We start from the raw sequence: 136,433 nt of genomic DNA, 5'->3' as shown, positions 1-136,433 counted from the left end.
CCATTGTGTTATGAAGTTGCAACATATATAAACCTTTTAGATTAATATCTACGTGATCTATCTGAAATCGCAATTACGTTTTTGCCCATGATCCCAAGAGATAAATACTCTCAACTCCAAATTGTGGTAAGTGCATGTCAGAAGAGCATGATGTTTCAACTTGTACGTTTTTGGTATTAAGTGTAAATGGGTCAAACTTATTTAAGATAAGTGATGAGAAAATTGGAATATGACACCGAATAAAGAAAGCAGAGCATCTTTCACTTTCATTTTCGGATTAAAGAAAAGAATCCAACCACTGGCACTGAAAAAAGGTTAAAAGAAGAGCATAAAAGTCTCTTTTTCTGGCTTGAAATAAATATTCCTTCTTTTGCAATGTCCTTTTTCTTTCTGTTTGCATCTTCACTAATCTTTTATACTACTACTCATTTTGGTTATTTTTACTTATTATATTGCTTTTTTAATAAATATTATGGATGCCTTATTCTCTTTATATCTTAAAACTTATCAACAGTTAAAATGGTTCAATTGTCTAATCATTTCATAGAAGTTGTTCTTGATTTAGTTAAATGCATCATGCATGTCACATATGACATATTTAAGGGGCAACCCAAATTCATTTAATACATGAATTGAGCTCATATATATGGTTTTTCCCAAACCAAAAAACTAAAATAATTATTGGATTTTGTATTTTAGTTCTACAAGAGAAGTACATATTTATTAGGTGAAGATTAAGGCACATACTTTTAGATTGTTTTCACTTGGTTGAACAGTTAGAGCATCTCCAATGGTCCTCTATTTTCACCTGTAAACTTTATTATAGAGTAGTTTTGCTCCAATGGATCTCTATTTTTACCTCTATAATAGAGATTGCTATTTTTTTCTCCCTATTTTTAGAGGAATCTATTTTTTCCTCTATAAATAGAGGTGAACTATTTTATTTGCAAAGTAGTCATCTTAATCTTTAACTTCTTTTATTTATGACCAAAATAAATAAAATAAATATTTTTAAGAACTAATAATACAAATTTAATAAAATAAGTATTTTTAAAAACTAATAATATAAATTTAAGTATAAACATTTAGTCTAAAATATTGAGACTACCATTTGGAAAAGATAATTTCTATAAATTATAATATTTATTTTTCATTCAATCCATAATAATTATTTTAATACAAAAAATTAATAACTTAATAATCCGGTAAATTACTTTGGGATTCACCAATATCGCTAAAATATTGTGAAAATGTTACAAATTTAAAGTCTAATGGGTTAGTTTGCAATTTTTATAAATAAAAGGTGTTAATTGTAAAATAAAAAAAGAATCTATTTGGAATATTCTTTTTAGAGGAAAAAATAAAGAAAACCATTGGAACAGAACTCTCCTCTATTATAGAGATCGTCTATTATAGAGGAAAAAATACGGAAAACCATTGGAGATGGTTTTAGGCCCAAAAAAGCTTAGAAATCATACGTTTGAAGAATTATAAGCACGATGACTTCGCATGCTCTTTCCCCAAACCGGAAGTCTGTTCTAAGTGGTTGGTGAGTCCTCTTTCTTTAACAATAATGGCAACCGAGTGGACACAAAAGTTTTGGAGGTGCTCGAGTGGAGAAAGAAATAGAAGAAAGAATTGTACTTAGAAAGCAAATATTAAACCTTACTTACCGTTGGTAGCTCAATCGATAGACTAGTTGGCCACCAAAAAAGAAAGAATTATTTTAAAGGATCACCAATTCGAACATCGACGATAAGAAATGAACTAATTTAACGTGAGCCTTGACGTGTATAAGTCGCTTGCAGATGTTTACAAATGATTAATCATATGACTAAAGTTATTAAATATTCATTTAAAATGTCAAGAAAGGAGGAATAAAGTTAGGTAGAATTCGTAAGAGGCCTCCCATCTCTCAGCTTTCACCTGGACCATCCATACTACGTAGAGACCGATACGTATATATAAGTTTGTAAAGTAGTTCAGCTTTTTAAAGGAAACGAACAGAAAAAAGTGTTTTCTTTCTGAAAAAAAAAAAGTTAAAGTCATCAATATTTATTTGATTATTGCATTACCTAATGAATTAACATGAATGTTCTCCTTTATTGGTTGTCCTTTTGGTTTGATATTCTTTCACGCATCTGCTTTCAACGTTTCGATTTTATCAACCAATATATTTCGTTACTGGTTCCATTCCTCATTTTAACGAAATCTTAAAAAAATTACAATCAAAAGAAATATTCACATGCAACTACAAATGGTAGTACTCTCCGGCTTCCATTGGCCATCGACATATGATAATGTTATATATGTTCTCGATCGAGAAATCATCACATTTCCAAATAGAGCTGAGATTGGGCTTGAGCATGGCCTATTGGCCTAGGCCTAGAAGAGATTTCAATCAGAGGTATTCAAACGTACGCCTACCTATATGGTCCAGTACACTAGCTAGAAATGCTTACCGTTTTATTCTCTTCTTGGCTACATATTTCCTTAATGTTTGATAAAAACTTGTGACAAATCGCAATGTTACAAAATTCTGCGATGCACTAATGACTAATCAGATATTTTTTCTAATGTTGTAAACGAAGAAAACAACAAGTGATTTAGTGTAAAGAGAACGTAATACTTATGTCCAAATTTTAACACGATCGATTATATTTATTTAATCATATAAAAATGTTAAGCTGAATAGCTAGGTATAGAACAAATAGTACGTATCATGAAATAAATGAAATGATTATTACAAAAAAATAATAGGTAGGAGAACGAGAGAAGAAGGGGCCATGTGGGTGACATGAGGTCGATGAGACGCATAAGTAAGGAGCAATGAAATGTAATATGGGTGTGAGAATAATTTAAAGAGTGGATGTTTGGACTTTCTGTTGCAGAATCTGTGCCTGAATCTTGCTACCTCATCAATATCGCATGTTATCATTAACTTCTGCATACTCCAAATAAATACAATAGTACATTATTCTCTTTTATTTGACTTCTCTATCTCTTTTTTTTGTTGTCGTCGTTTCTTATTTCCACATCATCGTCCCTGCTTTACCATATGTCACCTTCCTCTTCATATGCGAAGCATGTTGTTGTTACTCTCACTCCACACAGTTTTTGGACCATTAATGACGGAATCTGACATTTTCATATAAGATAAGAGTTAGTTAGAACTATAAAGTGGTACACATATGTTTTATATACTTCAAATCAAGTTTGGTTTTGAAGGTGCAACAATTTGGCATGTACTGTAATGAAAAACACTAATATATATTTACCAACGAGTGGTATATATATATGTACGTACGTACTAATACGCGTTAGGAATGCTGCATGTGACTAAGGACAACAACATTTTAACTACAAATTTATTATTAACGCAACAAAACTACATCGACAGTGACTCAAATCATTTCAGAATTGTTGCTAACTAACTGAAGCTAGTCTTGTTCATCATGATGATGAGATCACGACGCCGTCCCCAACCCAAGAAAATCGAAAAATGGTGGTTCCTTCTCCACAGTCGACGTTCTGTCAAACATCTGATCACTCTTCCCGGTTTGGTGTGAAAAATCGAATGTAGTAGCCTCTTGTGTCCATGCAGTGTAATCCCCGACCATCATTTCGTTTTCGAACATATCCACCATTAATGGACTCTCGTTTCCATTATCATAACCTAATTAAGGGGTACAAAAATGGAAGAAGTTTAAATTAAAAGATGCAAGTATATGGATATGAGATTTGTAAACCGAAAGGAAAGAGAACACAAACTCAAACCTGGGAAGCAAGGAATGGGCAACATAAGCTGCTTCTGATCATTGGTAACAAGGTGGGTCAAAGCTAACCTAGTAGGGTCAAAATCATTAAAAAAGTGAGGATTAGGTTTACTGAGTGGCTTAAGAGGAAGCACCGTCTTCCTCCTACGGTAAGTAGAAGACTGTTCTCTAAACTTGCGAGCCATTATGACATGCCAATGGTTCTTCACAGAGTTATCAGTCCTCCCAGGGAAAAGCCTCGCTATCATCGCCCACTTGTTACCATAAAGCTTATGAGCTTGCAATAGCCTCTCTTCTTCTTCCTCTGTGAAGGCCCTTCTGTTTATCCTTGGGTCTAGTTGGTTAAACCATCGAAGCCTACAGCTTTTTCCTGCTCGTCATTGAAACCTAAGAATCTGAATCTTGACAAGGTTTATAACTAAGGGATATATATATATATATATATATATATTATACGTACCGGATCTTCCTTGGAGCTTTTCAGCTATGAGGTTCCAGTTCTGTGGGCCGTAGACGGCGACTAGTTCTTTGGGCTTAGCATCTTCAGCGGGTCTCCAGTGTCCTCTCGACACCGAAGCTTTTGACGAGTGTCCAGAGCTTCCATAGTCTGCTGTGTCTTTCTTGCTGCAGTTACTGTAATCACTTAGATAAGAGTTCCTAATCTCTTCTTCTCTTTGACTTGTGGGGTAGCGATGGAGATGTTGATCGTTGTTGATGTTTAAAGAGAAGTGGTCCGATGAAGAGATCTGATCCATCAAACGGAGATGATCTTCCGACATGATACAATGTTGTTGTTGGTTAGTGATGAGGTGAGGACGAAGACGAAGAAGAAGGGAAGCAAGGTGTTATGGAGAGAAAGGCCACGTCAGTATGCACCATCTACATCCTCATTGGAGGAGAGATGCAATATTAAATGTGGCTTTTTTTTTTGATAATAATATTAAATGTGGCTTTGTATAGCATAATTGATATTTGTGTGATATTATTACGTAAGGCTCTAGGCTATGTGCGTGTATATGTAGATATGTTGTGACCTTATTTTCTGACAAAATGCTGTTATACAACTGTTAAAAAGGTTCATGGACTGTCACGGACTGATTTGAAATCTGATATATATTTGTCTTTATGCATTATATATATAACTAAATTAGTATATAAAAAATATTATCTCAAATCTAGAAACATATTCACAATAATCCTGGCTGAAAACTTTGTTATTTTTTTTTTTGAAAAAAAAACCTATAAATGTGAAAACATATAGAGATGAAAGAAATAATCAAAAAACATGGTAGGACAGAAAAAGAGTAGATGACAGGGAACACGTTTCCTACGTTGTGAGCAGTGTGAGTTGTGTTTGGAAAAGTGGAGAGATGAAAAGTTGTTAAACATCCGGAAACATCTTCTTCTTTCTTTTTAGTTCAACTGCTTTTAAACTTTGTTGCCCCAAACAAGACATTATATTGTTACTATGATTGCTTGCCGGACAAAATGTGGGTTTACACCTTTGTAAACCAATGTGGTTTTTGAAAATGGTTAGTTTGATATCACACGTGTGAGGGAGATGAAAGAGTGAATTTGAAGAAACCTAATCCAAATTTCACTTAAAAACCATTGACTAACACAACTTGTGTTATACAAGATACAGTACATTGATTTGTGCTTCTACCTAAAAACAAAATCCTAAAATTTACATATTTTATTTTAATAAATGCTTGTTGACGTTGTTTGTTAACCGGAAGTACTAGGATGAAACTAAAATATCTGAAGTAGTCCGAACTAAATCCCAAAAAGGCTTTAAAGAACATTTGAATTGACTGTTGTTGCGTCTCTTCTAACCATACTAATTTGCCTCACACGCACACTTTCAATGTCCTCTCACCAATCCCCATATCTCTCTCCAAAATGTGTGAATGACTGTGATATAATCTACAGAAAATAAGTCCGATTTTCATATAGAGTCTTGACTACTTGTTGCCATATTAATCTACCATTTACTGATTTACTGATTACCCAACCATCTATTGCAGAAGTGGCTGCTATAAATCATTTTGCAAGGGATTGGTTAAGAGTTTTGCATTCATTACACCATAATGCAATTTGTACCTTCCGGTTCAAAAGCCAGAAAATATAAAGTCCGCTTTAAAAAAAATAAATGAATTTACTGTGCAACGTGTATATGTTTTGATGAAATGCTTAGACACTCCATATTAGCCATATCTAGGAATGTCAAATTAAGGAAATATGTTCGGTGAAACTTAAAAATTTAAAGTAGATGTATTCTTTATTTGACCAGAAAGATATCAATTGGCAGAGGAATACATTATAACAGATTCAGAGTATTGGTTGCAGACTTGTAAGGACCATCTGCAAAGATTAACTGAGCATTTCCTATGCTTTCTTTTTCTTCTTCTTGGTCAATAACTTTAAATGTATATATATGGATCGTTACTTTTTCAAAGAGACCAACAACTCACCGACTAGAAGCATTAGCAGTTTAGAAGGTTAAGCAATCTACACCCAAAATTGCACCTTTATTCTTTTTTTTTTCTTAACATGTTGTATACTTATTCAAGTTAACAATATTTATTCACCAAAAAAAAACTATTTTTATGGGGTTTTCGGTTTTCGTTTATATTAGGAAGCCATTACGCTACTTTACTGATTTTAATTTTGGTGAAATATCAATAATTGTTGTAGGGATATCATCAGAAGTAAATTTCAGTTTTAAATGAGGAACATAAATGTTGGGTAAGGAAACATGATTCAGAAATGAATGCATAGGATCCAATTCATATCAACAGGGAAATGTTTTTCGAGTTTACTGTGGTTCAATTTCAAATAAGCGACCCCACGACCTGATTTTAGCGTACCATGTTGCACAAACTCAATAGCACGTGCATGCTCTGCTCCTCATTATCCTACTACTATACTATACTATACCTACACTGCTACACACACGCGCATTGCTCAATTATGCATCGATCATTTAGGAGCACATATAGTGACATATCCTATTATATAGCTAGTTTAATTGATATGCATGGTTTACTTTTACAGGTAGAGAATTTCAGGGCAGAGAACTCTAAACTAGTTTATGGAATTCCAAAGGTTTTTATTTTTACAATAGTTTTTGTAAAGAGAGAACACGTTTGAAATCAACATGATTGGGACATATTTTCTAGATTAACTTTCTAACTAGCTAGCTAGGATTCCTTAGGTTAGAGTTTCAACAACTGGTCGTTGCTTTGGCTGAAATATATTCAGTACAATTTAGTTTGATTTGGATTCAACTTGGTATTGTTTTAGGATTCTAACCGGGAAAATATACGACATGGTGGATTTGGACTTTAAAACAGGAAAACAAGTGCTGTCTCAAAGAAGACAATTACACAATGACATAGATGAATCGAAATGAAGTTGAGATGACGACGACGACATGTTAGATCACCAAGAAGAGACTCACTGTTCCTAGAGTCAACAAAAACCCCATGACATGAAAGCAAACCAAATAGTAACGATCTCTCATTTATGATAATAGAATTGAATGATATGACCCGTCTATTATCAAAGCCCCGTTGCTCTATTTGGGGAAGTTTTATAACATTTTTCTTCCCAAACCATCATCACAACCAACAAGAAATGTAAAACTACTGTACCTTCAATCAACCCTGTGGATTATAGATGTTGGGGCCTCGTTCAATATATTCAATATAGAACTATGAATATATGTACTGTATGTGCGAGTTGTCACGTAAAGGGAGCTAAAGATTGTAGCCTTATTTTAAAATTTTCATCTAGATTATTTATTTATTTGCAACATTTATTTCAACCTGGTCTAGGGAGGTAATAACTTTTATCGACAACATTCCAAAGTTTCAGTATTGAGCGAGCGGTAGACATTTGCATGAATTTGTGAATAAATAAGATGGAATGAGCAAGCTGATCATCCCTACCAAAAATTGAAGAGGCATAACTAGATAAGAATCATGATTGTAAAGGCCTAAAGGGTTATCGTAGCTACACCCTTGTCTTGTCTCTCTAATAATTCTACAGGGTATATATGATACTTAGTTCCGATGTTTTTAAGACCATACCGGAAAGTGAACTGGGAGTCTTTGGCGTTATTGGGTCAACTGGTCGAACTAGTTAAAACACCGGTCAATTAGTTTATAGTTTTGTGACTTTTGTGTCTTATGGATATAATATTTACTTGTCTATAAATAGATAAAAAACATACACAATTAAGTACAAAACAACTTAAATTCATTAAAATAAAACTCAAAACGTTAATTAGACAAAACTTGCATGAAATGTTAATAATATAATCTCGGGTATAATAATAAGTGTAATAACGTAAGCACTAACCAGATTGAGTGGGCATAAGCAGCAAAACCCATTAAGACATTAACCCAATTTAAATTTTTCAATTTTTAATGAATTCGTTAGCAATAATAGTCCATGCGATATATCATTTAATACCAATCAGATTTTTTTAAGGCTTACTGTCGATGATGCATTTGGATTTTGGAGTGTTGAAGGACAAGAAAAAAAAAAAACACTTAAAATGCTTAGCTAAATTACATAGCGCATTATACACTAAAACCTCTATAAATTAATAATGTTGGGACCAAGACATTTTATTAATTTATAGTGATATTAATTTATAGATATATTTTTAATTGTTTATTTTTTTTAAATTATGAATTGGAACAATTATAGCAAAATAAGATTAAACTTTCTGATGTTTTAAATTTTATGGTTTAGGAATTGAACTTGTATTATTTATAAAGCATTATTGACAATAAATTACAAATACTATAAACAAATTGACTTATACACATGACATACATAAATTCAAATTTATGAATAATAATAATATTAATTCTCATATTTTAATAATCTGTCTAATTATCAAATTGTAAATGATGCATATCTAAAAATTAAAACTTTAAAATTTAATTATTTGTATGACATGTTATAAAATATTTTAGAGATATCATTATAGTTTAAAAATACAACATTACAAATGTTCTATAGAAATAAGTTTTAGGAGAAACATACAATATTATATCAGTATATATATATATATATATATATATATATATAAATTTACATGATTATTAATTTATGATATTATTGGGACCATATTTTACATTGAGATTTCAAAAAAATTATTATCTTATTATCTTATCGAATATTGTTAATTTTTACACTGGCCCGACTTGGGACCAGCAAAATTTATTAATTTATAATGATTATTAATTTATAGAGTATTCATTTATAGAGGTTTTACTGTATATTTAAGCCCATTCTTAGCCTGATCTTTTCATTTTACTTCCTTGACTTACTACTATAGTGTTGAGTCAATGGAGTCAAGATAACGACATAACGTGTTCAATAATGTAGTTGGAGTCAAGATAACGTGTTCAATAATTTATCTACACAAACCCCTCTTTGTTAATACATCATTCGTTTAGCTGCGCTACAAAGTAAAATATTTTTTTTTCTGATCTTGAGATTTTCTGAGTCTTATGTTAATGGATTTTTCTTTTTTCCTCACAATTTTTGCTACTGCTACAATAAGCTTCTTCATCATTTTTAGAAAATTCAGAATCCATCAAGAAAACATAGACGTGGGTTCTTCTACATCTTCTCCATCTTCTTCAACATCTCCTCCAACTCTTCCATCTGCTTTGACTTCCAACTGGACTCACCATGTCTTTCCGAGCTTCCGTGGGGAAGACGTTCGCAGAAACTTTCTAAGTCACATTCAAAAAGAATTTCAAAGAAAAGGAATTACTCTTTTCATTGATAATGCGATCAAGAGAGGAGAATCCATTGGTCCTGAACTCACTAAAGCCATTAGAGGATCTAAGATCGCTATTGTCTTACTCTCGAAGAACTATGCTTCTACAAAGTGGTGTCTTGACGAATTGGTGGAGATTATGAAATGCAAGAAAGAGTTTGGTTTAACAGTGTTTGCCATTTTCTATGACGTTGATCCATCTCATGTTATGAAGCTGACTGGAGAATTTGGAGCTGTCTTTAAGAAAACTTGTAAGGGTCGAACAAAGGAGAACATTAGCAGACGGAGACAAGCTTTTAAGGAAGTGGGTACAATTGCTGGTTATGATTCAAACAACTGGTTTGTCCTTTTAAATCCTCCTTTACTTAATATTTCAACACATCAAAATATAATATATTCCTTTTGAGTCCATATGTCAAACTTCATATTACTAATTTAGAATATGTATTGATCTCACTCTTTATTGGTAGGGAAAGTGAAGCTGCCATGATTGAAGAAATTGTCACTGAAATTTCCAAAAGATTGATTAGTTACACACCATCAAGTGATCTTGATGGTTTAGTTGGGATGGGAGATCATATACAAAAGATGAAACAATTGCTTTGCTTAGACTCAACAAATGAAAGGAGGACGGTTGGTATTTCAGGTCCTTCTGGAATCGGTAAAAGCACCATTGCTAGAGTTCTACATAATCAAATCTCTGATGATTTTCAACTGAGTGTTTTTATGAAAATCAAACCAAGTTATGCAAGACCAATTTGTTCTGATGATCACGATGTGAAGTTGCAGTTAGAGCAACAATTTCTATCTCAATTATTTAAACAAAAGGATATCAAGATTCATCATTTAGGAACTGCACAAAACTTTGTGATGGGGAAGAAAGTTCTTATTATTCTTGATGGGGTGGATCAATTAGTACAATTACGTGTCTTGCCAAAAGCGGTATGCCTTGGTCCTGGATCTCAGATTATCATTACAACACAAGACCAAAAACTTTTGAAGGCATTTCAGATCAAACATATTTACAATGTGGATTTTCCACCAGATGATGAGGCTCTTCAAATCTTCTGCATGAATGCTTTTGGACAGGATTCCCCATATGGTGGTTTTGAGGATCTTGCTACCAAAGTTACATTACTGGCTAGTAATCTCCCTTTGGGACTTAGGGTTATGGGTTCTTATTTTCGAGGAATGTCTAAGGAAGAGTGGAGAGGGGAACTACCAAGGTTAAGGGTTCACCTTGATGAAGAAATTGGGAGCACTTTAAAGTTTAGTTACGATGCCTTGAACGTAGAAGACAAAGATTTATTTCTTTATATAGCGTGCTTTTTCAACGATGAAGGCATTAATTGTACCTTTGAGGATACTCTTCGTCACAAATTCTCGAACGTGCACCAAGGGCTTCAGGTCTTAGTTCAAAAATCTCTCATATCCGAGGAGACATTTTCACCAATGCATAATCTACTAGTTCAATTGGGTAGAGAAATTGTTCGTAACCAATCCATTTATGAGCCTGGGAAACGTCAATTTTTGGTTGATGCGAGGGAGATTTCTGAAGTACTCACTCATTATACAGTAAGTTTTGTTATTTATCCTTCAGTTCCTTTACTCCTTATACAAATTTAATGCATTTGATATTTGACCATCTCTACTATTATATATGTAATTTTTAGGGTAGTAAAAGTGTTATAGGCATAAATTTGAACCTTTCTTCGATCGTGGACAAACTGATTATAAGTGGGAGCGCTTTTGAAGAAATGCCTAATCTTCAATTTTTGAGATTCTCTAATGATGGTTTTTATAGTCTCAAAAGATTGCACTTACTGCAAGGCCTAAACTATCTACCTCCAAAACTAAGAATTCTACACTGGCATTATTATCCAATGACATGTTTGCCTTCTAATTTTAATCTGAAGTTTCTTGTCAAGATAATATTGAAAGAAAGCAAGCTCGAGAAAATGTGGGAAGGATTTCAAGTAAGAATTTACCACTCTTCTATGAGTTTTGTTTTATTTCATTTTTATTCATTATTTATATATATGCGATTACTGTGTCGAAATTGTTAGTCTCAAAAATACGGATAGAAGAGTGATCCTTAGCCTTTAAATTCTTTCACTACTAAATTTATTCTCTTATGCTCTGTTCAGGGGCGGATACAGACAAATATTTAGTATGGGGCACTAATAAGATTAATAATTAAATTAGAGGGTATATAAATAAATATTATACTATTTATTCAAGGAAAATAAAAAAAATAGAGTGGGGCACGTGCCACACCCACGGTCAACGTGCGTCCGCCACTGGCTCTGTTTATTTTTTTGTCATTACAGTCGCTTATTAATCTTAAGGTTATGGATTTAGAATCTTCGAAAAATTTGAAGGAGCTTCCTTATCTATCAACGGCCACTAATCTTCTAAAATTGGATCTTGTTGATTGCTCAAGTCTGGTGGAGCTTCCTTCCTCTATTGGGAATGCTACTAATCTTTTGAATTTAAATTTGCAACATTGCTCAAGTTTAGTAAAGCTTCCCTCCTCCATTGGAAATATTATTAATCTCCAAGAATTGGATCTCTATTGTTGCTCAAGTCTAGTTGAGCTTCCGCTTACGATTGGAAATTGCATTAGTCTCTAGGAATTGGATCTCTATGGCTGCTCAAATCTGGTAAAGCTTCCATTTTCTATTGGAAATTGCATTAATCTCCAAGAATTGAATCTCAATAAATGCTCAAGTCTAATGGAGCTTCCGTCTTCTATTGGAAATAATGTTAATCTCCAAAAATTATGTCTCAATGAATGTTTAAGCCTAGTGAAGCTTCCCTCCTCCATTGGAAATATCATTAATCTCCAAGAAATAGATCTCTATTGCTGCTCAAGTTTAGTGGAGCTTCCCCTTTCTATTGGAAATTGCATTAATCTCCAGGAATTGGATCTCTGTGGCTGCTCAAGTCTGGTTAACATTCCGTTTTCTATTGGAAATTGCATTAATCTCCATGATTTGGATCTCAATAGATGCTCAAGTCTAATGGGGATTCCATTTTCCATTGGAAATAACGTAAATCTCCAGATATTGTGTCTTGATGAATGCTCAAGTCTGGTAGAGCTTCCACTTTCTATTGGAAATTGTATTAACCTCCAAGAATTGTGTCTCAATCAATGCTCAAGTCTGGTGAAGCTTCCACTTTCTATTGGAAATTGAATGAGTCTCTTCAAACTGGATCTTTATAATTGTTCAAGTCTACTAGAGCTTCCTTTTTCTATTGGAAATTGCATTAATCTCAAAAAATTGGATCTTGTTTGCTGCTCAAGTCTGGTGGAGCTTCCGTTTTCTATTGGAAATTGCATTAATCTTCAGGAAATAGATCTTTATGGCTGCTCAAGTCTGGTGGAGCTTCCAATTTCTATTGGAAATTGCATCAATCTCCAGAAAATGGATCTCTATAGCTGCTCAAGTCTGGCGGAGCTTCCTTTTTCTATTGGAAAATGCATTAATCTCAAGGAATTGGAACTCAAGAGATGCTTAAATCTAATGGAGCTTCCGTCCTCTATTGGAAATATAGTTAATCTCCATAAATTGTATCTCAATGAATGCTCAAGTCTGGTGGAACTTCCGGTTTCCATCGGAAATTGCATTAATCTCCATGAATTGGATCTCCACAACTGCTCAAGTCTGGTAAAGCTACCATTTTCTATTGGAATGATTATTAATCTCAAGAAATTGAATATTAGTGGATGCTCAAGTCTAGTGGAGCTTCCCTCTTCGCTTGGAAACCTCAGAATGTTGATGACGTTGAGTTTGCAAGGATGCACAAAGATAGAGGTTATTCCGATCAACATCGTTTTGGATTCTCTAGAAAAACTTGATGTCACTGGTTGCTCGCAATTAAGAAGTTTTCCTGTGATTTCTACAAACATTAGAAAACTTATGCTATGTGGAACTTCGATAAAAGAATTTCCCTTGTCGATCAAGTCATGCTCTCGACTTCATGACTTGCGCGTAACATTCTGGAAAGACCTTGAAAAATTCCCACATGTTTTTGACATCATTACAGAAATGGAGTTGAGAGATACAAGAATAGAAGAAGTTCCTGCATGGGTCAATGGAATGTCTCGTTTACGTCAACTTGTACTCAACAAATGCACAAAGCTGGTATCACTTCGACATCTTCCCGGTTCCTTAAAATATGTAGATGCGGTGAACTGTGAGTCCTTGGAGACACTTGCTTGCTCCTTTCCCAATCCGGAGGTTTGTCTCAAATTTGTTGACTGCTGGAAACTGAATGAAAAAGGGAGAGACAGCATCATCCAGACATCAACAAGTGAATATGCGATTTTGTCAGGTAGAGAAGTGCCTGTGTTCTTCACTTATCGAGCTACTACTGGAGGTTCTTTGGTAATGAAGTTGAATCAGAGGCGTTTTCCTACGTGTTTGAGATTTAAGGCTTGCATCATGCTGGTTAGAAAGGGTAACAAAGCTGATTATGAGGAATGTGAGTCAGTATATCTTACCATCGTAGACAAACAGAGTGGTCACAATTATTATTCAGAAAGCCCAACTCTAAGTCCACTTTTAACGGAGCATCTGTACATATTCGAAGGTGAAGTAAAAAATGTGGAATCCTTAGAGATTTTCTTCAAGTTCGAAGTCGACAGTGAAAAATGGGATATAGGTGAATGCGGGATACGCCCACTCTTGTAGGAGGACTCTCATGTCGAAGGTTCTATAGTGACGTGATTCTATTGTCTATTTCCATATTCTGTTTATAGGTTTGTAATTAACACAGTTTCCTTCTTCTTTCTATTTCTCTGTTTAAATTTTTTGTAACAAATGGTGTTCAAATCGGAATCATTAAACATGTCTCTACTGTGAGAAATCAACCAAAGTTTAAGTCGGATTCAGTTTCTTGGTTGACTAATACAGGCTTGATACAATTCAACATATAGATTTATCAACTTTCGTATCATTATTAATTGTTGAACTTCTTCTCATGAGTTGCAAGTTTGCTTTCTTTCTCTTATTTTCTCTATTTATCTCCTCTGTTTAAGCAATAAACACAGTGACTTAAAGAGATTCATAAACTGATTCTAAGCTTATACATTGATAGCTAGAATAGAACTATTACAAGCAGAATTAAACAAGTCACTTTAGACAACTTCACCTTAGCTAGACTCTAACCAGCACAACACTCTTTCTTATTGGCTTAACCAAACTAATGACCAATTACTTCTGAACTTGATCGTTGTGTCATGTTGGGGTCTCGTTCAATAAAATAAATTCTTCAACCTGCTGGTTTAGTGTGGTAGTAAGTAACTCTTAACGACACCATTCCAAAGTTTCAGTATAAATTGGTACTTTTATGGTACTCCAAATTAAATTTGTTGGAATAAGCAAGCCGATCATACCTACCAAAGATTGAAGAGACATAACTGGAAATTATACTTATAATTGTGAAGGGTTATCGTAGCTACTTATTTTATACAAAATTTGTGTGTATTTTTTATAATGTTAAAATAATTTTTGATACTTATAGTTTTTAAACAATCTAATCATATAATCTTAATATTTTACATTTAGTCCATTGTCCGTAATAAAGATCATAGCTCATTTTATCATATAACTCATTACATCTAACCCCAGCATGAATGTATATTTACCAAATATGTTATATATATATATATATATTTTTTAAAAACTAAATTAGAGTATTTTTGGTTTTTTATTTTTGAAATGTTAAATATTTATCATATTCTGTAAAAATATCAAGTTAATTTTGAAAATTAGAATTTACCAATAAACTGTTTTTCCCTGATGGAACTTGAAAATCAAATTCTCCACCATCTCTAAACATAAATTCACAAATCTTCGCATAATTGTAAAGAGATGGTATGTAATAAATGTAATTTTGTTAGAAAATGATAATCATGGTTTGTTTATGAAAAATGATTTTAATAACGGTATGTTAAATGATATTTTGAAAAAGGAATTTTGGGTTCAACCCATATAACCCAATATATCATAAATGTGTTAAGAATAAATATTTTTCTCATTTGGTTATTTGAATAATTACTATAATTGGTTGTAAATCTGATTAGACATTACTACCTTTAATGAAAATAATAGTAGGTTAATTTGTAATGATATGGACTACACTTAAAGTTGCTACACTTAATGTTGTCTACTTCCGAATTAAGATAGTAAGAACTAGATTTTACATGAGGTAAGCAGCCGAACAATTTTTTAATAATTATTAAAAATGTATGTTCTATTTTTTGTTTTTTTTGTTAATATGTTTTGATTAGTATTTAGATTCTATAATTTTAGATGGATTGTATTTTTTTTTGTGTTTGGTACCGGTTAGGATTAGCGTAATACTTCTCGTTAACTTATTTGATATCAGACTAATATTTTGTGGATTTTAGTAAACCAACCCGTAAAAAACTGTATATTCATATTTATGTAAACTCTAATCTGGTCCATAACATGATCCGCCATAAATTAATTTTTTTTAGCAAATTAAAAGTATCTAAAATATTTAAATTATGGATACTAATTTTTAAAAAATTATTATAAGTATGTTTTTTGAATATTACAAATAATAATTTCAAGTTTTAATATTTATTTAAGTGACAAGAGTTTAATTATGTAAATCGTACAAATAAGAGGTTACTTTATCAAATGTACTTGCCAATTAATAATAGGGGATGATTAATTAATTTTTTTTTTTGTTGAAATGTTAAATATACTACAAAAAAAAAATGGAAAGAAAAAACCACATAGTTCCCGTAAGCCAAAAACCAAACATAGCGATAATACAATAGCTTGAGGACGAATAGGAGAAGAGAGAGAGGCTCTAACGACTCCCCCGAAGCGAACGCCAGCCAGTGAGAAGGGTCTCGAACTTGCTGCGAATAGTGCTGGCGCTCGATCCGATCAGCTACATCTTTCTCAATTTGGACAAGTAACGTTTGGTAAGGGAGGTAAACGGAGGTATGAATACGCGAGTTCCGTTCCCTCCATACGTAGTAGATTGTCGTTTGGAAAACCATGTGAATCAGAACAACATCAAGGACAAGGGATGAGCGCCCGATGATGGCATTGAACGTGTCCAACTAGTCTGGAGTTGTGTGTCAACGTTGCAGTGGGTACACAAAGCAGAGCAGAGGGAGAACGTGTAAGGACATGCAAAACAGAGGTGATCCCGAGGCTCGTTGAGTTCACCGTACAGAAGACATGATTGGTTGTGCCCCCAAGTTCGCATCCACTGACCCGTTGACAACCTATCACGAATGGCTAGCCAGGTGATGAATGAGTATCTAGGCCCTAGGGACTCCCTGAGAAAACCAAACAACGTTCCTCCATGGTACCTTCAGTGAGGAGGTCCGGATATTGTGCCAAGTTTGCTTCAATGAGAATTTGGGCCGGTATATACCTTACGAGTGTAGCCAGAGTGAGATATCTTGCTCGGCAGAAGGATTGGGAGGCTGTATCGGGGCTACATGTTCAGCGATGGACGGATACATAAAAACCCCCTGCACGCCATATAGCCCAATCATTTTGATACGATTCATCAATCTTATTATCGAAAGAAGCCACGTCAGCAGGAGTTATCGAAAGAGAAGAGTGACGTGGCAAGTGTGGATGAGTTGACTAAAGAAGGAAGCAAAGACTTGGGTTGACTCAGAGACTTTTCTGTTACGATCGTCTTCAACCTTTTTAATAGAGTCGTTAGAGTTCATTTGTTTGGCATGTTGAATCTGTATGAGAATTCCTTTAGCGATGTGCTTAGGATCCCAAGTGATGTGCTTGGATAGTGATCTATGTTGATCGCTGTTTACAGATCTCAGCTACTCTTTCAATTCTTAGTTCCGATATCGAGTTCACTCTCTCTGTAACTCTTTATCTTTCATTCAATTCAGTAAAGGAGTATTCAGTATTCGTTTGGTGTTCGGATAGATCTAGAATCTATCATTGGTGCGGCGTAACTGGATTGTTAGTTTGCGATGGCGGAAACGAGTGGATCGGAGCCGATAGAGTCGGCGAGCTTCCAGGATAATCCAAAGGAGAACCTTATGCAATTCCTACGCGGTGGATACCACCGTTTGGTGCAATCGAAGGTGGAGCATGATGATAAGATCCAATCGTTAGACGAGACGATGCAATCCGTACTCAATACCTTAGCGCGAGTTGAAATCCAGCTGGGGAAAAGACCGGAACAATCAGAATCGTTGAGTCCACCACCACAGGTACGGTATAATTCTGATCCTTATCCGTGTGTCAATGTTGATCGGAATCTACCACTGGAGAATAGATCTAGCTTATTGCGGAAGATTGATATGCCTGTTTTTGATGGATCCGAAGTCTATGAGTGGTTATCCAAGGTAGAGAGGTTCTTTCGCGTCGGTCGTTACTCTGACTTTGATAAAATTGATATGGTTGCGTTAAGTCTTGAGGGAGATGTATTAAAGTGGTTTAACTGGGAGATGAATCGCAGAGAGTTTTGTTCATGGAATGAGTTCAAACAGAGACTCTTTTTACGGTTTGCTGAATCCATTGAGGCGGATCCTGGTAATCGTTTGTTTGCGATCAAACAAACTGGGACAGTAGCAGCTTATGTAACAGAATTTGAAGACTTATCTGCTCAGGTTCCTGGTTTAGATGACTCTCATTTGGAAAAGATATTCTACAATGGTTTGAAACAGGAGATGAAAGAAGTAATCAAGATGAAGGAGCCCAAAGGGATTGATTATCAGAAAGCTGCAGTTTTAAGAATGGAATCAAGTTCCTTTTGCCAGTTAATTAGTGAGAAGAATAACAAGACTAGCATCACTTCCAGACCTTTTGTAACCCGAACTCCACAACAATATACAACTCATAAACCTCTGATAGTTCAAGCTGCAGCTGGTCAAGGAGCTCAAACCACAGTTAATACACGACCAGTTCTTCCCCCTAGACAACGTCACACAGCAGAAGAATTAGACGCTATGAGAAGCAAGGGGATTTGCTTTAAGTGTAAAGGTAATTACACTCGTGGTCATGTATGTCCACTTAAGGCTTTACAAATTTTAACGGTGGTCGAAGGTTTGGAACTGGAAGTAATGGATGAGGAGTGGCATCCTGAAGATATAGGGGAGATTATTCAAGCTCCAGAAGTGAGATGTTTATCTCTTAACTCTTATCTCGGATTGCATTCTCCAAGGACAACAAAATTGTGGGGACAGATAGGGAAGAGTAAGGTAGTAGTATTGATTGATTCTGGGGCTTCACATAATTTCATTACCCCTACAATGGCAGCCCGTACTAAACTCAAGGTTTACACAGTTTCGGGTTTGGATATATTGTTAGGGAATGGTGTATCTGTCCAAGGTTCTGGGATTTGTAAACAAGTACAGTTCCAACTGGGTGGTGTAGCATTTGACAGTGATTTCATTGCTTTAGACTTGGGTGGTGTGGATGTTATTCTCGGAGTTCAATGGTTGGAAACACTGGGAAGAACAGAAGTTGATTGGAAGTTGCAGGAGTGGCAGTTTACTTATAAGGGACAATTGGTAACATTACATGGTGATCCTTCTTTACATGGACAACCGTTATCGTTGAAGACTTTGGACTCTCCTCCTCGCAAAGCGCTAACTGATAAACATTTGATGGAGTTATCAAAAGGGAAGAAGTTATCCACGGAAGTTGTTGTATCACCCCTTATCAATTCTTTGCTAGAGAAGTTCGAGAAAGTGTTTGCTATACCTACTTGTTTACCACCAATACGAGGTAAGGAACACTCAATCACACTTAAACCTGGGGTACAGTCTATCTCTGTAAGACCTTACCGTTACCCACACTCTACAAAGGAAGTAATGGAGAAGATGGTGGATAAAATGTTGACTTCAGGAATCATTCGTGTTAGTAACAGCCCCTTTTCAAGTCCGGTATTGCTGGTGCGCAAAAAGGATTCCTCCTGGAGGTTCTGTGTGGATTACAGAACCTTGAATAGGGCTACTGTTCCTGACAAGTTTCCGATTCCAGTAATAGATCAGCTGTTGGATGAGTTGCATGGTTCAGTGATTTTCTCAAAAATCGATCTAAGATCAGGCTATCACCAAATACGTATGCGAGAAGAAGACATTCAGAAGACAGCTTTTCGAACACTTGAGGGACATTATGAATTTTTAGTGATGCCTTTTGGTCTCACAAATGCCCCAGCTACCTTTCAGGCATTGATGAACTCAGTGTTTAAACCTTATCTCAGGCGTTTTGTTGTGGTCTTCTTTGATGACATACTGATTTATAGTCCATCGTTATCTGATCATGTGAAGCATTTGTCTTTGGTCCTACAGCTGTTGCTGGATAATCAATTGTTTGCTAACCAAAAGAAGTGTTTATTTGGAGTAGACAAGGTTGAATATCTCGGACACATTATATCTTCGCAGGGGGTGGCTACAGATGCGGTCAAGACAGAAGCTATGCTTGGCTGGCCAACACCACAGAACACTAAGCAGCTTCGCGGATTCCTGGGACTTACTGGCTATTACAGGAAGTTCGTACAAGGGTATGGTATGATTGCTAAACCGTTAACTGACTTACTCAAGAAAGACAAATTTGCTTGGTCTGACACTGCGCAGGGTGCATTTGATAAACTTAAGACTTCAATGTCTTCAGTACCAGTGTTGGGATTACCAGATTTTGACAAAACCTTTGTGCTAGAGACAGATGCGTCAGGGACTGGGGTTGGTGCAGTGTTGGTTCAAGACAAAAGGCCTCTGGCTTACTTTAGTCATGCTCTTACCCCTAGAGAACAGATCAAACCTGCATATGAGCGAGAATTAATGGCTATTGTTTTAGCAGTTTTGAAGTGGAAACACTATCTGTTAGGCAGGAGATTTGAAGTACATACTGATCAAAGAAGTTTGAAGTTTTTATTGGATCAGAAGGAAGTGAATATGGAGTATCAGAGGTGGTTGACTAAGTTGTTGGGTTATGATATGGATATTGTGTATAAACCTGGGGTGGAAAACAAAGCAGCTGATGGACTTTCACGCATTGCTCATCCGATATCCACGTCCTTGTTATCATTGGTGGTTCCGTCAGCAATCCAACTTCATGATTTATACAAGGATATTGATAATGATGAGAGTATAAAACGCATGATAATACAGTTAACATCATCTCCGGATAGTCTGGGCAATTACCATTTGGTGGAAGGTAGATTATGGTATAAAAAACGACTGGTCTTACCCAAGCAGTCACGATTTTTACCATTGCTTTTACGTGAGTTTCATGACAGTCAAGTGGGAGGTCATGCAGGCATATTAAAGACGTTGAAGCGCGTTCAAGCTCAGTTCCATTGGCAAGGTATGTATACAGATGTGCAGAAGTATGTAACAGAATGTGCTGTGTGCCAGACTCACAAGTATTCAACGTTAGCTCCAGCGGGTCTGTTACAACCTTTACCTATACCAAAAGCTGTTTGGGAGGATGTATCACTGGATTTCATTGAAGGCTTACCGACATCTTGTGGTATCAACGTAATTTTGGTGGTTGTGGATCGTTTGAGCAAAGCTGCGCATTTCATTGGTCTCAAACATCCATTTAAGGCAATGGACGTGGCCTTGAAGTTCACTTCTGAGGTGGTCAAGTTACATGGTTTTCCAAAATCTATGGTTTCTGATCGTGACAGAGTGTTCTTGGGGTTGGTTTGGAAGGATTTGTTTCGATTGGCTGGGACTAAGCTGAAGTATAGCACCGCGTATCATCCTCAAACAGACGGTCAGACGGAGGTCCTGAACCGTTGCTTGGAGACTTATTTACGGTGTTTCGCATCTGGTCAGCCTCGAACTTGGGGCAAGTATTTGGCGTGGGCAGAGTATTCTTATAATACTGCCTACCACTCGGCTATTAAAACTACTCCTTTCAATGTGGTTTACGGAAGGGATCCTCCACAAGTGGTGCCTTTTGAGTTGGGATCAACTGCTGATTGGGAGCTAGAAGTGCAGTTACGCGAGAGAGATGTGGTATTGACTAAGATTCGCGCAAATCTTCAACGAGCTCAAGATATTATGAAACGTCAAGCTGATAAACACCGAAGAGATGTGGTGTTTGCTGTGGGGGACTGGGTTTATTTGAAATTACAACCGTACAGACAACTTACAGTGGTTCGTAGACCCTGTCACAAACTATCCGCGAAGTTCTTTGGTCCTTTCCAGGTGCTTGAGCGTATTGGTCTAGTGGCGTATCGACTTCAACTTCCAACAGGGGCTAAGATTCATGATGTGTTTCATGTCTCTCAGTTAAAGGCAGTGGTCGGGAATCACATTGAAGTGCAGTCTACGGATCCACCGGAGTTTTTGGAGGATGAGTTCTTATACCCCGAATCTGTTCTGGCAGTGCGTTACAATGCAACGGGGCAGCGAGAGTTTCTGATCCATTGGCTTGATCGCACAGCAGAGGAAGATTCTTGGATGCTCTCTCGTGAGTTTGTGCAGTTGTTTCCTTCTTTTCAGCTTGAGGACAAGCTGTGTCTCCGGGAGGGAAGTATTGATACGATTCATCAATCTTATTATCGAAAGAAGCCACGTCAGCAGGAGTTATCGAAAGAGAAGAGTGACGTGGCAAGTGTGGATGAGTTGACTAAAGAAGGAAGCAAAGACTTGGGTTGACTCAGAGACTTTTCTGTTACGATCGTCTTCAACCTTTTTAATAGAGTCGTTAGAGTTCATTTGTTTGGCATGTTGAATCTGTATGAGAATTCCTTTAGCGATGTGCTTAGGATCCCAAGTGATGTGCTTGGATAGTGATCTATGTTGATCGCTGTTTACAGATCTCAGCTACTCTTTCAATTCTTAGTTCCGATATCGAGTTCACTCTCTCTGTAACTCTTTATCTTTCATTCAATTCAGTAAAGGAGTATTCAGTATTCGTTTGGTGTTCGGATAGATCTAGAATCTATCACATTTGCACCACGTACTTTAGCCACTGAAGTATTACTGCCATTGCCAAGATGCTGAGGGCCAACGATATCAATAAGGCATCCAGCCCCTGTCCAATTATCCCACCAAAAAAAAGTAGCTTCACCGTTCTTTATCTCAGTCTGCATAAGAGATGCACCTAACGGCCGCAACTTTAGGAGTTTTCTCCAAATCCAGGAGCCAAGGGTACCTTTTCGAAGACTCCAGAAGGAAACATTTGAGAAAAGATAACGACGAGACATAGCCGTTCCTACAGATGTTGGGGCCGGAGGCAGTGTTGAATTTTTTTTTTTATAATTCATATAAAACAAAAAAATTTCTAAAATAACAATTAATATCACACAAAGGAGGAAAATCAACAAAAATAATATTAAAATTTTGAAACATCATGTTTTATCCCTTCTTTGGTACAAAAATTGGTAACATTACTATATTAATCTAAGAATATGAATATATTAGTTATCACAATTTGTAATTGTAATGTTTGATTTTTTGGTTTAATCAGTTTTTAAGTTAAAAGATCATATATATACTATTAACTATGTTACCCAAGATTAAAAATACAATGTTGTTTCAATATAAAAGGTGAGCCTCTAGTAATTACAATAAATTAAAAGTATATTAATCCTTTATAATTTTCCCAAAAATTTTGGTCGTAGGCGAGAGTTTCCTTTGCCTGACATAGGCACGGCTCTACAACAAGACCAAGCCACCCAAAGAGACACCGAACAGGTGAATAGTCGCCAAATTAGGGTAAGTGCAAAAAGAAGAATCACGCAGCCGTCGAATACCCAAGCCACCCTCAGCCTTTGGCTTGTACACATTGTCCCAAGCCACCTTGGATTTAGTGTGATCAGAAGGAGAGCCCGACCACAAAAACGCATTGCACTTGCTCTCAATGGCCTCAAAACATCCTTTTGGGAGTCTAAAAACAGAGCACCAAAAATTATTAGTTCTAAATTACATACTATCTCTAATTAAATGGTAAGTAATTATGTTACGGTTTACCAAAAGTTTTCTTTTTTCTCTCTGACACGGTTTCCAATGGTGAACCGCTGGTTCCCTGATGGTCGTGCTTTAGCCATGAGTCCGACGCCGCTCACCGCTGGTGATAGTCCCCTCCCCTCTCCCCTCCTCCCCCCTGACCCCCCTGACCCTGGTGCATCGTATTCTCTTGCCCTTTTTCCCCCGTTATCCTCCAATGTAGCCAAACCATTACAAACTGCCAAATCTACTCGGCCTGTTGTGGCTGGTCCTACTGTGGTGTCTGCACTGAATACATCAACTACCGATGTGGAGATGCACACGGTTGGTACTTCGCTTTTATCCAAAGTCTACCCCCTGGTGAAAAGGTAACTGTAACTGAGTGTATTGTTACAGAAAACCTTAGATCTGAATGTACTGTTACAGAAAAGGTAACTCTAACTGAGAAATTTATTGTGCTTGCTCCTAAGTCAACTTCACCGCTCCATACCAATAGAGCTTCAACCCCTCCAGTCTCTCAAACTCCATCTTGTCAAACCCTTCCTAATCCACCTTCTCAGATCTCCTCAGAGCCAACTCAACCACCCCAACCTAACCACACCTCTGCTAAATCTAGATCCCGTCTCCCAAAAACTAAAGGTATGGAAGTCCCCATAGTTGTTACCAGCTCTTCTTTGAACCAAGGAGGTACTGAAACTCCCTTAAAACCTAAAACTCGTACCCTGGCTGAAAAATTAAGGAAATCTACTGATAAATCCCTAAAAAAGATTGCTCCTGTCTCATATACGGAAGCTGGTAACCCACCACGCACATACCTGATTCGGTTTTCCAAAGAGGAGCTGAGATGCATAAGGATTTCATCATCTGCTTCTTTAATGGTAGGCCACCTCTGTATCACCAAATACAGAGTGTTATGAATCATATGTGGGGTAAAGGTACCATGTTAGAAATACATGTTAATCACCTGTCACAGACTGCACTTGTCCGGATCCCCAATGAGTACATTCGCCAAAAGGTACTTGAAAAATGTATATGATACATTGGTGACTCCATGCTCCATACGGCCCTGTGGTCCCCCATTGCTCTAATGCTTCGCCTGCTCTTGACTCCATTCCCATCTGGATCCACATGCGTGATATACCACTAGATCTGCGTACTAACGAAGGCATAAGCATTATTGCAGGGTTAGTTGGAGGTCCTAAGGAAACCGACGACTTCAATCTTAATCTAGTCAGCCTACAATTATCTCATGCTAAAGTAGTTGTTAATCTTACCAAAAAGATGCCTGCTATAGTGGAGTTTACAAGGGATAATGGACAAGTGGTTGAAGTTGGAGTTGAATATCCCTAGCTCCCTCCCACTTGCTCTCATTGTAAGGAACTTGGACATGTAGCTCGCAACTGCCTCTTGCTACCTCATGTTCAGGATACTCCAGTCAACGCCACTGCATCCTCCAAAGGCAAGAAAGTGGTGGAAAAACCTGCTATAGCTATCCTAAAGGGCTCAATAGCTACCCCAAAGATCACTCCTTTGTCAGCAGCAAGTAAGATTCCCTCATCCTCTCCCGCCAAAAAGTCTTCACTCCCTGCTCCACACCCTATTCAATCCTCAAACCCTTTATCTGTTTTATCCGCTGAACCTACTATTTTGGACATGAATCAACCCTCCCCTTTTACTTTGCAGTCTATCCCTCCCTCTCTCCCACTCACTATCCCAACTGCACCCATAACTCCCCCTCTACAAAAAGTAAATACCCCATCTACCACCCAACCGTGTCCCACCTCATCTAGCCTACCCCATCTTAATAAATGCACACTCACCCCCTGGATAGTTGGCCTCCCTGCTTCTTATACCCCTCAAGGAGTGCCCTATCCCCACTCACCCCCACCAGATTTTAACAAAACCCCTAATCTTAAAAGATCTAGGTCCCACCCCTCTCTTCATAGTCCACCTTCTGCTTCTGATCCTCCATCTAATCCCCAGCCAAGTTTGCCCCCACACCCTGCCCAAACTTCTTTTTTGGTCCCACCGATTACTACAGATGAGCTCCACACTGTCGGTACGCTCCATGCACAGGGAGAAGCCCAAGCTCATTAATTATGATTACAAAATTTTTTTTTTGGAATATTCGAGGATTAAATGACCCGGATAAGCATCAACCTTTTGGTGATTGGCTTAGAAGCCACCAGCCCCTTTTTGGAGCAATTTTGGAAACACATATGAAAGAGTTAAATTTGAACCGGATTATGGCAAAAGTTTGTCCTGGATGGAACTTTACCTCAAACCACTTGTCTGATGAGGATGGTCGAATTGTCATCATTTGGAAAAAATCTTGCGGCTCTCCGAGTACTGCATCAACCAAAACAGAGTCTTACATGTGAAGTGATTATTGGAGGTAACATACAGTTTGTCTTCATAGCAATCTATGCTAGTAACAACAGAGAGGAAAGAACTGACCTGTGGATAAAATTATTGCAACTGCAACAGTCCTTTGAACTAGATTCGTGTCCCTGGTTAATAGGAGGAGATTTTAATAAGATCATCCACCCTATGGAGCACTCTGCACCTACAGTTAACTGTTTGACGACTCCAATGTGTGAACTACGGGACTGCCTTAACCAGATGGACTTGTTTGACTTGCGTTTTCAAGGACCTCTGTTTATCTGGACTAATAACCAACCTGCAGGACCAATTGCCAAAAAACTTGATCCTATTAATTCCCACTGATTAGGACTTTTTCCGGATAGTATTACCACCTTCCTCTCCCCCTCCCTTCTGACCATTCCCCAAGCCTTGTTGACCTAACCTACCAATTTCCAAAAGCTGGTACAGACCTTTTAAGTTCTTCAACTATCTCACCAAGCACCCGAACTTTCTCCAGTTGGTTGATGAAGCTTGGACTCAGGCCGGAAGCGTTACTTCCACGCTCACTGATTTATGCTGGAAGCAAAAGACCATCAAGAATGAACTTAAACACATAAACAGAGAGAACTATTCACAAATACAACAGAGAGTAAGTGAGGCTAACCGTTTGTTATTAGATGTGCAGGCTCAAGCTCTCCAAACCCCGTCTCCTACAACATTCCAACAAGAACAAGATCTTCATGTTAAATGGACCTTCCTGAGGGACTTAGAGGAGAGCTACTTTAAGCAGAAGTCAAGGATAAACTGGTTAAAGGAAGGGGATCTGAATACCTCCTACTTTCATAAGATATGTCAATCGAGAGCAAGTTTTAATACCATTAGATCCTTTATCCTTGAATCTGGTGAGCTACTTACGGATCCAGTTGCTATGGGTGATCATGCTGTTGCCCACTTCAAGTCTATTTTGGCTTCGGATACACCTTCATCTCCAGTCCTATGGTCCTCGTAATCTTGGTTTCAGGAAACAAACACCTTTAGTTGCTCTTCAGCGCAAGTCCACTCTTTGAGAAGCATTCCTATGGCCTCGGAGATAACCAAGGTTCTGATGAAGTTGAATCCTAACAAAGCCACTGATCCTGATGGTCTGACATCAGGTTTCTATAAAGCTACTTGGGGAATTTTGGGAACTGAACTTATAGACGCAGTAAGCCACTTCTTCCAGTCGTCTTTCATGCCCTCGTTTGTGAATGCTACCATCCTCACTCTGGTCCCTAAGCTCCCTAGGGCTTCAAAGATTGCGGACTATAGGAAGATTTCTTGTTTAAACACTATATATAAGTTGGTCTCCAAGTTGTTAGTCTCCCGGTTCAAACCGCTACTGCCTCTGTTTATTGTCCCAAATCAAACGGCGTTTGTAAAGGATCGCTTGCTTCTGGAGAATACCATCTTAGCATCTGAAATAGTTAATGGATACCATAAATCAGGGGGACCTAAAAGAATAGTTCTCAAGGTGGATATAGCCAAAGCTTTTAATACCTTGTCCTGGGACTTCTTGTTTAACTGCTTGAGAGGATTGGAGATCCCTGACCAATATATCCGATGGCTGCAAGCCTGTGTCTGTACACCCAACTTCATGGTTGGTTACAACGGACTTGTTCATGGCTATTTCAAAGGTAAGAGGGGACTTCGCCAAAGTGATCCCCTATCCCATTACCTATTTGTAATAGCGATGAACAACTTGTCATTAATGCTTAATAAGGCGGCAAAAGAAGGAAAATTCAAGTATCACCATAAATGTGACAAAGCAAAGCTCACTTACCTGTGTTTTGCTGATGATCTGCTTATACTCATGGATGACTCTCTTTCTTCTATCCAGAGTGTGCTACAAGTACTAAGCGAGTTTGAGCAGAGATCAGGTCTTGCAATTAGTCTTGAGAAATCATCCTTCTTTGCAGGAGGACTTAGTGAGGATGAAATAGAACTGATCAAGGTCACTACTGTACTATCGCATGGGCACCTCCCAGTTTGCTATCTAGGTGTTCCCCTCTGCACAAAAAAGTTAACAATGCAGGACTGTGAGCCACTACTGCAACAAGTTAAAGGAAAACTGAGCAACTGGTCCTCTAAATACTTATCTTTTGTAGGACGTCTCTTGCTGATTAACACAATCATCGCTGGGATCTCAAACTTCTGGTGCTCCACCTTTGTTCTCCCAAAACAGTGTGTGGCAAAGATCAAATCACTTTGTAGTGCATATCTGTGGAAAGGAAGTTTGGAATGTTAGTATTCTGCTAGGGTTTCTTGGGAAACAGTTACAAAGAGGATGGATCAAGGAGGATTGGGTTTAAAAGACATTACCATTTGGAATAGAGCGTGTACTCTGCGGCTTATTTGGCTCCTTTTCTTCAGGTCGGGATATGTCTAGGTAGCTTGGTTCAAATTTCATTTTCTCTGAGGCTGCTTAAATAACTTCTGGATAATGAAGCAACGACCAAGCTACTCTTGGCTCGGGAATAAACTGGTGAAGATAAGGGATGATGCCTACAAATGGATCAAATTAAAGATTGGGAATGGGCTAACATGTCGGTTTTGGACGGATAACTGGACGCCCTTTGGAAAGCTCACTGATTTCATGTCATCAACAGGGAACTCGAGGTTGGGGATCCCCTTGACCACCAAACTGAGTCAAGTTTACCGTGGGGGCCAATGGAACTTCCCAAATGCCAGAACAGAAGAACATGTAGCACTCTCAATTCACTTAACCACTACTACCCTAACGGAAGAGGATGATTACTATGAGTGGGAACCTGAGGGTAAGGTCCTTACCTGCTACTCTACGGGCATGATTTACCGACTACTACGAGGAGATTCCCCAATGGTGCCTTGGAGGAAAGTTGTATGGACCTGCGGGGGTATCCCTGAACATAATTTCTTGACCTGGCTCTTCACTCTCAATCGATGCCCAACTCGGGACCGAATCCTCAGCTGGGGGCTCCAAACAAACCCAAACTGCCTCTTATGCAATGCGAATCCTGAAAGCCGTGACCATCTATTTTTTAATTGCCCTTTCAGCTGGTCGAGCAGGTCACTCACGGCTCAGAGATGCGGCATACATGCTTTCAACTCCTGGGATACCACGGTTGGCTACATCCTGTACTACTTTTGTTTTAGTACATCATCTATGTCAATAGATGCATCTTCAATCTCCCCCTTTTTATCATTATGCTCCTTCAAGCATCCATGATCTATAATTTGCAGCAATACTAAACTTCTCAAACTTATCAGAAAGTCTGATTGACAAGCATTCAAAGTTTAACACGAAACTGAAACATCCCAAAAACCAAGGTCTAAAAACAAAAGAAGTTCAACATTTAAAACAAACTGAAGAACAAACTATCTTGATGCTCCCCCGCAAACTGAGACATACTCCCCCATAAACTGATTCTTCTCCCCCTGCTTGAAGAGTATACATGTTAAAAACCAATCAGAGCATCTTTGACATGGGATGATTCTGGGTCAATCGATGTACCACTCTGGATAGAGTCTGTAGTACTCGAGCTGTATCAATTAGAGATCCATAAACAACCTCAGGATCATTCTGATCGATCAATGTCATACGAATGCTTCCAAGCTCAACATTAAGATAATTCTGACCAGGATTTGCAGCAGGAGGTGGTGCAGATGATATTGGTGGAACATAAAAACTAGGACACTCAGGGAACTTAGTAGCATAGGCCTTACCAGTGCGAGCATCTTTTCGATATGCTACAGGTTTGACAAACACTTCAGACTCAGTTGTCTCTATCTTCTTCTGATGCATAAGAACCTTAAAAATAGTCCTAGGAAACACTAACCACCAAGAATCATTCTTCTTAACAGTAGACAACTCAAACACCTGATCATAAACCATTCTTCCAAAGTCGAAGCGAATTCCTTTGAAAATTTTGTACACAAGCCTAGCTCGCTGTTCAGACACATGATTCCTATGAGACGATGGTATCCAGTTATAACCCGAGATGCTGAATAAAGCTCCAAACGCAGCTGGTAAATCTTTTGGATTCATATCTGCCCATGAAATATTATCTTCTCCACTCAGAGTTTCAGCAATTTTACCAAGACTAAGTAATTCAGCATCTGCATCAGATTGTTTTTCTGCTTCAGGCAAAGGTGATTGGCGAAATGCTCTGTTAATAGCAGCTGGAGAAAAATCATAAGAATACCCACGAACACTCACTACAACTCCACATGTTGGCGCTTTGACTGGCAAACTAGCATAAAACTCAGCGATTACTTCTTTAACATAGTAAGGCAAATTTTCAACACAATCTGGTATACCCATTCTCTTAATCAAATCTAGAAAGCCCCATTCATCCTTACACTTAAGATCCACAGAACGTTCCTCCGTAATTCCACGAGAAATGAAATTATTGTACCTTGATGAAGCTGCTGTATTAACCTTTGATTTAGATCTTGTACTCGGTTCCCCTGTTTTCTTGTTTTGCTTGGTGAAACATGCCTAGACTTCTTGGAGATTATTCTTTTCTTAGCCATCCGATCAATCTGCTCTTGAACCGTAACTTCAATTGGATCGACTCCATCATCTGAATTCTCTAAAATCGGTTCCTTTCTTTTTCGAGAATCACAAACTCGAGTAGTCGAAATCCCACAAGGCTGCTCATTAACTCGACTTCCTCCGATTCATTCAGGTCAACATCACATGCTGTCCCAAACGACTCATTTTCGTCCGAAATTGTGTCTCTCGAAGATGAATCCTCCGAATACGGAACCAAACCCGGTGCATGCCCCAACTCCTCGATTTCTTCATCAATTAGATGTGGTTGATTTTTATCACCATCGGACCGATTCTCACACTTTCTTCTTCCGGAGATCAACCCACTTCGTGTTGCTCGAACCATTGCAATTCACACTCTCTTCTCTTCGACAAGCAAAAATTTAGGGTTTTTTTTATAGTTGCCTCTTCCTCTTCTTTGATAGCTACAAGACCTCTGATTATAAACCAATCAACCCTTTATTAAATAGAAACAAAACAGCCCAAGCCCATAACTATACGATCCAAGCACAAAAACACCCAACTGGTCAACTGTCAAAACAATTACTTCAATCAATCTTGAACCAGTTATTGTACCACAAAGGTACAATCAAATTCTGCACACTCCAATCCGATTTCTCAGCATCACAAATCTTTGATAATCTAGTGCTTTAGTGAACAAATCAGCCAATTGCATCTCTGTAGACATATGATCAATCAGAACCTCTTTGTTCTCAACAAGTTCTCTAATAAAATGATGCCTCACATCAATATGCTTTGTCCTTGAATGTTGTACAAGATTCTTTGACAAATCGATGGCACTTTGGTTGTCACATAAAACTTGAAGGATTCCTGAATTCATGCCATAATCTGCACACATTTGCTTCATCCAAAGTAATTGAGTGCAGCAACTTCCCATAGCAATATATTATGACTCAGCTGTAGATAATGATGCAGAATTCTGTTTCTTACTTAACCAAGAAATCAAGTTATTTCCCAAAAAGAAACAACCACCACTTGTACTCTTTCGATCATCCAGACTCCCAGCATAATCTGCATCACAATATCCTACTAAACTCGAATTTGACCCTTTTGACATCCAAAGACCGAGATCAAGTGTTCCCTTGACATACTTGATAATTCTTTTCACAGCTTCTAGATGAGATTGCTTGGGTTTTGCTTGATATCTTGCACAAACTCCTACATTGTAGCATAAATCAGGTCTGCTTGCTGTCAAATACAACAAACTTCCAATCATACCTCTATACAAGGTAACATCAACATATTGCCCTTTCTCATCCTTTGTTAATTTCTTTGTCGTACTCATTGGAATGACCGCTTCTTTGCACTTATCTAGCTTAAACTTTGTTAGTAGCTTCCTTGCATAGGTACTTTGTGACACAAATATCCCCTCATCTGTTTGAGTGATCTGCAAACCCATAAAGTACTTCGATTCTCCAACAAGACTCATTTCAAACTCTTGAGACATATTCTCCACAAACTTATTCACCAAGTCTTGTGATGTGCTTCCAAAGATGATATCATCCACATAAATTTGTACAACCATGATGTTTTGCTCTCTGGTTAATACAAACAAAGTTTTGTCTACATTTCCTCGTTCATAACCTTGCTGTAATAAAAAGTTAGTCAACCTTTCATACCATGCCCTTTAGACTATACACATAATCTGGATTCCTTGGATCTTCAAATCCCTTAGGTTGTTCCACATATACTTCTTCCTGTAGAATTCCATTTAGAAAAGCACTCTTAACATCCATCTGAAACACCTTGAAATTCATGATACATGCCATTCCTAGAAAAAATCTTATTGATTCAAGTCTTGCTACTGGAGAAAATGTCTCCTTAAAATCAATTCCTTCAATCTGATTGATACTAGGAATTTTGTGTGTCCTAGTAGGTTCAATTAACCTTATGTAGTTGTAGTACTTAAGGTGTCAATCCAAATGGGATGTTGCTAACAATAAAGATGCAATCAAGAAATCACAACTTAAGCCAATTCAAAGAGAGTGTTTGTCTAACAGTCCTAGAATGATGACAATTCAAAACGGAAATGAGTCACAGAACTAGGAACGAGAATGCATGACAAGAAGCGAAAATGAATAAAAACATAAACGAGTCTAAGCATGAACTAAAAAGCAAGAAACGAAACAGTCTCAGGAATGTAATAAAAATCAGGAAGAAAGAGGTCCTAAGGGTGGGAATAATTGATGTCGATGGAGTATCCTAGTCTATAGAGTATTTAACATGCCACAAGCAAACCATCCCTAAACAATGAACATCACTTCTTAGCTAATCCAATCTCTTGACAGAAGCTACTCAAACTAAACCACTTCCAAACCTAGCTCTCGCTAGAGAAACATGATCAAGCATGGCATGAAAAACAAGTTTATTCACGTCAACAAACATCCTAGACAACTAATCTCTTAGGCTAGGAACGTAAGTCTCTGGCACTAGTTGGTCAGACATTTCATCAAACACCTTTTGGGTGTGGAAATGTCTCGAACCTAGTTCCAATTGATCAGAGAGAAACTAGTAGTTCTAACTCTAGTCCAGAAGGGAATCATACAAATCAAGCTTACACACCCTACATCCTAAAATCCTCCACCTAATCTATCCCATCCTCAAGAACTACCGCACTACTCAGATCCGAAAATCATAGTCAAGGATGCAAACCCAGAAAACATTGAAACAAGCATTATAAGGTAGATAAAAATAAGATGAACAACTTTTTAGAAGGAATCAAATGCAAAATCTGAATAAATCTCAAAGATATCAGAATACAAGTCTCATAACGTATTGGTGGCTAGGTTCAAAAACCTTCTGGGAACGAAAACGAGATAAAAGATAAGATGTCCAAAACAAGACTTAACAAAATGTATGTATAGTAGTCCAACATGGAAAGCCCTAAAACTTAAAACGACAAGGTAAAGCGTCGGTTCGGTAATCTCCTGAAGCGCGTGAAACCAAACGTCTTTCTTCCCGACATGTGCGATCGAGTCTGTGTGCATCGAATGGAATGCAATGTCATCATGGCTTGGACGGAAGGTTGAGGAGCATGGCTCGGACGGACGCTGGGGAGCGTGGCGGGGGAGCATGGCTCGATCAAACAAGCTGGAATGCGTGGCTGAGGAGCATGGCTCGAGCGTGGTGTATACGCATCCACTAAAACGATGATAACTCTTGAACCACACCTCCGATTGACTTGAAATAAACGGCGTTGGAAAGATAACTCAATTCCCTACGACTTTCATGAAGACGTCAAAAGCTAAATCCCACTCGAGTGGGACGGGTCGAACGGATGGCTCGGAAGACAATGGCTCGTACGACAATGGCTCGGACGACTCCTAAATACCTGAAATACTCCAAAATGCACAATGTATGCAAGGATGATGCAAGAACTACCTAGACGTGCAAAGTGTATAGAAAGGACTAGAAAACGATGCAAACCAATGAGTTATCCTAGCTAAATGCATGATAAAAACAGGCTAAAGAGAGACAAAATATAGACATATCACTGTGTATATCCTTGAGCCACCAATCTTGCCTTGTTTCAAAATATAGACATATCACTGTGTATATCACATTTACATTGTTAGGTCGTGGAACTAACTCTCATACCTCGTTTCGCTCAAATTGCTCTAACTCCTCTTCCATTGCTATAATCCATGAATTATCATCAAGAGCTTCAAGATGATTCTTTGGTTCAAAAAATGAAACAAAACACTCAAAGTGAACTTTTTTCCAGCTTGCAAAGTTGCTCTCCATTTTCTTAAAATCAATCTTAACACCTCTGGTTTTCATACTTTCTCTGAGATCCCCTATAACATCTGATGCAGAGTGATTTTTATGAACTTGCAGCGAAGGTTCTTGGCTTTTGATCAACTTTTCTTCAGATTTGATGTCAGCTTCCACTTCTTCTGGTCTACTTGTACCCAAATCTTCTGAATCACTGTCAGATTCATCTCTAGTCCATTGATTAAAAGACAGATCATCAAAGACCACATTAACTGATTCTACTATGGTGCTCAACCTTTTGTTGTAAATTCTGAAAGTTGTACTACTTTCTGAAGAACCAAGAAATATTCCTTCATCACTCTTAGAATCAAATTTCCCGAGATAATCCTTGTCATTCAGGATGTAACACTTGCATCCAAATACATGAAAATACCTCAGATTTGGACTTTTGCCTTTCCACAACTCATATGGCGTCTTGGTTGAGTTTTTCCTCACGTATACTCGATTTATGATGTAATACGCTGTAATTAATGCTTCAGTCCAGAATTTTTGTGAAACTCGATTTCCATGAATCATTGCTCGAGCCATTTCTTGCAAAGTTCTATTCTTCCTCTCAACCACTCCGTTTTGCTGAGGCGTCCTAGGAGCAGAAAACTGATGTGATATGCCATGATTCTCACAAAACATTTTCATTGCTTCGTTTTGAAATTCACCACCATGGTCACTGCGTATTCTTTTAATTCCTCCTTTCTCATTTATGAGTTGCAAAGCCCAGATCCTAAAACTCTCCATAGTATTTGATTTCACACGAATGAAGCGAACCCATGTGTATCTTGAATAATTATCAACTAGAACAAAAGCGTATTTCTTCCCAGTTTAGCACTCTGTTTGCATAGGCCCCATTAAATCAATGTGAACTAAGTCCAGAACATCTTTTGATTGCACATCAGGAACTTTCTTGTGTTGGATCTTCACTTGCTTTTCCTGATTACATGGTCCACACACCATACGATCAACTCCTTTGATATGAGGGACCCCTCGTACTATCTCATTACTGACCAAAGTTGTCAGATTTCTGACATTCTTATGTTCAAGCCTTTGATGCCACAAATTGAGATCATCTCTTGCTGAAAAACACACATCTGAATTGCCATTCCACATGTAACAGTTGTTTCCAGATCGTTTTCCTCTTAGCACAACATCATTCTCTTTGTTAGTAGCTTTGCAGTCAACTTTAGTAAATGATATTGCCAATCCTTCATCACACAATTGACTCACACTTATTAAATTTGCTTTCAAGCCTTGAACTAGGTATACATTCATTAGCTTAGGCAATGTAGTATCATCGGTTCTTCCTTTTCCTTGAATATCTCCATGACCTCCATCACCAAATGTAACTTTACCACCTCTGATTTTTCTGAAATCTTGTAAATAATTTTGTGTGCCGGTCATATGACGAGAACAACCACTGTCGAAATACCAAGGACTGTCATTATATGGTTCTTCTGTAATCAATGCCATATTGCATCTGAAGTTTATACCTGAAGTAAACTTCGTGACTCCCCTTGATACACTCTGATATAGATCTAACTTTCTTATCCAAATTTGTTTACAAAATCCATTCAAGAGGAACTTGCCTTGACGCTTGAGTCTTTGAACCTTTTCCCAGTATTTGTAACAGAAAGCTTTTATGTGTCCATGTCTCCCACAGTAAAAACATTGTATTTGTTACCGCAGTATTTAGTCGACCTGAAACAAACTTGGTTCATCCTGTATTACCAGCTGTTCGACTGTCAAATCCTAAGCCTCTATGAGTCTGTTCTGTTCTTCCATAGCTTAGAATCTCATCTAGTTGCTTATTTCCTACAAACATGTGAATCTTCTTATGTTGGGATCAAGTTCTGTTTGCAACTTTGCAGATTTTCCTTTTTCTGCATTAAATTGTTTTGTAGTTCTTCACACCTTTTAGACAAATTGAGTTTTTCTTTAATCAGTAACACACTTTCTTGGCTAAGCTTCCTTTCAGACTCTAATTCATCTTGTAGACAGTTAACCAAACTTGCAAGGCGATCCTTTTCTTTTATTAATTCTTGATTCTCTTTTCCAATTCTAATAAGTGCAGTTCGCACCTCATTATAGCTGTCTATTAATTCTTCTTCAGGTTCACCTTCTGAGTCTGAAACCTCCTCCCCATCTACGAACTCTGTAATACCCAGATATGCCACAAAATTCAGAATTTCTTCTTCACTGTCTTCCTCAGTATCCTCATCCATACTTAACAGAGATTTCTCCTTTCGACTTACGCATTCTTCCTGGGTATGTCCTAAGCCTTTGCACATAGAACATTTGCTTTCTCTCCTCTTGAATGTAGGACATTCACGAATAAAGTGGCCAAAACCTTTACATTCATGTCATTGCATCTCTGCCTTTTTTGTGAATTTGCTCTCTTCGCCAGTCTGCTTGTACGAAGTGAACCTTTTCTGACCTTGACCTTGTTCTACTCTTTTGAGTACACGATCGAATCTGCGAACCAACATACTGACGGGATCATCATCTTCTATCTTGTCCTTTGTTTCACAGACCGTTAAAGCAACACCTTTAGTATTTTTAACTCCTCTCAATTCCAACTCATGAGCTTGTAGCATTCCTACTACTTCTGAAAAGGTCAAATCTTCAATTTTGTTTGATACACACAGCGCAGTTTTGTAAGCCATGAACTTTGTGGGTAGGCATCAAAGAAACTTTTTAACCAATTTATGATCATTATATGTTTTCCCAAGGGTTACAGCTTCCTGAGCCAAGGTACTGATTTTAGAACTAAAATCAGAAATTGATTCATGTTCTTCCATTCTCAGATTTTCAAAGTGAGACGTCAACATGTCTTTTCTGGAGCTTTGAACTTTCGATGTACCCTCATACTGGATTTGAAGAATATCCCATGCTTCTTTTGCTGTCTCACATCCTTGAATTAATTCAAATTGCTTCCTTCCTACGCTGCAGTGAATAGCTGTGAGAGCCCGTGAGTTGTATTTTGACTTCTTCAGTTCATCTTCAGTCCAATCTTCCTCTGGCTTAGCTTTCTTCGAACCTTTTTCATCCTTGATTGTTGGTTCTTCCCACTTCTCAAGAACTGTCTTCCAGGCAAGTCGATCTATTCCACCAATAATCGATTTCATCCTTGATTTCCAAAATCCATAGTTTCCATCGTCAAGAATGACCTTGTTGTTGTTGAGAAGATCACCGTAGCTCTCCATCTTTTCCACAAGATCTCACCCGTACTAAATCCTTACAAGTACTTGCTCTGATACCAATTGAAAACGCAAGAGCTATGTGATTTAGCTTTTAAGACAAAAGATCAAATCAACTTTCTCTTTTTATTAGAAAATAAGTTCTTACAAGGTTTTTCCTTAACTCTATTTTCTAATCTTATTCTCTCTAGCCTAGATTGAATCTTCAAACTATTCTTTCTTGAGTTTAAGATTCAAACGCTAAGATCTCTCAATTCATGAAGTGCTAATCGTTCTCAAGACTCAGCCTCCCCTATTTATACTAATTGGACTTAGCCACACAGTAGGCTAATTCCCAATTCTAATCAAACTAGGAATTGTTAATTTGCTTTTTACAATTTAGGTAATTAACAATTCTCATAAAACTTTCTTTTATCTTTATGTTAAGAAAGTCCTTAGTCTTCTAAATCTTTCTTGTCGCTTCTCGAATTTTCTCTTGAACACTAAATAGATTTCCTTCTTCTTTAACTTGACCCTTCTGATCCACATCCTGTACTACTTTTGTTTTAGTACATCATCTATGTCAATAGATGCATCTTCAGAGACAAGCTTTTGAGGACATTGCTACAATTGCTGGTTACGAATCAAGAAACTGGTTCGTATACTTTTCTCTTAATCTTTCAACACATCAAACTAAATGTATTAATCTCTCTTTTCTTTTTTCTTGTAGGGAAAATGAAGCTGCCATGATTGAAGAAATTGTCACTGAAATTTCCAAAAGATTGATTAGTTACATCAAGTGATTTCGATGGTTTAATTGGGATGGGAGCTCATATGGAAAAAATGAAACATTTGCTCTGCCTAGAATCAGGAGATGAAAGGAGGACGGTTGGGATTTTGGGTCCTTCTGGAATTGGTAAGACCACCATTGCTAGAGTTCTACATAATCAAATCTCATATGGTTTTCAATTGAGTGTTTTCATGAAATTCAAACCAAGTTATGCAAGACCAATTTGTTCTGATGATCATGATGTGAAGTTGCAATTAGAGCAGCAATTTGTATCTCAATTATTTAACTAAAAAGATATCAAGATTCATCATTTAGGAACTGCACAAAACTTTGTGATGGGAAAGAAAGTGCTTATTGTTCTTGATGGAGTGCATCAACTAGTGCAATTACTTGCCATGCCAAAAGTGATATGCCTCGGTCTTGGATCTCATATTATCATCACAACACAAGATCAAAAACTTTTGAAAGCAATTCAGATCGAACATATTTACAATGTGGAGTTTCCACCAGATGATGAGGCTCTTCAAATCTTCTGCATGCATGCTTTTTGTCAGGATTCCCCTCATGACGGTTTTGGTAAGCTTGCTAAGAAAGTTACAAGTCTTTATGGTAATCTCCCTTTGGGACTTAGGGTGATGGGTTCTTATTTTCGGGGAATGTCCAAGAAATATTGGAAAGGGGAACTACCAAGGTTAAGGATTCCCCTTGACGGAGATATAAGGAGCATTTTAAATTTTAGTTATGATGCCTTGGACGATGAAGACAAAGATTTATTTCTGCATATAGCCTGTTTTTTTTTAACGACAAAGGCGTTGATCATACCTATGAAGATACACTTCGTCACAAATTCTCGAACATGCAACGAGGGCTTCAAGTCTTATTTCAGAGATCTCTCATATCCCAGGAAAAAACTCAACCCATGCATAATCTACTAGTTCTATTGGGTAGAGAAATTGTTCGTAACCAATCTGTTTATGAGCCTGGGAAAGCAATAAGTTTTGAAGTTCGTGGAGAGATTTGTGAAGTACTCACTGAGCATACAGTAAGTTTTGTCATTTATCTTTTAGTTCTTTTACTCATATACAAAGTTATATTGACCATCTCTATGTCTCTTTCTCCAGGGTAGTGAACGTCTTATAGGTATAAATTTGGAAGTTCATGGGAACGTGGACGAACTGAATATAAGTGAGAGAGGTTTTGAAGAAAGGCCTAATCTTAAATTTTTGAGAGTCTACCATGAAAGATTGCACTTACCACAAGGTTTATGCTATCTACCTCCAAAACTTAGAGTTCTACATTGGGATTATTATCCGTTGAAATGTTTGCCTTCTAAGTTTAATCCCAAATTTCTTGTCAAGATAATATTGAAAGACAGCAAGCTCGAAAAACTATGGGAAAGAATTCAAGTAAGCATTTACCATTCTTTTATGAGTTTTATTTCAGTTTAATTTCTATGCGATTATTTTTGTACAAAACTCTTATTTTCAAAAAATGAGATATAAAGACATGACATTAGCCTTTATGTGCCTTCATTACTTAACTCGTTTTCACGTGTTGTCTTTTTCTTTTGGTCATTACAGCCCCTTGTTAACCTCGAGGTGATGGATTTAGGTTATTCAATGAATTTGAAGGAGCTTCCTTGTCTCTCAACCGCCACTAATCTCCTAGAAATTAATCTCTATCAATGCTCACGTTTGATAGAGCTTCCTTCCTCTATTGGGAACGCTACTAATATTCAGAGCTTAAATATAATAAATTGTTCGAATATAGTAGAACTTCCCTCGTCTATTGGAAATCTTATCAATCTCCAGGGTTTTTATCCCTACGGATGTTCTAGTTTAGTAGAGCTTCCCTCATCTATTGGAGATCTCATTAGTCTCAAGAAATTAGATCTCAGCGGATGCTCAAGCCTAGTGGAGCTTCCTTCATCTATTGGGAATCTCATTAATCTCCAGGAATTGGATATTTGTAGCTGCTCAAGCCTAGTGGAGTTTCCCTCATCTATTGGAAATCTCATTAATCTCCAAGAATTTTATTTCCACAGATGTTCAAACTTTAGTGGAGCTTCCTTCATCTATTGGAAATCTCATTAATCTACAAATATTATATCTAAGTAGATGCTCAAGCCTAGTGGAACTTCCTTCGTCTATTGGAAATCTCATTAATCTACAAAGATTGGATCTTAGTAAATGTTCAAGCCTATTAGAGCTTCCCTCATCTATTGGTAATCTCATTAGTCTCAAGAAATTGTATCTTGGTGAATGCTCAAGCTTAATGAAACTTCCCTCATCTATTGGAGAAATTATTAATCTCGAGAGACTATATCTCAATGGATGCTCAAGCCTTGTGGAGCTTCCCTTATCAATAGAAAATCTCATTAATATATGGGAATTTTGGCTCAATGAATGCTCAAGCCTAGTAAATCTTCCCTCATCTATTGGAAATATCATTAATCTTGAGTAATTGGATTTCCGTGGATGCTCAAGTCTGGTGGAGCTCCCCTCGTGTATTGGAAACCTTCGCATGTTGAGAGAGTTGAGCTTACATGAATGCTCAAAGGTAGAGGTTCTTCCATTCAACATCATCTTGGATTCTCTAGAAGAACTTGATGTCACTGGTTGCTCAAAATTGACAAGTTTTCCCGTGATTTCTACAAACATTAGAAAACTTATGCTTCGTGGAACTTTGATAAAAGAAGTTCCCTTGTCGATCAAGTCATGGTCTCAACTTCATGACTTGCGTATAACATATTGCAAAGACCTTGAAGAATACCCACATGCCTTGACATCATCACAGAACTCGAGTTAAATGAGACAAAAATAGAAGAATTTCCTGCATGGATGAGTGGAATCTCTCGTTTACGTCGACTTGTACTTAACAAATGCACGAAGCTGGTATCACTCCCGCAGCTTCCAGGTTCGTTATCAATTTTAGAGGCAGAATCATGTGAGTCACTGGAGAGACTTGCTTGCTCCTTTCCCAATCCCGAAGTTTGTCTCAGATTTATTGACTGCTGGAAAGTGAATGAAGAAGGGAGAGACATCATCATCCAGACATCGACAAGTAACTACGCAATCTTGCCAGGGAGAGAAGTTTCTGCGTTCTTCACTTACCGAACTACTACTGGAGGTTCTCTCGCAGTGAAGTTGAATCAGAGGAGTATTCCTACAACTTTGAGATTTAAGGTTTGCATCTTGCTAGTTAGAACGGCTAACAAAACTGATGATGAGGATTGCTGGTCGTCGGTAATGCTTTCCCTCGTAGACAATAAGAGTGGTTGCGAGTATAATTCAAGATGCCCAACTCTAAGTCCACTCTTAACTGAGCATTTGTACACATTCGAAGGTGAAGTAAGAAATGTGGAATCCATAGAGCTTGTTTTGAATTTCAAAATCAGAAGTTTCAAATGGAAGATTGGTGAATGCGGGATACGCCCTCTCTTGGAAGAGGACACTAATTTCGAAAGTTCTGTATAGATATAATGACGTGATTTTGTTGTCTTTGTCTATTTCCATATATAATGTATATATGTTTGTAACACAGTTTCTTTTTTTTTTTCTTTTTCTTTTTTTTTTCAAATTTGTAACAGTTGGTGCTCAAATCGGAATTATTAAACACTAGTGTTGAGCCCGTGCTATGCACGGGTACAGACAATTGTGATAGAATGAGAATCATCGAAGAATAGAAAAATAATACAAACGTTCATGGTTTTGCAAGAATTATACTTTACAGTAGATTCCATCTGTCTTGTTTTGTAGCTTGGTGTCTTTTTTCTTTGTTTCGCTTCTCTTCTTTATTCCTATATTTCACTTTGAATTTTCTTCATACTCTCATCATTCTATATTCACTAAACCATAGTATACCTGATGAGAATAAATATTAATCGTTTAATTAGTATAGTTAAGATTAAGAACAATAATACATCAAGATCCAAAGAAAAAACGTATAAAAATAATGTATAGAGCAAGTAAGTTATGTATCTATATATTTAAGAAAAAAAGAGAAGCAGAACCAAGAAAAAAGAACAGTATAAGCTACATAGAAGAAGAGTTAAGCGGAAAAATATAGAAAGACACCAAGCTACAACTTCGAATGTGCATGAGCGGAAAATGCAAATCACTATGCCAAACAAAAGAAATTTTGGGAATTTCACATCACCATATATATTGTGAAAAATGTAATAATTTTTGTATAATATAGATAGACTGGAATTGCAATAAGTAAATTTCACGCAACAACAAAGAGATATAAATAATCAATTGTTTCATAGAATCTGTAAGACGGTGTGGGGGAATTTAAAAAAGAACAAAAAAATCCCCGAAGTATTTAAGGATCCATATTTTAGTAGCAGTTATCATACAAACTGATAAGTGAAAGGAATTGTTGCAAAACATAATTACAAACTGTAAAGAAGAAGAGACAACATTAGACATGCATGGTTAATTGTCGAGCATATGGTGTGCATAGAAAGTGTGAGAAAGTAAACGAAGCAAAACGTAACAAATCTGAAAAGCGTAGCCAAAGATTTAACGATATCATACAGGCGTTTAGGTGGGCCAAAGTAAGTTTATGATTTAACGATATCCGTCAATTGAGAAGTTAACATCGCGCATCATTGATGAACCATCATCTTGGTGAACTCCCTCGCCGAAGAGTAAGCCTCACCTTTCATCGTTTTCAGTTTTCACCATCCTGACACAAACATTAGAGTGAAATTAATTGATTACTCGATAACGAAAGAAGACTAAACGGAAGGGACAGAAATGTTTCGTGCAGATAAAATCAGAGACCCACTCATTTTATTCATGCAGAGAGAGAGAGAGAGAAAATAAACCAGAGAGATTTGAGTGGGTATTTGATTTGCTTACCACCCATCTTCGTCCAACGTCAGAAAGAGGGATAAGGAAAGGAAGAGATTGAGAGCTTTTTGTATGAAATCAGCTTGTTGTTCCATAATTGAGGGAATTAATGCGAAGTGGAGATCGTGGGGGAAGAGGCGTATAAGTTTTAATCTTTTGTGTTTTTTTTTTCTCTGTCGCAAAAGTAAAATAAGTGTTTTTTTTTTTTTTAAATAAAATTTGTTAAGCAAAAATAGTGAAAGATGATAATTTGGGACTTAAGACAGGTGCTAGATGGAGAGAGCGGCAGTTAACTGAGAATTTACTTGTGACTTATAGAATAAGGATGTTTCTACTATGAAAAGTCAACCAAATCAAGTTTAACTCGGATTCCGTTTCATGGTTGACTAATACGAGCTTAATCCCCCCCCCCCCCCCCCCCCCCACTCCCATCAATTTAGTTTCTAAACACTTTTTAAAATTATGAAACAATTTTTTTCTTCTTAAAAAGAAACAGATCTTTTACCAAAATATCTGATATCATCAAAACATAATAATAATTAAGCATGTATATACTTTCAGATGTAACAAACTTTTCTTATCTTATAAAATGCTTCATTAAAATGTTAATCAGGAAAGATTACAACTTAAATAGTATCACCTAAACCAAGTCTCAATGGTAAACCAAGATAGTAAATAACCGACATTACATAACCGATATTACATATTCTGATACTCCCCCTCAAGATGGAGAGTACAAATGATGTAATCCCATCTTGGACAATAGATAAGTGAACTTCGGTTCAGGCAGTGGCTTAGTGAGCAGGTCAGCTAGCTGATGATGTGTGCCAATCTTGAGAGCTTTCATGAAATCCGAAGCAACTCGTTCACGTACCATATGACAGTCTCGTTCAATGTGTTTCGTCCGTTCATGAAAAACGGAGTTCTGTGCAATGTGCAAGGCAGCTTGATTGTCATAGTACATGACAATAGTGTCAACCAGCGGAACCTACAAATCATCAAGCAAAGAATTGATCCAAAGCAATTCATAAGTAGTATTTGCCATGCTTTGATATTCTGCTTCAGCTGAGCTGCGACTAACAACATCTGGTTTCTTTGACTTTTAGGAAATAAGAGAGTCACCAAGAAAAATACAGAAGCCAGAAATAGATCTGCTTGTCTCAGGACAGTTTCCCCAGTCAGCATCAGCAAAGGCACGAAGATTGAGAGTCGATTTAGCAGGATATAGTAGTCCTTGACCTGGATCATTCTTCAAGTAACCAAGTATGCATTGAGCTGCATCTAGATGAGGTTTTCTTGGAGCATGGACATACTGACTCAATTTGTTGACTACAAAACAAATATATGGTCGAGTAACTGTTAAGTACACCAATTTGCCAATCAACCTCCTGTAGTAAGATGGTTCAGAAAGCAGCTCTCTTGTGTCGTCGGTCAACTTCAGATTTAGTTCCATAGGTGTTTGAAAGGGTTTGCAGCCAAGGTAACCAAACTCTTCAAGTAACTCCAAAGCATACTTACGTTGAGAAATAGAAATGCCTTCTTGTGAGCGAGCAACTTCCAAACCCAAGAAATAACACATATGTCCTAAGTCTTTTAGCTTGAATTCCTGAGCAAGAAAGGATTTCACAGCCATAACTGATGAGTCTTTGTTGCTTACTAACAAGATATCATCCATGTAAACAAGAAGAGCAAGGAAACCATCAGAGGTTGATTTCACAAACAATGTAGGATTAAAAATCGACTGAGTGAAACCATTTTGTAGGAGAACACCAGAGAATTTGTGGAACCATTAACGAGAAGCCTGTTTTAAACCATACAGAGACTTGACAAGTCGACAAACTAGTCTCTCCAGCAAAGTCTCCCCCTTTCGTGGAGTATATCCCTTTGGCAAGGTCATATAGATTTCTTCCTCCAAATCACCATGGAGAAAGGCATTTGTGACATCCATTTGATTAATTCTCCAATTGTGAATGGCAGCTAAGGCCAAGACTATTCTGACAGTAGTGAGCTTAGCCACAGGACTAAAAGTATCAAGATAGTCAACACCTTCTTGTTGTGTATAGCCCTTGGCGACCAACCTTGCTTTGTAGCGTTCAATGGTGCCATCGGATTTATACTTGATTTTATATACCCATTTACAGCAAATGGCATGTTTGCCATCAGGTAAAGAACAAATCACCCAGGTTGATGTACTCACAAGAGCATCCAACTCCATGTTCATCGCATCAAGCCAATGTTGCAACAGCACTGCCTCTTTGAAAGTATTCGGTTCTTTTTCAGCAATAATGGCAAAGCAGAACAGACGATACTCATGAGAGAGTTTATCTTAGGACAAAGAAGCAGAGAGAGGATGAGCAGTACCATGAGAAGATGAAGAAGAAGGAAAAGAATGTTCTGTTGTGATATTAGAATAATGGTACTGTGAAAGATAACTAGGAGCACGTGTTTCTCTACGTGGCCTGAGAGTGTTTTCCATGTCATTCCGAGTTTGATCAAGAGTTGAGTTTGAAGTGTTTAGTGGAGTAGAGGATCGTGATGGTGTGTGGACTGGAACAGTGTTTGACTCAGTGACAGGATTAACTTCAGGCATATTATCAATGAAATCATCATATATGTATGAATGTGTTTGATTTTCAGGAAATGAATGCATCACATCATCAAAGAAAGTAAGACTTGGTGTAATTGTGTTATCAATAAAAGGAAAAATTGTTTCCTGAAAAACGACATTACGGGTGATAGAGAGCACATTTGATTCAAGGTCTAAGATTTTATATCCTTTAAAACCAGGTTCATAACCAATGAATGCACATGCTCTTACTCTTTCAGTAAACTTAGTCCTATCATGAGAATGTGTAGATGCATAACACAAACAACCAAACACTCGCAAAAAATAATGATCAGGAAGTTTCTTATGTAGGATTTCAAAGGGAGTTTTATTATGCAAAACAGGTGTTGGGATTCTATTGATCAATCAAGCAGCTGTGGAAACACATTCTGGCCAGTAAGCAAGAGGAATATTGGACTGAAAATAAAGAGATCTTGCAACATTTAAAAGATGTTGATGTTTTCTTTCAACAACAGAATTCTGTTGAGGAGTATATGCACATGAATGATAATGAAAGATACCAAGTTTTGAGAGTAATTCAGTAAATTGAAGTTCTCGGGCATTGTCAGACCAAATGCTTTTAACGTGAAGACCAAATTGAGTATTAACTAGTTTTAGAAAAGAATGAAAAATTTTCAAAACATCACTTTTAAGTTAAAGAAAATAAATCCAAGTAAACCGTGTGCAGTCATCAACAATGGTAGGAAAATAACGAAATCCTTTTGTAGATGTAACATGGAAAGGTCCCCAAATATCAATGTGAATTAAAGAAAAAGGTTCCTCAGAAATTTTATTATTATTTGAATCAAAAGACAATCGTTTTTGTTTTGACATATGACAAACTTTACAATGAAAATCTGAAAGCTTCTGAGGAATATTTAAATTGGAAGACAAAGTTTGAACTCTTGAATTAGATGGATGACCAATACGTTGATGCCAAAGCTCAGGAGAAACAGCAATAGATGCAACATGATGATTTGTATCAGGAAGGTGTTGATGGTGTAAGAGATAGAGATCGTTGAAAATAACGAAAACACCAATCATCCATTCCTGAGTATGATCCTGAATGAAACAAGAATCATGATAAAAATGCACAGATAATTTTTTGTTGGTTTTTGTTAATGAACTAACACTAATGAGATTAAAATGAAAAGAAGGAACGAAAAAAACGGGATGAAGAATAAGACTATCACTAAGTTTAACTGTTCCAGCAGTGTGAATGGGTATTGTGATATTATTTGGGGGAGGGTAATATTAGTGTGATCAACTCGGTAGACATTAGAGAACATCCTAAGGTCACAACAGATATGACAACTAGCTCCAGTATCAAGAATCCAGATAGTTTGTGATAAAGTAAGGCCTGGTTCGAAAGCAGAAATATAGTGAGAAGGTACAAGTGACGTACCTTGAGCTGAAATAGAACCGTGATGCTGTGAGACAGGCGTTGAACGTATGACTTGATACGGAGAACCTTGAAGTTGTCTATTCAGTTGAGTAACCAGCTGAGTTATCTGTTCCCACCCTTGAGAGCTACTGCCAAGAGTTAATGTTCTTCCAGAATGTACCATGTTAACAGAATGATTTATCAATGGAGAAGTTCCAGCAGATTTTTGTCCAGTAGCAGATATGCCAGTAGAGTTTCCACATGAAGACTGTCCAGAGGATTGGTAGGGGATACCATTATAAGAGATAGCATGATTCTGTGGAATCTGAACCTGTGGACTTTGTTCTGCATACTGAGGATAAATCATTTGTTCAGAGGGTTGAGAATACACCATATGAACTCCATTGTGTGGTGTGTGACTTCCTTTTGATTTGTCTGCAGTGTAACTAGAGTTTGGAGACACTTTGTATCCAGGAGGATATCCATGGAGTTTGTAGCAGCGTGCTATCCTGTGACCAAGCAACCCACAGTGAATGCGAAGAGGACGCGGTCTACCTTGCTGAAATCCTTTTGGTTTCTGATAACTGACGGTAGCTTGAAACACAGGGGACTCTGGTACAGGCAGTGCAGAAGTCAAACACCTCTGTTGCTCATCTTGAGAGATGAAGTTAAAGATTTTGGTGAATTCTGGAAGTGGATCCATCATGAGTATTTGACGACGAGCTTGAGTAAAAGACTCATTCAAACGCATCAAGAACCTGACAATATTACGCCTCTCGTATAACTGAATCCAGCAATCATTACATCCACAAGTGCATCCGCCACAACTACAGGTAGGTAATTCTTCGAAATTCTTCAATTCTTCCCATAGAGTGGTAAGTTTAGTATAATAAGCACTGAGATCTAAAGATCCTTGATGTAAACGATCGATTTGATCTTGAACACTATAGATTTTAGATAGATTACTCTGCTTAAATCTCCCTTCTAGATTCAACCATAAGAGATGTACATCATCAAAATAAATTGTTCCAGATCCTATTTCCTTCGAGACTGAGTTCGTAATCCAGGTACATATCATGTCATTGCAGCGAGTCCAAGATCCATAGTCTGGACTTGTTGAATTTGGCTTAACGATGGTTCCATTAACAAATCCAAGCTTGTTTTTCGCATTAAGAGCTTTGACGATCGAGCGATGCCAAGTATGATAGTTGGATTCTCCAGTTAGCTTGTCGAGAACGAGATTCACACCGGAATTGTCAGCAGCGTGAAGAAAAAGTTGATTCTCGTATGGATTTGAACTCGTAGCAGCTGGATTCGTCATCGGAAAATAGAATCGGAGCTAGAAAACATGATCAGAGTGAAACGCGATCGGAGAAAAGAAAATTGTAACCGAATCAAGAGATTGAGCTATCAAATTGAAGAAAATGAAAAAGAGAATGAGAAACGCGAAAGATCTGAAAGGATCAATCGGAAAACAAAGAAATAAAGAGTTTGCGGAAGAAAATGAATGAAGCGTGATTGAAGAAAAACTCTGATACCATTTCAGATGTAACAAACTTTTCTTATCTTATAAAATGCTTCATTAAAATATTAATCAGGAAAGATTACAACTAAAATAGTATCACCCAAACCAAGTCTCAATGGTAAACCAAGATAGTAAATAACGGAGATTACATAACCGACATTACATATTCTGATATATACAAAAACATTGTCTAAACTAATCAACACGTGTAGACCGTGCGCTTCTACGACCGCAAGATGATTGCTTCACCGTTACGGCACAACCCCATCTGATCTAAGTGCCACATTCCTAAGATTTGAAACCCGATGGTATTGACACGTAACACGTCGGTTAGTAGCTACTGGTAACTGATTGATTACTTCGGTGGTTAGCCTAAATGAGTGGTCCAATAAACATAAAGCGGGTAATTCGTTGTTTCTGCTGTTCTGTGAAGTAAATAAGAGAAGAAAATTAACGAGACAATCCCAAATTTACCTAGTCTCTAGCTTCAAACCCTAATTCCCGATTTTATTGGTCTCCCAACCAATACCTATTTCTTCTCTCTCTCTCCTTCACCTCAAAGCTCTGTTTTTTTTTTTTTGTCCTATTCTCTCTCTGTTTCTTTCTTCCTCGTAAAGGAAAGTTTTGTTTTCCTTTTTAGGTTTCAGCATCCGAATTCAAAGAAAGTTTTGTTTTATCTCAAATTAGGTGAGTTCAAATCTTCACTATTTCAGGTTAATTCTTTTAATTGCTAATTTTATTATGTTGTCTTCTAGGTTTTCCTAAAATTGGTAAGCACTCAATTATTGATGAAAGTATGAATCTTGGAAGATGTTATAATTTCAGTTTGCTACCAAAATGGGTTTGTTTGGGTTTCTCGATAGGAACAAGGTTGTTATTTTATTTGAATCCTGAATCAATGTAAGATTGCTTGATTGGTCCGAAGTTATGCAGGATGGGTAGAGTGAAGCTAAAGATAATGAAACTACGGAACATGAATGCACGTCAATGTACGTATGCGAAAAGGAAACATGGGATTATGAAAAAGGCTAAGGAGTTATCGATCTTATGTGACATAGATGTTTTGCTTCTCATGTTCTCTCCCACGGGAAAGGCTTCATTGTGCCTAGGCAAAAACAGGTCTGATCTTACTTTTCTTAGTACCAAAAAGGCTGTTTTCACATCGTTCTTGTTTAGTTTTTGTCTTTTGTTTGATGTTCTGTTTTTTTTTGGGTTTTGTTTTAGCATTGGAGAAGTCATTGCTAAGTTTGCTCAACTCACTCCTCAAGAAAGAGCAAAGAGGTTACATCCCTTCACTCCACACATTCCTAGAATATATATTCGTTATGCGTTAACATTATACTGAACATTAAACTCAGATCATTTTGTCTACGTTTGGACAGGAAGTTGGAAAACCTTGAAGTAAGTAGTGATTCTTGGCTCTGTTTAGTCTCTCTTCTCTTCTCATCGCCTACATTAATACCTTTTTCCACAATATCTCAGGCTTTGAAGAAAATGTTCATGAAACTTGACCACGACGTAGATATATCAGAGTTTCTAGACAGAAGGTGTGTATATTATATCAAGAATATCAGATTCTTTGTGAACTCTTTCTCTCTTTGTTCTTGTTTTAGTGTTGTTGGGTACTACTAATGTGACTCATTTTTGTTATCTTTTAACAGAACACCAACAGTTGAGGTATGTATTAAACTACTACTACTGGTATGATGTTTATAATGATGCTGAAGTACCTGTTAATTGGAACTTTAAGGTGTTAAGCGAAAAAGTCAGGTTTCTGAGAACACAATTATCAGATATACACACACGACTAAGGTGCCAAGATCTTTTATATATTTACTTTCTGTTAAATGTTCCTTATGGTTTTGCTATTCTAATTTGTGAGTTATATGGTTTTTTGAAATAGCTGCTGGACCAATCTAGACAATATCAACAACGTAGATGATTTGCAGCAACTAGAGAATTCACTAAGACTATCTCTGGCTCAAATCAGTGCTCGTAAGGTATATAATCCATCTCCTAGATAAGAATGAGTTATCGTCTTATATTACAAAACTTATGCATCTTATGACGACTTATAGGCGAGCATACCGCAACATCAGCAGCAGCAGCTTATGTCCTCAGAATGCAAAAACCAGGTTAAGAATCATAAGTTTGGACATTAAAGATGTTTAGGTATGTGTATAAAATAAGCCATTACATTGTGATTATACAGTTGCAGACTGAAATAGATATAGATTTCGGAATGGAGAATTTCTCATGGGTTCGTACTACTGATGAAAACATGAATGTTCTTATAAAAGAAGAAAACCCTATTCTGCACCTTCATCAGATGTACAGGGACATAACGTGTTGCGCAAGTTCATCTCTTGGAAATTACTCAGGACTCTCAACTCCAAAACTAGAAACCGGCAGCATTCCCGGGATACCGGCTGATCCAAGCCTACAATTCGGCAATCCTAGTTTCCTAAATGATCAAAAGCTTCAGAAACTAGCTGAGTGGAATCTGTTAGGAAGTCCTGCGGATTACTACTTTAGCCAGATCTTTGAAGCTTCTCATAAGCCTCAGTTGGGAGGAAACAAGTACAACTGGACCTCTCCTGAAACATTACCTTATGTTGCTATCTTTGATGATCCTCTATTTTTTTGGGTAATTAACGGTTTGCTCATCATTCATTTGCTTCAAAACTCACTTTTTGGCAGGTCTTATTATGGTGACTGTTTCTGAACAAATTGAATTTGATGCAGCCAAGTGAGAAGTAAGTAGCTCCGGAAAAAATCAAGAGGCATTGGATCCGAAAACGCGCCTTGTCTTGTATTGAGCAGTCACAATTCACAAATGCAGAGGAAAGCTAGGATTGATAAGCAACAGGGACACATACTATAATATATATGATACCATTTTAATTTACTTGTAACTCACGACATCTCTAAACAGCGTAAGCAGAATTTTGTTTATTCTCTATTTTAGAGCATGTGTTCTCAACAAAATTCTCATGATTTAAATAATAAAAAGTAATAAATAAAATGAGAGAGAATTAGATAAGTTTCTCAACGTTTCTCAAATGAGAAATTCTGAGAATTGTTTGAGAATTTTATTTGCCATGTGTTTGTTTATAATTGGACAAAATTTTAATTATTATTTTATATATGAGAAATTGAGAGTGGCTTTCACAAATGCCCATGGTCTTGCCGTGATAGTTGATAATGCGACTTCGGTTTGTTCGGATAATTGAGTTCAGTTTTTTCGGTTTTTTGGTTTAACTAGAAAACTCTATTAAAAATAACCGAATAAGATTACGGTTTGGGTTGGTTTTGTGTCGGTTATTCCAGTTCGTAGAATTCAGTCTTTCGGTTACTATTTTAATTAAAAAGTTGGGCCAAATGTTTATTATTTTAACCAAATAGTTGGCGAAGCCCAAAAAATAATTGACCAGCCAATTATGAAACGGTGTGTATGGTAAGTTTCTTTTTTAACTCTAACTCTCTTCGACGGCCGCTCGAAGATCGTGATTTCAAAGTCAGAGTAATAGCTGATCTTCGGTGCTGCTTAATTCTTCCCGTGATGGCTTAGGAAAGTTTTTAATTGATGTGTTTTGGCTGATCGTGATTCGGTAGAGATGGAGAAGGAGAAGGTGAAGGTTAAGTTAAGAAGAAGAAGAAGAAATCCGACCAATAAGAAGGAAGGGGAGAAAAGGAAGAAGAGATGAAAAAGAGATCCGACCAAAGAAGAAAAGGAGGAGAAAAGGGAGAAGAAGATGAAAAATAGATCCGACCAAAGAAGAAAGAGGAGAAAAGGGAGAAGAAGACGGATCGAAGAAGATTGGTGGCTGAGGAGAAGATAAATGGTAGAGAAAAAATACAAACAGAGAAGATTGGAGACTACATTAGGTTAGAGTTTTCTTCCTAGGTTAACTGTTTGGTTTGGGCGAACCGAACCGAAAATTTCGGTTACCCAAACTGAAATTAAGATCATTCTGTTCGGTTTTCTCAATTAATACAAACCGAACCGATTTGCCCAAATCTCGGTTCGGTTCGGTTTGGATAAATCGGTTCGGGTTATAATCGCAGGCCTAGTTGATACTATATATGGGAAGAAAATTCAAAGCATCGTGAAGAGGGAAAAAACAAACCATATATAGATCCATCTACATCTCTAAACTAAACCATAATCCAAACAAACAACTCATCACCAAGGCTCACTGAATGCTCAGTTGCTAACAATGTGAATGGGCTATAGATTGTAATGGGTTTTGAGAAGGTCCATTGGAAAAATACGAAACAAGGCAGTAAGGGTTTTTAAAAGGTCCATTGGGAAAAGACGATAGTTACATATGTTGGTTAGCAATGTGACTGATGGGCACTCGTATACAGAGGGACTCATGTGGGTAGTTAGAACAAAATAGGATTGTCAGACCGAGCACATGGCTTCGGTTATTCTGTATCACTCGTGAACTGTTACTACGTGCACGTCATTCTACTTTTCTTTTTTCTTTTTGTCACAACATGCTATTTGCAGCATAATTTAATTTTTATAATTATTATTATCTGATGAAACATTTAAAGATTTATTCTTTCTTATGGCTGATTTTTATTTCTCAGTCAGTTGGATTTTTTTTTATCTTTCCTTTAAGAATTTTCTTTGTCTACAAATTACCTGCTAACTACAAAATAAAATTCTTCAAAATAAAAATAAGAGTATATTTTGATGGTTAAAAAAGATATTCTAGTGAAGTGATATACATGAATTTTTTTTTTTCTTTTTGAAAAAGACATATATACATGAAGTTATATGAAGTTACATATACATGTCCATCAATATACTCGACAGTTATATATTTACATACGGATGGATGGATGACGAATAAATTGCTAATATTGCCTAGTCTATAACAAAAATATGAATTTATGTCCTGTGTATATAGTTATAACTTATAAACGAATCTATTACGTTTGGCAAAGAATGAGCAGGCGGTTACAACTTACAACTCTGTTTTTTATATACATGTGCCATTTGAGACGATCCCATATATGATAGTTAAGTTAAGATAGATACCATATAGTCATCAAATAACCAAATCTCTTCACATGCAAGGAAATACAATACCATACTACTTGTCGGAGATAAGTCTTTTGATAGTTTAGTTTTGACAAAATTGATAATTTCTCAATGCAATTCATGTGTATTATAAATACATGCCGGACGTGAAACAAAAGTAAACAAATACATGCCAATCATGTTCCGGACTCTATATGATTGATAATTTATTATCGCACACAAAGTAAATAACAAATCTCCAATACTTTCCTACTTGTAAAAATCGAAAAATTTACAACATACATGACTTTTAACCAGATTAATACAATCTAAAACTCTCCCTCTCGTTTCGAGAAGGGATTACAAATGACACAAGAGACTACTACTGCTACTAGCGGGTGGGTAACTTAATCCACCTCTGCATCAGTATAACATAAAACCTCACCAATAATAAAAGAAAAGATAAAAGATAAAAGAAAAGGTCCCAACAAAGAAGACGTCACCAAGGGCCTCGTGCAAAATCAAGCACTCAAAGCACCACTTCTCTTTTTTAGGTAACCCTAACTGTAAGAAAGGACCAAATTACTATTATGTCCCTCTCTAAAGCTTTTTTTGCTTACTTCTTCTACTACGACATAGACACCACACACGATCAATGAGACGAGAGATTTGACGATATCACCACTTCCTAACGTAACTGCGCGCCGGTGAAGGTCTGGCCGAAAGACCAGCCTGCGGGAGCGGCGTTGTTGGAGATGATGGTTCGACCGTCACTTGTGGTAATTTTGAAAGACAGAGCTTGTCCGTTTAGGTAAGAGTTGCTCTGCCAGTTCTGTCCCCAGTTCCTTGACATAGCTTGCCACCCTGTTCTTGAACCTTTAACCATCACCGAGTGAACATCTCCGGCACCTCCAACGTTAGTAATCAGAACAAGGTTGAAGTAAGAGTGTCCGTTTATCGTAAACCTTATTCCTCCTCTTCTCACGCATGGCACTCTGTTAAAACACACCACAACAAAAAAAAAAAAAAAAGCAAAACAGAGTAAGATTCTTGTTTACAGTAAAAACAGAGCAGCTCTGTTTCTTGTTTTTTAGGCTAAAAACAGAGCAGTTGAAAGAAAGGTCTTTATACCTTCGGTAAGCGACGGGGACAATGCCAGCTCTGTATTGAGCGATACGTTGAAATACAGGCTGAGAGAGATCAAAATGCTGCTGAGGAGGGTTACACCAACCTCCTGCGTTGTTCGGCAAAGCGTTGTTAGGTGGGCAAAAGTTTGTAGCTGTGACAACGATAGAGCCAGGGAGACACCATTTTCCATCGTTCTGGCATCTTAGCTCGAAGCAAGCACCACAACTTAAACCGTTGTTAAACAGAGCCGTGCTTAGCGCCGCGGTGTTGGTTCCATACCCTTGGCTATAAAGGTTTCCGTATCCACAAGCACCTCCTGCAACCAAAGAGATTTTGAGAATTGGGACACAACACAATACAAAATTTTGAAAGCTCTAAAGCCTCATGAGAGAAGGTTTAAAGGTAATATACCCATTGTGCCGGAAGCATCACCACCACCGTAGAATGTAGCGTGTGCGTTGACCCAACCTCCTCCGGCGTAGCCATTGACACATGACGTCATTACTCCGAGGATAGCCATAAACAAGAAGGCGACAACAAGAGCCATGGTTCTTCTTGTGAAGATAAAACTAGTGAATGTGTGTGTGTGGTGTGATAGAGAAAGCAAAATGATTACTTGGGGAAGGTTTGATCTTTCTTCCTTTCTCAAAGAGGAAAGAAGAGGAGGTGATTATGAGGAATCTGTTGTTTGGTTTAGAAATGGAAAAGGCTGAGGAGGCGAGTGGTTCAATTTATAGAAAAACCTTAGCGAGGTATGAGTTTACGTTTTTGCCACTATTAAAGCTAAGCTTAGCACTCATAATCTATATTAACATTTTTGAAATAAATTTTGTGTTATGACTTTATTTAAAAGGTTTTTTACAACATTAATTTTTTAAAATTTTCCAAAACTAACATTACTCTAATTATGCAAATATTTTATGGAAACAGAAACTATAATATATTAATGACACTTTCTATTGTCTTTTAAATTCTTTGCTTCTCTGGAAACAGAAACTATAATATTTTATGGAAATGATATATCACGGGTTATATAGCAAAACGAATTTGAGTTGATACAAATATAAATTAAAATATTATTAATTCTGTATTCATCATGTTATTATTTTATTAACACCATCAATATTAGAAGATTTAAAATTTTAATTGTAAAAAACAAATATCATGCAATGTACTACAAATTAATCCTAAAATTAATAATCTAAATACAATTATACGATCGCAAACACTAAACAAAATCAACAAATATTTATAATTTAAATTTAAAAGTTTTAGTTTAACAAAAATTGTCCCATGGTGTACCACATGTTAAATCCTAATTTATTTTATTTTTCTTTCTAAAACAAGGCGAAGACACGGACTACAATATATATTATAGAAATAAATGGTATAATTGGAAAACATTGTAATATTAATATTTTCAGGACTTTCAATATATATATTCAGAAATAAAAAATTGGGTTTATTAAAATGTACATATCAATGAAGTTATGAACAATATACTAGTATATAGTAATAAATAAATTATATATTGTTATTGTTGGGGACCAAAAACCGCTGAAGGGTTTGATATTTAATGGCATGAAAAAGCGAAGAGGCAAAGACACATGTGAGCTACAAGACGGGTCGTGTGGTTTCTATTTTTTTCAGGCGCCTTCAAACACACATAAACACAAATTTCCCTTGGGAAAATATATTTCGTCTATCAAGAAACCATTTAGGAAAATTGTAAACAAAAAAAAGTAGGTAGTCTAACATTTGTATTTGGTATGGACTATGGTAGATGTTAATATAGTCATGGTTATTGGTTAAAGTCAATATGGACTATGGAGGCTGGAGAAAGTTTTATTACTGATGACTGAGTGTGAAATTGAATAATCAAAAGAAAAAGAAAAAAAAAAGAAGCAAAAAAATATCATAAAGACAAAGAAAATTCAAGTTGAGATCCAAGTGGGTCACAGTGGTCTGCTTTGAGATCGATGTACCACGACACGTATAGGTTTGTCGTTCGTTTATCTCTCAATCTAATGCTTTCCGAAGCGTAACCATCTTATTATTAATTCATCAAAACTCTGTACGATCGATGGAAGTCGTGTCTGGTTTATGTGAAAAAATGTCGCTGAAGTACATAAAATTAAATTACTTAATGACAAAAGATATTGTTTTACATGTGTTTGGTGACTGATGAAGTATCTATAAACTTCTAAGGACTCTATTAGGTGTTTGCAGAAGTATTTATTAGGGTTTCTTAGATTATACTTGTAGTAGTTTGAGTCACATTTTTGGTTTGCTCATGGAAGAAAAATAACTGTAACATTAAATTTTAATAAGGTGAAGAGCGTTCAACGGCAGAAATCGACGGCCAAGTTTCCGTAATTTCAGCTCAAAACATGGTCCACAAAGTATCATGGACGGTCCGTTTGCTAGTTCTCCAATGTCTCAAGATAATCATTTTTTAATAAATTGGTAATATTGTTTTTTTTTTTCACAAAGAGAAACAAAATATATAAATGATGTATATTGATGAAGTAAAAGATAAATAAATGAAAACACAGAGATAGCCCCGCATGTGGATGACAGACGCCGTTTCAAGCAAACGTTGTAAGCATGTATTGATAGATGAGCAGAACAAAGTTGACACGATTCCATCTTCTTTTTGAATTGTGTTTATTAGTGTTTGTTGTTAATAATTATTTCTTCTACAAATGATTAGAGTAACACCAATTTGTAAACATGCAGTACGTGTTAAATTAATGCATAAAATCATACTAGTATATAAGAAAGAACTATGCTCTGTATAGCTGTATTATACCAAACAATATTTTTTATTTGGAATTATTTTTAAAAAAATATTTATTTTCTAGTGAGCCATTCTTCAACGTGTGGTATGTTTAAGCTAAATCATTAACGTGAAGAGAGTCTTGGATATTATGCATAAATTTTGAAGGTTTTTCTAACGACGAAGTAACGTTATCAAATTTGAGTTAAAGATTTGCTTCAGGTTGCAAAAATAAAAAGAAAATTATTAGAGGCTTAGAAAAAAATTATGTCCCTGAATTAACGCAACATAAACAAACGGTCATGACGCGCAACAACAATCATAAAGAGCAATTGTCAACATATGTACGTGCATGTTTATGTCTTTATGTGCTTAATATACAATTACACATATGTGCATATAAGTCAAAAATATATAAACTGCATATAAGTCTATAGATATAGAAACTTAATTATATTCTTTCCACGAATATGATAATTAATTTATATGCTTCTAATTAATTATAATCGTCTTTTATTTTCTTAGTAGTCTGGTACTATGATGTAAATCAGACAACCACTCTTTGCGCATGTTTGTCTGCGTGTATTAATATATACTCCTATTCATATAACCATTAGTATTATGGGAGATTTACATAGAAACACATTTTTTTGTCAAAACTTGATAAGCGTGATGGTAGGGCAAATATATAAGAGGAAAATATTAAAAGTAAACAATAACAGAGCTGCCCGAAGCCGGTTTTAACGACCTTTAACCAACTCTGTGTCTGGTGAACCTCTTTATGTTTTGTTTAATCACCTCGAGGTTTTTTTCAAGATTCCATTTTCACGGTCCAATGTCATTTTCTGGAATATTTTATATCAGCTGACGATCCAACTTTTACTACACTAACTAAAGTTATACGTACTAACTCAAATGTTAAGCTTCATACCGATTTGATAGCAAGTACTATAGAGAAAAACCGAAAATTTACATCTAAAAAACTTCGATTACGATAAATACAAAAACGATTAGAAACACAATAGAATATCGAAGAAGACACAACAATTAAACACACAACGAAAGTTATGTTTGTGAGAGATGTGTATACAATACTATATTATTGATGATATTTAAATTGTTTAAATTCTGTAAAATTAATTTTACATATATACCTTTAGAGAGCATAGAAATTTTTCAAGAGAATTAAGAATAGTATATTCTCGAAGTAAGGAAATAATATATATTCTAAAAATCACAAACATGGTTGCCCCGGCCTTTCGACTATTGCTACTAAGAACAAGATTATTAATGGTCTCTTAATTTGGGGTTGTTAAACACTGTTTAAATATTTTATGAATAATTTTAAATTAATTATGAATGATTTTTTACGAAAAATTTAATTCTCTAATAGTAGGTTCTAATTTTGGGTTTCTTATTTTTTAAAATATTGTTTTTTTAAATAAAAAAAATGTAAATAGAATATAAGTAGTATAAATGTGTAAACATTTAAGAATTTATAAAAATAAAAAATATTGCATTTAATTAATTTTTAAACATACAAAACATTAATACATATTACGTGCAATTCATAAATGGAGAAAATGATAAATTTTAATACTGATTTGCTCCAAATTTTGCCCAAATATTCTCAACCAAGTCATCTTGCAAGCGTTTATGTTTTTCTCGATCACGAACATCCATTCGAATCTTGAGCATAGTTTCGACACATGAAGGCCTGGTTGTTGGAAGCGTGTAGTCAATTTCAGAAGCTCTATTTGACTACAATTGTGAGAATTTATTTTCATCAAACAAAGTGAACCCATCTCGTTCTTCTTCTACTATCATATTGTGCAGTATGATAGACGCTCTCATTATTTTCCCAATTTTTACCTTATCCCAAATAAGAGCCGGGTTTTTGACTATGGCAAATCGAGCCTGCAAAACTCCAAAAGCGCGCTCTACATCTTTACGCACAGCTTCTTGTTGTCTCGCAAATAAAGAGGCTTTTGGAGTTTGTGGTAGCGGAATAGATTGGATAAAAGTAGCCTATTTTGGATAAATACCATCCATCAAGTAGTAAGCCAATTTATACTCATGTCCTTTGACACTGTATTTAACTTTAGGAGCTCGACCAAGCAAAATATCATCAAAGACTAGAGATCGATCAAGAATATTGATATCGTTTAATGTACATGGTGGTCCAAAGAAAGCATGCCAGATCCATAGATCATACGAAGCCACCGCCTCTAAAACGGTTGTGGGCTTTCCAGATCCGCGGGTGTATTGACCTTTTCATGCGGTGGGACAATTCTTCCACTCCCAATGCATACAATCGATGCTTCCTATCATGCCGGGAAATCCACGATACTCGCCAATGTCGAGTAGTCGTTGAAGATCTGCTGGTGTGGGTCTTCTCAAGTACTCATCTCCAAATAAAGTTATGATTGAATCTGTAAAATTCTCCAAGCATGATAGCGCCATGGTTTCAGAAAGACGGAGGTATTCGTCAAACGCATCAGCTGCAGAACCATATGCCATCATACGAATTGTTGCTGTACACTTTTGCAATGTAGACACACCCAACCTTCCGGTAGCATCTCTTCTTTGTTGAAAGAAGGAAACTTCATTTGCGAGTTTATCCACAATACGAATAAATAATGGCTTTTTCATTCTAAAACGGCGTCGGAACATGTTGGGTGGGTAAGTTGCATCCTCACTGAAATAATCATTCCACAAGTGCTCATGATCGACTTCTCGATTACTTTCAATGTAAACTCGCTTTTTTCTTGGTTTAGGTGGTCGTTGTTGTTGAACCGGTGGAGCCATAAGATTTTGCCAAACTTGGTTGCTGATTTGATCACATGTTTGATTAAAACATTCATCAATTATGTCATCAACATCATTGTGGGAAGAAGAAGCCATTTGAAGAGAATTTAAAAATAAAGGAAAGGTGCTTTGGTGTTTTAAATTTTGAGAAGGAGTAGTGTTTTAATCTGTTTGGTGTGAATATTTTGTGTGCTTGCTTTGGACGTTATATAGAAAATTCTAAGGTCAAAGTAAAACTATAATTTTGTGGTACACAAACATTGGATACAATATGTGGTCTAAAATGATAGACAAACATGTGGTAAGAGTACAAAAAAACAAAAATACTTGTACAAACACGGCTTGTACAAACACGGTAATGACAAACACGATGTGCTTGTACAAACACGGCAATGACAAACACGGTACTGACTTTTGGTGTTCTTGTACAAACACGGTAAGAGTGACTTTTGGTGTGCTTGCCTATTGTCGACCTGCATAAGAATGACAAACCAATTACCATAACATAACAAAACATAACAAAACCAATTACCATAACATAACAAAACCAATTACCATAACATAACAAACCAATTACCATAACAATGACAAACCAATTACCATAACCAACCGATTAATCCCATGTAACATAACAAATCGATTAATAATACATCCAAATACACAAACATAAACACGGTCCAACTGAAACAAAAACATAGTTAAAACATAGTTAAAACTGTGATAAAACAAAAAAACACAAACAAACTGAAACAAAAACATAGTTAAAACACTGCATCCTTTAACATTCAAGCTGATGACATCATATCAACAATTAGCTTATCCTTAAGAGTTTTTTCTGATTCAGTTAGTGAATCCTTCTTGGCAATCAGATTTTCAAGCATCACATGCTTCATATGTTCCTTCTTCATAGCGTACTCCTTCTCTTTCAATGCAAAGTCCTTCTCCTTCATCTCATACATCCGAGACACACGGTCCAACAAAGATTCCAAGTTATCTTTTCCATCTTCCTCCACATCTGGTTGGGTGTTTGAGCTTGTTTTGGACTTCCCCTTTGCATCTTTAACACCAGGAGAACGAGGCAATGGTTCATCGACATCAACAACCGGATGTGCATCCGGTTGAGACCCATCAACACTCACTCTTCCCCTTTTCACTCCACTACCTTTAGTAGATGTTGAGGCACACCATTTTTGATCGTATCTTAAGTCTCGCCATGCATGCTCCAAGGTAAATCTCGTTTCATGATCATTGAAATATATATGATGTGCTAACTTCATCACATCATCTTCATTCTGTCCACTAGACTTCTCTCTTGTGGCAGCCTCGTAACAGCCAACGAACTTGCACACCAAGTCGTTTATCCTCCCCCACCTCTGCTTACAGTGACTCGCCTCTCTCTTTGGCCGACCAACAACATTCGGACAAGATGCAAAGTAATCCGCAATCATCCCCCAAAAGGCTCCACGTCTTTGCTCGTTGGAAGTAATCAGATCATTGCTAGTGTTGAGCTAAGCGCTGACCAACATGATATCATCTGTTGGTAACCATGCATGCCTTGACTTGCGGTTTTCTCGAGGGATGGGGGTTCAAATAGAGTTTCAGAACATGGACTATCAAGAGGAGTGTATTCGAGGTTATGGTTATCAAGTTGGCTGTGTAACAGGTTCATATAGCTAGAGGAGGGAAGATATGGATTCATAAACTCATCTGAATCCATATCGTGATAAATAACTTGTGTGTGTTAAAAGGGATTAAAGAGATTGCTAATGGGTTTATAAGAAAGAACTTGCGTATTTTACTTTTGTGTGTTAAAGAGATTGGTAAATGGTTTATAAGAAAGAAATTGTGTGTTAAAGATGTTGGTAAATGGTTTAAATTTTCAAATTATGTGTTTACCTAACACAAAGCATCAAGTACACAAACATAGTTAACAAAGCATCAAGTGTTTACCTAACACAAAGCAGCAAGTAATAAAGCAATGACATCAATGACAAAAGCGTATTAATCACAACCACAACCACCATCCGAAAGCAATGACATCAATCACTCACTCGACTTATACCTAAACTAACATCAAGTAAATTAAGAAAGAGAAGGATAATAAATTACCTTCATTGATGGCCGAACAGACACAAGGACTCTATACTCATGATCTACCACTCGTTTTGCTGTTAAAGAATGACTAAAAAATTAGAAAACAGTTAGATTGGAAAACAAACATCACATGCTAAACTAAACAAACAAGAACCATGACTATCAAAACAAACAAGAAACATGACCCCCAAATCTAACTGTACATTAAACATATAGAGCATTCCTCACATCCATAACCCGATATCATCACAACACACATATAAATATGATTTACCTGAATATAAGTTGAGACGTCTTCATGAGTGAAGGAGCTTTCAGCTGGAAATGTTAAGTAAATCTGTGAAGAGACTGCGTCCTCTCTTTCACAGCGGCTTGGACTATAAGAGTAACCACCTTCTTCTCCAAATTGTTCTGATCCTTGTCTGCAAGAAACAAACAATCACCATTAGCAAAACCAATCCCCAGGAGCTCAATATCTCTTTATACAAAACCAAGACAACAAAGCAACATTTGTTTGGTATAGTCTCAAGTCTTTACACTTGTTTTGTAAAGTCTCAACCTACCAATAATCTTGCTCTTATACTGCTAACCAAACATATACTGAGATTAAGGATTCGTCGATACCAATATCAAAAAAATGGATCATACCGGATAACATTGACACCCAAATCCCTAATTTTCCAACACCCATCACATAACCCTAATTTGCGATCCAAAATCTAAGAACCCAAATCATAAAACAATTGTACTAAATCTAAGAAACGTACCATGTTATTCCAATTGCTTCAATCTCATCCAATTTATTCGACTACACAATACGAACCACTAGGATCTCCAACTCAATCTCGATTTCTTTCTTTCCCGATTGCAGAACCAAATCGCCTTCGCCACTAATAGCGTTCTCTCCATTCCAATCGAATCCAAACCCTTCCTCTAAAGCAATTGGTGCTGCGATTCCAAAGCTTCAATCTTCTGATTCTAATTTTTTTTCTCTCGTTTCGGAGATACAGACGCGAGAGAAAGAGAGAGAGACGAAAAAAATAAAATCAATTATCCCCAATTTTTTTTTTCATTTTGTATTTTCTCTTAACCCAACAGCTAGCTGACACATAACGCCTCTTAACCCACATCCGAATATACTATATTAGAGAAGATCTTAGCTTTTTTTTTTTTTCTTTTATTTATTTTTTTGCCTAAATACACTAAGAACCCTGCTATCAACTCACCGATCGAGAAGCTGTAAGGATTCTCTGACGAGACACTGACTTCTTCTGTTGTCCTTTTCCTAACAGTTTATATGTGAATAGTGAATTTAACCAAATTTTTCTTAAAAACGATTTAGATTTTATTAATATATGCGTCGCCATCCCAAGTAACTATTATGCTAATGAGGCATAGCCTTTTGGGAAAATAAAATGACATCTTACAAAAAAATGAAAGTTAGGAAATAAAGCAAAGCGTATTACGCATCCTAATTAATTAAGAGATTTTGATTAGAATAAGACGTTACAACGAATAATTAATCCGAACAGGAAAAACAAAACATCACATTGCAATCATGCAATGACGGTTCCGTCACCTTTTACGTGGATAGTAATGAACTACGTAATCCAAACTGTACTCAATCTTTTAGTACGTATATGGACTGAGCGCATGTGTAATGTATACACGTTTCTTAATGTATAAAGATTATTGAACTATCAAGAATAACATCAACCAAATAAGGCTACATATTGACTTCGATATATAAGTGTGTATAACCAAGAACTATAGAAATAGTTTTCTTTCTTTAGTCTAATAAATAGTTTATGAAGTCTCAGATTCTTACCAGTTTATCAGCCTAAATTATAGTATAACTTTAATTAGCTAAAGATAAACAAAATTTACTTTTGGAAACGTGGGTGACGTTATCATCATTATCACCATTGTGATGACCATGTGAGATGCATCAAATTTTAAAGTCGGCTTCATGTGCTTAAGTCATAATCATGTAAATTGCTTACGACTCTTTTGATTAATTACTTATTATTATTTGATACCAAATCTCCCCAATTGGTTTCTTTCCCAGTTACCCATTTTAAATATTTGTTCCTCTATTATTTTCTCTGAAATGTCTCTTTGCCGATGGCCCGATGATGTTATTTATCGTCTTAGTTCTTTTCATCTTATACGGTACATTTTTTTTTCATTTTCAAAAATTATGGTACATTATATTATAGTTATGGCAAAAGCAAAATTCTGATATCTTTGAACTTGGTCGATCTTCCCAAACATAGTTAAAATGTATTTTCAATGGCCAAACGGATATAGTCATGGACCAACGTTCACATCATTCTATATCACTCACTAGCTAGCATGCTACCATATATATTATGACCATGAAAAGGGAAATTAGGTTAATTTGTTGCTACATTTCGTTTTTGGCCAAACAAGATTAAAACATTAGTCCACATCTTCCTGTAGAATACCACCTCCATCGTCAGTGGCCATTTTTGGTTTGTGAATTTTACTTCACATTTTACTATCGTCTCATGTTCTTCCATTTTTGTAATATTCAAGAAATTTAGGATAGTAGTAATTCAGACAATTTTATAAATTATAGTCATGAGGTATATCCTGCAGCTATTAAAGTTGTCGTCATATAAATAAACGTATGGACTTGAGTCTTGACTAACCACGAGATAACCATTAAGTTACCATAATTTTCTGTATAATTCTATAAATTTCTATCAAACAAAAAAAAAATATAAATTGGTTATTATTTTATTCACTGTGATGCAAAAATTATAACTTTTTAAAATGGGTTTATTAAGATAAATGGATGTCGTTTTCTATAAGTAGGTTTTGTTAATGGCCTACGATTGACTAGAAAAAAAATTAAAGGATGCATTATCCTGAATATTGCAGTTTAGGAAGTAAGAAACAAAATACCCCGATTGTATTAATAAAGACGTTAAACATACCAAGTTATGTAATCAAAATCCACGTGCTTGGTTGCTCTTTAATTTAGCCGTAATCTGCGGGGGCGTTTTGTAGGACAAGAAAAAATATTAAACATTTACATTGTATTTTTTTTCTTCTATAAAACATAGTGATTAATAAATTTTATCTGTTTTTTCGTTTGCTTAAACCAACTAACCCGATTTTTCCCCACTCACATTTTTTTTTTGATCAATGATATTCACAAAATCCACTCCTAGCTTTTCTACAACTACAAAGGTTTAATAAAGTTGACATCTTCTATGCTTAAGAAGCCCATGTAAGGTCCCTCTCCATGTACACAACTTTTTAAATTGATTTATACATTTAACATTTCAACAAAAAAAAAAATATTGCTTTGTTAGTGAATTCGTTTCTGTACACAATTTTGAAGTTCATCTACGTAAAATCCTTAATCTAGTTAACCTATAATTATCTTTCTAAATAGTTTGAGGTCAGTGTTCTCCACCTGGTTACTTTTTGTGAACATGTCGGTTTTTGGTTTGTCATTTTAACCCACCCGGTTTACGAGAAACTACTCTGAAGTCTGAACCAATACTAAATTTTTAGAGTGACCCAAACTTAAAACGTGTGAACAAAAATTAGTGATAAGAAATAGCGAAAATGAATTTGAGTAATTGAATTCAGCTTTTCACCTCTCTTTTTTTTTTCCATTTCTTTTAACTTTTTTAAAAAACGTAGCCAATATTAAGGTTATCCAGTCAAATGCTTTTTCTTTTTATACTTGTACTTAATAGTGACATTATGATAATCTTGTGTTAGTCACATAATCACCACATCGATCAACCCAAAGCTAAAATTAGATCCGTTTTCATTTCATATTCCGAAATAAATCTCTTAATTGACTCTAGTGTTCTATAATGTTGGTATGTTGACTAAGATATTTGAAAAGAAAGAAAAAGAGTATCTCAAAATCTCTAAATAAGTAAATGTCGCGAACATGTTTTGTTTGACAAGTCAAACTTATTTTAAATATGAGTGGTGGTGACTGTTGGCGATGGCCTCTCTTCTTCAGTCTTCAGTGCTGCTGTATCAATTGATCAAAGTGGATTGAATATTACTACACAATGATCAAGACACATATAATATATCTTTTTCTCTGCAAGACCGTTACTCTAGGGATGGCCATAAAAAGCACGAAAGAAACCTAAAATTAAATTAGTCAACATCTAAATAATCCTATCCTATTTAAAATTTTAAATTTAAATGTAGAGTTATTTTGTACCGAAACTTAATCTAGTACGACCAAACCAAACCAAACCCAATAATCAAGTACATCAAAGATTAATATTATCTTACTAGAAAAATAAAATATATTAATCAGAATATATCTAACTCACCAGCCACCCTGATGCGAACATCAGAACTAACCAAACCGGAAGCATGGCGAACCAACCGGTCCACACACCAAACCGGTCCACGAAGAGCATCTTGGAGAATCTTTTCCCAAATGGAGTTATGATCAAGCACAAAGAGAAAGGTTAATTATTCATCATCAAATTAACCCTAAGAAGTCCAATGGTTCAAGAGGAATCAAGCATCATCATGTCAAATCACCTCATTGTTGGGATATGACTGTTGCACTCTTTTTCCCTTGACTAGGGTTTTTCCCACTAGGTTTACCTAGAAAGGTTTTTAATGAGACAACACCAAGTCATCAAGGAACCACTTACCATTCATCTGATTCAAAGATGACACAAGAAGTCATAGCTAAAGTACTTGTTGGAATACTCGCTAGACCTGCTGAACTACTCGCTAACAAACATGTTGAACTACTCGCTGACAGACATGTTGAACTACTCGCGGATGAATCAGACATCATTGCAAGCTATGAAGAGTTTCGGACTTTTGACACTTGGACCAGCCCTGGAGGAAGCCCACACACCTATTTGATTCACCACAAGTCCCCAGCCGATGGAGAACAACCCAAGAGAAGACCCAAGTCCAAACCACCCTTTGAATCATGTCTGTTGATTTACTTGGAGCCAGATATGGAAACTTCCATTTGCCTTCACTTGGATGTGCCCCAAATCTACATATGGAAACCAGAAGAGTCTCTACAACTACTAGAGAATATTTGGAGGATATTCACACGCAATAATAGCCATTGGATCAGGCGGATTCAATTCTATTATTACTTGCCTATTTCGGACTCGATTGTCATCAATGCACAACGACTACTTCCTATTTTATTTTTGTGCATATTCGAGTTTCTACAAGTGCCTAAGAAGCTTCCAAGACGTCAACACTTCCTCCCCAAGTTAACGAGATAAAAGGCACATCTTCTTGCCTTATTTGGACTGATTCTACACTTAATGGTTCAATGATCATATTTTCATAAATTGTTGCGATTCCTTTCTTGTTTTAGAACACTAGAACGTGTAGTTGAGCCTATATATGCTCTTTAGTTTGTTCATTGTAAATCACCCTTGATCATTTTAAAGTAATAGAAACGTTTTCTTCTTTACAAAGTTTGAGTCTTTGTATTGCTTTGTTCTTTAGTTTTTTGTGAGTGATTCACTAAGTGGTTCAGAATCCTGCGGATTAAGTTTGTTGAATGATTCAACATCCTTCATTCGTTCATTGATCGAGCGAGTTGATTATCCCACTGATTGAGTGAGTCAATCACCCATCTATCCATCGTAGCACCCCTTGATTCACGAGAGAGTGCTTCAGAGCCAGCTCGTGAATTCCACCTTCCGCAAGATAAGCTTGGAATCTCTGGATCCTTGTGTGATCTTAAGTTGGAGTGATTCTAATCTTATATCACACCCCAACTGAATTAAATCAGTATTAACCTAACGACATAGAACCGAGCAGAACTAAAATTCTAGTTTCAATTCGGTAACTCTTTAGTACTCCAAACCAAACCAAAATGATAGAAACCCGAACCTGATTTTAATTAATACATACTTTTCACAAAACCAAATAATGGGGGTGTATTCAACTTGACATTTTAAGTGATTTGTGTGAAATTTACAAATTCTAGGTTATTCAATCATGAATTTTAAAAAAAATCTATTTAAAACCAATGTTATTGAACTGATATTGAAAAATCTACTTTAAAATCCATTGTTATTGAACTGATGATTTAAAAATCTACTTTAAAATCCACTGTTATTCAAAACAGTTTTGTGGATTAGGATTTTAATAATTTTTAGGATTCTGGAGGATTTATTTAGTTAAAAATACAGAAATTCAAATCTCATGGTTTTAGGTGGGATTTGAAAGAATTTTACAGAAAATCATATGAACTTCCCTAAAATCTATCAAAATTCTAAATTTCCTAAATTCTATCAAATTCTCCAAAATCATGGTTTGAATACACCCCCTAAAACCCCAAAATTTGGAATGTAAAACCGAATACACACAATGGAAATGGATATATTATTCTTCTTATCATAACTAAAACAATGTACTTCTGTTAGATACAAGTTGGTTCTCCATTTTAAGGATTTTGTTTTAATTATACAATTTTTTTTTTTCCTTCTTGACGGCAATTAGACAAATTTAGACTAAGGACTTTTAGGTTTGATATCGTTTAACACATGTTTCTGAGTGGTTTTATAACTTTTTTTGATAACGTTCCTTTTCAAAAGGGGTCTTGAAATGTTGGCCTTATGTTTGGCACATGCCTAAGTTAAAACCAAGTTGCGCCTCCAATAGCGACGCCACACATATGTGCTTAATGCCTAAACCATAATAATTAACATACCTTTTGATTTCTCTTTATCAAGAATATATATATCGACATAGTTCAAATTTCGCAAGATTTCACATCACATACTCTACGTATCAATATACAGTCAAGAAATTCTTATAAACTAGTATATTTTCTTTTACAAAATGTATTTCTTGAACCTCCATTTTTCTGTAACTATTAAACATCCAAGAATTCTAAAAAGTAAACACCAACATATATCTAGGAAAAAAAAGAAAAACATATATCTTTCCTCTTGTGCAACAATATCTGAGGAAATCTTTGTTCTTTGTATGTAAAAAATCCTCACCTCCTAAAATTGAATCAAGTCGATCGAGAATGCATGACCCTACGAACATGGCTATATCTAGCGCAGGGACCAATTAAATAAAAGCTTTCCCATCAATTTATTTCTTTGTTTGATAAAAAGGTCAATGATTATGATTCTTTATAAAATCTTGGATAAGATACCGTTATAAATATTAATCGTTTTCCACTGAGACATATGGTCAGCCTACAAACCTAAGCCCCTATTTTCATACAGATGTATTAACGAATAAGTCTTTAATATTACTTTCTTAAAATCCGATTTATCTCATATATATATTCCAAGTCTTTAATATTACTTTCTTAAAATCCGATTTATCGCATATATATTCATCGTGTTACTCTTTTTTTCTTGTGCACATCAGCCCAAACATGTCACGTGAAAAGAAGTAAAATTGGTCCCTACATATCGTGGAACACTTGAATGAACAGAAGGAACCACACAAAATAATACGTATATTTTACTCATAAAGCCACAAAAATTAGTCATTCTCATCAAATCGTCACTTGTTAAACCATTATCTATTCCTTTACTACAAAAAAAAAAGAAAAGAAAACAGTTTTCTTAAAGGGTGAATTAGCCCAATAACCAAAACAAAAAAACTATAGTAGTAAATAATACTCTATTTAAAAAATTAGAAGATTAGGATAAAGGCAGTGGAAAATTACCAATGGAAGTGAAGAACAGTGGTGGTTGGTGGCTGACGGTGGTGGCCGGCAGCGATGGCCGACAATGATGGCCGGAGGTGATTGACCGGCGGTGGCTGGCCAGCGGTGGTTAGCCGGAAGTGGTTGGCTGGTAGTGGTTGGCCAGTGGTCGTTGACCGGCGGTGGCTGACCGGATGTGGTTGGCCGGCGGTAGTTGGACGACGGTGGTTGGCCGGCGGTGGCTGGCCGGAGTAGTGGGAAGTGGCTGGCCAAAGCGGTGGTCGGAATGGTGGGCAGTGGCTGACCGGAGCGGTGGTTGGAGTGGTGGACGATGGCTGGTGCAACAAAGGTAAGAAAGTAAATAATATATAAAATATAGAAAATATTAAGTACTTATGGTTAGAATGGTTACTCCATGAATTATAAAAAAAAATTGTGTCATTTATGCCAATTCCCCTTTCTTAAATATACCAAAATGTTTTTTAATAAACACAACGAAAAATGTTTGCAAAAATTGTATTTTGCTTGAATTAATTTTTGTGTTGCTCAACGGTGGTATTAATTTCATGTATAAATAAAACCAAATTTGGTCATTATTCATTTTTTGTTTAAGCGATTTCCTTTAAAATTGTCAACAAAATATTTGTAAAATAAGAAATATATCTTTCAATATGTTGTTAAGAGTCTCGACGACTATCAGTTATTCTGGTAGGGATTTTAACTAATATAATGAGAAAAAGAAAAGATATGTGTAAGTTGGTTTAGGAAAACGACTTTTTGTATGAATAGAGATAGGTATGTATTTGTCTATTCCTAACGACGACATATATAGACCTTCCATATTCTTTTAAAATATGCAAGGATAAAAGCAAAAATGATGTGATAAAGTAGGGGTGGACATAGAAACCAAAACTGATTTTACAAACTTACATATACAGAATAGAAATATATATAAACATTGTTACATTGTTAAAACCTTTAGAAAACTTTAAAAGAATTTAAAATAGAAAAATATTAGAGCGCTGGGTACCGGGTACGTGAAAATAAACGGTGCCTAGTAAGGAACGTCGATATGACAATGACGTGAACCTCTCATGTGCAACTTTGGGAACATGCAACAGCAGTACACCCCACAGAGACGATTTTTTTCCCGTATCTGACATTAACTGACAATTTTGCAAAAGAAAAAATTGTTGTGTAGTCTCTAATTATACACATTTCTGTTAGAAAGAGGGGTCAAGTGTTTACATGCATGACATGTTAGAGTGGAGACTGTGGAGAGAATATTAAGCACTAATCATAAAAGAACTTCTAAACCAAACATGATGCATGTCCATCTCTCAAATTTTACACACGAGTCCATGACCAAGCATGGGCTTTTAATTCATCTCACAAGTCTTAAGCCCAAACTAGGACAGGTTTAGTTCACACATAAACCCAACAAAGCTATAACCAGTTGGCAAAAATGTTTTCGTAGGCCACATTTATCTTACACAACAGGAATGGCAAAATGTTTCAAATATAGGGAATCAATTTGCATAAAAAAGGAAATTGAAGTCAGAATTTGACTAGGCATGAGCCTTACTTGTACGCTACTCCATAGACATGAGGTCTTATAATCCAAGGGAAGCTATAGATTTCCGTATTGTTGATCTCTGCACCACCACCAAAACCGGCAGCCGAAATGAGTAAGTCAGTTTTTCTTGTCAGATGGCATCCATCTGCAACTATTTGCTGTACTGGATCCAAAACATTCTGAACATGCCTAAAAAAAGATCCATCTACACCCCAAAAAAAAAAAAAACTTTGCATTTTCATAGTTTTGTGTCTACAGCTTGATTTCAGAAGGTTTGATGTCATAATTATTTGAAATACCTTCAGCTGCCACATGCTCGATGAATAGAAAGATACCTCCCGGCTTCAGCACTCGCTTGATCTCTGAATAAAATAAAATAAATACTCCATGGAATCTATGTTTCAGCATATATAGGTAATAGGTTCTAGTTATGATACAAGTAGAAAGACTTACCATTGAGTGTTTGAGTGACATCTGAGACAGAGCATAAAACAAGTGTGGCAACCACTGCATCCACAGAGGCATCATCTAATGGTATAGCTTCTCCAACCTATAGACAGGCAAGATTAACAACAGAGAAGTTATCAAAAGATTATAAAAGGATAGCTCTCACACCTAAACAGATCCGTATAACACTTACTCCTTGCATGAATCTAAAGTTTTCAGGTTTCATCCCAGCTTCTCTTGCAGATTCACAAGCGTAATTTACCATTTTGTGATTCGGGTCCATACCAAAAACACATAAGTTTTCATTACCCGCATAGTACTTCAGATTAGGACCTGTACCAACACCAATCTCCAGTATTGTTTCTGCTTTACCGGCCAAATTATCGAATAGTTTCCTCTTGTAATTAGTGATCTTACCAATAACACAAAGTCACAAACATAAAACCCCGGTTATGAGAAGGTATAATTTAAAAAAAAAACACTGAGGTCTCAAGAAATGGATCAAAGAATGATGCATTCAAGTCACAAAGACTGACCTCTGCTTCATAAGATCGCATTCCTGTGCTCAAGAACCAAGCAAAAAACTCTTTATACCAATCTGGTCTCTGAGGATGAAAAATTTCTGAATCGTCCTGATGCAGATGAATCTTGGTCAATTACATTTCCTCCACATGTCAAGTATATAATAGTACTTTATCATTCACAATATTTGTGCCAAAGAAACACAATCTTTACTAGTAAAATCGTGTCACACAAGTAAAGATTTATAAGCCTATACACAAAATGCATCTAGGAGAAAACAAAATCGTGTCACACAAGTAAAGAGTTATAAGCCTATACACAAAATGCATCTAGGAGAAAGATCTATAGAAATAAAAATCACCTTGGAACGTGAAGCATTAGGAGAACATATGGGAAGAAAAGGCATGTCGGGCTAGCTGCTTTAAGAAAATGTTTTCTTCCACATGAACATAAGCTGTTTGAGGAGGAGGAGCCTGATGGAAGCTGGTGATGACTCTTTAAAGTTTCAGCACGAAGATGATCTCGTGAAGCTCTAATCACTCTGCGAGGTGAGTATGTGAGCGATGATACCAGTGAGGAAGGCGATGAAAGATCTTGAGTCATCATCATCATCATCATAATGACCACAATGTTGCATACAAGATCAGATCTAGTCTTTACACTGTATTCAGCTTTCTAGGGAATAATTTAACTCATCTCGGTAGGTGTGAAACCACACCTCGAAGATTTGTTTATGTTATAATTTAGAACATTCAAAGATGACTGAAGCATTTGAACTAGATATTGTTGTTTTATTCTATAAGGACACCAATCTCAATAATATACTCATCATACTATATAGATTGGTGTCCTTATAGAATAAAACAACAATATCTAGTTTAAATGCTTCAGTCATCTTGAATGTTCTAAATTATAACATAAACAAATCTTCGAGGCACTCGCTGTTCTAGTTGGGATTCAAATCTAACTCGTTGTTGTTTTATTCTATAAGGACACCAAGTAATGTTATTACAACATGAACAATTCAAATCTCCGGTTTATTAACAGAGATTAAATTTATTAACAGAGGCATCATTAACATTTATTTATATCATTGAAATATACAATCACCATCATCATTAACTGTAAGCAATACCATAGACATGAGAGCTTATGTAAGCAACGCTAGAAATGGATGCCTTTTTAACATCTGCACCGCCATTGAACCGGGCTTTTAAAATGGATTCTCCAGTGTGCCTTGTCAAGTGACATCCATCGGCAACAACTTGTTGCAATGGGTCCAACACATTCTGCACCAACCTTAGAAATGTACCATCTGCTCAGCAACAAGAAAAGCCAAACACAAGATTTATAAGTTGTATCATTTCTCTACTATGTACTCAGATGGAAGTTTCTAGTTGAAATAGGTACCTTCAGCTGTAACATGTTCAATGAAAAGATACATCCCACCGGGTCTTAGTATCCGTTTTATCTCTGTTAATAAACAGGAGAATTCAAACCGTTTCTAAGTTTTGTTTTCTTCTCTTAAGATATTGGATTTGAAGTAAAACAATTACCGTTGAGCGTCCTAGTGACATCTGAGACAGAACAAAGCACGAGAGTCCCCACGACTGCATCAACCGATGCATCTTCTAACGGTATAGACTCCCCAAGCTAAACTAAATATAACATGATAATGTAGCATCAGGGGATGCAACAAGAGGGTGCAATGATTCTATATATATTTGATCAATACCACAAAGATTACCGCGTGAATGAATGTAAAGTCTTCTGATTTGAGACCCGCTTCTGCAGCTGATTTGCGAATAACTCTCCATCTTAGCGTTTGGATCAACACCAATAACAGAAACGTTTGGAATAGCTGTGTAGTACTTGAAATTTGGACCTGTTCCAATACCAATCTCCAAAACTTTTTCTGCTTTCCCAACCAAATTATCAAAGAGTTTAATCTTGTAATCTGAAATCTGACAAAAAGCAGAACACAATAATATGACAAAAGGAATGTAAAGAGATCAAAAGAAAGAGAATCCTAAACTAATGAAGAAACCAACCTCTTTCTCGTATGATTCCATTCCTGTATTCATAAACCAAGCAAAGAGCTCCTCATACCAATCTGGCTTTGGTGAACGCAGTCTTCTCAAATCCTCCTGATTATAAAGAGTTTTTACATCAGGTTTGGAGATTTCTTGATTTCTACATCAAGAAATCAAGAAACTCATGCGACATTCCAATGAAATAAACCGTGAATCCAATTTCAAATCATGAAGAAAAGAAAGAATCTTGAACCGTTGAGGTAGAAGCAGAGGATCCAGAAGAGATGGGAAGAAATGGCATAGCTCCAAGGAAATGCCTTCTTCCACAGGGACATAATCTGAAAGATGAAACAGGATCTGTCGTAATGAGATTCTTATGGGTTTTGCCGGAATCTCGTAAAGCCCTAATCTTTCTTCGAGGTGAATGTATGATCGTCGAGAAGATCGGTGAAGAATATGAGAAGTGCAAGATCGCCATTCTCAACTGTAACAAACTCAAATATTACTCATAGGGGTGAAGTATTATGAAGATAGGGTTACAGATTCTGTCCACAAATCAAATCTTTTTATGTAACGTCCTTCTCAAGGTTTTTATTAGTAGCGTTTTTTTTCTCTAATAATTAGCATTATTAAGTAATAAGAATCAATCCACAAATTTGATAGTTTAGAAAAACAGAGTCTTGAAACAGAGTTTGTTAAGAACAAGAGAAGATCTAAAAATCTCACTCACTTGTATTAAACTCAAAGCATAAGGTCTCTTTACATAGAGAACTGGACACATTACATACAAAAGAACAGAAACAAAATAGAAAACTACACGTTTTCTATCTCTTACAATATAAGGGAGACTTACTAATTTCAATTTGAACTTAGTCAAATTGTTTCATTATTCAAAACATAAAAAGAACTTACTTTTTTTTTTATTATTCTTCACCAGAGTCTTGAAACAGAGGACTCTAGAAGAGTCGGCAAATTAATGATAATTAATTATACGCGACTCCGTAGATATGAGGGCTCAAGTGGTAGAAGCTAGTAAGAGAAACCTTGTTGATATCTACACCACCAGGGAACTCAGCTTTTAATAGTGATTCTCCTGTGGGTCTTATGAGATGACATCCATCAGCAACGACTTGTTGCACTGGATCCAACATATTCTGCACCATCCTCAGAAATGATCCATCTACACACAACCATAAAATAAATACAAATTTTTTTGGATTAAGCATTCATAATTACTCTATAACTGATTCCTCCTAAGGCAAAAGAGATATATAGTATATACCTTCAGCTGCAACATGTTCCACGAATAGGTAACGCCCTCCCGGTTTTAAAATCCGCTTGATCTCTGTAATATTCCAAATACCGATCCATTGTTAACTTGTAACAAATTATACCAATCCATTGATCTATAAGGATGTAAACAAGTACCACTTAGAGTTTGAGTGACATCAGTGACAGAACACATAACGAGACTTGTAACAACTGCATCAACTGATGCATCTTCTAGTGGTATACATTCTGCGACCTATACAAAAAAAAGATTAACAACAACATTAGAGAATATTTAATGATGGATTTTAAGGAATATATATAAAAGAGGCGGTTAATTACCGCGTGAATGAACTTGAAGTCTTCGGATTTCAAACCAGCTTCTATAGCGGATTTTCGCGCGTAGCTTTCCATTTTAGGGTTTGGATCTACACCAAGGATAGATACGTTTGGAAGAGTGTTGTAGTACTTGATGTTCGGACCAGCTCCAATACCAATCTCCAAAACTTTTTCTGCGTTTCCCACCTGACTAAAGAGTTTCTTCTTGTAACCCGCAATCTGACATAAGAGGAAAGATAGGATCATAAGTAACATTACACACAAAAAAAAAAAAAAAAAAAAAAAAAAAAAAAAAAAAAAAATTTACTTCAAACTTCATGAAGTCACTCTAACCTCTTTCTCGTATCTTTCCATTCCTGAACTCCTAAACCATCCATAGAGCTCGAAATACCAATCTGGCTTTGGAGGACGCAGTTTGTTTAAGACCTCCTAATAACATGTAGAGATCTATTAGATACAATACTATAACCTCTATAAATTTATAAATTTATTTGGTTCCAAATTAGTGTTTAAGTTTGACAAATATATCTGTAAAGATTGATAAAAAAAACTTATAGGCCCGACAATATTAATTGTAGTTAGATAGATACCAAAGGCAAGAAGATGTGTCATTATACTCGATCTGTTTGCGACTGAGGATATTCTAATATCTAGAATAAGCAAGTGATAACTTATGGTCGTTATGTTTCTATATATAGCTACAATTAGTAGTTAATTGAATCGGAGGTTGGTTTAAAAGAGAAATTGGGAAACAAACCGATGAGCTAGATTGAGAAGCGTGGGAGGGAGAGATGGGAAGAAACGGCGTCGTGGTCGTAGCTTCTCCTAGAAAATGCTTTCTTCCACAGGGACATAAGCTGAACTTAGAGGAGCCAGAATCTATAGCATTAAGGATATTCTTCTTGACAGAACATCTAACTGTTGTTCTTCTTGTTAGAGGTGATGATTTCAATATGTTCACCGAGATCGGTGAGGAAGGCGTGCAGTGTAGGATCATCATTGCTATAGGCTATAGCTCCTACTACTGCTTACTCGCTTCAGTACATTCTTTATTATTATATAGCACTACATTTTTTGTATTTTCTTTTTAGCTTTTTATAATAATAAAGAAGATATTATTTTGGCAGTGTCTTGTTCCAATAATTCGAGCTTCTTTATCGTATAGTAACTATTTATAATTTACCAAAAGAACCTGAAACATATCGACATCGCTGGTTGAAATAGACCTGTTACATCCATTTACACGTTCATAATGGACCAACAGAAATCTTATCACTATACATTTCTTCTGTCCACAAATATATAATAATTAGATCTTGCTAGAAAATTAAGTTTAACACGTGAAATGTGCGCATGTGAATAATCTTGATTTGTTTTCATTCCTAATGTTGTTAATAAGATGAACTTTAGAGACTATGAGGATATATAGAGGTATATACCTTAGTGACTAAAAATTTAGATCTATAACCATGATAGTTTTAAAAATAAGTGAACTAAAGAAATAGAAAGAGGCACAAATCAAAAGCCTCTTTTCTTTTAACTAATTAAGAAAATCGTATCACTGTTCATTTTAATGTCGACAACACTCTTTTATCAACCACACGTTAGTTCTGTTCATGTTGATGTCAACACTCTTTATCAACCACACGTTAGTATTGTTCATCTGAAGTTGATATCACTAGTTATCACCATATAGTGCAATTTTCTTTTGTTATTTGTATGAATAGTTATTTTATTTATATCATAAAAATTTACATACAATACTATATGTTACATGAATACTTATGGTGTTAAACGAGTTAATATCTATATCTATATTTTTGGAGATATTTATGAAATAAATTCTGAAGTTCATACCTATTTACAAGGAATACTATTAGCATTAAATTTTACAATTAGTTTTTATTTTAAATAATATTAAATTTGGAATCTAATTGAAGAAAATTTTCTTCAGTGAAAATTTCCAAAAGCATAGGACTAACACCCATTAGCATTAAATATTTTATATTTAATTAATCAATTTTCTAAAAAAATTGTAATAAACATTAAACACAATTGATTTACTGTAGATAATAATAACAGCCGAGATTTCCGATTAAACTTCATATAGACAATGAAATTATACACTATATATAAACCAATAAATGTAGACAATGAAAATTATACACTATATAATATATTAATGTAAAATTATAGTAGATTTAAAAAATTCAAAATATATCATTTAGATATATAGTTAATATAATAAATAAATTTTGTTTTGTCTTTTTAAACAAAAAATATAGCACCATGTGTACCACGGTGACTATCTAGTATCATACATAATAATAATATTAAAAAGTAATTTGGAGTTGTGAAATTAATGTATCGTGACAATTTGAGAATTTCTGACTCGTCGGAGATTGGCGGTGCCGGTTGGTCCAACCAAGAAACGCATGGGAGTCTTTGCCTCTTGGGGCATTACTTGGGTCAAGTTAAGGTATGGAACAAAAAAAGAAAAATACTTTTAAAAAAAATGAAAGAATGAACGGGAAAGAAAAGAAAAATGAAAGAGTAACAAAAAAAAAAAATAGAGAGAAGGATAACGACGTTATTTCACTTGATTTTGCACAGCGAAAATAGTGACACAGAGTGGGTTATGTTTATATAGATATACCCTATATCTTTCCTCCTAATGTTATTAATATAAATGAACTTTTGATACTTTATGATTTGCTGATTAGATTTAATCTGAACACTTAGTGTAATATTTGAATCATACTATGTAAAATCTGATTAGTAGATGTTAAAACACATCATAATAGAGTTAAAGCACGTTTTAATAACAATTAAATTAGAAAATAACAATTAAAACACATCATAATACAGTTAAAACACATTTTGAAACAAATAAAAATATAAAATACAACAAGTCAACAACCATAACTCTTTGTTTTATTGCTTCATTTTTTTATTCGAAAGAAATATATCAATCAGTGCTATAGTGGTATCTACTAAATTATTAGAGCTCTGATTGGGAAAATACATGTAGCATATAACACGTTCATATCCAACCAAAACTTTGTTATTGTACTTTTTTCTGGTCCACAAAATTAATTCGACCATGTGTTTTTTCAAGACACAGTGTTGTTCCAAAATGTTAAAGACAGTTTGAGAATTTCGCCGGCCAAAAAAATGAAAAGAAGAAAAAAATGCAAATATACTTATACAAAATGAAAACATGAATGGAAAAAAAAAAAGAAAAAAATGAAAGAATACATAAATAACCAAGTCGTATTGATCCAGTGAAAAAGAAAGAATTATTACGCCATATGACATATGGGTTTGACTAACATTGATCACCGGATTTGAAATTTAATATGATTTCCCTCAGTTTTAGAAAATTAGTCTTTGGTTTAGGGACAGTGGTGGAAGTAGAGAAAAATTTAAGCGTGTCATATGACACCCATGAAATTATAAATTTTAGCTTAGATTTTATTAAATTAATTAATTGGTTGATGTCTAAGCAATCTATTAACACTTCTCTCAAATTTTGTTGACACCCTTCAAATAAAAATATAACTCTCGCCACCTCTGTGGTTCTTTCATGTCTTTTTTTCTATTACGTTTTTTATATAATTTAAGATATTGACATATGATTATTGGATTTTTTTGACAAACTATTGGGTTTAGCCTTTAAAAAATATTAGTCGATTGTATATTTGTATGGCTAAACATAATTATAAGTTGATTAGAAAAACCCTAAAGTATCACCATCTTGAGAATGTTTCTTAAGTATTACTGTATTAGTGAGCGTAGAATTCATTTTTAAAATGAATTTTTGTAATAACATTATTTTTAATATAATCTTTTTTTTCTGAAAAATATTATGTCACTCATGAAAATTTTTTTTTGGCTCCGACACGGCTTAAGAAGTGTTATGGATTACTCCTGAGTTATAAAAAAAATAACTAAAGATTACACATTTTGATAATAATTAAAAATAAAACAACCATAACTATTTGTTTTATTGCTTTAGTTTTAAATTCAAAAGAATATATATACATCAATCAGTGCTGTAGTGGTATGTACTCAATTATTAGAGCTCTGATTGAAAAGTAGTTGTAGCATCCATAACACGTCCATAAAAGACCAACCAAAATTTACCATTATACCTTCTTTTAATCTGGTCCACAAATATCATTATTAGATATTGCTGATTTTTTGCCCAAAAAAAAAAAGATATTGCTGATTTTTGTGGTGCATCTTTCGAGAGAAATAAGTTAAATATTGTACTGACGAGATATTTTGTAAGATCCAATAATGTACCTAACGCTACATGACGATTGACGAGTCTAACACATTTTACATGTGATATCTCTTACGTACGAGTACGATGTCTCTTATGGGCTCGGGCTTACAGTTGTTTATTATAGGATATACGGAAGACTCTTATGGCCCAAAATTATTTAGTTACTACAATGTATTTTCTCTGTTGTATGTATTTATGCCTTGAAGTTTGGACATATTGTACATTGCAATGGGTTTGTATTTGTTGTACATTAGCATTAGCATTCAGTTACAACAGCAATCACAACATTCAAAAGTTTTAGTTGTGAGCTAGTCCATATGAGGTGTTGTTATCCAGGGGAAGCATAGAGTAAGTCTATTCAACTCCACCACTAAAACCAGCTTCAAAGATGCACTCTCTAGTGTTTCTTGTTAAATAGCATCCATCTGCAAGTATCTGCTGCAACGGATCCAGCAGTATCTGCAAACGGAAAATGCCTTAACAACAATCCATCTACAACAATTGAATGTGAATTCATTTTTTGTTTTCCACGGAAAATTTCCAATATTCCAATGTGGAATAAATTACACATTCTCTATATATTAATAGAGAACATTCTCTAGAAAAACAGTTGACGTACCATTAGTACTAGTTGAGACACTATTTTTTAAGTTGTTCTCAAATTTTTAATAATATTTGCATTTACATACCATAGTATGTTTCCAAAAAAAAAAAATAACACCCAAAATCAATTTTATATTAAATAACTGACTTAATTGTATTCCTTAATTATATTTTCATAAAATTTTTATAATGAATTTTAAGAACTCTTGGATTATAAGGTGTGATAATAATTCATAAGGGTTAAATCTAATAATTATACAAAAAATTTCTATATTCAAATAAAACTAAAAATATATACTACACAAACAAACTTTATATTATAAATAATATTTTTACAGATAAGTATAATAGATTTTGTAAACAGAAGTTACAGTAAAATTATTTAATAATTACTTTATTCTCAATATAGTGAAGGTTGTTATCTAGTGTATGTGTATATTAAGAAAACAAATTAGATTAGAGTACAAACAATATCTATATATAATAGCAAACCCATTTTTGGGAGTCATTTTTAATTTAAAGAATGAAATTATTTTTATTGTCTCATCTAACGGTTTAGATTTGTTAATGTTCCCAAAAGTTGTAAGATTTTTTTATTCCAACAATTGTGTTTCTACGTTGTACTCCCATCATTCAATGTTCACACATATTATTTTTCATACCTTTTTATTCATGCCTCTTTGTTTCCCACCTGTTTGTTTATATATATAAACTTTTATGGACCTTCAAAACAAATTTCGAGTTTTTGTTTGTTTTGAGTATTATTTCAAACTTTCGAAGTAAAAAAAAAAATCAAAAAATTGTTTCCTCAAAACGTTGATTCATTCATTTTCGTTAAAAGTTGGATTGTTTTATTTAACCTTTGTTTGTTATCGTTTTCCAACCGCATCAATCATTTGTTCAAAGTATTTTTTTTCGTTTTATTTATCTGGGTTTTTTGAAGCAAAATGTAAGACCAAAAATACCTATAAATAGATCAAAAGGACATATAATCTCATTCGAATGTAAAATCTAGGTCGATTAAAATCTTGTTTGATTGTAAAACAGTTCTATAAATAGCTCGAGACATATGGTTGAAGCATCTCGTATAGCTGTTTCAGAAGCATCTCGTATATTTTTGAAATATGGAATAGAATTATTTTTTTGTATATAATGATATATAGATTTCTTATTATTTATGAACCAGCGATTGTGACCGTTGATCCATAAGGTTGTTGTCTATGTTGCATTTCATATTGGTATTTTCAGTATAACTTTTACAATTCTTCATGTTTTTTCACGACAACTTTTCGTTTAAATAATTATCTAACAATTTTAATAAATACTTTTAAGTTGCGGAACTTCTCATAAGATATTTCAATATGAAATATATTAAGAAAAAATCTGATCTAATTTGATTTTTCAATTTCCTATTGGTCGTACCGGTCTATTCACAAGTCCCTGTCTAGGTCTGGGCATAAAATTCGAATCCGAAAATCTGAACCGTATCCGAACCGAAGTAAGCGGATTAAAACCAAACCGATATTAAGGAAATAACCAATCGGTTCTTGGGTTTCATTATTTTGGATATCAGATATTATCCGATCCGAACCGATATCCAATAGATATCCAAATATAACCGAACATATAAGAGATAGTATGATATTCCGATTGATATGCCTCATATCTTTTATGTATTTGTATGGTTCTACGAGAACCTTGTCATTTACTTAATTTTTATCTTTTTTTTTGTGTTTTAATACTCCATTAGTATGATTATTTGGGTACAATAAGATTAAAAAGTATTCGAATAAAACATTGTCCAATAACTTTTGGTTTACGACAACCATATCCGAACCGATCCGAAATCCAAATTATCCGAACCGAAACCGAACTGAATTTTATAAATACCTGAATGGATATTATCATGTTAGAGTCAATATCCAAAAATCCGAAATCTGAAAAATCCGAATCGAATCCGATCCGATATCCGAACGTCCAGCCTATCCCTGTCATTGGTATTTTCACTATGACTTTTCAAATATTCATTTTCATCGTAACTTTTCGTTTGAATAATCCATCTAACAATTTTAATAAATATATGAAATGTGTTTCAGCGAAAGAAAAAAAAAAAAAGGAAAATCTGATTAAATTTGACTTTTCAAAGTTCTTAAGTAATTTCTTTGGTCGTAGCGTTTACTCACAAGTCCCTCTCATTGCCAATGACGATTTAATTTAGTTATGATCTCTTTATTGACTGCTTCATTTTCTGATAAAATCCAATGTTAACAATGGATTTTAGAAAATCCAATACAATTTAGTATCAATTTTTCGTTGTTCTTGTGCTTCACCAATATTCCTTTTTATATCCAACGAAAAAAAAAATAAAAAATACCAAATACAAGTCTCAGCTTTTACCTGTCACACACTTCAGAAATTAAACAAAACAATCATGAACTCATCAGATTCTCAAAATCTCACTTCTTGTCTGGTCCTATTCTTCCTCCTCCCTATGCTGTACCACCTTCCTTGTGCTTCAAGTCAGCAAGAGCTTGGGTGGTGCCAAGCTCAGTTTCAGTGTGGTAACGTCACCGCTGGTTTCCCTTTATGGGGTGGGAATCGTCCTAAACATTGTGGTCTTCCATTGCTGGAGCTTCACTGCAACAAAAACAACAGTACCTCTCTATTCATTTCAGAACAAGAGTACTATGTTCTCAATGTAGATCAACCATCTTACACTCTTACAATTGCAAGAGCAGACCTGGTAGGGCCTTTTTGCTCCGCTGAATTCAATACCACAACTCTACCAGTCGATCATTTTGAGATTTTGCCAACCTACAAAAACCTCACTGTTTCCTACGGATGCAAGTCTATTTATTCATACTTCTGGAATTATACATGTCCTCATAAAGATAAAGGTATTGTGTCAATGGCTCAAAGATCTGATATGTACGCTTTCTGCGATTAGAGTTTCACAGTGAACGTTCCGTAGAGTTTCTTTCCAGAAGAGAAAAAGATTGCTTTGAACGAATTCGAAAGCGTTCTAAGAAAAGGGTTCGAGGTGAAAATGATAATCGATGAGATAAGTTGTCAAGAATGTTCGTCAGCTGGTAGGATTTGTGGGTTCAACAGTACTACACAGGTTTGCTGCAAGACAACCTCAACCTCACCCTCAGGAGCAGTCAGTTGCTTACCAAAGCGTCAACCTAGTGGTAAGTTTCTCATACATATATCTATTTTTGTTATTAAGTGTATTCCAAGGCAAAAAAAAAAAAAAAAAACAGAGGAGTTTACAATGAAGATTTGCCTCTTTGTGTATTCTCAGCTGAAGAGCTTCACAGTCTCTGCAGTACAAAATTTATCTGCGGCGATCAAAGCGATCTCTTGTACCCTTTCTGGATTCCTGGAAGAGAAGAGTGTGGCCACCCTGACTTTAAGCTCAACTGTATTGGAAAATTTGCAGAGTTTAGCATATCCTCAGTGAAGTTCAGAATCTTAGAGGCGGACCATAACTCTGGTATCTGATTATATCGGTCATCTTTGTCTCCGAGATACTTTAGATGCGTCATTCGACCAAAACGTTCTTGTATTTTCTCCTAACACCGAGCTGCTAACAATTTATCGAGCTTGCGCAGACTTCTCATTCTCAACACCAGTGTACGATCCTACTTACTTCAGGGAGTTTCGTTGCGACGGTCAAGACGGGTTAACAAGTTACTATGTGACGAGAAACATCTCTTCCCCTTTACTTAATGGGGTAAGAGACCTTTTAAACGTCCTCAAGTCATTGTGCTCAAATGATACTATTCCTGTGCCCGGGTCTGCGTTGAATACACTAGAGAGAACAGATGATCTGAGAAAGGCTCTTGAAGAGGGTTTCGAGGTTGGAGTTAACCAAGAATGTTCAATATGCATGGACTCAGGGGGTGCTTGTGGAAATAATCAGACCTCAAGAGGATTCATATGCTATTGTAACAGTGGGACTTCTCACACGACTTGCGGTTCTGGAAAAAGGAGTCATGGACCTCATGGTAGTTAAACCGTTTTTTTTGTTCGTTATTGTAAACTACAATTCATGCTGACATATTTTACTTGTTAAATGGCTCCACAGGGACTATCATAACAGTTCTCATAGGTTAGTTTTCTGGCTAGCAATAGATTTCAAATTCTTTTTGATCTTCTTAGAAAGAAAAGGTTATATAGATTTACAGCATCTGCTACTGTGTTTCCTGGTTCAGGTTCACTCGCAGGTGTTCTTCTCCTCCTGGTCGGATTCACATTGTTGTGTCTCCAAAAGAGAAAAGCATCACATAAGTATAAACAACAGACTCTAAAAGCCCTTATTCCACTTAAACACTACAGCTACGCGCAAGTAAAGAGAATGACAAAGTCATTTGAAGAAGTGATTGGGCAAGGAGGATTTGGAACTGTTTATCGAGGAAGCCTTTTTGATGGCCGTACGGTTGCGGTGAAGGTCTTGAAAGAATCAAAGGGTAATGGCGGAGACTTCATCAATGAAGTTGCGAGCATGAGCAAAAACATCACACGTCAACATTGTTTCCCTGCTTGGATTCTGCTCCGAAGGTTCCAAGAGAGCTATTATTTATGAATATTTGGAAAACGGATCTCTTGACCAGCTGCTTTCAAGAAAGTCCTCAACGGACATTGATTGGATGACACTTTATGGGATCGCGCTAGGCGTTGCTCGTGGTCTAGAGTACTTACACTATGGCTGTAAAACAAGGATTGTGCATTTCGATATAAAACCTCAAAACGTGTTGTTGGATGAGAATCTTTGTCCCAGAGTTTCTGATTTCGGACTTGCTAAACTCTGCGAGAAGAAAGAGAGCATTATGTCGCTGCTAGACACGAGAGGGACAATAGGTTACATTGCTCCAGAGATGATCTCCAGAGTTTATGGTAGTGTGTCTCACAAGTCTGATGTTTACAGTTTCGGAATGTTAGTCCTAGAAATGATGGGAGTAAGGAACCAAAGATCCTCCCCAGCAGAAAATTCTGCGACAGAGACAAGCACAATGTACTTTCCAGAATGGATATATAAGGATCTTGAAAAGGAAGACAAGAAAAGGCTTGTTGGGCACGAAATCACCGATCAAGTAGTAGGAGAGATAGCAAAGAAGATGACACTGGTGGGTTTGTGGTGTATTCAGTCTTCCCCATTAGATCGCCCAGCGATGAACAAAGTGGTTGAGATGATGGAAGGAAGTCTTGATGCTCTTCAAGTCCCTCCTAGGCCTGTTTTGCAACAAATTGCTGCAGAACAACCTATTCCCGAGTCTTCTTGGATTTCAGAGGAAAGTTCAAGCGCCTCCCAGATATGCTCCAAAAATTGAAAGCAAAATTGTCTCAGAAGGTCATACTCCAGAGGAGGTATTAGAAATATCTATTAATGTTCTTTGCATAAAACCATTCATCAGTCTTGTTAACTTTCTCACGAAATCAGAATTTCTTTTTTCTCTAATGAAAACATCATTCAGTTACAAACAGCAATCACAACATTCAAACTACGTCTAAGCCAATCATTTTAGTGTAATTGAATTAAGTTGATAGTTTTAGTTGTAAGCTAGTCCATAGATATGAGGTCTCGTTATCCAAGGGAAGCTACACATAGAGTAAGTCTCTATTTCAACTCCGCCACTAAAACCAGCTTCCAAGATACACTCTCTGGTGTTTCTTGTCAAGTGGCATCCATCTGAAAGTCTCTGTTGCAAAGGATCCAGCAGTTTCTGCAACCGCCTGAACATTGATCCATCTGCAACAACCAATTAAAATTCAACGTGTACCTTTAGAAAGAATAAGAGTTGTCTCTTTCTCACACATTTATGTACCTTTTGCTGCAACATGTTCTAAGAATATGAAAACCCCTCCTGGTCTCAGCACCCGTTTGATTTCTGAAAATTACCATATAGAACTTCTGAAAAAGGGTTACTTAATTTTTTTACGCAATGAGGTTTTAGTAGGAAGAAAGAATTTACCTTTGAGTGTTTGAGTGACATCAGAGACAGAACATAGAACTAGCGTTGCAACAACTGCATCAACTGAGTTATCTTTTAAGGGTATTGCTTCTCCTACCTAATGACAGACAAGATCAAAACATCAGGGCAGAGTGAAAAAACAAAACCGGAAATGTAGGATGCAAACGGATCGGTACCAAAACTTACTCCTTGCTTGAATCTAAAGCTTTTATGTTTGAAGCCTGCTTTAGCAGCGGATTTGCGTGCGTACTTCTTCATTTTGGGATTTGGATCCAACCCATAAAGAGTTAGGTTAGCATTACTAGCAGCATAGTATCTCATATTAGGACCTGAGCCAATACCAATCTCCAACACCTTTTCAGCTTTTTCACTCAGTTTATCAAATACTTTCACCTTGCAATCCTCAATCTTACCAAAGAAGAAACAGAGCAAATAAAAACTGTTAGACTGAGGAAGAAGTCAAATGAAATGATGCAATTTGAGCTCATAAGCACAAACCTCATCCCAATAAGACTGCATCAATAAGTTAAGAAACCACGAGTAGAGCCTCCTAATATACCACCGGATTCTGCGAATGATGTGCTCCTCGAACATCCTGATGTACATAATAACAGTCACACACCCAACTGTTAAGTTTTTCTATGTGGACTTATCACAAAATCTAAACACGATCAACTTGAATCATACAGAACTCACAAGGATCCATAACTCAACTTCCAGGACGCGATCAATTCAAAAGAACACAATCATTGCAGATATATCATGACATACACAACTACTGGCCTATGCTAAATGCATCTGGGAACAAAATAGATTTGGTTTTTTACCTTCGAACGCCAAGCTTTTGTGAAGAACATGCGAGAAAAAACGGTGTAGTATCCCGTAGGAGGAGGAGTAGCAACCTCAAGGAAGGTAAGTGATCAGGGTCTTAGATCGTACATGGTCTCATAAAACTCCAATTTAATGATGGGAACAAAGCTACTTACTTTGGAAAGGTCAAGTCAAGAAGGAAACAACAACGAAAAGAGGACTAGTAGGTGAAAAGAGAGAATAAAAACAAAAACCAAGGCGGCAAGTTGACGCTACTGGGTAAGAAAGTGTTGTAGTTGACTTTCCCAATTCCGACATTATGAAGCCTTTGTTAGAGTAAGACGTTACAAGCTTTTGTCATAACTCACAAGGACTTCCATTTCACATCAACAAAAAAATCAGCAATTATAGAGAAGTAGGGTTGGTTGTTCAGATGAGTATATAACTTGGTTTAGGTAAATGAATCATTAAGAAGGCTTTGATGGATCATTAAAGCAAAACATTTGCAATCGTCCAATAAAACGTTCTGAGACACGAGATTCGTATGTGATACAGATTTGCTATCCCAAGTATGATAAGGTAAGAGACTTTGATATTACAACCGTTGCAAAGCAAACCTGGTCGCTTATTCTTGACATGTGATGTTTGTTTGTTTGCTCCTCAAGAGATCTATATGTTTGTTGTTCACGATTTTAGGCTGTCTTTCGCGTCACCATCGCTGCCTCCATCTTCCTTTACGTTGGTGTTGTCAACAGCTGATGCTCCGGCTTGGTCATCGGGAGATTCGTTGTTGTCAGTCTCAGAGTCTGACATTCACAGGAGATGCAAAAGTTGCGTTGAATGACTTGAGTGATATTTCAATGAGATCAAGAAAACAAGGCTATGGATTCATATCTACCTTCAGTATCGCCAGAAGAATAAGCCATTCGTCTCGCTCTTGGTTGCTGATGCGGAGTTGGCTATTGCGTGAACAGATGTCAGTGTCAAAAGAGAAAAACAAGGAAACAAAATGGAAAAAAAAGAAAGGAAGAGTTTTCACTTTACCTGCAGTTTCGGGCGGAGGGCTTCCAAAGGTCCTTTCGGCTTTTGTCCTTTTTGCTGTTTAAAATGTCAAATTCATGTAGTAAGCTTTTGTTGGCTTTACTTTAAAAAGCTGTTTGTAAATTACACAACACAGGAAGTAAAGAAGAGACTCAAGGATAGTTAAAACAAAAGTCGGTATCACACCTTGCCCAAAGCCCAATCTGCCGAGTCAAAAAACGCGCGTTCGTGGTCCTTGAATGGAAACATGAACACAGCTTAATCAGCTTCTCAAATGGTATAAAGATAGTTTCTAATTTTGTAACAATGGTATAACTAAGCTAACCTTGGATATCAACGGAATCTTCTTTGGCAACAATCCTCCGTACTTTTTCTTGATGGCATTTTCCTACAGGAACACCAACAATGAGCCAATAAACCAAAGAGTTCAATACTAAAAATGTTGTCACTAGAGAGAAAGCAAGATGGTAACTATGTTCCCTCAACCTAATGAACTCTTCTAAGTTCTTAAATTCCAACAGTAAAAAAGAATAAGAGTCAAAATCACCAACCTCAGACTCAGATGATGGCTGTTTAGGAGTCTCCACCTCATCTGAAACCTTGCTTTCAGTGGGAGCATCATCAATAATCTCCTTCCCCTTGACGTCTTCCATAACTGATGATTATTTAACAAAAAAAAGTAAGTAAGGTTTCAAGTTCTTCAATCTTTATACAAGAACACACTTGTGATTCTCAGTCTGATTCCTTCCTACTCCGTACATTTTTTAATCCAAGGAACTAAGAAGAACTAGAGAACATTCAAGTCCAGAACAAAAACTAAACATCGTTCGTTTTCACTAACAAAAATTGAAAAAAGTTCAAATCCGTAGTCGCACTTCCCGCGAATTCAAATATGATGATAAAACACTATGAAGATCTAGATATAAACTCTAAAAATCACCATTAGAAATCGCCATTAAAAAATAATCATCCAAGCAACAGTTTCAATCTTACTCGAACATGAATATGATCAAACAGGAAAGATCATTAACAAAATCGGAAATAGATTTTTTAAGCAGATGTATTACTATTTAATTATCTCAAGTGAAGAATGAAGATATCGCCGGCGGTTACCGTATGATGAAGATTCCGGCGAGGAACCGGGTCAGCAGATCGGATCTGGTTATTTTAGTTACTTTTTTAATTTTTTTTTTCCGGAGCTGCACGTTTCACGATGACGATGTTCGATGCCTCAACTTAACGCAGCAAAATATTCGAATAAAAAGAAGAATAGAGAGACTTGGGCCTTAATGGGCCCACTATTCCCTAGCCCTTCTTCTAGTCGTCGCCATCATTGATCTTTGTGTGTTTGGCCGAATTGATTTAAAAAGGTTTATATGATTTGAATTTTATATAATTTTGAGGATTTTAAGCGTTTTTAGAAAACTTGTTATGATTTATATTGAAAAACCTTTTAAATTTTTTTTTTTTTTTTTTTTTTTAACTTTCAGTCTTTCAGTGATATAGTGTTTTTACCAATTAATATCCTAACACAATAGTGATTTCAATACACTAATTTATTTATTTATTATTTTTTGTTTTTTTGTATGATCTTGGTACATAACCTTTCGGACCATACATCCACCGAGACAGGATTCAGGTCATGTAATATGGTCCCTTTCCAACTAGAATCGAACTCAACAGTTCCACCCGGAAGATTTACTTCTGGCCCAACACTACGTTGGTATTGATTTATTTACCAATCATCAATCAATCATCAACAATGTCCAAAGACAATTGAAATCTGATATGATTCTGTTTGAAAGCATATTAACGATTAAGGAACGAAAACGAAGTGTAGTAGATCCCTTAAAATATTATGGATGTCGATATGAGAATTGTGCTAGCTGCCTTTGTCGTGATGGCTATAATGCTTTGTCGAGATGGCTAGAATAACTGAGTAGTTTGAGAACAAAATAGTTATAATGTCTTCTTGCATCATTTTCACATGGATTTTGACTTGTATTAATTGTTTATATATTATTGTCTATGAACGTCTGGTTACAGTAACCTTCAAACCATGCGCCATGGATAATATCGTCATCATCCTATACTTGACAGGATGGTTTGGCACCAAATGGAACTTGTAGAATCTGCAAAGAATCGCCATTGCCATCTTCATTTGAAGATAAGCTGAATCCTTTCCCAAACATATCCTTGGTCCTGCCTACATTATATATTCACACAACTCATTTTTTCATATGTTATACAAAATATATCATTAACGTGTTTTGATTAGAATTATACCTGAAAAGCTGTGAACTTGAATGGGGATGCGTTCTGAAAGATTCCATCTTTAAGCCATCGTTCCGGTTTAAACGATGCTGCATCTGATCCCCAGTTGTATTCCATACGACCCATTGAGTAAGGTACATATGTAACCATCCCTCCAGCTTTTACTTTTGTTCCATTTGGTAACATATCATCTTCTAATACTCCTTTCGGATCCTACAATAGTTTTAAAGATCGTATATATGTATGTAGTTTTATGTTTCCAAATTGAATGGATTATATATACATGGTGAAGTTTACCTGAGGCACTGCAGGGTAGAGACGAAGTGTTTCAGTTAGCACAGCATGCAAGTAGTGAAGTTTTCCTAAGGAATCATAGTTCAATAGTCCTGCGAATTGCGTTACCCTCTCGTTGAAGGATTCGAAATCCTCTGTTTCGTAATGACGCGATGGTGTGTGAATCTCTTCTTCTCTTTCTCTTTCGAGTTCTTGTAGCTCTGAGTAAAGTTTCTCAGCGACATGTTCATTCATCATTATCATGTATATAGCCCAAGTGAGAGTTGTTGCGGTTGTATCTCTTCCAGCTATTACAAAGTTAAGGACAATATCTCTTAGGCTTTTCTCAGTTTCTTTGCTATCTGGATCGTCACTTATCTCAATGAACCTCGAGAGTATATCATGCTTGATCTGATTACATGCATAGGATTTTGAGAAAAATTAATGTTACTACTTTGTGACAAGTTCATATTTTGAGTTGTAACAATGTTATACCTTGTTGTTATTGTTGTTGGCAGGAGATTTTTGTGCCTCTAATAACTCTGCTTTTCTTCTTCTTATGACTGAATAGGTGAAATCATTGACCACTTTTATGCTTTTACCAAGCAATGCCTCAGAGCCTATGTTAAGGAACTTTTTCAACTTCCAAAGAGGATCTATGAAACGAAGTGTTACGATGATATTCGCGGTATCGAAAGCCTTAGCAAACCGATTCTCTGGTAACTCTGGAGCTAATGTCCCAATCTCCACACCAAATCCCACTTTACATATGGAGTCTAGAGTCATTCTCATCAACAATTCCTAAAGCCAAAATATCAAAAAAAGAGGATAATTAACAATGTAGCATGTTCTGTTTACTAAGATTACTAAAGATTTGATTGGATTGATGGATTCTTACTTGCATATCTACTTGTTGGTCTTTAAAAGATGCTTGGGAAAGGATATTGAATAGCTTGAGACTATACTCTTTAAACACTACTGTACTGAAATCTCTGAGATTCTTGGAAGCGAATTCGAAACTTGCGGTTTTCCTCTGTTTCCTCCAAAGCTCTCCATCTGAATTGAAAATGCCATCTCCCAAAAGAACTTCCATATATGAATGGTAAGTCTCTCCCTTATCACACAACAAAACATTAATGAAAGTTACTACACAAATATGCCAATTTATTGATACAAAAAGAGTTGTGTTTTTTTGTTCACCTTAGGGTAATTGGAGAAATTGGTTTTGAGGACGTATTCGACATTGATGGGATCTGCTATGTACGTATAGGTAGTGAATGGCATAGGAACCACAACTGTTCTTGATTTGTAAAGATACTCAACGAGCCAATCGTGCATTCGATCAAAATTGGTTAACTGTTCGATCGCTGCTCCAACCAAAGGCCAAGTCTTTGGACCACTCTTGCTCCTTTGTCCCCATCTGTGCAAGAAGATCCATGATGTCACCATGCAAGCTACAACCAAACACATCGACATTTTTAATTTTACTTCTTTGAATCTGAAAAATTAAGTTCTAAGAAAAATTCATTTATGGAGTTTATTATATCTCTATCTGGTTTTGTTTCTTGATCAGCCAAAGCATATGAGCAATCTACTACTCAACTAACAGTCTTTTTATTTTTATGCCTTCTTTGACTTCACTTCTTTGGTGTGTTCTTTGTAAGAACTAGTCTGGTTTCTTGGTTTCTGTAAACCATGTTTGGTTCACTTAAACCGGTCAAGTTGAAACCAACCAGCAAAAAAGGACCCACATCTAATTACTCTTTAATTTTGATGCAAGTTCCTATCCATTATGTTTGAGACATGCGCAGACTGAATCAAAACTGAGGTTTTTAAAAGTACGATGATGACATATATAACATTCGTTATCTAACAAAACGACAACGATAAGTACCCAAAATGCATTGTATCTGGCGTTGGTTCCGCCACACGTCTTCGACTTTATCATTCCAAGTTAACGTAATCTTAGTCTCTCATTTCATCATTTTAATAACAACATTTAATAGTACCAAAGTCTTTTGTTTATATTTTCGACATATGAAACAAGAATCTTTTGTTCATTATTAGTTAGTAAATTCATGCTGAAACAGTGTTTTAATTAACCAAAGTTTGTATTTCACATTCATATATATGATAAGGAAAAATATATAAAATCGCATTAGGGTCTTTTAGTTATATTTTACACTTTTTCTTGTGTACCCAAAACTAACAAAATATCTACCAAAGTAACATTCAAAGCACATATTCTTTTTGAACTAAAACCCACAATGACTAAAACTTAAACATAGCTTGACGATGATGATTCAAGATCTCGTCTTGGTTAAACTGTAGATCCCCGAACCAACCAGACTCCGAATCAGGTTGATGAAGATGATGATCCAACTGACTAAAATTATCTGTTAAAATGTGAGATATGGGTCCCATGTAATCCATCTCCAACAAATGAGCCAACGAACACGTTCTCGGGAGTTTCGTCGTCGACGTCATCATCGTTATCTCTTCCTCATTTCTTCTCTCTACTTCGTCGTCTACAACAACTGTTGCCTCATTCATTAGTACTTCGTCGACGAAACTCTCTTTCTCATCCAGAAGCCTCCCTGCTCCTCTCTTCTTGTATATCCTACACAGCACCCATTCATCTAACTGCAAAAATATGTAAAACATTTTTTAACAAACCAAGTTAATTGTGATAAAAATACTAAAATTGTTTTCTCATCAATTTACGTTACGTACCCTCATCGAACCGCTACGTTTCGTTGATGCTTTACGTGAGTCGTGGAGACGATACTCGTGCATGATCCAGTCAGTTTTGATCCCTTTGGGAGGCCTGCCTTTGTAGAAGACGAGAGCTTTCTTGACACCTACGTTACTCGTGCCGCTGTGAATGGCTTTGTCTGTACCGGTTGCTTTCCAATAACCGGAAACAGCAGCCCGGTTTGGTCTGACTCCGTTTGGATACTTTCGTTCTCTAGGGCTGAAGAAGTACCACTCATTTTCACCAAACTCTGTCTTCTCTGTAAATTTCACAAAAAGAAAAAAGAATCATAGAGGAGAGAGTTAACAATAACATCAACCAAACCATAAGCATCTAAAATAGATTTGTATTGAGAAATAACCGGTTCTAACCAGGTAATTGCCATGGGTCGAACTTGTAGATATCGACTTCTGGGATGATGGAGACAGGGCATGGTTTGGACATGGTCTGGTTTCGAAGATAGTAAACGATGAGTTCTTCATCGGTAGGATGAAATCTGAAGCCTGGAGGGAGCGAAGAGCTGGAGTTTACTTCCATGATTTTTTTTTTAAGACAGCTTAAGAGAACTCTAATCGAACAGAAACTAGTTTTGTTTTTCTTTTGTGTTTGGTTTTTTTTTTTTTTTTTAATGTTCTTGAAATGTTTAGAAAGCAGAGAAGGTTGGGGTTTTTATGCTTGAGCTTTTTTGTCGTTTTACTGTGCGTCACTTCTTTCTTATTGGTTAGTACTTGGTACAATTTAAATAATACTTCATTTTGTCCTTTACAATAGTCTAATGTCCTATATTATCCCTATCCTATTGTTTTTCTAATATTCTAAATTTTGGCAAATGGTCCTCAAACAGCCACGGTTAAAAACGAGTTTATTAATATTTTGATTTAGATGGAAAAAATCAGAGTATTATTCTCCACGTCTAAACATGTGACATAGAAGTTTAATTATTCATAAAGTTTTCATTAAACATTTGTTGTGTGGGGAAATTAAGTCAGAATTATCCGGTAATATAGAAAATAGCTTTTGTTTGTGGGAATCTTAAAGGGGTCTTAGTAAGACATATAATTGAGTTTGAGTGTGCTTGACCACTGATTTGTTTGGATGCATTGCATGGCTTTAGTATTAGTATTTAGGTGAATCTCCATTTCAAGCAGAATTATATACTTTTGTCCTATTTCTCAAAATATTCGTTCTTTCGTTTCGCTATTATTGCTTGCTTTGCTCCTATCTTTGTCTACTCCTATCCATTTATCCAAAATGTAAGCCCAACTATCAAAAGTCATATGCAACATTATCATCTACACGATAGTTTACGTTACATGACAAAATATATCCATCATTATCAATAACTTTATATTGCATTACTTATATTCCAGTAACTTCTTCATTCTTCAAGTTCATCAGTTTCTTACAATTTAGTGCCATCTAGCCAAATTTTGTTCTTTAATATGATATTTGTTTGTTTCACTGCTGGAAAACCACAGGACGATTAAGGATTTCTTTTCATCGTTTTAAATTCAAAAATAGGCTATAATGTGTTCAATATGAAGGAGATCAGATTTTTGGTTTTTGATTTATAATTTATTTTTTGGAGTTAAAATATAGGATGCTAGGGTTAAGATTTAGATATCAGGGTTTAGTTTACAAAGATTATGATATACATGCAGTTTGTTTTTTATATATAAATGGATTATTTTCTTAGTTTGATATAAGATGTAGACTAATTTTGTGAACCTCAATAATTCTTAAGTAATTTTGTTTTTCTCTCTATATTAGTCGCTATAGTTTTATAGAATATCCATTTTGCTAAAAAAAAAAAACAAAACTAGTAATTAAGGAGAAGTACTTGAGAATTTGTATTGCAAAAGAAATCGTGTGAAGACCATTCTTTGTCTTAATCTTGGAAGAAACGTGGCATGCTATAAGGTTTGGGGGTCCAATTTTTTTGGCTCCTGATGACGTATATCGTTTTCACATAAAAAGTCATTGAGGATAAGGATTGTGGAGGGCATACACCCACGCGCCACCGTGGATTTCTGATTAAACAAATACTTAGTTTGTCACTAATTACGCATGTTCTTATCTAATAGTGTCATTACCGTTTCCTAATTGGGTGATTAAATCTTTCTTTACTATATTTTGTCAAAAACTCCCAGAAGCTCTGTTCAGATTGGATACAAGTTTCTTGAAAAAGGTGTTGTAACGAAGATGCGAAGGAACGTTCTAGCTTAAAGTGGGAAAGAGGATAAAATAAAATAAAAAACAAGTTCATGAATCATGACCATCATCACGATCGAATTAATTTATTTTCATGGGTCTAGTTATAGTTTGGAATTATTATTAGCTGTTCGTTCTGGTTAATTCATGATCTTTTATAAGAAGTAAGAGTTACCGAATCTTTGATAAACAATGACGCATTTTCTACAAAATTTTAAGAAACTAGCTACGTTTTTAGTGGATAATCAAAAGATGCCATTTTCACAAATTAACCCCAAAAGCTATTTTTTTTTTTACATGCAAGTGTACCTAAATTATTACTAAATTTCCAAGGGCACACCGCACACGAATCATTTATTCAATTTTCAATACATTAACCAAGCCATTTTACTTACTATATTGGGCATGGGACAAAAAAGATCGGATTAAAAGATAGGAAGATTAGGATGATCAGATGACGCAAACGCTCTAGCATTTTTAAAGAACCAATTAAAAATGAGTGACGATGATTAATCAAGTCGTCATCTTAATCTCTAGCATCCTTGCATAGCTATAGGGAGGATATATGATACCATTAATTTATGTTAGTTATAGAGATTGACCTCACACACATGACACATGCTTTACTAAATTCTTTTTATATCCACGTGAAACTAAAAGAAAAAGCAACTCCTAGTCCTAGTTCTCGATACGTATAAGTTCAAAGTTAAGACTATGATTTGATGATCGTAACTAAAATAAAGTGTTTTTCTTAACGATTACAGATTTTTTTTTTCCAACTATTACCTTGTTTTTAAATACGTACGGTTGTCTACTTCCGACTTTCAAATCTTCTTCACTAAGATTTATTATTAGTAACTTTGAATTTGATGATAATTACTGAATCTAACGTAAATAAATCTAAACTTCCAATGTTTAGAGAAAAAATGGAAAAAGAAAAAGAAAAAAACAAGTGCTAAAATAGAAATAATATCGTTTTGCTTAATATTTAAAATTTTCAGTTCAATCCAAAATGACGTTGTTTTGGTTCTATATATTAACGTAAAATCTACTTTGAGATAATTTTACAATTGATTAACATTGTTAAGCAGTTTGCATGATTTCACGTAAATTGTTAACTTCCTGTTTAATGTTTATATTATTTTCTAGTTGAAAATATGATTCAACCATAGTTTCTTTATCCCAACATAGTTGAATTGTGAAAATATGAAAAAAAAATCCATTTTTTGAAAATATAACGGATAAAAACTATAAATGTATATAAAAAAAAACTGCAAAATATGAGAATTAATGGTTGAAATTTACAATGAAGCTGATTGAGACTAAATTTCTAAGGTATGTTTTCGTGAAAAATTTACAATGATCTACAGGTCGATCTATGATCATGATATCATAAACCGGATCGGAACTGATATGTTTTAGATAAAAAAATTTGGATCAGAGTTCGCGCCGGTTTAACCGGTCAGGACCAGGTTTCAAAAAATTTGGTAGTGATGATGGACCATGATGGTAGGTTAAATGACGTTAATAGCTTTCATCTCTTCCACTGAAATTTGGCTTTTGGCTACAACATTGACCCAACATTAATAATTAACTATATATATAATAGACAAAATATAAGTTGTGGACAATATTTATCCTGCAAATAATAATTATATTTGACTTAAGTTTGTCCACCACGTTTAAGTTAGTGTGTTGTAGTCTTGGAGACAAATCAATGATAAACATTATTTATAAATTGTCCATTAAAACATATATATATATATACATTTGTAACACTTTAAATAGATAAACAATGCATAATAAAAAATAATATTTAAAGTAGACGAAATATATATTTTTTTCTAGATAGTAGACAAAAATATCATAGTGGATAATAAATATTATGGACCAAAAATAAAGAATATGAATCAATTAACATGATGGATAAAAATAAAATTTAAATTTGTCCGCACAATAACCTAATAGAATAAGAAGTATGAGATAAATGTGAAGGCGAAAGCTTTTTTTTTACTTCATAATAGAATCTTGTCTACCTAAAATTTAAAAGTAGGAGCAAAACCTAGAAAATTAGAGAAAGATATTAATTTAAGTGAGATTGGACTGCTTTAATTTGAAATTGGACTGTTGTGCAAGACAGTGAAAAGACACGACACAACAATTTTATTAAATAAAAAACAAGAAAATATATTTTTATTATTTTGGAGAGGAAACATAGGATAGGGTTAAACTGGTCATTCTATCATACAGTTGTGGTACTCCTTGAAAGGAGTTTATTGCAATGTGGTATAATCGGATAGAAAGAGAGTTATGAATGTGGTAGAAGTAGAACTCTTAAAAAACTCTTTTGTAAACTCTGTAAAACTGTGAAAGTATCATCCCTCCGCCTCGCAGTCGTCACCTTACAGCCTCCGGAGACTTTTACACACCAATGTCGTTGGGACTAACGGTCGTAAAACGCGCCGTCGTTGAATCCCGGCGCATGCTAGAAGAGTACCGAAGCTTCAGTTACATCTCCACGATCTCTTCCTCCTTTGAAACGGCGTCATCAATCGCCCTACCGATTCACCGCCGCTTGTTTTACCGGGATTTTATCAGGATCTGTCATTGTTGACGAGAATTTCAGTTTCGGTTTCTCTTTCAGTGGATCCATGGAGCTACTGGCTTTTGCCTAAGAAGAAGGGTATCATTGTTTTTTTTTTCCAGCATTTCCCATTTAAAACTGCGAATTTGCAAATTTGAGAGTTTTGGGGTTTTAAAGTGTTGCTGCATTGGGGATTTGCTCTGTTAGCATAGAGTTTCTTTCTAGGGTTTTAGGGAGGTTCAGTATATGGCAAAAAGATTCGATCTTGAGACGATAAGTGAAATTCTTTTGACTTCAGTAGGCAAGAACCAAAGGCCATTTGTCTCTTTGGCATTATCTCTGCTCCTAATTATCTTTTGAGATGTGTTAAAAATGGAATACGATTGGCTTTGTTTAGGCTCAAAATCGTCGATTTTATCTTAGGACAGAACTTTGCTTGTGAATGATTTGGTTTAACAGTAGCTTTTGGACTTCGTGAAACATACAGATTTCTAAACACAAGAGGGGGATAAGAAATGGACCAAAGGCCCTTTTAAACCTACTCCCGTGATCATCCGTTGCAGGTTTCAGATCATTCTCTGTTACGTTTTTGATATCTCTTAATTTTGTTTCATTGGTTTAAGTTTTTGTATTCAATCTGGCTTTTGAGAGTCAAAGAAGGCTTTCTAATTCAAATCCAATTCGGTAGCAAATGGGACTAACCGTCTTTGATAGAAGAGCTTGTTGTGTTAATTTTTTCTGTAAAAAATCTAGGACTGCTTCTTGAAACAACTTGGTGTCACCATTTTTCCATTCTTGGTATCACCACCGTTATGTGCATGACACTGCTGTTTGTTTCAGGAGTTGTGGGCGAGTTAAGCTGCCACATTTCTATTGCTGCAGCGGTGAGCGGTCAATTCCTTGATGAGCATAGCAATTCAAACAACTGATCCGTAGTTACCATATGAACAGCCTTTGCTAAACTTGGACCAAGTCTTCTCTGTTTTGGCATATCATTTGGATTCCGAAAAATCAAAATACTGTTATGTTATAAGTACACTTGCTTAGAGATTACGACCATTTAAGAAGGTTTTGCACAAGTAATTTAGAGGATTTGCAAATTGCAATTTACAAATGCAGTTGTGAAGTAAATTGTATTTTGATTGGTGTAAAGCCTTATAGAAGTCTCCTCCACTGCCAAGTTACGCGGTTTCACTGCCACACTGAAGCTTACGTAGCAACACGTGTCATGCTCTGGTGGGCTAATAAATTGGTCAACCCGTATCTATTCTATGATTTGCTTTTGCTTCCTTCCATCAGTTTCGGCCGCAACAGATTCAACACGCATTCCATTTATCGTTCGGCACGTGGTAGTCACAGAAGAATCCAACGGCTGTGGAATAAAGGAGGAACAAGTTCTTAAGCATGATCTCTTGCCGTAAACCATCTAATACAAGGCACCGCAAAATACTGTAGTGTCAGTCGGCGAGACTTAAAGAGTTAAGGCGTTTCGAATTACCGACGTCTCCTCTCCCTTTGTCTTCTTCCTTCTCCCTCGTTAATGGCGGAAAAATCGAAATTGCAGAGAAGCTTCTATCATCGAGCTTAGTCTTAACGTTTCTTCCTGATCAAGGTACCTATCAAACACCATGAATGTACTCAGTTAGAACGAATCTTAGTTGTTCAAATGGATCCTGAATCTGTAATTTAGTGTCATAGATTTAACCGATTCTGTAATGTTGTTCTTGTTCTCTTCATGATGTTTGTGATAGGCTGATAGAGTTTGGTTGAATTGAGGATACACAAAAAAAAAGATGAAGTTCGGGAAAATATTTAAGAAGCAAATGGTGCCAGAGTGGGTTGAAGCTTATATGGACTACAATGGTATGAAGAGGATTCTGAAAGAAATACGTAGCTACAAGCATAGTAAGCTGACTAGAGCAGCGTCGAGAGTTTCGCGGCAGGCGGAAGCTTTGCACCGTTCGTTTAGTGGTTTGTCGTTTCATCCTAGGCACAATGAACATGCTGGGGACATTGAGGACCAAGTCATAAAAGTTGACACGGTGCAGCAAGATGATGAGTCTCGTCAATTCTACAAGACTAAGTTTCTAAAGAAGTCTGAAGAAGGTGGAGAGTTTGAAGAATCTTTCTTCAAGAAGCTCGATGAGAATCTCAACAAAGTTAACAAGTTTTACCGGGATAAAGTCGAGGAAGTGCTGGAGGAAGCGGCTTTGCTAGATAAACAAATGGATGCATTGATTGCGTTGAGGGTCAAAGTGCAAAAGCCTGATGCAGATAACCTGAATTTGGAGAAGCATCCCTCTGATAAAGTCGTTGTAGATGCATCTGATAGCTCAACAAGAACACCGGGTAAGCATATATGAAGCATCTTGTGCTCAGATGGTTTTGTTTTCAGTTTATTGAATTCTTGATATATTTTCCAGGCACTGCGAACAAAGATATGGTACACGGTATGGAAAGAACTAACATTCCTGAAGAAGAGGCCACACATATTGCGGCTGATATTGTCCCGGTTTCTCATACTGATGGAAATGAAGAGGAAGCTGGTAATGGTGAAAAGCAGGATCTTCGTGAAATACTAGAGCGTGTGAAGATGAATGATGCGCTTGAATCTCCTATTTCTACATTAAAAGGAGTTTTTGGAGATTCTAATGAACCAATCTCTAAGAAAGGATTGAAAAAAGCAGAAGAACAGTTGAGGCTTGTTTTTAGTGAGTTCTATCAGAAACTCCGTCGTCTGAAGGAATACAGGTGAGTGAGGAGAAGGTTCAGCCAAAGTTCAATCACTCATGTCTTTTTTTATATTGCTATGCTACTGATTTGTCCATGTTTGTGTTATTTGAATCAGTTTCATGAATCTTCTGGCATTTTCAAAAATCATGAAGAAGTATGAGAAGGTTAGATACAAAAAGCTTCTTCTATGTTACAGATTCCTTACTGTAGAGCAATATAGATGTATGAACAATGGCATCATGAGATGTGTTGGTTAATTTGTAGATTGCTTCGAGGAATGCATCGAGGAACTACATGAAAATTGTGGATAATTCATTGATTGGGAGTTCTGATGAGGTTTGTAGAGTATTTCAGACAACAGAATCAGATTTCCATTATGTTTTTCTGCTCACTGTATCCTAATTTAGGTTAACAGACTCCTGGAGAGAGTAGAGGTAACTTTCGTTAAGCACTTTTCAAGCGGTAATCGAAGAGAAGGCATGAAGTGTCTAAGGCCAAAAGTTAAAAGAGAAAGGCACAGGGTTACATTCTTCTCTGGTAAGGGATTTTGAGATTTCAGATTCCAAAAGATATTACAATTTGTTCACTTATACTTGCTCTTTATTTCCCCACAGGTTTCTTTTCTGGTTGCTCAATAGCACTAGTTGTTGCTGTTGTTTTCAAGATAGAAAGTAGAAAAATCATGGACAAGGATTACGGTACTGAATACATGGCGAATATTATCCCTCTTTACAGGCAATTATTCAATCACTTACTCAGTACATGTGCTCATGAAATTAGTATAAACAGATCTTTCTTGTCTCACACTGACAAAACATTGCATGTCCTGCAGCTTATTTGGATTCATTATTCTTCATATGCTCATGTACTCAGCGAATATATACTTCTGGAGGCTTTATAGAGTCAACTACACGTTCATCTTTGGTTTCAAGCAGGGAACAGAGTTGGGTTACAGAGATGTTTTCCTGATAAGCACTGGTCTTGCGGTGCTTGCTTTCGTCTGTTTCCTTCTAAATTTGCAGCTTGATATGGATTGGAGGTTGAAAGATCATAAGACACTCCCTGAAGTTATTCCTTTGGGTTTGGTTACTGTAAGATATTTTTTCAGTGTTTACATTTTTGTGCAATTTTTTAGTATCAGATGGAATATGTCAGGCTTAAACAACCTTTTTTGTTTGCAGGTTGTTCTTTTCATACTCTTTTGTCCTTTCAACATTATATACCGCTCAAGTAGATTGTTCTTCATTCGAGCACTGCTTCACTGTATTTGTGCTCCTCTCTTTGAGGTGATAACAATATTATATATCTACCAGTCGCTAAAACTAATTACAACAAAGATCTCATATTCATGTTTTTCTTCTTTATCAACAGGTTACACTTCCAGATTTTTTCTTGGCAGACCACCTAACCAGTCAGGTTTTATATCTTAATCTTGCATTAATCTTTATGTTGACAATATATATGACTCGAAATAATAGGGCTGTTGTGTTATTTGTTTTGGTAATTTCAGATACAAGCCATAAGGAGCTTTGAGCTATTCATTTGCTACTATGGCTTAGGAGAATACTTGCAGAGGCAAAACAAGTGTCATAGTCATGGTGTTTACAATGCCTTCTACTTTGTCGTTGCTGTTATACCCTACTGGCTCCGCTTTCTCCAGGTATCACACAATTCAATCTCTTCTTATTTTGTTACAGCCTTCATGGATTCTACTATCACATCTGAATCTATAACTTACATGTATCAGTTTTGTTTTGCAGTGCATACGCAGATTATGCGAAGAAAAAGAATCTGTACATGGATACAATGCATTGAAATATATGTTGACAATCATTGCAGTCATCATAAGAACAGCATATGAACTGAAAAAGGGACGGACTTGGATGATTTTGGCTCTTGTAAGCTCAGGTGTAGCGACAGGGATGAACACATTCTGGGACATTGTTATAGACTGGGGACTCCTCCGTAGACATTCTCAGAATCCATACCTAAGGGATAAACTGCTTGTCCCTCACAAAAGCGTCTATTTCGCAGCCATGGTAAGTAACATTACAATTTACAACATCAGAAATTTAAGTGATAAAAGGCTCTGATTGAATAAGATTTGATTATGACAGGTAGTGAATGTGATTCTAAGAGTAGCATGGATGCAGCTAGTGCTAGAGTTCAACTTGAAGTCGCTTCACAAAATCGCAGTAACAAGCATTATTTCATGTTTAGAGATTGTTCGTCGGGGAATATGGAGCTTCTTCAGGTATATACGCTTTTCTGTATATAAAAGGATCCAACTTCTTATGAATGAATGATTAGTATAATGTGAAGTTACAAACTTGTTCAGGTTGGAGAATGAGCACTTGAACAATGTGGGCAAATACAGAGCCTTCAAGTCAGTTCCACATCCTTTCCATTACTACGATGACGACGACGCTGACAAAGACGACTGACCCATCCTAAGAAGTTAAATAACACACTCTCTTTTTCTCTCTGATTAATTGTCTGATATGATGATTCACTAAAACAACAAAGATAATAGCCTTAATAGGAACAGTTTGTGTTTTTTTTTTCCTACGATCAATTCAACGTGTAAAAAGACTTGTACATGATTCGAAACGAGAAAATAGAGAGATCAAACGTAGCTTACAATTACTTTGAACTGATATGTTTAACAGTGAGTAGAATAGAGACTAAAACTGTACTTGAAAAATAAACTTAAAAGAAGATTTTATAGATTCAGTCGATGATATTAGAAAAATCCAGAACGGAGATCATACGCTCTTCTCCTATCTTCGTCCATCAACTCAGCCACACCGACTCTAACCAGATCATAAACCCTCAAAACAGCCTTGAAAACCCCAGTCTCTCCGTCCAACACCTCAATTATCTCCCCGCACCGCCTCTCAATTGCGTCCGCCACATACTTTGAAGATCTGCGTCTGTTGATTCCCAACACAACGTACCAGTCAGGCTCCCCAGTGACCGTGCGATTGTTAGCTGCTGCGAAAAGGATTCTATAAGCTGTGACGTGCGCGTAAGGTTGAGGAGCATCAGGATTCGCTCTACAGACTGAGACAGCGCATCGTAACGCATGTTCTAGGTTTCCTCTCTCAAAGTTCTCTTCACAGTAACGAAGAAGCTCTTCAATCTTGTTCGACATTCTCATTATCACTTACGGCTCAAGTAACTCAATTTTAGAAACTAACTCCCAAAGTTAAGTAAAAGGAGTGTATATTCGTTGTTTAATTTCCTTTTTCATGTTTTTAACCCTAAGAAAAGAAAAGGAAATATTGTTCCTACGTTGAGACGCAAACCGGTCTATTGAGAAGAACCAAATAATATTCTTGGATTCGGTTTGGTATTATTAACGAATAATAAATAAACACGTGTCATAATCCCTTACATCGTCATCGAGGCTCGTCGTCTACGAAACCATCGAGGAAGAAGAAGCAAAGAGAGACGAAGAAGAGAGTTTCGATCTGGATTTATTTTTACAAAAATGTTTCTCAATTCGCAAAAGCTATGGACGAAGATGATTCTAATTCTAACGATTTGGTCACCAATTTCACAGTCGCTTCACTTCGATCTACACTCAGGTCGAACAAAGTGTATCGCGGAAGACATCAAGAGCAATTCAATGACTGTTGGTAAATACAGCATCGATAACCCTCACGAAGGTCAAGCTTTACCACAATCTCACAAGATCTCCGTCAAGGTACTACTAACCCAGATCTTTTCCAATTTTTTATTTAATTTCGATAGATCTGAGTTTTTTTTTTTTTTTTTTTTGGTTTATGTGTGTATATATAAAAGGTGACGTCTAACGCCGGGAACAATTACCATAACGCGGAACAAGTTGATTCAGGGCAATTCGCGTTCTCTGCAGTGGAAGCAGGTGATTACATGGCGTGCTTCACTGCTGTTGATCATAAGCCTGAGCTAGCGTTGAGTATTGATTTTGAGTGGAAGACTGGTGTTCAATCTAAGAGTTGGGCTAAGGTTGCTAAGAAGAGCCAAGTTGAAGTGAGTTTGATTTCATTCCTTCTCTCTCTCTCATTGTGGTTATAGAATTGTAGCTGAACAGTTTTAGATTAAGAAATAGGAAACTTGAGACTTGTAATAGTGAGATTGTTTAAGCTGGGCTAAGGTTTAGGAGACTTGAGACTTGCTAAGAAGAGAACCAAGTTGAAAGTGAGTTTGATTTCTCTTCCCTTCGTGGTTTTGATGTTTTTGATTCGTTGTCTCGTTTGTGGTTTGATTTCATACATAGAATTGTAGCTGAACAGTTTTAGATTAAGAAATGGGAGAGACTAGTTGAAGATGGTTTTGAGCTAGTTATGTTGATCCTCCTTGTGTGTGTTCGTGTGTGGCAGGTAATGGAATTTGAGGTGAAGAGTCTTCTTGATACGGTTAACTCGATTCATGAAGAGATGTATTATCTTAGAGATAGGTAAAAAAAAAAGTCTCTTTTATCAATTGTTTTCGTTTCAAGAAGGTAGTGTTTACATGAGTTGATTTGGTGTGGTCTCTCTCTCAGGGAAGAAGAGATGCAAGACTTGAACCGTTCCACTAACACGAAAATGGCATGGTTGAGTGTGCTCTCGTTTTTCGTCTGCATAGGAGTTGCAGGGATGCAGTGTTTGCACTTGAAGACGTTTTTCGAGAAGAAGAAGGTTATCTAAAGTTCTACAGAGGTTACGAAATTTCTTTTTTCTAAGCCCGAACAAACAAATCTTATCCTCTTTGAATGTTGTACATTAGATCAATGGCTGCTCTACCACGTTATCTGAGAACTTGGAAATTTGATTAAAGTGGCATTAGTTAATTTTTCCAAGATGAGTGTAGTTTTGTTTTTGTTTAGATTTGTTGGTCCTTAGGATTACTTTGAATCTTTGATGGTTTTAAAGTCTCAAATAAATTGCGTTTGTCTGTTACATATATTGTTTTTAAAAAATTCGTATTCAAGTCAAACAGAACAAACAATTTACAAACGTGTTAGAAAAGAACTGAAATCCATTAAGGTTTTGGAATTGGATGGAACTTGAAAAAAAAACTCGTAGTTCGAGTTTCGGTAGGAGAAGTCAATAATATATTATTGGGGTTGTTGGTTTAGTTGACGTAAGCGGTTGCTGTTGCGGCTGAGGCAACACCAACAATTGCGTCTACGTTCTGAATCGAAATAACGCAGCATCATAAGGCATATACCTACGACAAACAAACAAACAACTATACCTGCATCTACTGCAGCCGCAGATACTTACGGCAACAAAAGGAACAAGTCCATATATCTATAAATTGGAGGCAGAGATCATGAGAATACAATTGAAGACACGAAAACAAAATATTACGTGGTCGTTCTCGTTTAGAAGAGACGAACAGCAAAAAGTAGTACGTAGAAGAAGAAGCCTTAAGACACATCGGAGATTTTATTTTATTTTATCATCATCATTCATCATCATCTGGTGTCGCTACAAATGCCCAGATTAAGTTTGTATGGTTCTCGGCATTTGTCACTCTACAAAACCATTTCACATATTAGATAGAACGAATCTTGTAGTTGCTATTTATGTTTAGTATTTTTATGGCCGTGTGGTTCCATTTTCCAAAAGATTTGATTGCATTGCATCTTGACATTTTATAATCTACAAAACTATCTTTTCTGATCGTGTTACTTATCCTAACGTAGCCGTTAAGTTATTAAAGTTAGTAATACTTTTCATTAGAAGCAGCGCTGTGCGAAGCTTAATGATTATTAAAAGGGATAAAAAAAATAAATGCATAGGTTTAAACAAGCAAATTCCTCTATAGTAGGCTGAATATTTTTTTTGAGTGACATTGCTCTCTATTATTTTAATTTTTTTTAAGTTTACAAATTATTTGAAATTTTAGAAAAAAATAGAAAAATGGGTGAAAATACTTAACCAAAAATAGAGTAAATAATAATAGAAAATAAAACATAATTAATTTTAAGAAAAAGATATTCATTGTATTACCTTAGAATTAAAAGATATCTCATAACACAGTGAGAGCAATTTAGGTAAAAAGGCAAAATGTGGAAGAGATGGAAAAAGGCCTCAAATCTAAAAATATTTTAAATCATCATGGACTTTTAATTTAAAATCAAATTGAACTAAATAATGTAAAATCTAAAAATATTACAACAGAAGAAATTAAAAATATTTATAAAGAAGGAATAAACAAATATTGATTTTTCATATCCTTAACTGAAAATGAAATTAAATAAAAAAAAAAAATTTAATTTATGTTTACACAAAATACCATTAATTGACCCAAATATTTTGTTTTTGCCATTTGTCTTAATAATTTTCAATTTTACCATTTTTGCCATTTTTAAATATGAAATATTTCAGAGTTTTTTTTATAAAACACATATTTCATAACAAAAACTATACCCTAAAAAAAACTGGAACCTAATAAACCCAAACATCATGTTTAAATTTCTGTTCTTAAATATAAAAAAGTAGCATTTTTTAAAGTTTTTTGGACAAATGGCAAAATTTGTAAACACCCCTCAAAGAAGTCCCTATCTAGTAATTAACTCTTTTTAATTCACTAATTTTGTCCTCCTTTTTTGTGTCAGATTACTCCAGCTTCCGCTGTATCATATTTGGAGTCTCTTCAATAATGGAGAAAAATGTTGTTTTTAGAAGTTCCTAACATCATTTTGTATATTTGGTGTTTGACTTTCATTTTATTTTTCTCTTAGGATTTTCTTTTTTGAACTTTTGCTAAATTTAAATGAGAAAATATGGTACAATGTTTTCATTCTTTACATTGTGAATTAGAAACAATCTTTATTTATTTAAATATGTTATTGGTATACCCTAAATATGGTAAATGAATTTCTCAAACTACCACACTTAAGTTTTTTTTTTTCCAAAGTACCAAAAAAGTTTTATATTTCAAAAATACCACTAAAGTTTTATATTTCAAAGATACTACAAAAAATTGATTTTAAGAGTGTAATTTTCTTTTTAGGTTTGGATTGACAATTTTAAATTTAGGATATAGGTTTTAGGGGTAGGGTTTAGTATTTGTGATTTAGTGATTATTTTTTAATATAAATTTTAGTTCATTTTTGTGGTAATTTAGAAAAATAAGAACTAGTTAAATGTGGTATTTTTGGAGGAAAAAAAAAACTCATTTAAATGATACTTATGAAAATTGCCCAATGTGTTATTGGTTATTCTCTACTATTTGTGATTTGTATTTAGAGATTCATAACATTGTTATGGTGTTTGGTTAGTAAATAATACTCAATAGAGTTAAACCGGGAGCAAATGGCACCGTGAAGTGGGTGGTAGTTTATTTAGAAAGAGAGCAATGGTATACAAATATTATAACTAGCAGCTTCTTTGAAAAGTAAAGGAGATTATTGATGTATTTTTGGTGTGTATATTAGTGAAAATATTTTAATGAATTGATGAGTATGAAAGCATATATAAAAAAAAAAACCGAAGATCATGGCAAAACATAGTGGTGAATTGTTCATATCTAATATGATTATACAAACATGAAACTGGATATAAACTAAACTTAATTAGTCGTCGAACTTGAAGAATGTAGAAGCCTGATTCTACTAGCTTCGCTCAAACGAGAAAAGTTAACACAAACTATTTCAATTATTTTTGTATTTAAAAAATTCTATTAGATTGGTGGTGTTGTATGTGGAGGAAACACATAATACAGTACAAAACAAAATCTACTACTTTTTTTGTTCAACTGGTATTATATTGATTTAAAACGGATATACACATCCTGCTTACAAGTCTTTGCTGAAGCTTTTGTGCCCACTTTTAACCATACAAGGCAGCCATTAGATATCTCTAACTACTCCTACAGTCTCACTTTTATACCTTCATAAGTGCAGACCTATACAAAAAATGGCTAAACCTACTCCAGGCCATTAAAAACTGAAATTCAATCAGAGGACAAAGTTTTTTCTTCCGCAAACAGATGGTGTAACCATCCCGGTTCACCCCTTGCCACATACGACTGCAATCTGCAGTTTTGAGTTACACTTTGCGCTATCATAAACGCCCCTCTGTTTGAAAATAAGTTTTCCAAAAAGAATTTACTACCTTTAAAATCTCCCAAAAACCTACCTACCTCATTTGATTGATATCTAAAAGCCGTCCACAGTGCAGGTTTAGTAACCACCTGTACTAACACCTGATCCTGCACACCAAAGATCACTTTGTCAATCCTATGACTTCTCATGCTCTCTATTGCCCACAAGCACCCTTGGAATTGGGCTTCCTGCTTGTTCTGCACATTTTCCATAGTTCTTCTACTATGCAACACCACATTACCATCGTGATCCCTAAGGACCCAACCCCCCCCCCCCAACAATCTATTCCTAGCCGACCAAGAGATACCAATATTGCATTTTAACCAATTTTTAGGCGGACGTTTCCAACCTTCTTTTCTTGGTATTACTCTCTCCTTTCGCACAATGGTATGGCCTTCTACCTCCGTGACTTCCACCTCTTCCTCATCTTCAGAATCCTTTTGTGCTTCCACCCATTCTCTCCAATCCTCTTGACTTTTTAATATCGATTCTTGTGGAGAGAAATTTTTTTCCTCAAACGCAACTAGGTTCCGGTTCTTCCATATTCTCCACAAAACCCAAGGGAAAGTTTTCTTTAGTTCCTCTGGCCAGTTTTGATTCTTCATATTCACTAACAGATAATGAATATTTGAAAAAACAGACCCATTATGAAATCCCAACTCCGGTGAAGGTATTCCTGAAACTGCCCATATTTGTCTAGCTAAAGAACATGTGAATAACACATGATTAAGCGTCTCATCTTCTCCTCCACAAATTTGACACGAGTTGTCTATTTTCATTCCTCTCCCTTTTAATGCTGCAACTACTGGTAATGCTCCACAAAGAACTTTCCAGAGGAAAATCTTTATCTTTGGATCTGTATGTATGCCCTAGACTTGAGCTTTTAGCGGATTAGTAGATGGCAAAACATTTGCTTCATCCCTGGTTCTAGGATTTAGAGACTGAGAAGCTAACCAGTATGCCGACTTTACTGAGAACTCACCACTCTTATTGTACTTCCAGGAATAGAAATCCTCACTATCTGAAACCGGCTTTAATTTTTTGATCCTCTCTACGTCTTGCGGTAGGAAGTGGAAATCCAAGGCTTCTATATCCCATGTTCTCTTCACTCTATCAATCAGATCAAAAACCCTAAGATCTGGATTGAAAACACTGTTTCTTCTCCATGGTGGTCGCAAACCCTCATCATCCACCCAATTGTCTAACCATACCTTAACTGACTTCCCATTACCAATATTTTTCACTAATCCTTGCTTGAGGAGTTCTCTTCCAAATAGTATACTCTTCCATGCGAACGATGGTCTTGATCCCAAGGTAGCAGATAAAAAGTCAGAGTTAGGGAAATACCTGCTTTTCATCATTTGAGCAAAAAGACATTCTAGTGCCTGTAAAATCCTCCATGCTTGCTTTGCTAAAAGAGCCTGGTTAAATGTGTGTACATCTCTAAACCCCATTCCTCCCTTATCTTTGGGTAGACACAGTTTCTCCCAACTTAACCAGTGAATCTTTTTTGCATGTTCCGCATTACTCCACCAGAAATCCGCCATAACACTTGAGAGATTCTCACATGTTTTCTTGGGACGCTTGAAGCATGACATAGCAAAAACCGGCATAGAGAGAGCCACTGATTTTAACAACACTTCCTTACCCCCATGGGATAGAAACCTAGTGAACCACCCTGATAGTTCATCAGAGCAATCTTTAAGATAGTTCATCAGAGCAATCTTGGAACCACTGAAACACTCAGGGAGACCTAAATATATACCTGCTCCTCCTTCTTTCCTGATCCCCATTCTGTTCTGAATGCTAATCTTTGTCAAAGGGTATAATTTAGCTCCGAAGTTGATTGCTGACTTACTCAGGTTTATTGATTGTCCAGTGGCTGCTTTATATTTACTCAAAGTATCCACCAAGAAACCACTATGTTCTATGTTTGCTCTGCACAAGAATAAACTGTCATCAACGAATAGCAAATGATGAATTTCTGGCCCTTCCTGATGAAACTTAATACCCTCGATCTTATCTTCTCTTTGACCCTTATTAAGCAGGTGAGTTAATCCTTCAGTACACAGAACAAATAGGAAAGGAGATAGGGGATCTCCCTGTCTAAGGCCTCTCTGCGGTGTTATCATCCCGTATGGTTGATCATTGATTAACACTGAAAAGGTCACCGATGTTACACATTTCATTACCCATTCGATCCATTTCCAGTGAAAACCCATTGCTGACAATAACTCCCTCAAATAGCTCCACTCCAATCTATCATATGCTTTAGACATGTCTGTCTTTACCGCCATGAACTGAGATGAGATTTCCGGATGTGTGTTTAAACAGTGAACCGCTTCATGTGCCACCAGGATGTTATCTGTAATCAACCTCTCTGATACGAAAGCCGACTGGTTACTTGACACAATATGAGGAAGGATATCTTGCATTCTTGATACCAGTATCTTAGATATAGTCTTATAAAGAATAGAGCATAAACTTATAGGTCTAAGATCACTCATTTCTACCGGATGATGTACCTTAGGGATCAAGCACAGCACAGGTAAGTATGGTTCCATTCAGCAGGGAAGCTCCCTTAATTTATTCATTCAATTTTATTAAAACCACAGTTGACTTTCCCAAAATATACAAAAATACCCTCACAAAATCCTACATGTATTAATATATCCCAAAGCACAGTAAGGGTAATTTCGGTAAAGTATCAACCAATAAACAAAATGGGGGAAGCGAGGGAAGAGGGCCTAAAAATCTGAATAAAATTGGTACTACTAAACGTGTCCGATTTTTTTAAAAAATTAAAATTTATCATCTAATCTGCTCTCTTTGCTTTCCACAATCAATCAACTTAGGGAAATTTATTATTTATCGGCAAATTTCAGATTATAATTTGTTTTCTCTGGTTCGTAATTGATCACTGACTTTGAAGAAGCTTTGGAAAACGCGTCTTTGGGACTTTTTGATTTTCGCAGTCTCACAACAACGCTCGCTCTCAGGTTTTGATCCTCCTCTGTCTTGTATTTGAATTCTGATTTAGTTTTTTTTTTTTTATTTTTTTTTATTGACTTCTATTTGATGACGAAACCTCGTAGAAAAAAAAAATGTTGAAATCTGGGTTTTTTTTTTTTGGTTTCCGATTTGTTTAAGCAGTTACAGAGGTTTTGAAATTGTCCTTTTAAGAGAAGATGCTTTTGTCAGCACTTGTTATGTCTGTTGGGATCAACTCTTGCCTATGTGTATTGTTCTTCATACTCTACTCTGTACTAAGGAAGCAGCCACGCAACTACGAGGTTTTTTTACCTCGTCGTCTCGCAGCTGGGACCTCTAAACGTAGGCGTAACAAAGTGGCGAGGTATATACCTTCTGTTAAATGGATTTGGAAATCATGGAGACCATCAGAGAAAGAACTGATGGAATCCTCTGGCCTTGATGGTGTTGTCTTTATGAGAATGATTACTTTCAGGTAAAACCTTAAGACTTTAGTTTTGTATATATATATATCATTGTATGTATGGTTAATTATACATTTGATTCTGCAGTTTGAAAGTGTTCTTGTTTGCTGTGATCATTGGGATATTTGTTCTCTTGCCTGTGAACTGCTTTGGAGATCAACTGATTGTGATTGACTATGCTGACTGGTCTTCTAATTCCTTGGATCTTTTTTCTGTTGCAAACCTCAAAGTCCGCTCACCATGGTAACCCCTCAAACTCTTATTTTTATCGTTATTATCATCCCTTGGATGAAGTAGCGATATTGCAGCTCGGATTCCTTCTGTGGGCGTATATGACATTTCGTTATAGCTAAATAAATTCTATCTTTTTGGTTTCTTTGTAGGCTATGGGTTCACTTTGGAGCTATATATCTTCTGACTGCATTTGTCTGCTGTCTTCTTTACTTTGTAAGGGCTTTTCTTATGATTGGTTACTGAAATGAACACCAAAAAGTTCAAGTTGATAACTTTTGTTACTAGTCTTGACTCTCACTTAGATATCTCGTCACTAGTATTGGCTTTCTTTGACAGGAATTCAGATATATTGCCTTGAAAAGGATTGAGTATTTCCATTCATCCAAACCTCAGCCACATCAGTTCACCATATTAGTTCGTAATATCCCCTCTTCTGATGGAAGCAGTGTGAGCGACACTGTTGACAGGTTCTTTGGAGAAAATCATTCTTCTACATACCTTTCTCATGTGGTCATCCATCGAACAAGTAAACTTCGGAGTGTTGTTGTAAGTCCTGAAACAGCTAAACTGCTTTCCATTGGACAGTATATCTTTGTATCTTTGTATATGCATGCTATTGCGACCTATTACTACCTGAGCTCTTGGTTATGGTTCTTGTTCAATTCTGGCTCTTGCAGGATCAGGCTAAAAAGTTATATAAAAAAGTGAAACATAAGAAGCCAGTTACGAAGACACCAATGAGATTCTTCAGTCGCAAGGACACCCCTGAGGATCACTATGAGAGAGTGTTACAAGAAATGGAACAGAACATACGATTGGGGCAAGCTGAAGTTTCAGCACCTGGAAAAGTATGCCACTTATGGTTTAGCACGTGATTACGTTATGTATTCGATTTGAAATCAAGATAATGATGCTTGCAAATATATATAACCTGCGACTGGATACTTTCTGATGTAGGAAGTTCGAGCTGCTTTTGTGTCATTCAAGTCTCGATATGGTGCTGCAACGGCACTCCACATGCCACAATCAATCAACCCCACTTACTGGCTCACAGAACCAGCACCAGAACCTCATGACGTCCACTGGCCTTTCTTCTCTGCATCATTTATGCAGAAATGGCTTGCTAAAATTCTGGTTGTCTTCGCTTGTCTTCTCCTTACCATCTTGTTTCTTGTTCCAGTAGTACTTGTCCAAGGTCTCACCAACCTGCCTGCACTAGAATTTATGTTCCCGTTCTTGACATTGATTCTCTCAATGTAAGTGAAACTTTTTCATTTCCATTACTTTTTGAACAACACTTTGTGCTAAACCTTAGCAATCTATGTTGCAGGAAAGTTGTAAGTCAAATAATAACTGGATACCTTCCAAGTCTTATACTTCAGACGTCTCTGAAAGTCGTACCTCCCATCATGGAGTTTCTCTCTTCTATCCAAGGGCACATTTGCCACAGCGATATACAAAAGAGTGCTTGCAACAAGGTGATCTGGTTCACAATATGGAATGTGTTTTTCGCAACTGTTTTCTCTGGATCAGCCTTCTACAAGCTTTCTGTAATCCTCGATCCAAAGGAAATTCCGGTCAAGTTGGCTGTGGCTGTTCCGGCTCAGGTAATAAAACTTCCCCCACCATTTTGATTGGCGCACATAATGGTCACAACTCTTGGTTGATGACTGAACTGGATTAACCGGGGGGGTTTACATCATTTGCAGGCATCATTTTTCATCGCCTATGTTGTGACAACAGGGTGGACGGATACTCTGACTGAACTCTTCCGTGTAGTTCCCTTCATGGTCAGTTACATAAAAAGATCATTTGAACCTTCGGATGAAAATGAATTTGTTGTCCCGCCTATGCGGTACCACAGAGACACCCCAAGAGTTCTCTTCTTAGGACTTCTTGGGATTACATACTTCTTCTTAGCTCCATTGATTCTTCCTTTCATTCTTTTCTACTTCTGCCTTGCATACATTGTCTACCGAAACCAGGTAATGTATGACACACGTCTTATACTCCTTTTAGATTTCTCATTCCACTAGAACTAAGCACTCAATTGCGTTTCGGGATGCAGTTTATGAACGTCTATGCTCCAAAGTTTGATACGGGCGGTATGTTTTGGCCAATGATACACTATACGATGATATTCTCTCTTGTACTCATGCACGCAATTGCAATCGGTCTATTTGCGCTAAAGAAGATGGAACTAGCTACATACTTGCTTGTCCCTCTTCCCGTTTGTACTCTTCTGTTCAACGAGTTCTGTCGTAAACGCTTCATGCCTATTTTCACTGCTTATCCTGCTGAGGTACAAATCCCATAACATAGAGCGAAAAAAAAATACAAGTTGTAACTGTGTGTTTTGTGAATCTTTAGGTGTTGACAAAGAGAGATAAGGAAGATCGAAACGATCCAAGAATGCCTGAGTTTTATGATAACTTGGTTAGTGCGTACCAAGATCCTGCTATGCTCCCACTTCGGTTATCTGGAAGCAGAAGTGATAGCCTCACTAGTCCTCTTCTCTCTCCTACTGAGGTTTGAAGTTGAACCTCTTCTATACAAACTTTCTCTGTTCTTTTCCTCTGTACATGCATGTGCATATATGTATATACTTCTTCCCTTATACCTCAAAACATTAGAGATCTACATTGAAACTCAATATCATCATTTATTTGTAAATCTTTATTTACTACAGAACCAGTCATTACATAGAGTAGTAAATTACATCAGTCGTTGTTTAGTCTTGTGTTCGGCATTGGGAAAAGGGTAACCAAAATTTTGAATATTGACTACTAGTAACAGTTACTAACGTTACACTTTCTTGTCTAAACCTAGTAGTCACGATATGTTCATAAAAATTAAGCAATAATTATGCTTCCACTTTGAACTAAACCATGTCTCTTATCTTGAAGACGTCATTGGTTACAAAGCAGGTTAATACTACCAAAAAAAAAAAAAAAATCGAGAATATACTAGTTGGCTAGTTGCAAAGAGAATTGTGTTTTCATGGAAATGAATAGGTATCCAAAGATAACCAGATGTATGATGTAACACAATCTTTGTTCTTTATAGGCTCTTGTCTAAATCAAGATATTGGTAAATGGAACGACCGGTCATCTGATACTTTAATATATTGGTTAGAGTGATTGGACCTTCATTTTGGTATCAAATATATTCATTTAACCTGTTTTTTTTTGTCGTTAGCGAATGACTTTTTTTAAAGTATCATAATTTATCCGTAATCACCCAAACCTTCTACTATTGTGTTCTATCTGTTATTTGCTTTTGTAATTTACCCATATACATCTCTGTTTTTTTATAACATTCATACTAAAAAATATTCCGTATCTAATGTTACGAGATCTTTAATCTAAAATAAATAGCTAAGAAATGATCAGTGCAAACTGAAAAATGGAAAACACATGGGAAAGAAAGATGAAAAAACATTATACAGTGTAGTAGTTTGTAATGGAGTAATAATATGGTTTAAGGTCCACGTTAATCATATTTCCCCATATACATCACCACATTCCATAAATTTATTCTAATAAACAATAATGACAAAATCAAAAGTTAAAACAGCAACTCAACGGATTAGCGGTTTTCATTAGTTACCACTTACCACAGAAAGGCAAAAACAATTATATAATGATTAATTAGTGCTAAGCTATTTGGATTAAAAAGTAGAGAGCAAATTTAGCCCAAAACAATGGGGGGATATAGGGAACTTTTTAGCTTTGAGCATTTGACCAAATCTGTTTGGTCCCAGTAAATATATTTAGTGTTCCATTACATAAAAGTAAACTCTTTGAATCAGACCCGTTTTCTCACAAGTCCATATGATCCATCTTTTAGCATTACTTCTAGACTTCTAGTAAATTTTGGACACGATCTTAAGGGAAATGATAATAAGAGAGTAGGATTTGATACCTGCTATCGATGTTGATATGATAAAATCATCAAACCATTGTTCATGGCCTATATCTTTCACAAGAATTACAATTATTCAATGAAGATAAAATAATTTATAGTGGGACCTTATATTTGTGGGTTTTGGTCACCATCAAAAAATGAAAAGAAGCCAAAAAGGCTCTTGATTGAATTATTTTGCTTTCATGTTATACTATTAAATTACTTTGCCAAAATAAACTATCAATAATTCAATAGTTGTAAGAATCATTATTCATTAATCTAATTTTAATAATGTTTTTTTTTGTCAACAACTTATAAATTTAAACTAAAAAGGTTTGGTCAACCAAACCGGAATAACATTGTTTACAAAACAAGATGCAGTAAAACACTAATAGTAACTTTAACAATGTTCTAATTAAATTTGTGTTAGTAGCTTTTCTTGAAACAAAATATTCGGAAAAGTATATGTAATATATTGTATGAAAGAGTCCAAAGTGTGTAGTATTATTATTAATGAAGTACGAAGAAATAGTACCAAGAATAAATAAGTTAAAGAGAATGGTCCCATATTTCGATCTAATGAATATATTGGTCCATTCCATTCTATATAAAAAAAAAAAACATGTGTCCAACTTGGGGTTTACGAAACCATATAGTAATCATTTACGACGTTGAAAAAAATCATATAGTATGAATGTCTAAATATCATCGGTAAGACTCATACCAAACCAACAACATTGGTAATCACTACATTGCGTTTATATATAATCAAGAAGGTAATATAGTTTTAATCAAGAACAAGAACGATATCAAATTTGTTATAAATATGTCTTAAAGAGTTAAAGTAACACTAGAGATCTTTAAATTTTTTAATTAAAATCTAACAATTAGAGCGTACGTATTTATGACAACATAAGTATTAAATAACATCATTTTATTATTTTGGTTGGGGCAGAAAAAAAAAACAGAGGGGACTTTGACCTTTCCCTGAGGCCTGACCAACAACCCAGACAATACCTTTCTGCCTTATTTTATCCTCTCTCTCTCTCTCTCTCTCTCTCTGATAAACCCACACTCACTCACTCACACCTTCTCTATCTCTCTCTCTTCTGCTTTGCCAAAGCCAAAGGTCTCTCTCTCTCTTTCACAGCTTTTTTTCTCCTCAGCCATGGAAGATAAAACTAAAACTCAGAGTCATCATCATCATCATAACAGTACAAAACATATCTCCAATTCCAAATCAAGAACACCTCTTGTCCACAAGCCTTATCACCATGTTCAAACCAATCCTCCTCCTTTTCTCTTGCACCCTTCTTCTCACCAAAACCTCAGTCTTCAGTCTAGCTACTACTACTATTACTACTGCTACTTCTACTCTCAATTTCACAACTCTCTTCCTCCTCCTCCTCTTCTTCCCCCTCCTCCTCCTCCTCTTCCTCCTCTACTTCCTCTTCCTCCTCCTTCACCTCACTCAATGACTCGTTTCCACAAATCTCTCCCTGTTTCTCAAGGTAACTAAACTGTCTTTTTCTTGTTCTTGGTTTCTTCTTACTTATTTGTTTGCATGTATTGGTTCTTTTGTCTTAAAGGTTTAGGATCCTCACCTATGTCTTTATTTTTTATTGGACGAGGTTTTGAAGGCTATCTCTTTCCTTCTCTTGTTGTATTGGTGTGATTTCCTACACAAACTCTAGTAGTATTTTGTGTAAATGTCTAAATGGTCCTCCCTACTCAATCCCTCTGTGTACTTACAATATTTACTTTTCTTTAAATGTTCTCTCTTTCTTTAATGTGTTTAGTGTCTGAAAAAAAACTATCTGTCTGCTTTTATACTTTCTCTATCGGTACTGATTCATTTGCATCTTTTTCGTGTTTCAATCAAAATACAATTAAAGTCTAATTTGACTTTGACTCACCCCTTTTTTGCTTCTTCTGTATCAACAGTTGTGGAGAGGAAGCAGCAACAACAACATCAGAAGAAGAAGATACAAGTTTCTGAACATAAAGCCAACAACAAAGTGAGTGGGTCCTTAGCAACAGAAGCAGAAGCAGCACTAGTGGTTGCTAAAAGACCAGACCTTGGTGGTCAAGAAGGCTCTGTCATTTATCTCCTCGCCAACCATTTTCTTGTCAAGTTCGATCCTTTACAGAGGATTTACCATTACAACGTTGAGATTTCGCCACAACCTTCAAAGGAGATAGCTCGGATGATTAAACAGAAGCTTGTGGAGACAGAACGGAACAGTTTCTCTGGTGTTTTTCCGGCTTTTGACGGTAGGAAAAACATTTACAGCCCTGTCGAGTTTCAGGACGATAGGTTTGAGTTCTTTGTTAATCTCCCTATACCATCTTGCAAAGCTGTGATGAGTTCCGGTGACTTGCGTGAGAAGCAACCTCAGAAGAAGATTGATAAACTGTTTAGGGTTAATATGAGACTTGTGTCCAAGTTTGACGGGAAGAAGGAACAGAGGAAGGAAGGAGAAGATTGGGCTCCTCTGCCTCCAGAATACATTCATGCTCTTGATGTGATCTTGAGGGAGAATCCAATGGAGAAATGTACATCGATTGGAAGATCCTTTTACTCAAGTTCTATGGGTGGATCCAAGGAGATTGGTGGAGGAGCTGTTGGACTTAGAGGGTTCTTCCAGAGTCTTAGACAGACTCAGCAAGGTTTAGCCCTTAACATGGATCTCTCAATCACAGCTTTCCATGAAAGTATCGGAGTAATAGCTTACTTGCAGAAGCGGCTAGAGATTCTCAAGGACCTTCCTAGGAACAAAGGTAGAGAATTGAGTCTGGAGGAAAAGAGTGAAGTGGAGAAAGCACTTAAGAACATAAGAGTCTTTGTTTGCCATAGGGAAACAGTTCAAAGGTATCGTGTTTACGGGTTAACAGAGGAGATTACAGAGAAGTTATGGTTTCCGGATAGAGATGGGAAGCAATTAAGGCTTATGAGCTACTTTAAAGATCATTATGGTTACGAGATTCAGTATAAGAACTTGCCGTGTCTGCAGATCAGTAGGGCGAGACCTTGTTACCTTCCTATGGAACTATGTATGATCTGTGAAGGTCAAAAGTTTCTTGGGAAGCTTTCAGATGATCAAGCTGCAAAGATTATGAAAATGGGTTGCCAAAAACCAAATGAAAGGAAAGCTATTATTGATAAGGTTATGGCAGGATCGGTTGGTCCATCAAGGTACTTTAGTTAATCCTAGTTTCTGTATTCGAGTACTGAAAACATCGGTTAATCTTTTGTTTCTTCGGTTTGACAGCGGAAACCAAACAAGAGAGTTCAACCTCGAGGTTTCGAAAGAAATGACATTGCTCAAAGGAAGAATACTTCAGCCTCCAAAGCTTAAACTTGACCGGCCAAAGAACCTTAAAGAAAGTAAAGTTTTCAAAGGAACTCGAATCGAGAGATGGGCTTTGATGAGTATTGGAGGAAGCTCGGATCAGAAATCTACTATCCCCAAGTTCATAAATGAGCTCACTCAAAAGTGTGAGCATTTGGGAGTCTTCCTAAGCAAGAACACAATAAGAAGCACCTTCTTTGAACCATCACACATTCTCAACAACATTTCACTTCTCGAGTCTAAACTGAAGGAGATTCAAAGAGCGCCATCTAACAATCTCCAGCTGCTTATCTGTGTAATGGAGAAAAAACATAAAGGGTACGGAGATCTAAAAAGGATAGCAGAGACAAGAATTGGCGTTGTGACACAGTGCTGCTTATACCCTAACATCACTAAGCTCAGTTCTCAGTTTGTTTCAAACTTAGCTCTCAAGATTAATGCCAAGATTGGAGGATCCATGACCGAGCTCTACAAATCGATACCTTCTCACATCCCAAGACTGCTTAGACCTGATGAGCCTGTGATCTTAATGGGAGCTGATGTAACGCATCCTCATCCGTTTGATGATTCTAGTCCTTCAGTAGCGGCTGTGGTTGGGAGCATAAACTGGCCAGAAGCTAACCGATACGTCTCAAGAATGAGGTCTCAGACTCATAGGCAAGAGATCATTCAAGATCTTGACTTGATGGTCAAGGAACTTCTTGACGATTTCTACAAAGCCGTAAACAAGCTTCCGAATCGGATCATATTCTTCCGAGACGGTGTGAGCGAGACACAGTTCAAGAAAATTCTCCAGGAAGAGCTTCAGTCAATCAAAGCCGCTTGTTCTAAGTTCCAAGATTACAATCCGAGTATCACATTCGCAGTGGTCCAGAAAAGACACCACACGAGGCTGTTCAGATGCGAGTCAGACCATGAGAACATCCCACAAGGCACAGTGGTTGATACAGTGATAACTCATCCAAAAGAGTTTGATTTCTATCTCTGTAGCCATTTGGGAGTGAAGGGTACGAGCAGGCCAACGCATTACCACATCCTATGGGACGAAAACGAGTTCACTTCAGACGAGTTGCAGAGACTTGTGTATAACTTGTGTTACACTTTCGTGAGATGCACGAAACCTATTTCGATTGTGCCACCGGCTTATTATGCTCACCTTGCAGCGTACAGAGGAAGGCTGTACATCGAGAGATCATCTGAATCTAATGGAGGAGGATCCATGAATCATCATCCTTCCTCTGTGTCTCGAGTTGGTCCGCCAAAGACTATTCCTCTCCCTAAATTAAGTGATAATGTCAAGAATCTCATGTTTTATTGCTGATTCTTTAATCTCATCTTATCACTATTTTTTTTTGGTTAATTATTCCGTTATTTTTTTATGTTTTTACCATCTTTACCGTTTTGTGTCAATAGGAGCATACATAAAATTATGTTCACTTACGTGTAGTACGTATAGTGCTCCATTCTAAATTCATGATCACATGTATTCATTTTTCATATTGGTGATGTGTTATCATAACACTAACAAGCCAAGCCACCGCCAATTATTGAACATGGAAAGTCCAAAACATTTTTTTCTAAATTGTAAAAGTTCCTTTTGTTTGTTTTGCTTTTTTTTCTCTGAGTGCGTGAAGTTGATCATAGACTGTATGTTTCTTTCTACGATTACAACCACAAAAACATGATGAATATTCAGTTTTTTGTTTTATTTGCTTGTAACATTTCAATAATTGCCAACTATAGTAATTCAATCACATTTTAATATATCACATCAAGGCAAAAAAACTTTCAACAAAACACTCGAAAACTAAAGAGTTGATAACTTGTTGTAGGGACTCCAAAAGTATTCCAAATGTTAAATTCAAATTGTCATGATTTAAGAAAAATATTGACAATATCAGTGTGAACTGAAGAGATTGAATGCTCTAGCTGGAAATAAATAATAATAAAAAAAGATTTGGGAGTTTGGAAATGTGAAAGTCCCAAAACAAGAGAAAGGACAAAAGAGAGGAAAGGGAAAAAGAAATGAATAGTTTGCAAGTTGGAAGAAAGTGTAGTTAATGAATGTGCAGAGTGTTGCAGGCTTGCAGCACATTACAAATTTACATATGTATTTATTTATTTATTTCTATTTTATTTTCATAATTTTTTTGGATTATGGGCTTTTACAGCGACAAATAAATAAAATTGTAATTATTTTTTCTAAGATAATAACGACGACACAGAGGACACAAGACAGAATGAATGATTTTAATAAAAATGGAAAGAAAGAAAAAAAGAAAGAAGAGAGTACAAAAAGAGTATGTGTTTTTGTGAGTTGTCACAAAATATGAAAAGGTGAAAAAGAATTTATGAAAATGTGTAATCTTTTGGTTTTCTTTTCATCTTTTCCAGTTCTCGGGAACCCAAATTCTCCAGAGAAGAAGTGAGAGAACAACTTGTACCAAACTGTCTCAATTCTCTTTCTTCTACAACCAAAAAAAAAACATTATTATTACTAGTATTTATCTATATAATGAAACTTATATAATCTACAAAAACTTTACTTGTAAATCTTAGCATTGAGTGTTACTTGCTCTATCTCTCCATGCTAAATTAGCAAATTACACATCTCTCTCAAAAAAATTATTACGTTACATTCTATATTATTTTACCAAACTTTTGAAGTTATACAAAAATTATAAGACATCTCTCTAATGAACTGTCTATGTGTTGTCAAATTTGCGTCTTCGTCTGTGCAGGTTAGTTTTGACGAACGTACGTCTCTCTGTGTTAACCACTTTGGATGCATTGCAAATGCAACAGTTGAGAACAAAAGGCTATAGCAGTATTATACGGTAGCTTTTAGCCTCCATCACTCTAACGTACTACCTAGTAGTACCTATAACTCTTCTCACTTTGTAGGGTGTTTTTTTTTTTCATTTTGAGAGATTGGGATGTAATGGAAGAATATATAAACCATAAATTAAGGAAAAATTATTACCATCTATTTGAAAATATTACCACTTGAATTTCTTATACTGTAGATGACAAAAAAAAAAAAGCTCAATTATTGTGAATACAAAGAAATACGTAGAAAAAGATTGGAGTCACACCCACATATATGAAAGATTGACAGTTTTTGTGGCAGAGAAACAGAATCATTGCATGTCGTCTGTAAATATATCCCATCAAACTAGATGATCCTATCGCATCGTAATCTATGAATGATCCAATAGTTCACATTTGACATCACTGTTTCCAGAACTTTAGTACCAGATTTTATTATTAAATCCAGCTTTGTGTGATTGTGTCCCAACCAACTTGGTTAATGTTTGCAATATTCATTCAGCCTTTTTATGAAAATCAATCCGCTCAGTTGAACCCAACGAACGTTCAAAGAGGCCTAGGAGTGTTAGCCCGATGGGCAAATGGGCTGCAGCGTACAGATTATACATTTTCTATCATCTATGTTAGTAATTTATTCATTATATACTAGATTTATATTAAAAAAATAAATCTATAATTATGCAATATATAACTGATCTATTTTTTTAACATTTTTCACAATTAATTATTTTTTATTTTTGATATACACTCGTTATCTCTTGCATTCAGTCTTTTTCACATTCTATTATCTCACTTATAATATATTAATTATAAAGACATATCATAACTATTTTTTATCTTCTAATACTCATTTTTAACGACTGAATGAACATTACTTACTAACATAGACGTAAAATAATTTTAGAGAATATATCCACCCTTTGTCGTGAAGTTTTTTTGATAATGTTGTACTACGCATAAATTTTGCTTCCTAGTAGTGAATCTCATAATTGGACTCGTTTCCATCCATAAACATCATATTATAACATCAAATATTACATTTTATCTTAACTGTTTGACAAAGGAAAAATTATGTTCACATATATAATTTTTTCTACTTAAAAATATGTATAGTCTACTATGTTTTTATTAGTATTCTTTTATTTTGATTCTCCTAAATGTACAAATTCATAAGATTACTCTAACTTTTAAATATGTGTATCTATTCAGAAATATAATTCTTTAAATTTTAATTAAAATTCTACAATCTACCACTACTATTATAATTGGTTTTACTACAAATAGCTTTCTAAAATTTCTTCTTAGTATTTTTCTCTATTCATGTTTTATTTTGATACTTTTTATTGTATTTTTTTCATTTCGTTTTTGTTTAAAATTATTGTCAATTATTAAATTTAATAATAATAAAAATATTAAAAATTGAGTGAATTAATTGATGAATTAACTTTAGTTTTTATGTTCTTTTAATGGTATAGATTAATTTGTTAAAATTAAAAATAAGAAGTGATGAGGTGGAAGAAGGAGAAGAGAGAAAAAACAACTTTATATATATATATATATATATATATATATATATATATATATATATATAGATGGTAATAAGTATTCTTATTAATTCTAGGATGTAGTCTAAACATTATTAAACATTTAAACTGGTAAATTGTTTTCATGTTAGATGAACTTCCAAATTATGAAACTAGCATATGAGAATGTAGTTTTTTATAAACTTGTCTTTGTTTGAAGCTTCAACACATACTACCTATATGTTGTGCTTCTTTTTTGGTAGGCATTTCCAATTTAAGTTTATTATATTTGAAGAAATTACATGAATAAATGTTGAGGTAATGATTAATTTGGACTGTACTAGTTATGTTGAGTCTAAATTGATACAGAGAAAGAAGATTAAATTGATTTTGCATGTCTTCATGCTAAAACTTCTCAACATACAAATAAAATTGATAACAAGCAATATTGGATATAGACATGATATCTATTGAAAATATTTTGGACACCTCTTATTCACTTTTGAGAATATGCACCAATTTCAAAAAGATGCAACTAATATATTCATCATCCCTTATACAACATATAATTTTGGATGAATTTGTAAGTAGACGCTAGTAATTTCCGCTTAGTAGATGAATAAACGTGATTTGAAAAAGTAGATCAGAATTAGGACCTCGTCATCGTCGCGCACTCTCTCTATTTCTCTGGTTCTACGTTTTAAAAAATAAATATTTGGTATTATTCATAATATAATTATTTTAAGATCATGTAAATTAATAATTACTCCCTCGATTTTTTTTAGTTGTTATTTTAGTGTAAATTTTTTGTTTTATAATAGTTGTCATTTTAGATTTTCAATGCATATGTTTTAGAATAATACCAATTTTATCTCTATTGTTTTAATGTATTGACCAATAAAAAATTAAAAATATATACTAAAGAAAGATAAATAAATAATTTAGTTGTTTTTTTAATCTGCTTGAAAAAACCTTAAACAAAAACTAATTTAAAACAGAGGGAGTATAAATTTATAAAGAAATTTTCTTAATATGGTAATTTTTACAAAATTTAAATATTTAAAATAAAATAATCGTTACAATCTATATTTTTTTATAAACATTTACAAATAAATAATAATTATCATGTTTTAATATGAACACCAAAAGTTTTCGATATAAATGAAATTTTTTTTGTGTGGTCGGAATCATAATTCACTAAGTGAGGGGTTATTAGTTTGAGATTTAAAAAGAATCTTAAAGACTTTAAATGTTATGTAGATATTGTTGTTATTAGATCAAAATTTTGTTAAACTCTGCTAAACTTTAGTGTTATTAGTTTGTGATTTGTAAAAAGTCATTTAAAATTTCAACACATTTGGGTTATTGGATCCATATTTTAATAAACTCACTAAAAGTTTTGTGTTATTCAATTAAAATATAAAAATCTAGAATTGTTAATGAATTCAATTATTGTGTTATTATTTCATAATTTTATACGCTTTCTTCACAAAATAAATCATGGAAAGTATCACAAAAATACAGAGATTGTTTGGAGCATTTTACAAGATTTTAGTAAACTAATCAACAAAACTATAAAATACTCTCTAACAATCATTAAAAAAATTGATTTACTCACTTTTGATAGATGATCTTGTTGAAGTATTCAAAAATTAATTATATATATATATATATATATATTGATAATCTTATATAGGATTATGCATTATATAGGATTTTCAAAAAGGTTTAGATAATTAGATGTCATGTAAACACGCATGACTCTGAAAATAAACAAGAAGTAGATGAAATCACAATCCTTAACAGTGATTAAAAGCCAAATACATGAGAACTATTCCATAAACCAAGTCCACTTAACAGTGATTAACCATAACTCTCATTTTATATTGATTATTGACAAAATAAGACCAAAATACGAATGACATGTGCCGTCTACGATATGCGAGTCCCATAATGTGACAATCTCAAAATGTAAAGAGCAACCTAAATTAAAGAAAGCCCAGCAAAAAAAAAAACAAAGAATGCTCAACTAAAAAATCTCCTTTCATATACATGGCCTCATAAATTTACTTGTGATCCAATGCAACTAACTCTTTTGAAACCCTTCCTTTGCATTGTCTTTAAATCCTCAATGTTCTGAAACTTGAAAGCAAAAAATCTTAAAGAAGAGATAAATCTTGGGACACAATTTCTCCAGAAGCTTCCAAAGCTTCAACAGCTTCCATACTATAAGACCGGCAACTAAAATAGAACACAGCACTCATCATTGTATCAATAAGCACCACAAAGGAATACATCACCACAAGAAGTGGACCTTCCCATAACCTCGGAGACCCATCTCCATAACTCAAACTCTTCACTCTATGCTCAAACAACCCTTCCACAAACGTCAATCCTATTGTCGATCCTAGAAATATCAACAAACCAACCTGAGTCTGTCCTTTAATCAGATCACTCGCTCTCAGCAACGCTTCTGGCCCGGAAACATCTTCAAGAATCGAGATCACGATCGTAGTGTTGCAGATAATGATAACATTAGCAAACACTACTGAGAACACCAAACCAACTAAGATAGCTCCGTAAGCATTGAAACCAGGAGAGAATCCAAGAACATAAAACGAGCTACACACCGCGACAAGAAACACACAGAAGGAAGTGAGACAAACAACAATCACCGTACAAATCCACAAGTAGGTGATCACAAGACGTTTCCATAATCTCTGCATTATCACCACAAACTTGGACATGACAACTTTTTTCCTAGAGTAAGTGCAATCCACAGAGTAAACCACAGCAGCTCTAGACAATAACGACAGAGTGATGAACAAAGGGAAACACATGGCAGATGAAACAGCAGTCTCAGAGAATTTCTGACAAGAGTTTCTCACAAAAGGCAACAAAGGAAGACCACTTGATTTCGAAACTAAGAGAAGCCTCACAGTGAGTGAATTAACAACCGATTGATCAACTAAAAGGTTCGGTAGCAGAATAGCTGAAACAGGACAGATCAAAAGAAGTGCGATTAACATGAAAGCACCGAGATTGTACCGGAGGATCCGTACGGTTTCTCTCAAGATCTCAAGCGCATTCATCGAGTGAAACTGATGATCAGATGATGATGATGTCGATGATGATGGTGATGAATCAATCTCAAATTTCCGAAAGTTTGATCCTTGATTCGTCATCATCCCATTCCCAGATAAACCCATTTCCATAAATCGTTCTGTTTTCAAAACTGAAAAGGGTCCAGCTTCAGCTACATACCACCATCAAAATCGTTGCAAAGGTGAGATTTTTTTTTCTTAAAGTTTGGATTTTTTGGTGTATTTTGTTTCGTTTAAAGCATGAGAGCGTCACCGAAAGCAATTGGGGAATTTTAGAGAGAGCGTGAAGAAGAAACAGAAATCACGCAGAAGGGGCGCTCTTGGGGAGAGAGAGAGAGAGATGAATGAACCCAACCGGGTCGACTGGGGAAAGCGTACACACACTCAAAAGCGTGAGATTCGGGGTTTAGTATCAGGGTCCGGATCCGAGGTTTCGGGTTTGGGTTTGGGTTTGAGTACCGGATCTTAACAGACAAGACGCGTGGATGAGATGAGTGATTTTGCCATTTGGCACCTATTGGAAAAAGAGAAAAAGAAAGTTTTCTAATAGTATCTCGCTAAATAAGTACTAATTAATACAAATGATAATCTCTTCTTTTTTTTTTATTTTTTTTTTTTTGAAGAATCTCTACAGATTACCAAATATTTTTCCCTAATTTGCTAAAGCTAATAATAGTAAAATGATGAATAGATTATTTTTTATAAAATCAATTTTTTTTTTCTTTTTTTTTGGGCTATTGAGCAAATTTCTAAAGATTTTATCTTTTGTAAAGTGTCCTTTATCTTTTTTGTTATCCCAATTTCCCAAGATTTTATTTTCCAATAAAGAAGTTGAGAAATTGGAAATTTTTATAATCTCTCTTTCGGTGATTTTTTCTCTTTTTTTTTCTGTGAGTTTCCTTTCAAGTGACGCAATCACAAAATTTGGAAAAGAAGATTAAAGTCGATGGCTCCGTTGACTAAACAAATCCCAAATTCCCATATTAACCAATTACAAACGGAGTAACAACGTTCTCTTTCTCTAGGCTCATGATGCAACTAGAATTTTAAAATGAAGCTCTCAACCAAATTGTATTCTTGAATCTTGTATAGCAAGTATGCAAAAACAAAACAAAACCAACTCTTTCTTTAAATCACAAATTGACATTTTTTTTTATCAGAAGAAACAGTTTTTTTTTTCCTAACAAAATAAGTTTTAGTAAATCCCTTGAAGATCATGTTTCAAATATTGCTCAGTACCTTAAAATAAAAATCTTCAGAATTCACAAAAGTCTCTGGTGCCTTCTCCTTAGAGCTCTTTAGCAGGCACTGTAATATCTTCTTTTAAGATCCTCACAAATCGTTTATCTGAGAATCTTGACTTTTTCTTGATCGAATGCACAGCAGCCTTAAATCAACGAACGCTCCAAGGATTCTCTCAACCCTTCCAAAACTAGAGTGATATCATCATATGGGCTTCTCATCTTGATTTGTGGATGTTTCTAGAAGGAACCTGATCACTGTCTTCTCCACCAGATGCATCGTAGCCATCACTTGTAGACCTTGACAATGGCATCATCATCATGGCTTGTTCTTGTTCTTGCCCTCTATGTTGACCCATCAGACCAATAGCTGAAGAGAATCCATTGAGCTGAGCTGCATCCTCTGCTTCAGATGAAACTCTAAACGGGTGAATGTCGTGCGAGTCTAAGCTGCTTTCTGGTGAAGATGTCACCATAACATTACCAGACCCTGACATTGCTCGGCTTGTCTGAAACGCGCTTCTTGCTTCTAGCTGAAGAGGAGCTAGCCCTGAACTAGTTGATGTCTCCATCATAGCTGCTTTAGTCTGAACATTCATCAGCGGTTCTAGAGGTAGTTCTGCTGGTAACCGTATGCGCTTTGATTGCCTTCGCTGCTTCCCATTACTATTAACAGCTTCAAATTTTGCTGGGAACATTCTACGCCCGCTGCTTCCAAAGCCGCTGCTTGCTTCTAAGCCAACAAATGGATTCTCCCGTCTAGCCACTGGCTGAATTATTTTGGATTTCTTTCTTGCTTCTGCTGCTGCTTTTGAAACTTCTTCTGCATTAAGGCGAGCTAGAGTCCATGGACTGATCTTCACAGGTTGTGTCTTCTTCTTGACGCGTTCCTCAACCACCGACTTCTTCCCATATGAACTCACAGATGCATTCTCTGGAGGGACTACATCAAACTGCTCACAGAAACACACACACAAACATTAGAGAAACTCATAGTCAACAAGGTAGAATAAAACTGGTGGATAATGGCATAATGGTACCTGATCCTCAAGAAACAGACGAGGTGGTGTGCACCATGCCCCACGATGAAATGTATTGAAAGAGCTTGCACTGCTTCGTCCAGTAAATGAGCTGATCATTGACATTTGAGGACTCTGTTGACCTCCTCCAGCTTCTAGCTCTTGCTCTTGCTCTCGAAGTGCAACTATGTAGTCATATGTACTGATTCCCTGTTAGAGAAAATTCGCTTTGGTTAAATCGCATAATTAAAGGAAGAAAGTTTTGGCATGTCTTTGAGCATTGAAAACAAACCTTCTTAATGAGAAGAATGTGGAAGAAGAAAAGCTGAGCAAGTGGTAACGTTGCCAGCATTGCTAGTAGAGTGCAAACTGCCTGCAAGAGAAAAGAAACCTTCACATCTTGGAGATTCAGAAGACAATAGGGGAAGACCAAAATGTATAAGAAGATAACTTACAACGACTATTACAAATGGAATCAGCGAGAAGCTGCTTCCCAACTTCAAGGCAATGTCTGCATTAAACTGGTTTCTTCGGAGTACACATAATACCAGCACAAAAATCCCAGTTGACCATTGCATAATGAGCTGCAATTTACACGGGAAAAGGTGAAGTTTCTACTGGTTAATAACACACCAAACTTGATGAGAACTAACTCTTTGTTTCATCAACCAAGGGAACAATTATTCACAAGCTTACCAAAAAAATAGCTGATACCATAAGGCTAAAGAATTTTCGGTAATTTCGCTTCCCAATGCAATTGTTTAGCCACTACAAAATTTCATAAGCAAAGGAGGATAAGGGTTTAACACAAATTGAAGGGATTTTAAAAGGCAAGAGAGTTTCAGGCAAATCAATATAATACCCTGCAGTGATGATCAAAACGGTCCACACATTTGTCACAAACCCTGCAATGCTTGCTGTATTTGAAGACCTGCAAAAGGAATACAATAGTTAGTCCTGGGAAACATGTGAAGGTATCTTGATATTGAATCGTGAAACAAGGAAAATGTAACGCTAATCACAAGATAAAATAAAACAAGGCTGTGTCTATATGTATTCCCCGCACCTCAACTTCACACAGACTGCAGTAAAACATCCCATCCTCGCTCATCTGCTCAGAAGATTCATCTCCTCCACCGCAACAATTACAGAGCAATGCACAAGGAGAGCAAAGCCAACGCAGGACAGAAGATTTTTTTGAGGACTCCAGTTTCTTGTTGGTTTCATTTTCTGGATCCTGTACACACATGCCATCACGAGTTTTAGCACCTCCTGTAGCTGATCCACATCCATCTTTTGTATCCTTTGATAGAGGAAATTTCCCATTTTCAGGAATTTTAAGGTACTTCTTCGACCGGAAAACTCCACGGTCTGCAGGATCTGAAGCCGCACACCATATATACAGTCCAACCACACATGTAATCTGAAAAAGAAGATGTCACAGTCTATAAAACAATACTAAACCATTCAAAAAGGTTAAAGTAAATCACAATGTTCAAAGACTTAAGGTGTACACAATCTCTAAGAGTGAGGTCTCAATAGCAGCTTCAACTGAAAGCAAAATGGATCAAAATAAAATAAGAAAATGGCAAAACCACCAATGTGAAATCAAAATTTCAACCATATCCCCTAAATTTGGCTCGGAATCAAGAAGTATCTAGAGCTAAACATGCCCATCTTCATGAATCAATGAAGCTTCTAGTCTCTTAATGGGGACCAGATCAAGATCCAACTAAAAACCCCCAGGTAAATCCAATTTCCCTAATTAGCTATAAGTAACAAATTACACAAGACTCAGAAAAGATGAACATTCGCCAAAAAGAGAATGACAAGAGCGTAAAGACAACACATAAACAGCCAACACAAGTTACACAATTTTGATCTTGAAAACCTTCAAAGGTATATTGAAATCAGACAAATTCAGCTTACCAGGGGAGTGTAAATGCCCATCGCAATGTACTGATGCATCTTCTTCCCAACAAAGGGAGCAAAGAAGACATAGAAAGCAAACCCTAAAGCCAAGAACACAGCAACAGCCACCACCTAACCCAGAACAAGAAAGAAAAAAATCCAAACTTTAACCTTCCAAAAACCAAAACCCTCCAAATGAAATCAATCTCAAGTCAGTAAGGAACAAAAGAAACGAACCTGAAGAGGATGGTAAGGAAGTTGCCATCCATGTTTCCTCATTTTTTTTATCTCCTCTCTAAGAAGAATGCTGCAAAATCCAGATGTAGATCGAAAAGAGACTCAAGTAGTCAAAACAAACAGAGATAAAGTTTCCTCCTTTCCCCTCATCATCTTCTTCAAAATTCCAAATTTTTTTTTTGTTTCTTTCTTTCACGGACTCTTACTACTGTTATCTTAAAGGTCCTTAGACCAAAGGAAAGAAGAGTAAAGAACAAGACATTTGACCACTAAATAAATTATCAAGTAGAAAACAAAAAGAAAAGTAAGACTCTTTCTTTTTTTTTTTTAAGTTTGTGGTTTCTCCTCTGATTCTCTCTCTGTATCTTCTGTTCAAAGCTTTGGTGCAGAGAGATCTACTATACTACTAAAGAAGAGAACCCACCACCACCACCATGGAAGAGAGAGAAGAGAGAAGAGAAAAAAAAAAAGAGTTATAATTAAGAGATGAAAAAAGCAGTTACCTTTTTTCTAAGGCCAAATCATGTGTCACAGTCCAGTTGCTGGCATATCCAGTAACACTTGTTTTTTTTTCTCCTCCTCTCTTTTGTTAAATTGCAATCACTCTCTCTCTCTCTCTCTCTCTCTCTCTCTCTCTTTCTTCTTTCAGTATTTTTTTTTCTTACTTTTTATCTTTTTTACCCACTGGTTTTGTTATCTTTATGTTTTTCACCCCCTAACACTTTTTCATAATTCAAATCCCACATGACATGTTTTCAATTTGTAGTGATGAAAATTTTGAGATTAGGTAAGCCTAAACATGTCTCTATTTAACCTGATTACAATGTGACCTTTGTGTAATAAAGTAATCATCTCAGGTCACACAATAAATGTTTGTACCAAAGTACTATTTGGTCTTAAATGTTTTTTAAGTCTTCCAAACTGGTAACTACTCTGTTACACTTTACAGTTCAATATGTTAACAAGAATCAAGCCGAATTTGGTTTAAAGGAGACTTTTGAACTCCAAAGAAGTAACATTATAGGTAGATTATAATAACAATTAAGAAAGGAATATTAAATTGAAGTAGCTCTCCATTACATATTTACATTAGTGATGAGTCCCTTTGATTTTCAATATTCGAGGCTCGAGAGTGACAGAACATAGCACCAAGAAAACGACGGTCGGGGAAAATAAATGTATTCAATTCTTTTCCCCTATGAGGGTTAGTTAATAGGATTGTTATTTTTTTTCTTTTTAATTAGAGTTAAAAGCTGTAGTAGCTGGTGGTCATGTCTCTTATGTCAGAAAGGTGGACTTTTTGTATGAAAATAAACTTTTTTGTGTGTGTGTAATTTTTTTTTGGTTTTAGTTTACCTTTTTCTTGCTACTTATCATAAAAAGGGTCATTTGGATCGAAAGCCAATGTCTTACATTACATGTCTTTTGTGTGTATATATATTAAAAAAAAAAAATATGTACGTCGACTTTTGCATGCAGATGCGAAAGATTATGGGTGTTTTTTTAGGGAAATGTGGGTTTGTTTTGTTTTTAATGTATTTGTTGAATTGATTGAGAAATTCGTATAAGCATAAAAACATTGTATCGATTCTTCTGACACACTCATCCATGAAAGTAACGGCCGAAGACAATGTAATGTTTAGAAGAAAAAAAATTGTTCTTTTGCAAATAAAGCTATAGATGTTACATTTCGATTGCGTAGTATTATTTTGGTACTTTTCTTTCCAAACTTAGCAAAACCAAAACTCATTCTCTCGTATATATTTTCACAACATTAATTACAAACCTTAATCAATCTTAGGGCAAGCCAACAAAACTTATTCTCTTGTAATGTGTTTTCTTCAAATATTAAAATGTGTTTTAATGTGTTTTAATTTAAAACACATTAAAACATTTAATACTCACTCCGGTTTCTTCTTTTAATGTGTTTAATATTTTTTCTTCTTTTAATGTGTTTTCACAAATCTTAAAAATATTAAAATGGGTTGAGAAAAAATATTCACTCCGGTTTTTTTTACTTGCCGTTCTAGAGCTTTGCATACAAATTAAAAAAATAGATCAATACTTTATTATACCCTTCTTTAATACATTTTTTTTATTGGTTAAAATATTAAAATAATTAGAATAAATTTGGTATTTTTAGCAAACATATGCATTAAAAATTGAACGTATGAGCTGAAATTCTATTTGAATACTTTTATTTGAATACTTTTTAAAACTTAAAAAAGATCATCAAAAAAGGGACAAAAGGTGTGTGTGTGGGTGAAGTAGTAAATGTGAAGCATTAAATTCTAAGGAACTCTTTATGTATGTCGTTTTCTATCTCCATATTCTATTTTTTCTTGGTATAAGGAATTGCACAATTTAAATTAGTTTATCGATAAAAGAGGTAACCGATGAGGTAGAAGAGACAAGCATTCTTATAAAAATCCTAAAAACGTAATTTGAATATATTAATAGGTGTTTCGAGTACTAATGTTATGAATAATTTAGTACTAATATACTCGGATTTAATAAAGATGCTACGCCCGGTGAATACGGACGCTTGTTTTATCGAGATATCATCATCGGGTCGCAACCAACCTTGAACGATTCAAATGAATACAATATTTACCATTTCCAAAGAAACCATACTTTTATGTTTTGTTTTCTTAAACTACTAGTACTAAATTTCTTAAGTATCACAAAATTTAGGTTTATAACGGATTTTTAGAAGTCAGAGTAAACCGTCAATTATTTAGAAACTTATCTAATCTTATAATTTGTGTAATACTTAAGACTTTTTAATTGTGATATTTGCTAAACAAACATTTGTGTTTTGGTACATTGTACCACAGTTGAGAACTACACCATATTCTAAAAAGCTCTTAAATTATAAGTAAAGAGAGTTTTAGAGATATGCACCAATAAAAAGTTTTACTCATGTGTATAGTATCTATGAGGATATCTAACTCTGATCACTCACAATAACTTCAAATCGAACGTCAATGAACACGAAACAAGATGAATATAGAACGAGAAAACAAAAGAATGAAAAACAGAAACACCACGAGTTTAACGAGTTCACGCCCAAACCGGAACGCTACGTCTCGCCGGAGATATCACTCCGAAATCTACTAGAACCTTTTAATCAATCCGATTACAAGATCTCTCAAGCTTATCTCTACTCACTCTCTCTCACGATCTAACAAACTTGAGATCGTAACAACCTTTTTCTCTACCTTATCGGATGAGATAAGATCAGCTTATAAGTATGAAGAAAACCAAGTTCCTCTGCAAAACCCTTTAGCCAAATAACCTCTTTCACAACCTCTGTTAAAGCCATATACTCTGCTTCCGTTGTCGAGATGGCAACAACCTTCTGTAATCTTGACTTCCAATTGATTGTGTTACCACCAACCGTAAAGACATAATCTGAAATTGACCTCCTCTTATCACCATTGTTAGCATAATCCAAATCACAATATCCTCTCAAGATAAAGTCTTCATTCTTGCGATAACAGAGTTTCTTCTTCTCAGTTCCTCTCATAACCTTAGAACCCATTTCGCAGCTTCCCAGTGGTCCTTTAAAGGTCGACTCATGTACTGACTTATAACACCCACCGGATAGGCAAGATCAGGTCGAGTACTTATCATCGAATACATCACACTACCAACCGTATTCGCATAAGGAACAACCTTCATCCTAGCATACTGATCT

The 136,433-nt window shown here is 35.7% G+C and overlaps 21 protein-coding genes, 2 long non-coding RNA genes and 5 pseudogenes across 37 annotated transcripts in view; 11 read left to right on the top strand and 17 right to left on the bottom strand.

The window, feature by feature from the left end:
• Nucleotides 1–49, top strand: part of LOC104750800 (cyclic dof factor 5) — a 2,355-nt gene extending 2,306 nt beyond the window's left edge. Inside the window, exon 2 of the mRNA XM_087493429.1 lies at nt 1–49. This exon is cut by the window's left edge and continues 1,201 nt beyond it. The gene's annotated coding sequence lies outside the window, so the exon portion shown is untranslated.
• A 3,293-nt stretch (nt 50–3,342) lies between these two features.
• LOC104750799 (transcription factor MYB105-like) lies at nt 3,343–4,718 on the bottom strand. The gene is made up of 3 exons (XM_087493433.1): nt 4,237–4,718; nt 3,778–4,146; nt 3,343–3,676 (listed from the first exon to the last, which is right to left on the bottom strand). Exons 1-3 carry the CDS (start codon nt 4,553–4,555, stop codon nt 3,468–3,470), a joined length of 897 nt encoding a protein of 298 aa, XP_087349559.1. The 5' UTR covers nt 4,556–4,718; the 3' UTR covers nt 3,343–3,467.
• A 4,531-nt stretch (nt 4,719–9,249) lies between these two features.
• LOC104750798 (disease resistance protein TAO1) lies at nt 9,250–14,436 on the top strand. 2 transcript variants are annotated; one of them, XM_087493426.1, is made up of 3 exons: nt 9,250–9,921; nt 10,053–11,157; nt 11,256–14,436. In XM_087493426.1, the coding sequence occupies exons 1-3, from the start codon at nt 9,308–9,310 to the stop codon at nt 11,646–11,648; spliced, it is 2,112 nt and encodes a 703-aa protein (XP_087349552.1). In that variant the 5' UTR covers nt 9,250–9,307; the 3' UTR covers nt 11,649–14,436. The 2 variants fall into 2 exon arrangements, with proteins under 2 accessions (XP_087349552.1, XP_087349553.1); XM_087493427.1 differs by having other exon boundaries at nt 10,053–11,394.
• On the top strand, nt 12,780–14,483 carry LOC104753721 (disease resistance protein ADR2-like). The gene has a single exon (XM_087493428.1). It carries the CDS (start codon nt 12,780–12,782, stop codon nt 14,277–14,279), a length of 1,500 nt encoding a protein of 499 aa, XP_087349554.1. The 3' UTR covers nt 14,280–14,483.
• Nucleotides 14,484–27,518: 13,035 nt separating this feature from the next.
• Nucleotides 27,519–29,129, top strand: LOC147925733 (uncharacterized; annotated as a pseudogene).
• A 7,472-nt stretch (nt 29,130–36,601) lies between these two features.
• Nucleotides 36,602–37,444, bottom strand: LOC147925732 (uncharacterized; annotated as a pseudogene).
• Nucleotides 37,445–38,007: 563 nt separating this feature from the next.
• LOC109129516 (putative disease resistance protein RPP1) lies at nt 38,008–41,683 on the top strand (annotated as a pseudogene).
• A 67-nt stretch (nt 41,684–41,750) lies between these two features.
• Nucleotides 41,751–43,210, bottom strand: LOC104750797 (uncharacterized). 2 transcript variants are annotated; one of them, XR_761709.3, is made up of 3 exons: nt 43,076–43,210; nt 42,749–42,899; nt 41,751–42,070 (listed from the first exon to the last, which is right to left on the bottom strand). It is a non-coding gene; the product is annotated as an uncharacterized LOC104750797 (long non-coding RNA). The 2 variants fall into 2 exon arrangements; XR_002035825.2 differs by lacking the exon at nt 41,751–42,070 and having other exon boundaries at nt 42,531–42,899.
• Nucleotides 43,211–46,653: 3,443 nt separating this feature from the next.
• LOC147925731 (uncharacterized) lies at nt 46,654–48,486 on the bottom strand. The gene is made up of 2 exons (XM_087492745.1): nt 47,077–48,486; nt 46,654–46,733 (listed from the first exon to the last, which is right to left on the bottom strand). The coding sequence occupies exons 1-2, from the start codon at nt 48,374–48,376 to the stop codon at nt 46,654–46,656; spliced, it is 1,380 nt and encodes a 459-aa protein (XP_087348871.1). The 5' UTR covers nt 48,377–48,486.
• Nucleotides 48,487–48,987: 501 nt separating this feature from the next.
• On the top strand, nt 48,988–51,618 carry LOC104750794 (agamous-like MADS-box protein AGL30). 4 transcript variants are annotated; one of them, XM_010472644.3, is made up of 11 exons: nt 48,988–49,267; nt 49,514–49,699; nt 49,805–49,861; nt 49,963–49,981; nt 50,063–50,127; nt 50,242–50,257; nt 50,331–50,392; nt 50,484–50,580; nt 50,659–50,715; nt 50,793–51,227; nt 51,326–51,618. In XM_010472644.3, exons 2-11 carry the CDS (start codon nt 49,515–49,517, stop codon nt 51,338–51,340), a joined length of 1,008 nt encoding a protein of 335 aa, XP_010470946.1. In that variant the 5' UTR covers nt 48,988–49,267; nt 49,514; the 3' UTR covers nt 51,341–51,618. The 4 variants fall into 4 exon arrangements, with proteins under 4 accessions (XP_010470946.1, XP_010470945.1, XP_010470943.1 ...); XM_010472643.3 differs by having other exon boundaries at nt 49,939–49,981; nt 50,799–51,227; XM_010472641.3 differs by having other exon boundaries at nt 49,939–49,981.
• A 2,246-nt stretch (nt 51,619–53,864) lies between these two features.
• On the bottom strand, nt 53,865–55,492 carry LOC104750793 (expansin-A1). Its single transcript, XM_010472640.3, has 3 exons — nt 55,155–55,492; nt 54,747–55,059; nt 53,865–54,610 (listed from the first exon to the last, which is right to left on the bottom strand). Exons 1-3 carry the CDS (start codon nt 55,288–55,290, stop codon nt 54,304–54,306), a joined length of 756 nt encoding a protein of 251 aa, XP_010470942.1. The 5' UTR covers nt 55,291–55,492; the 3' UTR covers nt 53,865–54,303.
• Nucleotides 55,493–60,540: 5,048 nt separating this feature from the next.
• LOC147925730 (uncharacterized) lies at nt 60,541–63,472 on the bottom strand. Of its 2 annotated transcripts, none has more exons than XR_015584755.1 (4): nt 63,192–63,472; nt 62,699–62,846; nt 62,440–62,512; nt 60,541–60,803 (listed from the first exon to the last, which is right to left on the bottom strand). It is a non-coding gene; the product is annotated as an uncharacterized LOC147925730 (long non-coding RNA). The 2 variants fall into 2 exon arrangements; XR_015584754.1 differs by having other exon boundaries at nt 62,440–62,498.
• A 7,900-nt stretch (nt 63,473–71,372) lies between these two features.
• LOC104750792 (uncharacterized) lies at nt 71,373–73,384 on the bottom strand. The gene is made up of 6 exons (XM_087491268.1): nt 73,006–73,384; nt 72,659–72,754; nt 72,316–72,534; nt 72,129–72,225; nt 71,975–72,037; nt 71,373–71,880 (listed from the first exon to the last, which is right to left on the bottom strand). The coding sequence occupies exons 1-6, from the start codon at nt 73,048–73,050 to the stop codon at nt 71,681–71,683; spliced, it is 720 nt and encodes a 239-aa protein (XP_087347394.1). The 5' UTR covers nt 73,051–73,384; the 3' UTR covers nt 71,373–71,680.
• A 216-nt stretch (nt 73,385–73,600) lies between these two features.
• LOC104750790 (uncharacterized) lies at nt 73,601–75,303 on the bottom strand (annotated as a pseudogene). Its single transcript, XR_015584374.1, has 6 exons — nt 74,931–75,303; nt 74,696–74,791; nt 74,392–74,608; nt 74,201–74,297; nt 74,055–74,117; nt 73,601–73,959 (listed from the first exon to the last, which is right to left on the bottom strand). The product of XR_015584374.1 is annotated as an uncharacterized LOC104750790 (transcript).
• A 65-nt stretch (nt 75,304–75,368) lies between these two features.
• Nucleotides 75,369–78,896, bottom strand: LOC104750791 (uncharacterized). Its single transcript, XM_087491269.1, has 6 exons — nt 77,043–78,896; nt 76,619–76,714; nt 76,289–76,504; nt 76,106–76,202; nt 75,960–76,022; nt 75,369–75,857 (listed from the first exon to the last, which is right to left on the bottom strand). The coding sequence occupies exons 1-6, from the start codon at nt 77,283–77,285 to the stop codon at nt 75,661–75,663; spliced, it is 912 nt and encodes a 303-aa protein (XP_087347395.1). The 5' UTR covers nt 77,286–78,896; the 3' UTR covers nt 75,369–75,660.
• A 4,626-nt stretch (nt 78,897–83,522) lies between these two features.
• On the top strand, nt 83,523–86,667 carry LOC104750787 (LEAF RUST 10 DISEASE-RESISTANCE LOCUS RECEPTOR-LIKE PROTEIN KINASE-like 2.7; annotated as a pseudogene). The gene is made up of 4 exons (XR_015584372.1): nt 83,523–84,370; nt 84,484–85,192; nt 85,270–85,297; nt 85,362–86,667. The product of XR_015584372.1 is annotated as an LEAF RUST 10 DISEASE-RESISTANCE LOCUS RECEPTOR-LIKE PROTEIN KINASE-like 2.7 (transcript).
• On the bottom strand, nt 86,607–88,719 carry LOC104750788 (uncharacterized). Of its 2 annotated transcripts, XM_087491266.1 has the most exons (7): nt 88,141–88,719; nt 87,982–88,056; nt 87,653–87,749; nt 87,341–87,562; nt 87,155–87,251; nt 87,008–87,070; nt 86,607–86,931 (listed from the first exon to the last, which is right to left on the bottom strand). In XM_087491266.1, exons 3-7 carry the CDS (start codon nt 87,746–87,748, stop codon nt 86,732–86,734), a joined length of 678 nt encoding a protein of 225 aa, XP_087347392.1. In that variant the 5' UTR covers nt 87,749; nt 87,982–88,056; nt 88,141–88,719; the 3' UTR covers nt 86,607–86,731. The 2 variants fall into 2 exon arrangements, with proteins under 2 accessions (XP_087347392.1, XP_087347393.1); XM_087491267.1 differs by having other exon boundaries at nt 87,008–87,093; nt 87,982–88,174.
• On the bottom strand, nt 88,432–90,351 carry LOC104750789 (uncharacterized). Of its 2 annotated transcripts, none has more exons than XM_010472638.3 (7): nt 90,119–90,351; nt 89,557–89,660; nt 89,331–89,393; nt 89,192–89,239; nt 89,009–89,062; nt 88,863–88,923; nt 88,432–88,770 (listed from the first exon to the last, which is right to left on the bottom strand). In XM_010472638.3, exons 2-7 carry the CDS (start codon nt 89,656–89,658, stop codon nt 88,649–88,651), a joined length of 450 nt encoding a protein of 149 aa, XP_010470940.2. In that variant the 5' UTR covers nt 89,659–89,660; nt 90,119–90,351; the 3' UTR covers nt 88,432–88,648. The 2 variants fall into 2 exon arrangements, with proteins under 2 accessions (XP_010470940.2, XP_010470939.2); XM_010472637.3 differs by having other exon boundaries at nt 90,073–90,264.
• Nucleotides 90,352–90,948: 597 nt separating this feature from the next.
• LOC104750786 (cytochrome P450 704B1-like) lies at nt 90,949–93,180 on the bottom strand. Its single transcript, XM_010472635.3, has 6 exons — nt 92,753–93,180; nt 92,451–92,666; nt 92,048–92,353; nt 91,577–91,963; nt 91,292–91,492; nt 90,949–91,211 (listed from the first exon to the last, which is right to left on the bottom strand). Exons 1-6 carry the CDS (start codon nt 93,026–93,028, stop codon nt 91,032–91,034), a joined length of 1,566 nt encoding a protein of 521 aa, XP_010470937.2. The 5' UTR covers nt 93,029–93,180; the 3' UTR covers nt 90,949–91,031.
• Nucleotides 93,181–93,644: 464 nt separating this feature from the next.
• LOC104750785 (NAC transcription factor 29) lies at nt 93,645–95,021 on the bottom strand. Its single transcript, XM_010472634.2, has 3 exons — nt 94,679–95,021; nt 94,286–94,566; nt 93,645–94,195 (listed from the first exon to the last, which is right to left on the bottom strand). The coding sequence occupies exons 1-3, from the start codon at nt 94,842–94,844 to the stop codon at nt 93,824–93,826; spliced, it is 819 nt and encodes a 272-aa protein (XP_010470936.1). The 5' UTR covers nt 94,845–95,021; the 3' UTR covers nt 93,645–93,823.
• Nucleotides 95,022–98,762: 3,741 nt separating this feature from the next.
• Nucleotides 98,763–104,488, top strand: LOC104750784 (phosphate transporter PHO1 homolog 10). 3 transcript variants are annotated; one of them, XM_010472632.3, is made up of 16 exons: nt 98,763–99,201; nt 99,590–99,665; nt 99,943–100,714; nt 100,854–101,451; nt 101,526–101,853; nt 101,951–101,999; nt 102,100–102,171; nt 102,243–102,372; nt 102,450–102,570; nt 102,668–102,926; nt 103,017–103,121; nt 103,207–103,251; nt 103,346–103,495; nt 103,596–103,874; nt 103,953–104,089; nt 104,174–104,488. In XM_010472632.3, the coding sequence occupies exons 4-16, from the start codon at nt 100,896–100,898 to the stop codon at nt 104,277–104,279; spliced, it is 2,337 nt and encodes a 778-aa protein (XP_010470934.1). In that variant the 5' UTR covers nt 98,763–99,201; nt 99,590–99,665; nt 99,943–100,714; nt 100,854–100,895; the 3' UTR covers nt 104,280–104,488. The 3 variants fall into 3 exon arrangements, with proteins under 3 accessions (XP_010470934.1, XP_087347391.1, XP_087347390.1); XM_087491265.1 differs by having other exon boundaries at nt 98,772–99,201; nt 102,251–102,372; XM_087491264.1 differs by having other exon boundaries at nt 98,772–99,201; nt 103,596–103,878; nt 103,957–104,089.
• A 90-nt stretch (nt 104,489–104,578) lies between these two features.
• Nucleotides 104,579–104,989, bottom strand: LOC104750783 (uncharacterized). Its single transcript, XM_010472631.2, has one exon. It carries the CDS (start codon nt 104,987–104,989, stop codon nt 104,579–104,581), a length of 411 nt encoding a protein of 136 aa, XP_010470933.1.
• A 186-nt stretch (nt 104,990–105,175) lies between these two features.
• Nucleotides 105,176–106,763, top strand: LOC104750782 (transmembrane emp24 domain-containing protein p24delta10). The gene is made up of 4 exons (XM_010472630.2): nt 105,176–105,544; nt 105,643–105,852; nt 106,203–106,279; nt 106,367–106,763. The coding sequence occupies exons 1-4, from the start codon at nt 105,329–105,331 to the stop codon at nt 106,509–106,511; spliced, it is 648 nt and encodes a 215-aa protein (XP_010470932.2). The 5' UTR covers nt 105,176–105,328; the 3' UTR covers nt 106,512–106,763.
• Nucleotides 106,764–109,770: 3,007 nt separating this feature from the next.
• On the bottom strand, nt 109,771–110,700 carry LOC147925729 (uncharacterized). The gene has a single exon (XM_087491263.1). It carries the CDS (start codon nt 110,698–110,700, stop codon nt 109,771–109,773), a length of 930 nt encoding a protein of 309 aa, XP_087347389.1.
• On the top strand, nt 110,441–116,283 carry LOC104750781 (hyperosmolality-gated Ca2+ permeable channel 2.4). Of its 3 annotated transcripts, XM_087491261.1 has the most exons (12): nt 110,441–112,689; nt 112,807–112,920; nt 113,075–113,387; nt 113,464–113,619; nt 113,760–113,823; nt 113,947–114,156; nt 114,288–114,458; nt 114,568–114,866; nt 114,941–115,217; nt 115,320–115,595; nt 115,679–115,912; nt 115,981–116,283. In XM_087491261.1, exons 3-12 carry the CDS (start codon nt 113,110–113,112, stop codon nt 116,143–116,145), a joined length of 2,130 nt encoding a protein of 709 aa, XP_087347387.1. In that variant the 5' UTR covers nt 110,441–112,689; nt 112,807–112,920; nt 113,075–113,109; the 3' UTR covers nt 116,146–116,283. The 3 variants fall into 3 exon arrangements, with proteins under 3 accessions (XP_087347387.1, XP_010470930.1, XP_087347388.1); XM_010472628.3 differs by having other exon boundaries at nt 110,705–112,920; XM_087491262.1 differs by having other exon boundaries at nt 111,254–112,920; nt 113,072–113,387.
• Nucleotides 116,284–118,309: 2,026 nt separating this feature from the next.
• On the top strand, nt 118,310–122,339 carry LOC104750780 (protein argonaute 7). The gene is made up of 3 exons (XM_087493313.1): nt 118,310–119,027; nt 119,461–120,712; nt 120,789–122,339. The coding sequence occupies exons 1-3, from the start codon at nt 118,685–118,687 to the stop codon at nt 122,188–122,190; spliced, it is 2,997 nt and encodes a 998-aa protein (XP_087349439.1). The 5' UTR covers nt 118,310–118,684; the 3' UTR covers nt 122,191–122,339.
• A 4,745-nt stretch (nt 122,340–127,084) lies between these two features.
• On the bottom strand, nt 127,085–128,701 carry LOC104750779 (uncharacterized). Its single transcript, XM_010472627.3, has one exon. It carries the CDS (start codon nt 128,434–128,436, stop codon nt 127,381–127,383), a length of 1,056 nt encoding a protein of 351 aa, XP_010470929.1. The 5' UTR covers nt 128,437–128,701; the 3' UTR covers nt 127,085–127,380.
• Nucleotides 128,702–129,448: 747 nt separating this feature from the next.
• LOC104750778 (putative protein S-acyltransferase 22) lies at nt 129,449–133,343 on the bottom strand. Its single transcript, XM_010472626.3, has 9 exons — nt 132,734–133,343; nt 132,515–132,628; nt 131,652–132,008; nt 131,448–131,516; nt 131,282–131,353; nt 131,041–131,169; nt 130,878–130,958; nt 130,607–130,795; nt 129,449–130,519 (listed from the first exon to the last, which is right to left on the bottom strand). Exons 1-9 carry the CDS (start codon nt 132,773–132,775, stop codon nt 129,785–129,787), a joined length of 1,788 nt encoding a protein of 595 aa, XP_010470928.2. The 5' UTR covers nt 132,776–133,343; the 3' UTR covers nt 129,449–129,784.
• Nucleotides 133,344–136,433: the final 3,090 nt, after the last annotated feature.

Source organism: Camelina sativa, chromosome 16, assembly GCF_030686135.1.
Source record: "Camelina sativa cultivar CO46 ecotype springtype chromosome 16, ASM3068613v1".
Classification (NCBI taxonomy): domain Eukaryota; kingdom Viridiplantae; phylum Streptophyta; class Magnoliopsida; order Brassicales; family Brassicaceae; genus Camelina; species Camelina sativa.
Note: the sequence above shows the minus strand (reverse complement) of the source record. Positions and strands in the feature narration are given on the sequence as shown.

Excerpts from the sequence above, each read along its gene's own strand:
- LOC104750799 (XM_087493433.1), bottom strand. The coding sequence starts at position 4,555 with ATGTCGGAAGATCATCTCCGTTTGATGGATCAGATCTCTTCATCGGAC. Across the intron at positions 4,147-4,236 it reads AAAGCTCCAAGGAAGATCCG|GAAAAAGCTGTAGGCTTCGA; the intron begins GTACGTATAATA and ends AATGACGAGCAG. Across the intron at positions 3,677-3,777 it reads GCCCATTCCTTGCTTCCCAG|GTTATGATAATGGAAACGAG; the intron begins GTTTGAGTTTGT and ends CCCCTTAATTAG.
- LOC104750785 (XM_010472634.2), bottom strand. The coding sequence starts at position 94,844 with ATGGAAGTAAACTCCAGCTCTTCGCTCCCTCCAGGCTTCAGATTTCAT. Across the intron at positions 94,567-94,678 it reads CGACCCATGGCAATTACCTG|AGAAGACAGAGTTTGGTGAA; the intron begins GTTAGAACCGGT and ends TGAAATTTACAG. Across the intron at positions 94,196-94,285 it reads AACGTAGCGGTTCGATGAGG|TTAGATGAATGGGTGCTGTG; the intron begins GTACGTAACGTA and ends ATATTTTTGCAG.
- LOC104750784 (XM_010472632.3), top strand. The coding sequence starts at position 100,896 with ATGAAGTTCGGGAAAATATTTAAGAAGCAAATGGTGCCAGAGTGGGTT. Across the intron at positions 102,172-102,242 it reads TGATTGGGAGTTCTGATGAG|GTTAACAGACTCCTGGAGAG; the intron begins GTTTGTAGAGTA and ends ATCCTAATTTAG. Across the intron at positions 103,875-103,952 it reads GCGTCTATTTCGCAGCCATG|GTAGTGAATGTGATTCTAAG; the intron begins GTAAGTAACATT and ends TGATTATGACAG.
- LOC104753721 (XM_087493428.1), top strand. The coding sequence starts at position 12,780 with ATGAGTCTCTTCAAACTGGATCTTTATAATTGTTCAAGTCTACTAGAG.
- LOC104750791 (XM_087491269.1), bottom strand. The coding sequence starts at position 77,285 with ATGATGATCCTACACTGCACGCCTTCCTCACCGATCTCGGTGAACATA. Across the intron at positions 76,715-77,042 it reads CTTCTCAATCTAGCTCATCG|GAGGTCTTAAACAAACTGCG; the intron begins GTTTGTTTCCCA and ends ACATGTTATTAG. Across the intron at positions 76,505-76,618 it reads TGGAAAGATACGAGAAAGAG|ATTGCGGGTTACAAGAAGAA; the intron begins GTTAGAGTGACT and ends CTCTTATGTCAG.
- LOC104750780 (XM_087493313.1), top strand. The coding sequence starts at position 118,685 with ATGGAAGATAAAACTAAAACTCAGAGTCATCATCATCATCATAACAGT. Across the intron at positions 119,028-119,460 it reads ATCTCTCCCTGTTTCTCAAG|TTGTGGAGAGGAAGCAGCAA; the intron begins GTAACTAAACTG and ends CTGTATCAACAG. Across the intron at positions 120,713-120,788 it reads GGATCGGTTGGTCCATCAAG|CGGAAACCAAACAAGAGAGT; the intron begins GTACTTTAGTTA and ends TCGGTTTGACAG.
- LOC104750783 (XM_010472631.2), bottom strand. The coding sequence starts at position 104,989 with ATGTCGAACAAGATTGAAGAGCTTCTTCGTTACTGTGAAGAGAACTTT.
- LOC104750782 (XM_010472630.2), top strand. The coding sequence starts at position 105,329 with ATGTTTCTCAATTCGCAAAAGCTATGGACGAAGATGATTCTAATTCTA. Across the intron at positions 105,853-106,202 it reads CTAAGAAGAGCCAAGTTGAA|GTAATGGAATTTGAGGTGAA; the intron begins GTGAGTTTGATT and ends CGTGTGTGGCAG. Across the intron at positions 106,280-106,366 it reads ATGTATTATCTTAGAGATAG|GGAAGAAGAGATGCAAGACT; the intron begins GTAAAAAAAAAA and ends TCTCTCTCTCAG.
- LOC147925729 (XM_087491263.1), bottom strand. The coding sequence starts at position 110,700 with ATGAAAATAGACAACTCGTGTCAAATTTGTGGAGGAGAAGATGAGACG.
- LOC104750788 (XM_087491266.1), bottom strand. The coding sequence starts at position 87,748 with ATGTTCGAGGAGCACATCATTCGCAGAATCCGGTGGTATATTAGGAGG. Across the intron at positions 87,071-87,154 it reads TGTCACTCAAACACTCAAAG|AAATCAAACGGGTGCTGAGA; the intron begins GTAAATTCTTTC and ends GGTAATTTTCAG. Across the intron at positions 86,932-87,007 it reads AGAACATGTTGCAGCAAAAG|ATGGATCAATGTTCAGGCGG; the intron begins GTACATAAATGT and ends TGGTTGTTGCAG.
- LOC104750792 (XM_087491268.1), bottom strand. The coding sequence starts at position 73,050 with ATGCCTTTTCTTCCCATATGTTCTCCTAATGCTTCACGTTCCAAG. Across the intron at positions 72,535-72,658 it reads TGCGATCTTATGAAGCAGAG|ATCACTAATTACAAGAGGAA; the intron begins GTCAGTCTTTGT and ends GTTATTGGTAAG. Across the intron at positions 72,038-72,128 it reads TGTCACTCAAACACTCAATG|AGATCAAGCGAGTGCTGAAG; the intron begins GTAAGTCTTTCT and ends TATTTTATTCAG.
- LOC104750778 (XM_010472626.3), bottom strand. The coding sequence starts at position 132,775 with ATGAGGAAACATGGATGGCAACTTCCTTACCATCCTCTTCAG. Across the intron at positions 132,629-132,733 it reads TTCCTTACCATCCTCTTCAG|GTGGTGGCTGTTGCTGTGTT; the intron begins GTTCGTTTCTTT and ends GTTCTGGGTTAG. Across the intron at positions 130,959-131,040 it reads TTCCATTTGTAATAGTCGTT|GCAGTTTGCACTCTACTAGC; the intron begins GTAAGTTATCTT and ends TTTCTCTTGCAG.
- LOC104750781 (XM_087491261.1), top strand. The coding sequence starts at position 113,110 with ATGCTTTTGTCAGCACTTGTTATGTCTGTTGGGATCAACTCTTGCCTA. Across the intron at positions 113,388-113,463 it reads ATGAGAATGATTACTTTCAG|TTTGAAAGTGTTCTTGTTTG; the intron begins GTAAAACCTTAA and ends TTGATTCTGCAG. Across the intron at positions 115,913-115,980 it reads TCACTGCTTATCCTGCTGAG|GTGTTGACAAAGAGAGATAA; the intron begins GTACAAATCCCA and ends GTGAATCTTTAG.
- LOC104750786 (XM_010472635.3), bottom strand. The coding sequence starts at position 93,028 with ATGTCGATGTGTTTGGTTGTAGCTTGCATGGTGACATCATGGATCTTC. Across the intron at positions 92,667-92,752 it reads ATTTCTCCAATTACCCTAAG|GGAGAGACTTACCATTCATA; the intron begins GTGAACAAAAAA and ends TTGTGTGATAAG. Across the intron at positions 91,212-91,291 it reads TCAAGTTCACAGCTTTTCAG|GCAGGACCAAGGATATGTTT; the intron begins GTATAATTCTAA and ends TATATAATGTAG.
- LOC104750789 (XM_010472638.3), bottom strand. The coding sequence starts at position 89,658 with ATGGAAGACGTCAAGGGGAAGGAGATTATTGATGATGCTCCCACTGAA. Across the intron at positions 89,240-89,330 it reads AGATTCCGTTGATATCCAAG|GACCACGAACGCGCGTTTTT; the intron begins GTTAGCTTAGTT and ends TTTCCATTCAAG. Across the intron at positions 88,771-88,862 it reads TTCTTCTGGCGATACTGAAG|ACTCTGAGACTGACAACAAC; the intron begins GTAGATATGAAT and ends TGTGAATGTCAG.
- LOC104750779 (XM_010472627.3), bottom strand. The coding sequence starts at position 128,436 with ATGGAAATGGGTTTATCTGGGAATGGGATGATGACGAATCAAGGATCA.
- LOC104750798 (XM_087493426.1), top strand. The coding sequence starts at position 9,308 with ATGTTAATGGATTTTTCTTTTTTCCTCACAATTTTTGCTACTGCTACA. Across the intron at positions 9,922-10,052 it reads GGTTATGATTCAAACAACTG|GGAAAGTGAAGCTGCCATGA; the intron begins GTTTGTCCTTTT and ends CTTTATTGGTAG. Across the intron at positions 11,158-11,255 it reads AAGTACTCACTCATTATACA|GGTAGTAAAAGTGTTATAGG; the intron begins GTAAGTTTTGTT and ends TGTAATTTTTAG.
- LOC147925731 (XM_087492745.1), bottom strand. The coding sequence starts at position 48,376 with ATGACGAATCCAGCTGCTACGAGTTCAAATCCATACGAGAATCAACTT. Across the intron at positions 46,734-47,076 it reads CGGTTCTATTTCAGCTCAAG|GATCATACTCAGGAATGGAT; the intron begins GTACGTCACTTG and ends TGTTTCATTCAG.
- LOC104750793 (XM_010472640.3), bottom strand. The coding sequence starts at position 55,290 with ATGGCTCTTGTTGTCGCCTTCTTGTTTATGGCTATCCTCGGAGTAATG. Across the intron at positions 55,060-55,154 it reads TGATGCTTCCGGCACAATGG|GAGGTGCTTGTGGATACGGA; the intron begins GTATATTACCTT and ends CTTTGGTTGCAG. Across the intron at positions 54,611-54,746 it reads GTCCCCGTCGCTTACCGAAG|AGTGCCATGCGTGAGAAGAG; the intron begins GTATAAAGACCT and ends GTGTTTTAACAG.
- LOC104750794 (XM_010472641.3), top strand. The coding sequence starts at position 49,515 with ATGGGTAGAGTGAAGCTAAAGATAATGAAACTACGGAACATGAATGCA. Across the intron at positions 49,862-49,938 it reads CCTCAAGAAAGAGCAAAGAG|ATCATTTTGTCTACGTTTGG; the intron begins GTTACATCCCTT and ends CATTAAACTCAG. Across the intron at positions 49,982-50,062 it reads GGAAGTTGGAAAACCTTGAA|GCTTTGAAGAAAATGTTCAT; the intron begins GTAAGTAGTGAT and ends ACAATATCTCAG.